This window comes from Rhopalosiphum padi, chromosome 3, assembly GCF_020882245.1.
Source record: "Rhopalosiphum padi isolate XX-2018 chromosome 3, ASM2088224v1, whole genome shotgun sequence".
Classification (NCBI taxonomy): domain Eukaryota; kingdom Metazoa; phylum Arthropoda; class Insecta; order Hemiptera; family Aphididae; genus Rhopalosiphum; species Rhopalosiphum padi.
The window spans coordinates 52638265-52782443 of record NC_083599.1 but is presented as its reverse complement, the minus strand read 5'-3'; the positions used below and the strand labels follow the sequence as shown (position 1 = coordinate 52782443).

Sequence of the window (144179 nt, the reverse complement as noted above, 5' to 3'; positions counted from 1 at the left end):
CCTATGTATTTTCTATCAGAGACATGTATGAATCGACACACATCATAGACTTAGAGTAGTACAGATAAAGCTACCGATAGATTTTTAAAGAATAAATAATATGATTTTGTATTTAAAAGTTTAGTATATAATGTAGGTTATACGAATATTAAAATATGCCTCGTAGCTCGTAGTTGAATATTTATAATTTATTCTCAGTACACTTTGACAATTAATATTATTTCGATAGCAGTTTAATATGTTGTCAACTTCGTGTTAAGAGGACGCCATACCCGCATGTGTTGTCTCTGTCTTATTAACGTACATCATAACAAATTTTCGTTCAGTAGAATACATTTTGTGACGTTAGCTTTAATATTAGAGTAAATTTACCTATTATAAAATTAAAGGTAAGACACTGACATATGCTTTTAATGATATTATCATTTTAAAGTGAGTTATGAACATTTTAAAGTTGTTATATTTTATATAGCTTTAACTCACATTAAATTATTAAAATAATAATATCATTAAAAGCATATGTCATTGTCTAGATAGTATTTTTACCTTTAAATTTTATAATAGGTAAATTTACTCTAATATTAAAGGTAACGTCACAAAATGCATTCTACTGAACGAAAATTTGTTATGATGTACGTTAGTAAGACAGACACATGCGGGTCCTCGGTCCTCTTAATACGTAAAAATAATGAAATGTTAAAATTGTAGAAATATGACATTATGACAACAGTCGTCCATATCACTCGCTAATCTCTGGACAGAAAATAAATATTACGTAGGTAAATATGGTCCTTAATGAATACTAATTGATACATACAATTCAAGGAAAAGTTTAGTTACGGGCTGCGGCGAGTTTTTGAGTGTTCGACCGCGTCCGTTGGCTAATTTTAAGCTATATTTTATATAAATATTTTGTTCTCGGGAAAATCTGCATCGTCCGCGCTTGTCTACATAAATCGGGGCTTGCAAATATGTAAGAATTTTTATTTTTTTTTATTTTTTAGATGTTCTGGGGGGGAGGTCCAGTACCCCTGGACCTCCTCTCCCCTGTAAATACGCCACTGGATTAAGCACTTCGCTACTTCCTTTATATAATTATAAGTGTGATGTGGTAATAACGATGTGAAAAAGGAGAATGAGTGGTATAATTTTTGTAATGACTTTATTTCAAAATTACGCGTGGTTGGTAATTTAAGACGATTTTAAAACTGATTCTAATTGTCACTTAAAATATTTTTCATAACAAATTAGATATTTTTGTTTGAAGTATAGAACCTAAAATTAAATTGCTTTTATTAAATATTAGATTTTAAATTAAAATTATTTAATTTTGTATTTTATATATTTTTAATATAATATAAAACAATAAATTTAAAAGGGTAATTTACATTTTCTAAGTATAATTTTTAAAAATATACAAAATGTGTGGCTTAATGTATTGGTATTATAAACTCTATTATATAGATTTATTATATTTTATGTTATAATATATAGCTGCTAAAATTTAGATGTTGGAAAAAATTCAAATAAAATAACCGAAACACATTATTCGAGTATTTTAAACAATCATAATAAAATTTGATAAAATAATATGTAAAAAATCTGATGTATAAGTTTATACTAAAAATAAGGTCAAATGATAAACTAGGTAGGTACAATAAAATATATACCTATTTAATGTTAATTATCTGTTCATTTCCTATCATTTGATTATAATATGATTAATAGCTAATGAACATGCATATTTTTGTAAGTATATTGAATGTTTTAATTCAATTTTAAATATTGAACACGGGCGCGCAGCCTATTTACACGAATATAAAAATAAATTGTATATGTTTACTGCTTAAAGTACAGTCTATAAAGAACTTGTAATCAAGGCAGGTGAAATTTATGGGGGGGTACAGCCTTAATTTTTGGCTGTATTTTTTATATATTTATGTATAATGTATTTGGTTTATTTTTAAAAAAATGTTTAAAGGTAATATAATAATGGATATTATATTTTACACTTGTAACTATTAACTGATTGAAAACAAATTGTAATTTTATTTTATTTTTTCCAAATTTCTCAATAACTTTTGCAGATGTACTAAGTTCATTTTTTTTTTTTTTTATGTAACCGTAACATACATAATCCAGGTACTTAACTAGGTTTTAACGCGGCATAATGTGCTGAATGTCCTTTCTATACTACAAGTTGTTGGTGGAATAGTCATATAAATAATAATACTTCTTTTCAAAGTTGGATAAAAATTCTGTTACGATTAATAAATACTAATTGCTATTAATGTTATTACGATTTTCGATTACTGAATCTGTTTATTTTGAATTTTTATCACACATTCAAACTATCCAATTTAATGATTAGATAACCGTAGTCGATAAAAATGATCGACTGTAATAGTTGGCACTAACTTCAAATCATAGGGCCTACATCGTCGTATATTGTGATAATAAATTAGCGGAATTCTATTATCACGAAGTATATCTACCGACTATATTATTATATCAAATATCAATACACTTTGGTACCAATAATGATTTTTGGGATTTAAGAATATTTAGTTTGGATATAATTATTTTGACTACCATGAAAGCTAGGGGAATTGACCCCTGCCCCCCTTGCTTGTAATAATATAAAACTATGAATTAAATTTAAGAACAAATTACAAATTTGGTACTAATACACGTAGGTCCCTATCTAAATACTTAATTTGGATATACCTAATATTTCAAGTCCTGAGCTCAACGAAGCATATTGTTCTTAAAATGTATGCACGTCAGTACATTTTTTTTAGAAAATGCAATAAAAATTGTTAATTACGTACCATCTAGAAATATAATATTTAATCAAAATTATCTTTAAAAACTTAACAAAATATTTTGTAGGTAATGTGTTAACATAATAAATATGAAACCATAATAATATAGTCATGTGTAGTAAAAGTTATAGCAGCCATTTATATACATAATAGTTATAATATAATTGAATATTTATTATTTTAAAGTCTGGTAAGTACCTTCTACTTACTAGTAGTTATACTAAAGTTATATTTTATATTATCTTAGAAATCGTAAAAATAAAAATATATACTAGTGTGTAAAACTTACTTAAAGTTTGAATTTAATTAATTCTGAGTGATGTAACAATATTCTTCCGCCGACGGTGGTTCAGATGCTATTTAATATTATTGCGTTAATCTGTATACCATGATTGTATAGATACTGATAATGGTTACGCGGGAAAGAATTATTAGGTTATATTATTACTTATAGGCGAAAAGTAACTAGCGCTATTGTATACAGTGATATTCTTGGATACTAATATGAACACTAATTATTTAATTTAGTGTAATTTGGTTACACTTAAATATTTTCCAAATTTTATTTTTAAATTTGTATTTCACCATTTTATAATATTAGTGATAAATTACTAATATTTTACCTATTAATATTGTTTTATAGTAATAGGTAAATAATACTTAACTAATAGTGTAATTTTTGACATTTTAGCGAGTATATTACCTGTGTACTAAACAGACCTGGTGTACACTACAATTAACAGGTTTTTTTATACGGTTGGGTAAAAATTGTTCATTTCTGTATTTGGACACTATACTATTATATACATAATGTATATATTGTAAATATATGACCTGATATTTTAAATTAATAATAATTTGGATAACCTTGATATTAAACAATTTTCTTTGCATTTGAAATAAAAACTCTTATTTTATACGTAATTGTAATTTTATTTATATTAGATAATTTTATCATTTAAAAAAAATCGATTCATCAAATTTTTTGTCTTCTAATGCAGATAATATTTAATTAAGATAATTGTAATTAGCATTACACATTTTAGTATTGTTCAAACATAAATACAAATAATACTGGATAGTTGATATGGTAATTGACCTTTTAAATAGTTATGATGATATAATTATCTATATACTTTACATACATAATAATTGTAGATAACTATTGAATAAGCTATTTATATTTAATTATTTTCCTAGCGCACATTTAAAAATATATTTTATTTTTCCTTATTTTCAGTTCTATCGTGTACCCAAGTAAAAATATTGGACTGTAGAATATTACCCTATTTTTTCAAGTAAAAATATCTGTATAGGAAATTACAGTAAATATCTTTTATTTTTAAGGTAAAAGGGTTAATCGTGTTTCATTTAGGAATTTATTTTTGTTGAGATATTCATCTCTCTACTGTTGGTAGGTAGCTTCTAAAAGTAGATTTTGGCAAGTGTAAACTGCGCCCAAGGTACAGGTAAACAAAAAATCACAAATGTAATTTGCGCCTGTGTTAATATCAAGTGTAAAAAGGTTATATATGACCTCCTGTACACAGGTAAAATTTAAAAAATAATAGTTAGATTTTTGCAAAATCAAACAAAATGTAAATTAATAGATTCTAACTATATTTTGATTTGTATAAATTAGTTCTAAGTTGCAAATACATTCAGACAATTTAAATTAAATTCATTAATTAGTATGGCCAATGATCGACGTTCTAAGTACATTTCTATTCAATAAGAATATTTTTAACATATATTTTGTATATACTTTTAGACATTTTTAATTTTATTTACTCTATTTTTATTACTTTATAAATATGAGAGAAATCATTCTTTTCTGAATACATAACTTGGAAGTAATGTTAATAACAAACTTCCAAACAAATTTTAAGTTTTGCTATGTCAATAAAAAAAAATAATTTAATTATATTTTATCATAGAACTACACTGCATTCATAACTAATGATTCAGCATGTAATCTAAGAACATTGAATTAACACTGCTGGTAAAATAATATCAATGTAGTCTATGTTTAACTACAGTGCACATAAAATCTATTATATTCGATATACAATTATTACAATTCATAATTTATTTAACATAAACCTTATAAATTTTCTTCACGTTCCAATACAGATTTTAAGTTTTATTTTGATAATTAAAAAAATAAATGTAATTATATTTTATCATATAATTAAACTACATCCATATCTAATGATTCAGCATGTAATCTAAGAACACTGAAATGTTTAATACTGCTGTTAAAATAATAACATCAATGCAGTCTACGTTTAATTCCAGTGTACATTTAGGTGCCTAAGAATCTATTATGTTCAATATGCAATTAATTTATTTATCATTAAGTTTTTGTCTCCATGTTTCAATACTTTTAAATCACAATGATAACTTATAATAAAATTCTCCACTTCAAAAACAAAATTTAAAATAATCATGTTTCCATATATTTTTTTATTTTTTTTTGTTTCTTATGGAAATGGATTCTGAACAAAAACTACAAAAATTCTTATTTATCGATTCAAATTTAAATATTCTTTATTTCTTTGTTTTAAGAAATTTAATATTTTTCTTTTAGATCTGACGACAAGATAATATACAGATGAATACAAATACTACTGTAATCTTGTTGACACAACTATATAGTGTTATAAATTCAAGTTATATCAGACAGATAAATAGTTTATGGTGTCAGAAATGTCTTAACTGATAATATTGTATACAAAGGTGTTTGTATGAACAATGAAATACACACAGAATTGATAACTTTTGATATAATTGTTTTTTTTTTTTTTTTTTAATTTTAATTATATTTTAATCTGTATAACTTAATTCTAAGTTGCAAACACATTCAATGACTATCTAAAATTCATAAATTGGTACAGCTAATGATTGACGTTTAAGTACATCTCTATCCAATAAGAATATTTTTAACTTTAATTTGTATGTACTTTTAAAATATTTTCAATTTAATTACTCATATTGATATGATATGAGTGAAATCATTCTTTTCTGAATGCATGTCTTGGAAGTAATGTTAATAACAAACATCCAAACAGATTTTGAATTTTGCTTTGACAATTAAAAAATGTAATTAATTATATTTTATCATAGAACTGCTCTGCATCCATATCGAAAGATTCTGCAGATAATCAAAGAATACTGAAATATTTAACGCTGCTGCAACAATAATAATTAAATTCTAGTCTATGTTTAATTCCTGTATACGTTAAAGTTCCTAATATCTATTATATTCAATATATAGTTCATAATTTATTTAACATAAACCTAATATCTTTCTTCATGTTCCAATACTTTAAAATCATTGGTATGACTTATTGATTTTTTTATTATTGAGATAGTTTCAGAACAAAAGCTACAATATCTCTTATTTATCGATTCAATTTCAAATATTTTTATTTTTTCTATTTTTAATTAATTATAATTTTTCCATTTCATATTTGTCGACAAGATAATATTCAGATGAATACAAATACTACTATAAGCTTATTGATATAGTTATATTGTGTTATCAATTCTAGTTATATTGGCGACTTAAAAAGTCGATGGTGTCAGAAACGCCTTAACTGAGAAAACTGTATACAAATGTGTGTGTATCAACATTGCAATACAGACGGATTCGACAACGTATGATATCATTGTATCATTTTTAAGATTTTAACTGTGTTAATTAATAATTCAAAAAGAATGTTTATTAGATATATATATATTTAAAATAATAATTATAAAAGTATTTGCTTTGTTCATATTATCAAGTGACTTTTTGTTTAGGAATATTTTTACTGATAGTCGATTGTCGAACTCCAGATTGAATTGACAAATTGGGTTGTAACAAACTATGATAGAAATTTTATTTTAGTATATTATAATATTGTGGATGCTTGGACCATATAATGTTGTTAAATTGTTAATATGTTGAATAAAGATTTCCAATTTGTCAAATATGTTTTAGTAAAAACTTTTCTTACTTTTTGAACATTTTTTATAAGACATTGTTTGTAATAAATAATAATAAATAATTAATATAAAACAATACAATCACTTATTTTAAAAATTAAATAAATTTACTAACTTTCTAACCTTTTTTTTAGGAATTGAATCAGGCTTTAATACTTTTTAATTTTTATTCTTAGTTATGTACCTTTTAGCATCAAGCCTATTGCAATGTATTGCTAGAGTTGATTTAGTGAAATTGTTTGATTTTTCTTTCTGGAGTTCATACACTTTTTACTAATATTTTACTTTAAATTGCAGAATAATGTGATTAAAAAGCATAAGCTCAAATAGATTTGTGTTGAAAAAAGATACAAATTGATGAATAGTATAATTTACATGTCTTAGATATTATATTATTTATCATATTGGGCATGAAATCTGAATATTTAAATATTTGTATCTAACTCTTATCCTGTTATTCAGAATTATCTGTAATTATAGATTTTTTTTTTTGATATGATCGACTAGTTATTATTTGTAAATGATTGTAATAAAAATTAAAACAATTAGTTCACGATTAAATTGTAGAAACTACAGTGTTTAACATATATGACTTCAACAGTTATTTTTACTAAGTTATTGAATTTATTTTGGACATGACCTAATATTGTATAATGACATAAAAAATAAATTATAAATTTGATTGTGAATATCATGTCTCAATAATTAAGGTAGGCTCTATCCATAGTATATGATCTAAGGTGAGTGGTGATAACATGCTATATTGCCACAGTAATAATAATAATAATAATATGTCATGACTTATTACTCAAGATAATATATGAAATAATAATAGTAATAATAATACGTATATATCATGACTGATAATAATAATAATAATAATAATAATATATGAAATAATAATATGTCATAACTGATAATAATTTATGATAAGATGGCCTCGAGTTCGGCGGCTGCGGGTGACGGCGAGATGAAGGGTTCAGATCTTTGTTTTTAATACTACTATGAATAAATTCGATATTTGATTTTCAACATATCAAAAATATTAATGGAATTAAAAACATAATATTTATTAAATATACTGTGGTTAAATAATTATTTAGAATTGAAAAAAAATGTTTATACATCTTATTTAAAATGAATAATGGTTAATAATGGTTTTGTATTGCTTGGAAAAATATTTTATTTTTTTAACTTTGAAGTACTAGGTATACAAAACTTAATATCATTACAAATTTAAATAAATTATTTAACATGCGAATTTAATATAGGCATTTTGAATGCAACGTTTAGTTCAGGGCGATAACCGTGGGAGGGAGTAATAACCCTCCACAGTACACAACCTTATATTATAAAGTAATATAGGTGGAGAAGGGTTATAGTTGTATCTTTGTCATCTGCCTGGCGTATTACGAAATTATTAATCTATAGAAAGTTAGTCGTCGTCCTAATATGTTGCCTGTATACATTTTTATCAGTGTCCATTCTGATTGTTATATTCTGTGATACTTTTTACAACGAAAGAACGCAACCTAATGATCGCCGCGGTCCGTCGTTACGAGGCCACATTTCTCCCACCTACTACGAATGAACGCAAACGAATGATCGCGGTCCGTCGTTTCGAGGCCACATTTCTCCCACGTACCACGAGAAAACGCAATTGAATGACCGCGCTCCTTCGTTTCGAAGCCACATTTCTCCCACGTACCACGAGAGCGCATCTAACCGACTAGTTCCGATATAGCGAATTTAGTGGCGGACCATCATGCCGCCGGGATAACGGGACTTTTCTCAGAGGGTTTTAGCTACTAGGGGGCTTTCATCTAAATAATAATTAGAGGCATTCCCGTCGGTTGTTGGACCATATTGATGTTGAAGATATTGTTAAGATTGTTAGAAATAAAATTAATAACTAATTTAATTGATAAAATGAATGTATAAGTAGGGTAATTATTAAGGCATATTTATTCCGATGACAGTAAAGATATTTTAGAACAAGAGATGCTGTAGCATTGCACGTTGATCCTTGCCTGTGCTTCAGTGTACCCTTAACTATTTTTTTGTATTGTATTATTGAATTTTTGTATTTGCATTTTCCTTATATGATTATTTTTCTCCTACGAATGGACAATTGACATATAATGTTAATTATAACTAGGTATGGAGATGAATTATTTGTTCAAACGATTCTTATTTAATGTGATTTTTTCTTATTAATATGACATTAATTTAGTTTTTAAAGTGCGTTGTATCATGAGCCAAATGTTTTTTACTGTCTATTATTTGATTTAAATATTGTATACAACTAATATAAAAATATAACATTTGAAATCATTTTAATACTTGACTTTTAAGACTACTGTTTTTTGCAAATTTTTTCAAGTAATTTCTTACTTTGTTACCTAGAAAAATACATTAATCCCCTGTTAAAAAAAACTAATTAAAGAACAAAAATTAAGTTAAAAATAAATTTACTTTACTATTTACCAGAATAACATTGAGTATTTTTACATATATTATAAACTATGTGTTATTTTTACATAACCTGAATACCTGAAAACCCATTTAGTAGGTAGGATATATTATATTATTACCTATATTTAATTGTAATATATAGTTATTTTACACGATTTTGTAAAAAATTAAATTTTATACGATCATAAAATTATGTCTACATTGACGATAGAATTTTTTCTATAGTTACTTGAAAGAAAACTTATGAAGAACCTTATTAAAGGGGTTTTAACCTTAGATATACACATATTCACAAAAATTTTATGAATTTTCAACTTTAAAATTCTTGCCAATTTTCGCGATTTTAACACATTTCGTAAATATTTGAACTTTAAATGCTTATCAACAAAAATTGTGACTAACGATTTTTGATTTTTTACTACGATAAATATAACTTATAATAAACCTTGTATTGTTTATACATAAATACAGATAATACTGGATAGTATTGATATGGAAAATTACCTTTTAAATAGTTATGATGATATAATTATCTATATACTCTACATACATAATAATTGTAGATAACTATTAAATAAGCTATTTATAGTTAATTATTTTTCTAGCGCACATTTAAAAAATATATTTTCTTTTTCCTTATTTTCAGTTCTATCGTGTACTCAACTAAAAATGTTGGACTGTAGAATATTACCCGATTTTTTCAGGTAAAAATATCCGTATAGGAAATTACATTAACTATTTTCTATTTGTAAGGTAAAAGGGTTAATTGTGTTTCATATAGGAATTTATTTTTGTCTAGATATTCATCTCTCTACTGTAGGTAGGTAGCTTCTAAATGTAGATTTTGGCGAGTGTAGACTGCGCCCAAGGTACAGGTAAACAAAAAATCACAAATGTAATTTGGGCCTGTGTTAATATCAAGTGTATAAAGGTTATATATCACCTGTACACAGGTAAAATTTAAAAAATAATAGTTAGATTTTTGCAAAATCAAACAAAATAAGTTAGCAGTGTGGTAAAATATACCTTAACCCGCTTAACCCACATTTTTTACACAATTAATTATATTTATAGTATTAAAGATACCAGATCAAAATTTTACGTTCATAATAAGTAACTTAATTTATATGTGTAAAAGTTAGTTAGGTACTTTATAATTTTGTTATTAAGCTAGTGATAATGTTTAATGAGTATTGAAAAAATAACAATTAGTTAGGTATATTATTTTTAAGTTAGGTACTTAAAAAGTTTACGAAATTTAGTTATTTAGTAAAATAATAAATTAAGAAATTGGTTAATTAATCTACCAACCAAGTCATAAAAATGTACTAATTATGTAGTTAGTTTTAGGCACATTAAAATAAATAAAAACCCCAAATCTTAGATATATTTTTTAGATCACTAAGTACCTACATTATACACTACTAGCTATATTACTGGGCGCCTAACCTCGGTTTAAATTAATATATCTTTCTGTCGTTTTCCGTTTTTCTTTAGTTGAAATATATATAATAAAAACATAATTACAATCATTAATTAATAATTAGTATCAACTATTTAAATAAAAAAAAAAAAATTTGGTTTTCGTTAATTAAAACCAAATTTATGTGTGATCTACCCTAGTCATCCTTAGGATTTACGAGACTCAGTGCCAAAATACCGTTTATACCTTTTCGCTATTATATTTACCATAAAAGGACTTAGGACATCAATAATTCTTGTCACACAAAGAGTTAGGTAGGTACTTAATTCATTCATATTTAAAATTAAGGTTTTTTATTTACTTATATATTCATCAACTATCATATATCAATATTTATGTACCTACGAATTTGCTTAAATTTAATAAAATAAGAATAAATAAATAGAACCATTGAATTCTGATTATTGGTTAAATAATTTAAAAAATAACTTTAAATTAGTGCTTTATAAATAAAATAATTTTAATATATTGAATTAAACATACTGTAAAATTGTATTTCATTCATCAACAATTAATTTTTTGGTGAATTATTTCTCAAAACTTTTAAATAATAGTTATAGTTTAAATGTTTACATAAACCACGGTTATTACTTACTAGATCAGAAAGTTGATCTTGTAACATCATTTTTTTTTTAAATGATTGCTTTTGATTTTTTTAACTTACTAACAATGATTATCCGCTTTTGTATTTACTTGATATGATAATATTTTTCGTTTATGGTTTTTAGAATCACTCTCTCATTATTGTGGTGTTCAGTTTCTTTTTTTTATATTATAGTATTAGTAGTATTACCATCGTCGGCATAGCATTTTGCGTTACAATTGTTTTCTGTACACAACCAATTACATATATTTTTACTATTACATAATTGTTATATAGAATTAGTTTTTTGCCACGTTCACTCAAAATGACTTTCATTATAATATCATACTAAATTTATACCTATTTTAAACTACTATTGTACAGCACTAGAAGATAATATGAATGACGAAACTATATAGGTATTGTTCAGTTGGAAACAAGTCGTGTAACTTTATATTTTTCATATTAATTTTAACTTATCTGATTTAAATGATGTAAACGGCAGCACGCCAGCCATATCAATATATCGTTTATTTTTTAACTTTTACAAGTAATTAAACTATAAAGTTTTCGCAGGTATTTCAATGTTGTCCGATGCAATACATGTATTGTATAAACTTTTTTTGTACCTGTAATGAGCTAAAAATTTGGTATAATGTTCTGATTTAATATTAGTATAAAAATTAATACATAATATTTAAATCGATATTCCTAGCTCATTACCTTATATATATATTTATTAATATGTAATCTCAATTCGGGATGAAAGTAAGAGTTTTCCTTTTATGTAAAAAATGTGTACCTATTTATAACAATGCGTTATGTATATGTTAAATATAGGTATATTACTTTTACTCTTACGAAACTTGTTTTTTGAAAACTAATAAGTAATAACATAATACATGAACAGTGACGGGATATTGATCGGGTGTGCGACTGAGCGCCTTACTGAGTATTTCTTGTGCTTTTATAGTATATGTTGTGAATATGACATTTGATAAGTTATTTATCTACTTAATTCTAAATGTTAAAATTAATTATATTATAATATTAGAAATTGTTAAATTATTTATAATATGTGTAACTAAACTTAAATTGTTAAATGTTAAAATTAATCAAATCTAATTAATAAATTAATAATGATATATTATATTGATATATATATCATTACATTCCTTAATATCGTCTGGCGTAATTAATATATAACTTTTGTGAATCTTATAATTTTTTTTCTGTTAACTACTATTTCTGAAATTTAAATATCAATTATACGATCATACATAGGTACTGTTTAGTTTGTCATTCGTTGAAATGGGGTACCTACTGTCCGCACCATAGCTCCGCATTCAAAAAATCTAAAAACCAAATGTCCGCATGCCATAAAATAAATTAAGATATTGCTATTTACGATTTTTTTACTTCAGCCCATCTAAATAATGCGGTTTTTATTAAAAATGTAATGGCTTCGCAGACGAATTCTTACATACGAATTAATTCAGCCAATAATAATGAAAGTAAGATTATTAGAACTCAACAAAAACTAATATGCAATTTATAAAAAAAAAAAAAAAAAAAACGACAATTAAATTGGTAGATATAATTTTGTAAAAAGTTTAGCTTCATTTAATAATATTTAATTTTAATTTACATTATAACTTTTTAAGTTACACTTAATTTTATACCGACAACGATGTTCGTTGTATGTATTGATTAATATTATTTTTATTATATATATTATATGTATTTTTATGATTCAAAATAATTGATGCATAAATGTTAGTGACACATCGTTTGGATTAATAGGTACGCTGTTTCCGGTATTAGGAATCCGTCTAATATTATTTTTATTCATTTCATTTTATATTTTAATTACCTACATATATTGTATTTAAACAATAAAAAAAATAAAAAACTTATGTGGGGTGTTAAAAAAAACCTTTTATGCAGAGTTTAGGTGATACATTATAAAATGGCCACGATGCACGCGCAGTTACGGCGCACCGACGACCGACGTCGAGTCAACAGTACGCGCGCGCTGTGATCATAAATTGAAATCATTGACAGACGAGTGGCGCCCTGGCTACAGTAACCGAAAGACGTCCGAACACGCCCCCGCAAATTAAATTCATATTAGCCGCGCGGGTCCGCAACAAACGTTCACCCGCGCGCGGCGCGCGCAACGTCCAACATGGTAGCAAACGTTTCAAAACGGTTTTTGCGCGTTTGGTGCGGAACCGGCTGTAGATATACACATATTATATACAAATAATTGAGTTATTCAATATCCCACGAGCCGCGATTTGAGATATAATGTCTATACATCAGCTATATAATATTATGATATATTATATTATATTAATATCACAGACTAATATATTTTGTATATTCACATTATAATAGCTTGAATCGTAGTTTACACCTCGCCACGACCGGCGAACGCCTCTATCGCGAATACGATTTGAATTCAACTAGTCGGTTTATAAAAATCGACCGCTGATAAGTATGGTATTATGTGATAACATTCGATTCGGCACTATTTTGATGTCTATACCACCGATCTTCGCGCCCAATATTATTCTCATATCTGTCGATACGTACGCACTCGACTTCATGTCTCTAATTCTATGACTACCGATGTCAAATTTTCGATGCGTTTTCGATTTGTATTCTTGTTTCTTGTTTTCAGTTGAGCAAATGTAATGACCGATCGTGTATAATTCGAATACCGTTTTGAGTATTTCATAGATTGCTCTTTCTTTGCAGTCGCACACAAAAAATGTGTGTCGTGGTAACCAGTTAGTAATTAATTATATAACACCGTCATTGATCGCCGGAAGCTCTGTAATGAAAGTAATGTAAACAAATCATAAATTCATAAATTAATTTGTTTCTAATTGTCTATAATATACACAATATGTTAGGTATACTTATAACAATGAATTATTATTATAAACGACTTGCCACACCCCAAACATATATGATATTTGTTGTCAATCTTTAATGCTTAATAAGTAGTCGTGCTATTAAATATTAATTTGAAGTGTTGTATAAGAACTCAACTTACTCAACCATGTTCCTAAGTAATGATGAACTTATATTAAAAGCTAGTTTTGACAAAAATAAAAACACATACTTAAAAAAAGTTAATAGCTTATACACTGAATTCAAATTCAAATTAACTTATTTAAGCCATTAAATGTTAAAATGATTTGAAAATGTAATATAATCAGTTTGATAACTATTTTAAAAAGAAAAAAGTGAATAATTATAGTAATTCCGAATAGGACAGCAATGTGAATTTTTTGTTTCGATAAACATGAATACCTAAACCAGGAGTTGAGGTATTGAGTTATATAAAATTTATATTTATATTATAAATGATACCTATACATTAACTAATGTTTAATGGGCCTCAAAATGACAAGGCAATATAAAAATATGTCTTCTACTTATTGTTGTCAGTTTTTAGTTTTAATTTTTATAGATTGAAACTGGAATATATTTATTTGGGACAGTCTTTTAAGTCTTACACAAAATAGTACTAAAATATAAAAGTATAATTTATAGCCATAAATTATTTTTCTTTACTTTTGTCAAAACAAAAAATTTCAAATTAAATTGAGCATATGAAAAGTTATATGTTATGTAACATAGCGTCATAGTAACTATGAAATTTGTATCCAATGATATATATCAACAACAGAAAGATTCGATAACATATAATATATAATAATAACATTATATTCACTTTAAAATTTTACTCAGTATGTGTAACTTAATTTTAACATGCTCAGATATTTTAAGATAATTCAAATTGAAGAGGTTTTACCAGAAACCAGAAATCAAGAAAGTTGTTAATCAAAAATGTTTCTAAAATTATATACCTCAAATTATGTTCTTTGTTATTAAACTAAATGTGAATTTTTATATTATTCATACCTAATTCTATTGTATCTGTGTTACGACACAATTATATAATATATATATATATATATATATATATATATATATATATATATATATATATATTGATTTATAAATGGAGCTAAAGATAATAATAATAATAATATAAAAATATTAATATAATAAATATAGGTACATCCGTGTTATCTCGACTACCGAAATATTTCCAAGACTACCGACTATGTATATCTGTGGTATCTTGAATACCAAAATTAAATAATAAAAAAAATTATATATTTGTATTATATTATTGACGTTTAATTAACATTTAGTTAATAACAGTAATAATTCTAGGTTTAAATCTATTCTGAAACATGATCAAATGTAATCAAATGAACATTTAGATAATATCTAAAAATTTGTATAAAAAAAGAGTATTTATTTATTTAACTCAACTCAACAAACTTAAAAGAATATACAGTATATATAAGAGCTGATTATAATATTATAATACATTTAATTAGTAATTTTTTTAAGTAGGAAATCAGGTTTATAGATCCATTAAAAACCTATTATATAGTGGATTGTTTGCAAGGTTTTGTAGCCAAACAAATTCAGTCATTTATAAGTATAGAAAATTGTAAAATACGATGATACAAATTACAATGGTGAATATACATTTATAACTAGATTTTTATACAAAGGAAGTCGAGATACCCCAGATGATTCTAACAAGTAGTCTTGGAAATATTTTGGTAGCCAAGATAACATGGAAGTATCTAAATAAAATATGTAACTACCAGTGGTATAGTCAGAATTTAACAATATTTAAATTTTTGTAACTTAATTCCAAGTTGCAGACACATTCAAAGACTATTTAAATTCATAAATTGGTACACCTAATGATTGACGATCTAAGTACATTTCTATCCTATACAAATATTTTTAACATATAATTTATATATACTTTTAGGAATTGTTCATTTGAATTACTCGTATTGATATGATATTAGTGAAATCATTCTTTTCTCAATGCATGTCTTGGAAGTTATATTAATAAGTTATAACCAGGGCTCGGAAGTTATAGCACTAAAAAAATTAATTTTTAGCGCTTAAATATGCACATAAAAACATTAATATCAGCGCTATAAATAGCACTAAAAATTGGAAAATATGCAAAATAAAATGTTCAACAAATTTTTTTAAACATGAAATTTAAGATATATTTAATTTTACAGATTTTTAATGTTTTTCATAGAATATGTTGGTAGGTATCGACAGGAATACGACTGCAGCACGATAATACAACTAATCTAATGATAGTGCGATGTGACTGACACTTAAAATATAACAATTTGTCTTCGTTCACATATTCGTAGGCAACTGTTTGGTAGGTTAAATAAATTTAGTTTTTAAAAATATGCCCATAAACAGCATTTATAACTCCAAATTAGCGAAATAGGTCCTATAATATGTATTTATATGAAAATATACCCAAAAATAGCACTAAAAACCTTAAATTAGCAAAATAGCAGTAAAAACCGTAAATATGCAAAAAATAGCAAAATAAAATTTTGTGTATGACACCAGAGAAGTGTGAAACATATTTGTATCTTACTTTGGATGTTCTAGGACGAACCAAGAAAAATATGCATTTGCTAGAACTTCCGAGCCCTGGTTATAACAAACATCCAAACAGATTTTGAATTTTATATTGAAAATTAAAAAATGTTATTATTTATGTTTAATCTTAGAACTGCTCTAAACATTATCTAAATTTTCTGCATGCAATCAAAGAATATTGGAAAGATTTTACGGTGCTGCAACAATTATAATATAATTGTAGTCCATGGTTAACTCCAGTGCATATTAAAGTTGCTAAGAATCTTCTATATTCAATATACAATTCATAATTTATTTTACATAGACCTATTATATTTTCTTCACATTCCAATACTTTACAATCATTGGTGTGACTTTTATTGATATTTTGATTCTTATTGAAAAAGTCTATTAACAAAACTTATAGTATCTCTTGGTTATCGATTTTATTTTAAATATATTTTATTATTTCTGTTTTAATTAATTTAATTTTTCCATTTCAGATCTGTCCACAAGATAATATGCAGATGAATGCAAATACTACTGCAATCTTGTTGACGCGGATATATGGTGTCATTAATTCAAGTTATATGTGGCATATAAAAAAATATTGGAGTCAAAAACACCTCAACTGAGAAAACTATATAAAGGTGTGTGTATCAACAATGAAATACACACAGAATCGATAACATAAGATATAATTATAATTTTTAAGATTTTAACAATATTCTAATTTGTGTAACTTGATTCCAAGTTGCAGACACATTCAAAGACTATTTAAATTCATAAATTGGTACACCTAATGATTGACTTTCTAAGTACATTTCTATTCTATACGAATATTTTTTATATATAATTTATATATACTTTTATAAATTGTTCATTTTAATTACTAATATTGATATGATATGAGTAAAATCATTATTTTCTCAATGAACTTCTTGAAAGATATATTAATAAGTAATAACAAACATCCAAACAGATTTTGAATTTTATATTGACAATTAAAAAAATGTAATTATTTTTGTTTAATCATAGAACTGCTCTAAACATTATCTACATTTTCTGCATGTAATCAATGAATACTCCTTGCTAAGTTTTGTGGCCCATGAGATTTATCAAATAATTAAAAGAAAATTTGGTTTTACGCCAATAGAATATTCTGGAATGCGGGATTATAATGTATTTCCAAAGTGGCTCGCAAGATCATTTAGGTTGGCCAACCCTGTATTAGACTATTAGATTATTGAATTCATCTGCTTTACAATTATTAGTAGATTATATTTATTCTGGTGAAATGATGTTCACCAATGATCACGTACATATATAAATAATTTTTTGAATTGTTATAGATTTCTTTAATAAAATTTTAAAATTCATTGTTGTTGACTTTTCACAGTTTAGTAGCCAGCTGCAAATTTATTATAGTTAGCCCGTGCAAGTTGTTTAAAAGCTAACTTTTTAAAAATACAATTAGTTCCTTCATACTGGTGTTGGTAAGTTTTCTGACATACATAACTGTACAAAATATTTTTCAAGTTCTGAAGCATTATTTGAAATTCAGTTTTTGCATGAAACCTATATATTTTATATTACATAATTATTATGCTTGTTGGTATATATATGTAAATTTTAATTAGTAGTTTTAGAGAAGTTAATGGTCATAGTTCCTTTCCTTATATGGTGAAAAACTATTATAGCTTATATCATTGAATGATCTTGCTATCCCTTATATAGAAAAGGTGAGCTAATCAAAATAGATAATTGTTGCATTTTAATATGTTCTATGAAAGATCAACTTACCTAACATGTAAATATAATAAATTATAATTGTATAATATGTACATTGGCAGCTTAAAGAGAGTATATTATTGGAGTTAAAGGTCCATCAATAAAACACATATCTATATAGTGTATAAGCCAAAATATATATTTTTTTAATATCAGCATAATAAAATAGTTATTAATACAATAATACATACTTGAATTTAGATATTACACAGTGTTCTAGAAAACTAGGTTGTACGACTAATTTTAAAGTATTAAATTTATTGTTAACTAAATAGCTACAATTAGTGTATGCGTGGTCGTTTGCTATTATTTACATCAACAAGACAACACCTAGTATAATAAAAATATATAACTAAAAAATCTCTTCTTAAAAATTGTCCTGAATGTAAATGTTATTTTGAATTATCTATATATCTTTTAATGGTTCTATTTAATATATTGTTATTGTATTGAAAGTATTACATTTTTATCTATTTATGTCACTTCAGAATTTCACTATTCCACAAACAATTTTTTATTTAATTTATATTCACTATTATTTACAAATTATATGAATACATTATAATTGTATAATATAGTCAGCATATTCATGGCATTCTGTAGTATATAATCATCTTTTTTTCTGCAATGATTCTTAAGAAAATGCCAGCGTAGTATTTGTTATCTCTCTCTAACTCAGGCGCAATATAACAAATTAGAGTGAAATATGACCTATTATAGAATTTAAAGTTAATAACATTATCTAGGGCATCTCATAAGTGTTTTATTATATTTTTATTTTAAAGCGAGTTATGAGTTATACAATTTACAATTTTAAAATACTCATAACACGCAATGTTATGCGTGGGTTAGAGAGAGATAACAAAGCTACGCTGGCATCCTCTTAAGTATATTTAGAAATAGTAGTGCTATACTGCTATATATAATCATATGAAAAAGTATTAGCTAGGAGTACCTGTATTACATATAATACTACAGTCTTGGTCATTATAAAGTATAAAAAACTGCTCTTATATATGATATAATTTACATATTCAATACCACACATATTAATTATTAATCATGAGATAAGTATAGTAACACTACGGAGTGTTGTATAAGTAATAATTATATATTATATGTACTTATTATTATTAAATAATTTTATAATTTTACGTATAATTATTAATTAAGCACACAAAAAAAATATATTTTAATCCGAGTTCAAATATACCATATTAATCTTAAGGAATGAGAATTGGTAAAAAACGAAAAAAAAATAGCAAAAAATTTTCCTCCCCGGCGGGGAATCGAACCCCGGTCTCCCGCGTGACAGGCGGGGATACTTACCACTATACTACCGAGGACTGTGATGTAATTCAAGAATTATACATCTTTTCAATATATTTGTTATACTTGCATATTTTGTAATACTATTAGTTTATGTACCTAATATATTTTGTACATTTATTGTTATATGTACAAACAAATGAACTATGTTTTTCAATATCGTACATTTGGCTTCTCTCAATAATAGATACGTAGGTATTTTTAGATAAGAAAAATAGGTAGGTAGTATATTAGTATGTATGACTAAGGCATGGAGTTATAGCTGCAAATTGCATTATTCAGAAAACATTGCTTTTAAAGCACAAAATTCAATTCAGATCTCAAAGGATGTAAAAATCTGTTATTTTTGAATTTTTTTTATTTCATAGCAATTTTTAAACAAAATTGGGTGCCTATAATCACATTTTGTATAAGAATATTTTAAAAGAACGAATAACTTTTTATAAAAAATTACCCATCATTAACAAATATAAATTAACTACATTGCTGAAAAAATAATATTTAAATACCTAAGAGTTACATTTATTTAGCTTCATCATAACATTTTTATTACGTATGATATTTTTACTTTTTTACTATAATATTATTATACATATATTGATTTATATGTATATGTACTAATACCACTCTACCAGCTAAGATTCGCGATGGCTGCATAATAGTCCCAATAAACAAAATTGCATGTTGTCGTCACGTATATATGCATTATAATGCAATATAATATTTTCCATAACTATTTTATATATAGAAACTAAAAACCTTAAAAAATAAAAGTATACAAACATTTTTTATAGGCCTCTAAAGTTCAAATTTGAACAAAATTTCATATTTTTTTATTTTTACGGTGATATTTTTAATTTATTTTAAAAACTATTTTTAATAGCCATTTTTCATTTAACATTAATTAATATTATACCTTTGTAAATATATATAGTATGTACTATGTATACATAATATTGTATATACATTTAATCTGTTTTACGAAGTACTAGGTAAAAAATAAGCATTACCAATTATAATGTAATTGTTTAACTAACGACAAAAAAAAATGAAGGACTTCATTAGGACTTGGACAATATGGTCTATTGGTCAACGACATGAGCTGCATCGAGCGAGTAGGTAAGTAAAAAAAAACAATTTGCCCCTTGCGAATACGTCGACAAGACGACCACCAGCTACAGATATACGCCGTATATATTCAGAAAGGCAACCAAAACTTCACTTTACGATGACAAAACGACTAAATAACGAATAATTTCAGACGACGACGAGCAGATTAGTTTACAATAATTCATACATGGACGAGGATAGAGGAAACTATGATTTAGTTATAAGCGAGAGGGGAGGGGATATTTCTAGTCAAGTTTGTCTGGTGTAATTATTAGCACAAAGCTTACAGAGAATCTGACACATAATACTTAAAATTAAAATAATATTATGGAAGTCGACGGTGACGGTGTAAAGTCGTACCCTGGAATAGAAATGTTTATATCTTAAAAGAAAATTTCTACGTTTTTACATATTTTTTTTACTGATAGTGTGCGGCTTCAATTAGATACGTTTTCTCAACGATTTATTTTCTTACGAACTTAATATACAACATTTTACCGCATAAAAAAGCATATTTCAAAATTAAAGAATATTTTGTGCAAAATAATATTTTTTAGGAAGTCAGCGTATTGGGGTTTAATTTGAAGGCTGCATACTATTTACGTCCCGGAGATAATATTATCTACGAAAAAAGGTATAATCCGAATTGCGGCCAGAGTTTATTTTGGGTACAGACGAGTTACGGCTCGGGTTTTTTTAATTCTAGATAATTTTTAATCTTGACTGATAAAATATAATATAATCACAGTATAATGTAGATACCAATAAGTACACCTTAGTACCTTACACTTTAGTCGTCGCTTTTCTGTTTTAATTTATTTACAATGTCTAATGACATTTTGAGTGAAAAAAATTGTACTTTATTTGTAATCGATAGGTATAAATTTCGTTTCCATAAAAATTTAAAAAATAATATCGATCGATATTGCTGCACTAAAAAGACTTGTTTAGCATATTATATTCATTTAAATATTAACATATTAGAAATGCTATGAAACGGCTAGAAGAAAACCAAATTGACGTACCTACTTGAATTTATACAAATACTCTAAAAGCTCGGTCCGCTATTCGGAAGAAATTTTTACCGCGGAACGCAACTATAGTAGCCACCCAATTTGAATATCTTATGAAAAATACGTTTGTTTAAAAAATGCAAAAATATTTTTGAGGTCAGTTTTTTATCCTTAACATAAAATTAGTTTTTATTTTTATTATTTACAACATGTTATTATTATTGTTTTTTAAGTTGATGAATCTTAATTTTACTAATTTTAGGTATATTATATAACTAAACTATGAGCTACAATCACACATGTGTAATATAATTAAAAATCATGTACTAGACCACCTGCAGTATAATATAACCACAGTAAAGATTTAATATCTTATTTTTAAGATTATAAGTGCTTATAAATCCGGTTTCTACTTAAAATAATTATGGCTCGTAGTCAGGAAGCTCTATTTTATCCCAGATATAAGTAATTTATTTTACTATTATAGTATTACGGTAGATTGATTTTATTTATCATGCCTATATATGTATAGCTCAAAATGAGTCAAAATATTTTTAAATTATACAATGCATAGAAAATATTAATATAAACTTTGGTAGAAAAACTTAGTATCTCGAATCACAACAAAATAAGAAAATAAATTTTGTCAAAAACTAGTTTTGTGTAAAAATTCTCGTTTTTCTCGTTTTTTTCCCGTTATTTTGAAAATGCTGGTAACTTCGACCTTTCAAAAGTATCTACTTATTAAATTGATTCTCCTACTAGGAAATGCATTTAAGTTGAAAATTAGAGAATATTTCTGCTATAAAATGAAAGGTTGGGTATTAACGAGCTATAATAATATTAAAATTGAGTTGAAAAGTTAAGTTACGAGTACTTTTAAGTTTTAATTAATATTCTTACATAACCAGTTACATTTATTTGTGAGTAACTTCTAACTGAACGATTATAATCGAATTTGTTTTAAATATTTTCCTAATATAATCCACAAAGTTTTGTTTATACTAGTGATCTGGACATTTTATATAAATACAAATTGTTTTGTTGGATTATGATTATTGATTTTAATAAAAAAAATAAAAAATAAAAATTCATTTTAACATTTATATATATTTATATTTTTTTGAAATTTTAAGATTTATTTTGAGTTAATGCTTTTTAGTCAAGTCGAGTTACTTTTTATTTTAACTAACTTGCATCTTTTTTAAGTTAAAAAAAAATATATAACTTAACCAACCGTATAGAATTATAAACAAAAACACATACACACACATATACAATATCGTAAAATATATTGATCACCAAATGAGTATATTATAAGTATTTTCTAGACACGAGGACTTTTTTAAATTCAATATATTATACTAAATAATTGCTATCCAATTTGATAAAAATAAATACACAAAAAAGTTTATACCTCTGTTAAAAATAACATTGAAGTAGGTAGTTATTAATAAAAGCGCAACAACAGGAAGGCATGGCAATTATTAATGATAGAATCCTGCTATACCAACGGAAAGTATTCATAATAAATTATTATTTTCTCATAAAACGTTAATATCTGTTATACACCGCAATGTTATTATTGAGGGATTTAAAATTTACATGATCGAGTAAAATTATAATTTTCTATAGAAATTATATCAGGTTTTATTTATTAGTGCAATCACCACTTTAACAGCTTATATAATACGTCAATATATACATCAAAATGAATAAACAAAATTTTTGATTATCGAACTTCTGCCATTATAAATTTTATATGCATTGAAAACATTTACAAATTATATATTTTTCATAGATACTTATTACATTACATAGTTGCACCTTAGTATAGTAACAGCAACAAATCGTATAATGCGTCTTATATTGTAGTACATTCTAATGGTGATGTATAACGAATAAAAAGCAATAATATATACATATGAACAATTTTAGATAATTTACGTACGACAGCACAAAGACTTGATGATTGTATAACAAAAATACTTAATTGTAAATAAAATAATACATATGTGTGCATTATATAACGACTAGATGAGTTTAATAATCAATTTTGGTTCGCGCGAATCGTGATTTAAGCAGCTCAAGTCTCCGCCTACCTAAGACCTGATAATTATACGTTATTTTTATTTTTTCCCGAGGACAGCCATTATTATAGCTCATCGTGTTCGCACATTATTAGACTTAGGCAGTCCAGGTTGCCGCCACACGTGTGGCCTCAGAAGACGTTAATTTTTTCCACGGACAACCGTTTTCACGTGCTTACTGTATAGACAATCCGTCCCGCCGATGTTCGTCGTCTCGTCGATACGGTGAACCTTCAGCGACAACTGTCCCAGGGACATGCATTTCTGTGCACGTACACGCGCCATACAGTCCATATTATGGTACATTCCGCAGTCTCGGGGCACGTCGTTTCGACCCACGTGCATCCTTTGTCGTGCATGCGTGTATAAAAGGGATTGCAGTCTTTGGATGTTTATTTCCACAAGCCGAGTACATGCGCGGTCGTCATTTCATTGGAAAGGCCGATTTGGTGTTATTATAAATATACACCGCACGTGAAAATGATTATTCTACGGATGGCATAATTCAACTCCTGGGAAATATCAAAAACATAAATTTACATTTTTGAAATTATTAGTAAAAGCGCATATAATGTATTTTCCAAAAGTCTGGTAATCACCAATCCATTTAAAATCGTCGTGTTTAAATGCGGGTTTTCGACAATAAATACTAAATAGTATGATAAATCTATCAAATGGAATTTTACAATTTTTTTTTATCAAAAACTTCAAACGCAAATATTGACAAGTATAAAGTACCTTGTACGTTGTACCTATATAATATCTAATTAATGTTAAATACATTTTTTTAGTATGATGAATTTCTTTCAAGTTATAATTTAAATTAACTTGCATTATATTTATCATGTATACTAAGTCAGTCTTCTGTAAAATGACGAAAAACATTTTTTTACCGCCCCTCCCCCCTTTTGCCAAGAATTTTTGTCATATTTATTTCGCCAAAATTAAAAATAAAAATTATACGCGAAAAGCGTATTTAGTTTAAAATAATCGTATATTATCCTAGAAAAAATTACACATTTACCATGTTATATAGTCACAGGCTGTAGAATCCATAAATTTAAAAATATTCACATGGTAATGTTACAGACTATATAAATCCGATATCTGAATTTTGCGTGAAATTTATTAGTATATTAATACGGTAGTAATATAAATACCACTAATACAAGCATTTTTCAAGGAGTTCAATATAGGCATTATATTCTACGTTTATATATTTAATTTATAGATATTATATTATATATCTTATTATTTTATAGACTTCGGTTTGATATCGTATAATTCTTTTTCACAACGTTGTTATTTACGTAGTGAAATAAAATATTTTCCGTACACAATATAATTATTATTGAGCACATATATTAGTTTATGTTGGTTTCAGGACTTTTTTGTAATGTTTGTAAATTATCCTAAGTTAAATAAAACATTAGTTTTGTGAAAATTAAATTAAATTACAGAGTTTGATTTCGAATAATTCCACATATTTTGTCATGTTTTAGGAAAAGAGCTTATATTATTTGAACATTTATACTGGGATATTTTTTTAAACATTGTATTATTCTTATAAAATATGTAATATAGTCGGTTAATACTGTGATTGGACTACGTTTAAAGAAAAAAAATACCTAAAATAAATTATCTTTACACAAGATTACGTCAAGAAGTATCTCTTCACTAATTAATAATAAATCATAAACATTCTATGAAAAATTAAATATCAGTACGTTCCGTGTTTTGTGGCGATTGTTTTTCATATCCTAGTTTAATGCACGGCGTTATGTAATTAGGAACTACTTATAGCTATTTATAATTTAACATTTTTTTAATATATACATATATCTATTTATTTAATTTAATTCGAATATTTTTTTTTTAATTATAAATAGTTTGAAGGATCAAGGTAGTTTATAATTATCATTAAATGTGAATATTCAATTAAATAATTTAAATAATTAGAGATATTATAATAATTGAAGAATAATACATAATATTTGAATTATACATCACTATTTTTTAAAATTAACAAAACATTGAATTTAAAACTGTCACGACTCGATAGAAAAAAATCTAATGAGGAGGGAATTTTATTATCTATGTTTAGTGCACGAGCGTAAAATGAATCAGCTCCAGATTTTTTTTTTTCAATTATGGTATAACAAAAAATTGTTTACTTTTAGAAAAATATGAAGGAACGCAAATATTGTGCCAATAAATATGGACAATTAATATTTTCATCTAATAAATTTAATCATATACACATTACATTCGCCAATTATCTTCTAAGGAACAAGAAATCTTCTAGAAAAATTAAACACTGAACAATATGATAAGCTTCTCTAAAAATAAGAATATTAGTGATATATACTACTCACTTTAAACAATTTAATTGTATATCGTTGATATAAATTGATAATTTTCGTGACCTAATTCTAAGGAAAACGTACAAGAGAACCATATAAAGTTTCTAAGCAATATATTAAGTTATTAAAATTTCGAGTATTTCTGTTAATGAAACTAAGCATCTTATATGATTAGATGATTTAAGTAATAGGTATTAGCTTATGATTAATTTTAAACGACAAATTATGTTCAAAACTAATAACCAAATATTTCATAACATAAACTCTATTTTATTATTGTTGATTTTATATTTAAAAATAATTGGATTTTAAGAGCGAGTAAAGGAAGTAACCTTACATTCTATACTATTTAGAGGTAGATAATTATAGTTTTACATAATGTAAAAAACGAAGTAAGTGAGAAAATTCATCTAAAGTATGAAAAGATAATATAACATTCTAAGAACGGTTCAAAAGATCTGATGATAATTAGAATATTACTGTGTATAACTTGACGTATATTTACATAAATACAATTTAAATAAATATAGTATTATTATTTAAAAATGTTTATGGTATTAAAATAATATAACTTAAATAAATAATAAGATTAATTTTTGATGATCAATGCTTCAAGTTAGTCGGTTTTAAACGTATGGTCACTTTTAAAATTCACTTTTAAGGCTGTTGAAAGCTGGTCGATTTTTGGTAATTTTTTAGTGCGTTTAGACCAATAAGCGAAAGAAAAATACACCCAGTATCAAAAGTCCGATTTTAATTTTAAAAACATATTTGAATTCCTTATTCTCTTTTCTAGGTTATTTAGGAAATGGATTTTCGAATTTTATTTTTAGTAACATTAAAGTAAGATGAATTTTGAAAAAAAATTATATATAAATATAATTCATTTGTTACCATATACTAATTAAACAATACAATAAATCGAAAATCCATTTCCTACATAACCTAGAAAAGAGAATAAGGAATTTAAATATGTTTTTAAAATTAAAATCGGACTTTTGTTACTGGGTGAATTTTTCTTTCTCTTTAATTAGGCTTATTAAAACCTTGCATGTCCGCGACAAATAAAAAAATTATATTCGCTTTTTATAAAAAGCCCTATTTATATTAAGAAAAACGTTCTAATTACCTACGGTAAAATAGAAAATTAAACAACCTAAAAGTAGTAAATTATGTAATCTATAGAATATTTTACAAATAAATCAATTATAACGTCATAGACAAGCAAAATATTTTTACTCACGTTATAATATTTTGAAAAATTGAAAACTTTAAACTACCCATCTCTTGTAAAATTGAAGTTATGTGACTTACAATAGTTGACCTCTTAGTAATTATTTTCATGAAAAGATAGACTTCTCTAAATGGCTATGACATATAATATACTTACATAATTGTGATAAATATAAGTAGATGTAGAATAGATTATTTGTAAATTTGTTATGAATTAAAAATGTTGCATTTTCTTACTCAATATTAACCATATTAAGGTTAGTATTTATCAATTAAATTTACGAGTATATTAACTAATAAAACGACGTTCCGATAATTAATTAATGGAAATAAACTGGTATAATAGGTATTATAATGTATATACTATTATTTTTCAAATTAATTTTTATAAAAAAAAATTGAACTATTGTCAGTATGATAAAAAATAAAATAAAACCATTTATTATTGTCGATTAATTTTTTAGTTCCTGAACAGAGTCAATGATGTGTGTTTATTTTTTTTTTTTTGTGTTTGTCATCACGTTTTGGAGTAGTAGGTAATAGTGCTTTGGTTTTGCCCCTCTTTGAAAAGGAAAATTCATCTAGTTGGTACTTTGGGGTAAAAAATTTCCAGTAGTTTTCAAATGCGTCAGGAAAAACCCTAAAAAAGTAACAGATAAACGGAAATTTTTACGCACAACCATTTTTTGACAAAATCGATTTTTTTAATTTGCTGTAACTCAAAAACAAATCAATGTAAATACTTGAAATTTTTACCAAATGTTTATATTAGCGGTATATATTTATGAATAAATTTTCAAAATATTTTGACTTTTTTAAAGCTATTTATAGACAATTGAAATTTTCTAAATTTTTTTTTGAAATGCCAATAAAAAATAAAAAATTGGCATTCCAATAAATCTTTAAAATTTAATAGAAGGTTTATTATAAGTTGTACTTATCATAGTAAAAAAAAAATCAAAAATCGTTAGTCACAATTTTTGTTTATAAGCATTTAAAGTTCAAATGTTTACGAAATATATCAAAATTGTGAAAATTTGCAAGGATTTTTGAAGTTGAAAATTCATAATATTTTTGTGATTTATACCTAAGGTTAAAAAACTCAACACAAGATTTTCAATAACTTTTTCTGCAAATAACTGTAAAAAAAAACTCCAACGCCAATATAGAAAAAAATTTATGAGCGTATAAAATTTAATTTTTTACGAAATCGCGTAAAATAACGATATATCCTAAAACGGTTTAAAATATTTGTTGTTATTCAAAAAGTACAAGTCGTAGAAACTTACAATTTTCACCAGTAGTTGAGAAAAATAAATTACAATTAAAATATAGTTATAATAATATAATATACCTATCCTAGACTGAAAAATCATCTCTGTTCAGAATCGTTTTTCATATACAATGATACCTGTCATTGCATTCAAATTTAACACATCTATTACCTATATTGTGACCTAATTTCCGCTTCTATTATACAGAATAGCTATACCCACTTTCTCACCCTTTCATTTTTTTAATTAAAAATTGAAGTAATAAATAATGGTAATAAATTGAAATGTTTATTCATTTATTGCAGTTATATTTATTATACAAAATGTGAGCCTGTAAGTGTATTTATAAGAAATAGGTGTTACTTATTAATATATATAATATATATTTTATTTATAAATATAAATACATGGTTGAGGACTAACCTAAGTTGGCGCTGAATTTTGTATATTACCATGAAGTTAACTTTTTTTAATAAGTAAAAAAATAGTCTAGATGTACATCATGCTCTTAGACATCCTACTATGTGCAAAAATAAAATACAATTTGCTTACCGGAATGTGTCATGCCTCTCGCCTCGCTTGTATATAATTCTAATTCTCTTCATAGATTCATTGGCTTTAGTTGTAATATAATACAATGCAATTTTTTTTTTTTTTTTATTATATGATTCATATTATCGATATTCATGATTTATACAATTTACATTCGTTTTAAGTGTTTTAACGGGAAAGTATATGTTTTTATGTTGTGCACTTGTTTGATGAAGTATATTTCCTATTTTTACATTAATTTTCCAAGGATTCCGCAATTGTCCAAAACGGGCGAGCGTCGGTGTTCTGATAAAAATGTTCATGATATAATCTATTATTTTAACAAAATAATTTTCGTACACAACGTGGGCGAACTAATACTTTTGGCCTCCGTTAAACTGATTCACGAATCACGAAGGCGGTTGTCTCCGCTGCCCCCCCCCCCCACCACCAAAGAGTCGGCCACTATACGATATTATACCACCATACGATGGTACACAGCAACGTTTATTGTCGTGTGCCCTGAATAGTCATCATTCTATAGGTACATTATTGTTTTTCATTTTTTTTCGCACTAACGAATCATTCATATAATTTAACTTTGCATTTTTTATTTGCACTTGTTAACGACTCGACATCATATTATATTAATTTATGACCTCAACACATCTCACTAACTATATAGAGATTTATGTTAGGTATTATAATGTGTTATGTTCTTGTTTAATGTTTTATATATGTTTAAATGATTAAAAACGTAAGGCATGTTTAACACGATACGTACTAACGTACTTATAGTATTGTATATATATAATATTATATTATTATTATTTATCATTATTGCATTATCGTGGTTCATGACACGCACCTATTACACACGGCTTTATTTTATATGCTACCCACATAATATTATTATACAACACGCGGGTTTCACGAAGTCATCATATTTTTTTGTGGAAATGTTATGTTTTTCTGTAACAGATTTGGACATTGCATTGTGAAATTTCTTCGATAAGAGTCGTACCGGCTAATAACTAACAAGTATAATATCAATTTATTATGACCTAATTTGTAATATACTGGTCATCGACCTGAACAAATAACCTACTAATTAAAACTATAAATCTTAATAATAGCGAATTATAGAAGATAATTTGCATAATAGTACACAACTAATAATATTATATAATAATAATAATATTATATTATTATATAGACGATTTAAATTTTGTTCCTAATCATTTCTTTATATTTGTATACAATTACGCGTATTTTTGATTGGTCATATTATGTTAAAGTGCGGAAAACATATAAAAAAAGTTATAAAAAAAATCCTTACACATAACTATATCTAAATAATTTTAAAAATTACTGTTTAATATGCAAAAAAACAATATTTAATGAATGAATTGGTCGTTAATAGTAAATAACGTGTAAAAAGCAATTAATATTTTTAATATAAGTACATGTCATATGCTTAAGATCATCCAAATATTATTCTTTAAATTACCTCATGTATAATAATAATCACTATTTAATTTTTTATTTACTTAAAATATTGTGATACAAAAAACTTAAACCAAACAAAAAGCTAATAGGAATAATCGGAATTAAAATAGTTTAAATAATATAAAGTTGAATAAAAAAAAAAATATCTATAACTTTACATGATTTTTATATTTTGAGTGTACAGTGTTGATATAATACATTATTTATATTTATATAATTTTAATTTGTTAAAAAATAACTATAATATTTATTATTACCATTTACCATTCTTTATGTTTCCACTTTTTTAATTACACATTGCATTTACAATTTAATATACCAAAGCAAAATATTTTTCTTGAATAAATAAAAAAAAAAATAGAATTTCAAACTAGTATAGTAGTCGATAGTCAATATTATTAATTATCATTTATTAACGATTAATAATATCTAATGAGTATTTCATAGCGGCTTATTGGAGTGGCACGGATCCAACTAATCCAAATGCTAAACTTTGATTTATTTTACATACAATTAAATAAAACATAATTATTTTTTTATAAAAAACAAAAATACGATTTTTAATTAAATTTAACCAAAAACTGTAGAAGTTTAAAAAAAAACTTGTCTTGTAAATATTATAATATCCATATACAAATATTATAAGAAAAAAAATTATGGAGATCAAGACTTATATGACAACTATATAATATGGTAGGCTAACCTTGTATTAAAATGTCAAGTTTTCGAAAGTACATTTTTAAATTTTATCAAAATCTGAAAATTATAATATTTAGCATCAATCACCTTCGTGATATGAATACTTTTAAACGACAGTTTATATTTCTTGAATATAATTAGAGTACAGAAAACCGACGAGTCTTAAATTTATTTATACATATTATGAATTATGGATTACCTAGTATTTGAAATTAAAATATGTCAAATCTAAAATCTTATAACTAATAAATACCGAAAAGTATATAAGTACCTAAATATAAAATCTAATCTAAATAGTTTTTAAACAAATAAAAATAATTACCTCGTGATAAAAAAACAACCTTTGAATTCTATTTATAAAATTAAAAGTACTGTTAGTAATTTATTTTTTTATTAGTTATATACAGTAGGTTAAAATATATATACTTTTTTTTAAATCACTTATTAATATTATTTTATAAATTATAAATTGTAGAACGGTGTGAATCATACTCAAGGCCGTACCTTGTGGGAGGGTCCAGGTGTTCCCCGAAATTTTTAAAAGTAGAAACATTTTAGTGGTGAACTGGTGAATATAGTTTATTGACAATACATTTTCAATATTTATACTAAAAAAAATGTTGGACCCCAACATTACTTTTTTTCAGTTATGGCCTTGAGTATACTTACTAAATTAATAAGTTAAAACAAATCGAAGTGTTTTGAAAAAATGTTTATTTGTATTGTGTGTGTATATAGTACCAGTTTAAATAATAACATATAGGTAGTTGTAAAAAAATTCAAGTATTTTTTTTTTAATTATAAAAAAATTACTGAAATCGTTGTTTTTCATTTAAATATATTTGTTTCTCAAATCATTAAATAGATTTACTTTACTACTAGAAAAAATATTTAAGCTGAAAATTGTATTGTATTATTTTTACTGCTTTAAAAGGTTATAACAAATACAATAATAAATTATGATAAAAAATAAAAAAAAGGATATTTTCTGATAAACATAATATAATTAAATTGTACTATCTATGTATACTTAAATAAAAATGTAAATCGGAAAATGTAATGTAGGTAATGCGTAAATACTAAACTACTTTATGTGTAATCGCCAGTTAATAACCATGTACAATCAAACAATAAAAAAAAAATTAATAAATAATACTTAAATATTCATTTAAAAACCAGAAAACATTAGAATTTCACAATAATACATACATTTAATAATAGTAAACAATAATCCATTCAGTGGATACTGTACTATGTTTATTTATATTAGGCTCATTAGTAAATAGGTTTAAAATCCAGTTACATCGTCATGTTTTTATTATTTAAGTATATACTTGAAAATTAATTAAAATATCAATTAATTAGACATTTAACATTTAACCATCGAACTTATGCAATAAATGATTTTACGATGTTTGTGTTTTTCTGAAATATAGAAATTAATCATATAATTATTAAGTATTCTGTTTACAGGCCGCACAATGCAGCTGCAATAAATATTATGCAAGTCAAACTAGGAGAAATAATATATTATAAAGGACTATAAGGTTTCAAGAACGTCAAAAAAAAAAAAATATAAAATATTATGATAAAAACGATAATAACCAATAATTTAATGACAGGAATTAAAAAAAAATCTGGAAATGTAAAAAAAAAATTATTATTTTTAAAATGCATTTAATTTCAATAACAAAATAAATTATCGCAATAATTATATTGTACAATAAACAGTCTTGTTTAAATTGTTGAGTAATATTGTATGTAACTCGATGACGTCATCTCAATAGTGATAATAACTTTACTGTTCAACATTGTTTATGTCCCAGTAAATTGATATTTTGCCATTTTGGTTGAGTGTATTAAGTCATTATTCCGAGTTTGTTCAACAAATATTATATATTAACCTTTTTCACGTAATGTATCTCTTTTGGCCGAGATCAAATAAATTTGCAATAACACATGATTTTATGTCCAGACGTCAAAAGAAACAATTCTGTCGAGCATTATATAGTTACGAAATTAAATAGTTTTATTTCTAACAATTAGACATCTATATTAATTTTGAAAAATTACTGGTTTCAAGGTTAAAATTATGGATTACTCATAAACTATAATACAACGTGATATAGTACAAAAGAATAGCGATAAATGGGACATAAAAAAATGTTAAGATTTTTTTTGTAACCTTTTGGAGTAATTGCTTCAATGTTCAACTTTAAAAGTGTTTTCTAATATAAAATTTGATTTATTTAAATCAATAAATTAATTTTAAGTCGTTACTTTTGGATAAATTAAAAACAAAAATATTTATTATTTATCGTATACTTTTCCTAATATTTGAGAAACACTAAAACAAAATTACTGAAAAATGGTAACGTTTACGAAATATCATCTTTGACAATATCACTATAACAGAAAATTAAATAACTAATAAAGTAATAACAATATAAAAAAAAATATATATATCATTAATCATTATATTTGTATAATAAAATATTATTAGAAGTATAATAGGTGGTCTCCGCTTAAGAGTTGTTTTTAGTGAGGAATTATTGATCACTAGCTATATTAAAATTGAACTATTTCACATATCCATTAAACATTATACAGTAATGATATATTGGCAGTTGGACATCCTCTATCATGGCCCAGTGTTTCTCAACCAGTGTGTCACCGGGTAAGTCCAAACGTGTCGCGGGAAGTACTAATATTAAACGCACGAACCTTGTTGACACTAAATTATTTACAAAAACTAATAAGTATTATTCTTATTTTTTTTTTTGTGTGTGTCATAAAGTATGAACATTTTTAATAGTTTGTTGCCATAATACAAAAGTTGAGAAACACCACTGCTCTATGCAGCAGAGCGAATTTCCCATTCTTTTTTCAGACATTTTATTTGTCGTGATAAAAGCCACTATATATTTGTCTTGACCATATAAGCATCCGAATAAATAATAAGTTAATGTATGATATTATTGTATTGGTTAATGGTTTAAGGTTTTATTTTTATATAATCGATTTTGGCAGTTGACTATTTGTTCAGAACAACCATTAACCCAAAGCTAAGTTAGTAAGTGCATTATCTATTTATATAATATGAAGTTTTGTATTGACTTCCGAAAACTGTGATATTATTAATATTTGTTTTTCGTAATATATGTCTAATAAACCATACTAACGGTAGTTATAACATAATGTGACACAATTTTAATTAAAAATTAACAAAGATTAATTCATTTTGAGGAAACTATGAAATGAGTATTAATTATATTATATTATACTATATTTACAATAATTAATATAATCGATAAACAACTGATTGGAATACTAAAAAAAAATACACAATCTATTAGTAAACTGTTCTTATTTTCAGGGAGAATAAAAAATATAATTTACCTAGCATAAATTGTGTTTAGAAATCGTCGAAATAGTTAACCTTGGTTTTAAACTATAAACTTAAATACATATAAAAATATAAAAATTTGTATTTTATTTTATTAACTTACTTACTTACTTTAATACTAGAAATTACTACCTATAAATAATAAAACAGACTAGGTGCGAATAAATCGGTGTTTGTGGAGGAACGCATTTTCCTATGGACTATTACTATACAGACGTAATGTGTATCATTTTGTAGTTATGTGTAATTGTTCTAAATAATATCGGAAACTATTATTCTTCGATCATAGCCCATAGGTATACGAAAATAAAATAATATAGTTATAAATATTATATATAAATCCTACAGTTAGTACTAACTAGTAAGTATGAAAAATTACGGGAATGAGGGCATATAATGTGGGATGGAACCCATGGATTTATTTTTTATTTTATAATATTTCTATATATAATATATTTTTATCTTTTAGTAAATATTTATATAATTTACTACAAATAGATGGATGTTTTATAAAGAAAATATAATATAATTTTTGTCATCAGTTTATTATAATAAGGGCGTATTTAAATACGCCTTTAATAAATATTATTTTCAATTTGTTAAATTGTAATGATTATAATTTATTAATCAATTTAATTTATGTTTAATACTACGCTTACGGTAAGTATACCCGTGAGCTGTGGTTTATGATTACTATTATTGTGGAAGTTATTCGTAGACTGTGGTACCAACAACCATAATGTTGTTTTATGGTTTATTTTATGTACATTAACATAGGTTATTGATATATTATTATATAGGTAACTATTTTTAGGATTGTAAGTATAGATAAATACAGAATTTTGTATTACATTTTCAAAACGTAAATATAAACAGGAAAGTTTTTGTGAATTTTTTAACTACAAATAGTTTGCAATTATTTGCGGTTTTAACGAATTTCATCAAAATTTTAACTTCAAATACGTATATAAAAAAATTATATGTATATGTATTTTTAATATTTTTATCTAGATACAAGAAAAATTTTAGTGGGATCTTGTATTAAATTTTAAAGAATTTTGACTCTGTGAATAATATTTTTATTAAAATGTATTAAAAGAAAATTGAAAATTTCTCATGCCTATAAATAATTCAAAAAGTATTAAAAAAATTTGAATTTATCGTATATTAAAAATGATAGTTTATACATTTTTTTAAAAAATTTCAAATATCCATAGAATTTATTTTTCATAAATTAATCACTTAAGTAGGCAGATACTTTAAATATATGAGATTTGATATTCTCATAAGTTCTAAGAAAAATTATGTATTAGATTTAATAAAACTATATTCAATGTTTCATCATTATTCACAATCACAAAGATTTAGTACAAAAATGATTTTGATATAATAATAAATAATGTATGATTTTGCAAGCATTTATGAACGTTGTAATAAATTTTTCTGTTTCTTAATGCTAATTATGTTTGAAATAAAAATGGTTGCAAGATTTATGATTATAGTGTAATATGTATTGTCACATTTATATCATCTAAACACCTTTTAAATACAAAACCGCAAAGCCGGATAATAAACTATATAAAATATAAATGCGTATACACAAGAGATGCAATAATTTAACGAATCTTACCATAATGATTATTCAGTAAGAAACTTTCAAACAATTAAAGGGACTAATAATAAATTTAATAAATAAATCGTTTTATAAGAATATAATATAAAAACACATAACCTATAAATAAGCGACAACATTATATTTTTCATATTATGATATAGCGATTAGCGGGTAACATACGTTTGAAATACCGACATTTCTGGCGTTGTTGTATAGATATACATAAATACCGGCCTTTAATAGATCGAATGATGAAGCTTATAATTTGTGCGTTTAGTCCAAGTATTTAATTGATACGACAAAAAGCAAATACGTATATATAGGTAATTATTGTGTTTACAGGTTTTTGTGTAGGCAAATTAATTAACACGATACTACAAGATGATAATATTACCTCTGAGGTAAAATAAATCGAATAATAAATTATAGAATTATTCATCTATATATTATTACTGCTGTTCCGTTCCATTTATCTCAGGGATATCTATTAATAATATATATTAACGCATCAAACTTTAAAAAACAATCGTGTGGTGTTTTTTTTTTTTTTTTTTTTATAAAGTGTTATTACAATACCGATGTACACACCGAGGAAATGTATTTACTCTAAAATAACCGGTTTACAAATTGAATTACCCGCGCAGACGATGAGGACGAAAGAGATTAACTCATTAGCGGTACAAAACATGTTGTATTTACCCGCTTTTAGCTTTGATTGATTACAAAATAATCGCTTGGAGGTTATGAAGAAGAGATGGCATGTAGAACAACAAAAGTATAAACTGGATACGCGATATCTGTTCACTTGTCACGGCACAGAATTACATTAGGTACTCGTGTTTTAATTGTTTTATACTGTACCTACATCACGAATCAGTTCAGAGCGGTGTGCCGGAACGTGCCGAGTGCGGCTAGATAACGCGTAGAAAAACGTGCACGAGTTGAGATGCCTTCAACATAATATTATTATTATATTGTTAGGGCTGCGTGCAGTTTTCGTTCGATGAGATGGTCACAACAGAGACACGATATAATTTACTGCGAAAAAACCCAAAATACTATTAAATCATATTTGTTTATATGATTTAAAAAACATAACTAGTGGAAACTAATATAAATACCAGTGGACAAATGCTAAATAATTGTTCGATATTCATTGAATTTAACCCGTAGGAAATACATAATATATGAAATTACTATTAACCATAAATACGCACTGCACGTTCTACTCTGTATATAATAATATTATACTATTTTTATGTTTAGCTCGGCTCAGTAATAATCAACTAAACATTTTGCGAAAAAGGAATAACTACAGTAATATAGATTGATGTGCAACAGTAACACGCATAGTCGATCTGAACGACAGAGTAAAATTCGAAACGCATAATTTTTTCGATCAGTACAGATGTATAATACGAGTATAACACGATAATCTACATAATACATATATATTATTATAAATCAACAGTTGTAGTATTGTTTGTTCATAAGTATATATAGTGCGTTCATCAAAACTATTATACTATTCTCTGTATTTTACATACATTTTTGATTGATAGAATTTTATTACATTTGATTTTACGAACATTTGAGACAAGTATAGTAATATTATTCGTTTTATTTAGAACATATTATTATGTTTATAATTATTGATGAAACACGTCATAAAATAAAATACATGCTTAAACATACGTCTTATAATAGTAAGAATACTCTAATTTGTTATGATTTTAAAAGTAAAATGTAAAATAATTCAAAGAAAAATTATTTTTTTAATTTTAAAAATCTTGATTTTAAGCGAAGCAACGAATGTATCTATTAGTTTTACAATTATGTGTATTTTTATTAGTTGTTTTTGTGTTTATCATCAGTCATAGTCTTTTAGAGCAGTAAACATTTTCATTATTTTTCAACATAATTAGGAAAAACAATAATATAAGGACACAGGAATTTTTAATCAATTTTTTGACGTAATGAATTGTTTTAATTTTATTGTAATTTAAAAAAGGAATAACTGCAGTAAAGACTTATATTTTTCATATTTTTGCTCTTTTTTGTGTTTTTATATAACATATAATATTTTTGAGTTCATATAGTTAGTTTTAAATTTTATTAATACTTGATAAAATTAATATTTGTAAGTAAAAAAGGCAGTGAATTTAATTTATTTAATAATAATTAAGTTATTATTTAAATTATTAATAATAAAATAATTATTGTTATCATTCAATGCCTATGACCCTTTCGATAAATATTCATAATAGAATATTTGGATGTGTGGTTTAATGACTAAAATAATTAATTTAAAGTTAGTACCTACTGTACCTTAAATGTTTATTGATAATATGTAAGTTAAACAGTTTACATGGCCATTTATTTCAGATGTCTGATAAAAAAATAAATATAGCAATATAATAGCAATGAAAATAGTGACATTAATAATACGACTGTAGCTGTCTGTGGCAATGAATTTGTTTAAATAATATAATAATAACATAGCTAATAACATAACACTGTGAATAATAAAACAGTAATATAAATAATAAGATTAGCCAGCTGGCACAGTTCAAAAATGATAAAAATCTTTGGCTATTTAGCTATGTAATAACAACTAATAACAATTTGCTAACTGGCTGCTTCATTGAAAGGAGCGCGCTGATGCTTTTCAATGCTTTGAAAATGAAACTGATTATGATAATTAAATGGTTAGTGACACCAAAGTGTTTGATTGACTGACTGAATTGGAATAAATTTCTATGCAAATCAAAAAAAAAAAAGCATAAACTGAATATCTAATGCACATACAAAAGATAACCTAAATAACTTGAATCTAAATGTACGATTAAATTCTAAAATAAATGGTAATTAACAATATAAACTGTAATCAGAAGGCTTTACAATTCAGGAACTTTGAAATATTCTTCATCTTGAGATGTTGGTAAATTGGCTAGTTTGACTACTGAACATTTGATTTCATACCGGAAAAATTGTGGATAGCTATAAATACAACTCAATTTCAAGTTTATGTGGGTTTTGATTATGAGCGCTAAACGCCAGTGAATGGGCGGTAATGAATCATAATCCTTCAAATCTCTAAATTTCCAACCTGTACGTTGAAATGAACATCATTCTATCTTAACTCGAAGGCCTACAACAGGACACAGCTGCCGTAGAAATATCTTGGCTTTGTTTAATACTGGAACGATTAAACTAAAATACTATTTATATCTGATAATAAACTGTGTTTAATCATGCATATTAGATATAGGACATTGGTATTGGTCGAAACAAGTCTTTAACAGATTATCACACTGAAATAGGTAATTAACAGTTTTATTATTAAGAGATTAAATTTGCATTCGAGGTTACCCATTTTTCCATATTATATTCATAAAATAATAATAAAAGAGTAAATCACTAATAAGTCATTAATTATTTTAATAAACACCTTGCAATTATGCTTAAGATAACTTTACCATAGATTTCAAAGATAACACTTTTATAATAGATAAAAACATAACTTTGTTGAAGTGAACCGGTAAATCGTTTTGTTTGGTGTAATCTAAGTATATTAGGAACCAAATGGTTTTATGCACAAAACATGAAATGACAATTTTAATTATTATTAAATATACATTTTACTATTTCCATAAAGAAAAGAAATATCGATACGATTGTAAAGCTATCGGAGTGTCAGACGTATCATATAGTTAGCTTTAAGTTTTAGTTCTTACGTGAATATTTTTTGGATTCCAGTAGGAACCACTTGGTATAAACTGTTTACAGATTAAGTATTAAAATCGAGTGCTGATTATTTTAGTAACTTTTCAGTTAGAGTATTTCACGTTTCTATGCACACAAAGTAATCCACCAGACATGTTCACAATCGTGTTTCTTTTAATAATGTATACTTTTAAATTATACTTTCAATTACGTATTTTAAATGTTCATCTCATATAAATTGTAGTGTCTTGAGGTGATGTAAACTTCTTTTTACAAAACCGAAAAACACCTGACATTTGTAAAAAAAAGTTCATATCATAGCTCGATTTATTCTTCTATTAGCATGGAGATATAGTATTTATATAAACTAAGAGCTTAAAAAAATCAGAATTTTCATAAATTAATTATTAATGGATACAGGGGGAATAAAAATGTCAGGGGGGCGGAGATCACTATATAGATTTTGAAAATCACCGACGAAAACTCAAAGATTTAGGTACCCTCAGATTATGGAGAAACTTTTTTATTTGTATATTTTTATAATATCGATATTTGTGTACCGCTAGATGTGAACATATAGCTGTTGACGTCCATTGTCTACAGAAAGATGAAAAAAAAAACATATTACCAAACGAATAATTAATAATCTACTCGAGAGTAGAAAAATACATAGATAAATCAATTATTATAAATTATAATATATACGTAAATCTGCGTTCATACATCATAGGTATATTCATTATGATAGAATTAATATGGTTATTAGCTCTACATTTAGATAGTATATATCATATTTACATCGAAGAAACGCGATGCGGTCCAATGATGACTGAAGTTTCCAGTTTCTTCTGTTTAAATTTGAAACGTTACATTTTAAAACGTAAAGAAGGATTTGCTTATGATATCGTATTTATTTTCGGGCCCCTGCTGCTGTAATGCACATAAATACACACGCATACACTTACAATACTTACATATACATGCTCAGGGAATAGGGACATCGAGTTTCTGTGCGTTTACTCGTATATGTATAATGTATATACCACTGTACGTCTCCGATATCTTGAACACCTTGACTACAAATTTTGTTTTTATGATCGTTAAAGATTTTAACTGCAGCAAAATCGATCGACTTTAAATACGTCAGTTAGGTTTTTGTCTAATGTTCATGATTAAGTATACTTTTAGTCTTATAGATTTTAGGCTATTTTAAATTGTAAATTTGTAATTTGCGTATTGACCATATACAATTAATGTAAGACGCGAGACTTAATATTATATAAATACAGAAAACTCATCACATTAAACAATAAAATGTATTCTGATTAAAAAATACTTGACGCGTTGAAAAAATCTATTTAGGTACTCGTAAATGATTTTAATAGGCATTTGATAAAAAAATTAAAAATTCTCTATATTTAAGCCTACAAACACTTCGCAATAACCGCGCCATTATACAGTTAATTTAGCACAGTTCGAGATCTTTTATTTATTTAAATACAGAGAACGTATAAAGTAGACCGATCATCGATTCATAATTTTACGACATTTTAGTATATTATGATCACGGTCAAAACATCCGAGTGCCAACTTATCTAACTTCCTTGTTCAACGATTTTTTACTTATTTTGATTCCACGATAACTTTATCTTTATACCTAGAACTTTTCTGTAACTATAACTCAAATTTATACGTTTTTTATAGACAATTTAAATATAAATAGTAGATGTAATAACAATTATTGACGAGGCGACGGCTGATGGTCGATAACCACTTCTCACTTTCAAATCACATTAGTCGTTGGTATGTATACGCTATGTATACGGTTAATAAATGTTTAAGTAAATAAATTCAAAAGTTAGTCTTCTTTCTTTATTCTTTAACTCCGTGAAACAGTTTTAATCACGTATAGAATGTAGTCGGTGTAGATTGTAGATAGTTCCATTTGAATGTTTTATTTTTTAAATAAATATTGCCACAAATGTTTGATACCACATTATTTCTAATCATTTTTGAAATTTAAAACTTAAGTGCTAGCTACTAATTAATTATTAATTATTATAATAAGATACAAACGTAAATATATCACCGTCCATCGATTACTTCAAAACAACGATTTATGTTGTACTGAAAATCGAAATAATACTCGTAATAACAACGATTTTGTCGGAAACCGAAACCACGTTTCGAGTCACGGACAAACGGCAAATCATACGAAAAACGTGTTCGTGATTTCGTTGACCCTATAATATTATGCCTACAGGTACGTTGTGTTTGGATTGGCTCCCGAGCAACGGTTCAAGTATAAATAATATGACAAAGTAGCATATATTATTATTCTTTGCCCATATTTTACGTTTATAGGTACTACTGTTGACAGTCAGCTGAATAAAGTAAATCATTACATTATTTGACATCATAATATAATAATGGCGTACAAGTTGAATATTTTTTAGACTTCGTAACGCGCTGTAAAAAATAAAAATAAAATAAAGCTGGTGATTAAAATTACAATAATAACAAATAATAATTACGATTATTTTCATGAAAAATAAAATTACACTCATATAAATTATATATTTATTTATAACGCAGTGAACAAATTACGTTTGTGTGGATATCTACTGTACACAATTTTAGATTTCATATAATATATTATTATGACGCTGTACCAGCTAATGTCTGAGAGCGTTCACTGCAGGGGATGGCATGCAGGAGTCGCCACCCCCACACAACTTTTCCTGTGCTGCGCACTACACCATCATGACGAATATCATCTACACTGCAGAGCTTGGCGAATATCTGGATTGTGTCCAAAATGTTTTCGTGGAGCCCAATCAGTGGCGCGCTCAGGCGTTCTCGAATCAACGCGAATCCGGAATGCGACTACACAGACGAATAAAAACAAACAATTCGTTTTAGTTAATTGATAACCAATTCGTATTGGTAATTGGTATCACATATTATGATAAAACTAGTAAGCATTGCATTACGATTAATAACAAGTTATCATTTATTAATTAATTATTAATAACGAACTTCAAAATACATAACAAACGTCAACCATCATTATAAATGGATAATGATTATTTATGTTCTCCGATGAGGTCTTTATTTGCGTGGGGCTCTGTGCGACGGCGGCACGGTTTGTGTTGACTTCAATTATACCGGCTTTGCACTACACTGCACAGTGATCATTGAGTGATAGGTTATTATAATATATTAAATATTTAAACGCATGTTAGATTGATGGTGTGTAGAAGTAGATAGATTGATTCGATAACAGACAGTAAATATAAATATCAAAATTATAAATATCATCTTGCTAGAAATATTTGCTTTGTCATAATTATCCACTCAGTATAGGTGGGTAGGCGCTTTAGGTATCAATACTGAAATTATGTGTATAAAATAATAATAATATTATATTTATCTTGTATATATTTTATTCAAATGAATCATAAATAAATTATAATTTTATGGTAAATGAATCAGTTAAAATCTGTGATGTTGTGCATATGATACAATAATAGGTAAATTTTATTTGTCTATCCATTATTTTAATATTCATAGTCAACTTTTTTAAATCTTGATAATAAATAATATTGATTATATATAGTGTTTCAAATAAAGTAGTATTAATCTAATATTATTATAACGACTACCTATGACTTTAAAAATAAGTTATCGGGTTTTTTTTTATTTCGATGAAAACTAAGCTATAATTATTTTTTGATAGTAATATACAATATTATATACATTTTTGTATAATAAGCATTATTGTTGGTTGTTATATTATTTCAAAAAAGATACACGTTAACAAAGCTTTTATCTATGCAACTATTTATTTTTAATTAGTTAATTAATTTTAATTTATTAAATACTTATAACTATTTTTACACAACTGTATTGTGGATACTGGATATAATATAAAAGCCGTATAAGATAATACATTTTTGAATTTAAATTTAAAGCTACAAAAATAATATTCGTGTGAAATAATTCGGCATAAATAATAAGCGAAAACGATTTAGATGGTATAAATGGAAATATTCAATTTTTTGGGATTTATGAAACTTTTTTGTGAAATTTGCTAAGAATTTTTAATTATGTTGTTAAATTTAAAAATTTTACATACATTTAATAAGTTATTATCAGGGCTTAGGACTTAAAGCATTTGCTTATTTTTATGGATTGACTTAAAATGTAGCAGAGTGCTATGGAAGTGTATATGTCATGTTAAAACACGTTCAATTATGAAATTTGAAAGTGCTTTTTTTTAGATTTTTTTAACGATTTTTTAAAAAATATTATATATATTATAAGTGCTATAAGTCCCGAGCCCTGGTTATTATTAATTTTTGTTAATATATTTTTTTAAATTGATTAAATGTATAATTTTTTTATTTTCAATAAAAGTTGAAAGATTCTTATAATTTTTTTAATTTTGATTTTAGGGTACATTATTGGGGTGTGTAGTGAATTTTATATTGTATTTCTTTTTAGGTTTTAAATAGATTTTTTTTTAAAGATTTTATAACATTTATAAATCTTACGAGTTATGACGAGTAATTTTAGCAGAGAACACATATTTTCAAAAAATTAAAATTAATTAAAAAAACTCTCATTTGTAGAGGACTTTAACTATCTATAAATTATTACTTATCGATTATTAACGTTGATCATTGAATTCGATTTATTTTAAACGGTGTATTTATTTTGACCATGTAATAAATAATCACTCCCTTCCAATGTCCAGCGATATTGAATTTACTGAAAGATAGTTCAGAAAAAATAATGACCTAAGTACTTAAACGATAGTTTTAATCATTTTTTATTTTAATACCATGTGCCCTTTAAACGCAAAAGCCAAGTACAATATATTTAATATATTTTGATATATTTATGATGACTATCGTTATTTTAACGAGTATTACTTTATTATATACAATATATAAATATCTATACTATTTATGGTAATATTGCCTATTTTATGTAGACTATACTTACTATTTTTATTACAACCTATCAACAGTGTACAATAATAAAATAAAATACTTACCTAACTAATTACATTTTAAATATTTTTAACAGAAAGAAAAACAATCAATATAATAAAATGTTAAAATTTCAAATTTTAAGCCATTCTCTTATAATAGATTTGAACGATCAAAGGCAGGTGATTTAAACGTATTTATTTGATTCATCTGTTTGTTATAATTTATAAAATTAGAGGCATACAATATATATTAAGTACTATATTGTAGTGATTGTATAAAATATTTTATCATATTTTATAAATTATACATTTAGAAACTGTATTATACACATATACATATACCATATACAATATTAGACTGTTCTTATAATATCAACGTGTGTGTAAGCCTCTAAATATCGTTTGCCCCGGGCTCCCAAAGTCTTAATCCTTCCTTGGGTGCGGATGTACCTAGGTACCTACTTATTATTTTCTATATATTATACGAGTATATGACTATATTACCACATCTATGTAATTATATTGCGTAGTTAACCGCATTTATTTAGTGTAGGTACATATTTATAATTGATATTGTGTTTTCGTATATTAATATTATAGACATACCTATGCTTATCTGTCATACAATATAATATATCATTAAAGTCGGCCGCACAATACGTATAATAAATTATGTTAAATCGTCTAAAGATTTTATACTGAGATATAAACTGCGAATTTTACGGATAAGACCGTACCTACGCTATTTCCACCGCATAAAACTTTTTTTCATTCGAACATTCGATAGACGACGAGTTGGTTATTTTGTTTTTAGCTGTGGTACGTGTTTTTCATTGCAGTTTTAATAATCTATACGTTAGGTGTTTATTTTTCTACATCCGGACTTCGCAAATCAATATACATATATATATATTGCATTATAATATAATAATATATATTCAAATATTATGTCATGAATGATGATGGTACCACCTATATTATACCCACTCCTCCATACGTGACCGTTAATATAATAGAATGTCGATTCGTCAAAATGTATAAGTATATTATACTATACTATACTATACGATAGAGATGTTCATACCTACCGCGCGTTCATATCGTTATGTTTATTACATAAAACAATAATTACAAAGTCTGACACTACTGTCAAAATAATAAATAAAAGAATTCCTGGTGATAATTAGCAACACAGTTGTGTACACCCGTCATTAAAATATAGTACAAGCGTCGATTATAAATAGTGTTAATTAGCATCGACAAGTAGCCGTGCGTATATTATTAATTATTAGGTGCACCGCGACGTCCACGCCGTATAAAAAGCGACGCATAATAATAACGATATACTCGCCTATATAGTACGACGCGTACAGTGGAAGTCATTGAGAAGGATAACAGTAGCATTTTGTAGTTTTACGGGCTGCTTGGTGCTTTACATTTTAGAATATCATTATATTATTATTATTATTATTATCTGTTACAGTATTAAACATAATAATATTGTTATTGCAGCGATGTGTACATATAGAGATTGTACTCGACTATATACGCTTATAACCGTGTACAACGATTATAATTACGTGCTACAGGTATACAGCAACAGTAAACGTACCAGCTAATCAGCTGAGATATTTGAATATTTCCTTGGTCGATTGAAAGCGCGTGTACGTGCGGACAATAATTATTATTATATTACAAGGAATCGTATAATATGCATGTATATAGTGCCCATATAATAATTGCGAGCTTATACCAATTGCAGCGGGAGGGTACCTCTACCTGCAGCCATTTTATAATCAGACTGCTGTTTATAAAATATATATATTTTTAATAATATTATACCAGCGCCTACAATATATATTATATATAATATACTTGAAACGAAACGTACCATTTATAATAACCTTGCGATCGTCGGCTGGATATATATATATATATATAGTTGCGACGCGTCGACGAAGATTTTTCGATTCAAAAGTGAGACTTATGTAATATAATTATTAACCACGTAGGTGGGCCTACGTAGATATGAGCAATACATTATATTTGGGCGGTTGGCGGTTCAATATCGTTCATCTAAATTGTCAAAATATGCCGTAGTATCGCGTAAACGAATAACGAATATTATACGCTTTTTCCTACCTATATATACGTATTATTACTGTGTAATTATTAACGAATCTGACGCGAGCTCGACACACCGCGCCGGATGAAACCTGTCGGCGGCGGCACGACGTAGGTCGGTAGGATGTATATCATTATATTCCGCAAAAAGAGACCTTCGATACACGATTCGAACGAACACAATATCGAATAATGTTAAATCGAATTAAAACACGCGTCGTAGGAATATTATTCCGTTACTGTGTAAAACCAGATTTAACGCGATTCAATGCAATCAACAATAACACACACATATAATACGTGTAATAACGCACACCGATGTAAAAGCGTTCGATTTCAGCGCGCAGCTTTGAACGCTTTTTCAACTCGACCGGCGACCGGCCGCGGGACACACATTTTATACTGTTTTCCGTCGGCCGAAATATGATGTATAATATAATATATTATTATGTGTTAAGCGCGAGTCCGGAGGATTGGGCCGGCGATGGACCGCAGCTCGATACTCGTGACCGTATATTATAATATATTATAATTTATTATCGCACGAGGCCTAAAAACGGTTTATTATAATAATAATATAATATCAATTAACCTCTGCAGTCCCTCCGTCACTCGATCAGTGAAAACGTATATTATTATCACACCGCGGATAACGACGAGACTGCTTGTTGTAATACGCGAGTATTAAAAAAAAAAAAAAAACGGCATAAGAACACGTTTAACCTACTACCTACACCAACAACATACCTAATAATATACTATACACAAAACATCAGACATATGACGTGATGTGCGTTCGCAACAACCATATAATATTATGATTATCTATAGGATAATATAACAATAATAATACGCGCCGTGTTAATTTTTTTCGTTATTCTCGTCCGATTTCGGTCGGCGCATTAAATATATCTCACGTACCTTATCAGCACGCGCGAATTGGATCGATTTTTCGTCTGTTGCACAAGTTTTGAAATCATAATCGTACGTGCAGGTGTACGAATTGTATACGCGTATAGCGGTGCGATTTTCAAGAGGAATAAGTCCCGAGCCAAACAGCGGTGACCGTCAAGGACGTTTAGAAAAATATCCGTCGGTTCTCATCGAACTCACGTCCGAGTAACCTCCCCTAGGTCGTATCCGGTTGCACGCGGTTTGATTGTGAAACGCGCGAGCTGTTGTCGACGGCGGCGGCGGCGGCGGTCTGGTTTTCTGCCACGATCGTCGTGGTCGCGACCTCCGATGTCCAAGACCTTCGTGAAATTGAACAGAAAAAAAAACGAGCGCGCGCGCACACGACAGCGCACGCTTGTTACATCTCTCCTGTGCGTGGTTTTTAAATTTTTTTCCGTCGTATATTTTCGAGAAGGGGTTCCAGAAGACCGGATAGTGGGAGTTTGCTCGGTCCGGCGAGTCGTCAATTCCCGCTGTCCTACTGCCGTTAACATTGTTATTAATCATACTCGCGTAAATGATATGATATGTTCTCTACGCGCCATCCGACCGTCGGTTATTGATGAAATATAATATATACTGTTGCCCACAATAGAACGGATCGTGCAATATTATTATTTACATTATTTTCGATCGAAGTGATTTCGGCGGATCGTATATATATATATAATATTTGCCACGGTGCGCGTATCAGCGTCGGGCCATATCACATTCGTCACTATATAACTATACCCGTTTATGTCAAATCGTCGTAAAGATCCATCGTACGCCGATGATCTATCTTCCCGAGTCGTATAACATCGATCGGTATCGATCGCCACCGTCGCCGCCGTAACGCATCGTCGTAGTATCCTGCGAATCCGCGAGCCGTCTCTCGATCGGCGCGCAGCAGGTCCACAGCGGGGGTGCACTTTAGAACATCGATCGATCGGATAAATACACACTACCCAGAGTAACGGAGACTTGAACGCACGGACCGTAATCATGAGGAACTTATTCAGCATGCTCGGTTTGTCGTACACGCCTTCCAAAGGCGACGGCCGGCGCGCCAGCTACAGCGCCGTGCCCGCCGATCACAGGAGACGTTCGTCGGCGGCCCGGCGTCAGAGCTATGGGGCTAACAGGCGAAAGAGCTTGGACCCGGCTGCGGTTCTTGGCCGACACCTGTTCGACGGCCGCCTCGCCGATCCACGGACAAGACATACGTGTAAGTACAAATCACTCGACTTGCTAACATATATATATAGTTTCTGCTGTTGTAGTAAATACGGCTCGTAAATTATATAGATATATATTATGATATACCGACGGGCGTATCGCAGGGAGCATGTATAATATATTATCGTTTAAATGTCGTAGCGAGTGATAATATTATATAGATCGCCGAATCACTATAACTCGGTATTAAATGTCGGTGCGGAAATATATTATAAGTATACTGCAAAAGTCAGTAGGTATATAGACAGAGACTTGATCTAGTATTAAGGAAGGAGGAGACTTAATAGTTTCTTTGGCTTAAATTTAAATGGCTGACAACAAATCTATCTGATATTAAATGCTTAGATAACAGTATAATCGTCAAATTCGTAGTTTTTTTTTTGGGGGGGGGGATTATAACCTGTTAAAATGCCAAACTTCCGATCGACGATCGCTTTCTACGAGAAATGGAATCTTGAACACGTGTATCATAACTATATCCATGTGGTCTTTGGAATGTTTTCACTGTCGTTCGATTCCGTCTTCTATATATAGGATCCCAAACAAAACCAACGCCGTCGTATTATTGTTAAAAAAATACATATTTAAAATGTTTAGATGTGATTAGTTTCGACGCGAATATGTGACTGCGTCTTTGCGATACGCCCTGCTGTATACTTACACCCTATAGCTAGTGCCTGGTTTGCTTAATTTTTTTTTGGTGCTCAGTAACTTATAAGATATAATTATTTTTATATATGTTTTCGAATCCAAATTTAAATGCGATTTCGTTTTATGTCATCGTAAAAACAAATCGCTTTTCATCGGTTGTTCGCGATCGCTGTGATTAATGATTATGATCGTCTATAATAATTTCGCAAACACGATCATACGAAAGTGTTATCACGCAGATTGGATTTGTGATAAAACCGTAATAGAATAAGACAAGCAGTAAAATAATAACCATATTATGCACGCATATTATTACCATCATTTATAAATATGTGTCATCGCGTAGTGTAGTATTCATGATAAAACGGTTCGCAAACCGCACAGCTGGTTTACCGGAAGTTTAATATGTGACAGAGCAGGTTTTTTTTTTACAAAAAACGTCTAATATGGCATTAAGCTCGACTATGTTATTATGTATATAAATATGGTATACACATAGGTACAATATGAATTAACATAAACACCAAACACGTATAACATTTTTTTTTTAGTCCTCGTTGGCGGTTTATGTTTTCACTGTGCGTGCATATGCGTGTTGTGGCCTTATAATATTATAACGATATTGGACTGTTTTCGTCAACTTAAAAAAAATCAAATGTAAACGAGTAGGTTACCTATAATGTCTATGTTATAATTAATTTTTACGACGGTAAACGACGTTTCGGATAATGCTGTAACTATAAGTATACTATAATATTGTGTAATGTATAAACCATACAAACCACGTATCATACACAGCACTTTTTCGTATACGCGCGCGAGATCAGCAATGATTTAATGATTCAAATGAGAAAACAGTTTTTAAAAAAAAAATTAATAAATATATCACCTGAAAGTTTACTCGATAATGGCCTTGGCATCGAAATTTAGGGGTGACAATTAATCTATATAGTCTACCTAGTATAAACCTATCGATCGTCTATATATTGATAGTTGAGTAGAACAATATTTTCATCGTATAATAACGGTCAACAACACATCTTTATAATAAATAAATAGATATATTCATGTAAAGTTAAAAATATTATGCATAATGAAAATATGAAAGCAGTTAGGTTTAATGGCATAGTGAAACATATTTTTTATAGTGACCAATCACTGGTATGCCACTGTGTTTATTGAAAAGCATAATATTGACAATTGAAATAGTATGCATTTATGAATTATTCAGTGGATTTTATATTATTTTGGAATAAAATGTAAACATAATACTATTACGCAATGATCGATAAAAAAATTGTTATGAAATTAATTGTGAAGACCGTACTTATAACAATGGCCGAAGATTTTAAATTGAATTCGTAGTTACATACGTATAATATAGTGATGTAGTATTAATAAACTAGTGTAGGTACAAGCAATGTTAAAACTATGAATTATTGTAGAAAACATAAACTAATAACATTATATTTTAAAACATATTATAAATAAAATAAAAACCATACAAGTTTGCATAATATTATATTATTACAGCATAGCAATGTCTGTATAATAGGTAACTCAAAATACTAACGGACTTCCAAAGCTGTGGATTAGGTATGTAGACTATACCACAAAAGTTTGTTGGCCAAGTTTTTGATTTTGAACTTTTGATAATCTACAGTATAGGTAATCTGAATATTCTAAACGATTCTATAATCTTACATAATATATACCCGACCAAGTAAACAATATTATTATTAAAATATCACAATTAAACGCATTCATTATAAAAATGTCGTCGTTTGAAATGTTTAAATTAAAAATTCCGTACGCAGTGTTATATAACAAATGAATCGGTAAAAGTGAAAACTATAAGTAGGTCAATGCCCTTTTGATATACAGTTGAGAAAAATAATTAAAATGTCTAATACGATTTTGCGTCTGCCTCACGTGCGTATTTTTCATGTTGTTATATTGTTATCGGAGTGAAAAAAAACAACCAGCGATAATACTACACACGCACACACACACACACATACACACACACTATATATTATAATAAAAATTATTTCTCTCGTGGAAAATCTGATCGAATCGTTTAGAACGCACTTATCATACATCAGTTTCGTGACGATATTATTACATATTATTTTACTAGACGATGTTGTCGTACCAACAATATTGTCATCGGCTCAATCACACTTCGATCTATAAGTACATAGATACGTTTAGGTCACCGGCATTCCGGACAGCATTTCGCGTCTGTATTACATTGGGTCGCGGCGGCGTAGATGTCCTGCGCGCACAATAATAATAACCACATTAAGCCGGAAACCGCAAGACCATAAAATAGATGATATTATTATTGTGCCGATGATGCCGCGTGCGTATGTCATGCGAACGGGTAAATTATAACGCACAGAAAAATTGTAAACTATCGATAGGTATGGTATAATTACGCGAGAGGTATATAAACAATTTGTGTCGGGAAGTAGTTATCAAACGATGTATAGCCAAGACCGGAACATCGGGCAAGGATAGCTTGTCCCGTAGACACGTGATTCAAGGCAGGCGACCGTGGTATTTATATATTGTGTACGGGGGACACAGTGATTAGTATCACTCCGACTATATAATAATATGCAACATATTATATCTTATAGAACGACAGAGGTACCTGTAATATAGTGTCGTTAATTTTTTAATTTTATTTTCTTAGAAAAAAAAATGTATAACCTCTTTCGTTCAATACAAATTATGATTTAAAATATTCCGGACCAGTCAATAACGTAGTATATTATAATATTATTATAAAATATATACAAGGGGATTTTTTTTTTCTTGCAGTAAAAACTAATTACGAGTGTATCGAAGTATCGGATAGTATATTGACGTTTTTAAAATGTTTATTTTAACAACAATTTTTACTATATTTTTATTGTTTTAATTTTTAATACTTCGATTTTCTATGAGTAAAATATATAGCAGACCGACGTTTTGGGGAGGAACCTGTGTGACACTCCACTCTGTTCATCTATATTTTGAATACTTATTATGGCGGGCTGTACATGTTCGTAAATTCCATATTTTGTATATTATATCAAAATAATAATTTTCATAAAAATATAAATCGTTTAAACATTTTGTTCTGTATAATGATTTTAATCATGGTAAAAAATATTTAAAAATGTCGAGATAATGAATATTTTCTGTCAAAATAGACAGCCAGTTTACCTATATGCATAGTTCGATGCATAGCACTTGTGCGTATTATTTCTAGACATATTATATAATATAATATTATATTATAATATATCAACACTGCTGCGCAGTCCTTGCCGTCCAAAATGTTATTGCTCATTATAAATACAGTAGCTGGTTAATATATTATACGTCACAGGACATTAGCTCTTAAAATATTCAACTCAACCTTTAGGTATAGGTACTTTATATTATAATAATTGGTCTGTAACAATATTTCCTCGGTAGATATAATTAATTCGTACATACGTGTATAATAATTATTACACAGATACATTAAAGTCGCATAATCAGCGTGACCTAATTTTACTCGCGATAATTATAATATTATATATATATATTATATAGCTTCCAATCGACCGATGTTTGTATACGTGCATTTATAGAAACGACGTAAGACGAGCTATAATTATGCACATACATAATAGTATATACGTATACCCACCACCCGACGCGATCTGAATGTTAAATAATATAGTGTAATGTTCACTCTCGATTAATTTTACTTTTTAATAACGCATTCTGGTTCTCCGTTGTTTACGAGAAACCGAAAGGTCTTTTAAGGACGAAATTACACGAAGTAGCGGTTGTGTAGGCTACACGTTATTTTATGATATTATACGTGATGCATACACGACACATTTTATAATTTGTTTATAATTTGTTTGTTACTCATAAACGCAAAACGTTTTTTTTTTCGTCGAAAACAACTTAATAACCAATATAATATTATCTACGATAATGACAATAAAGAGCAGATACGATTGTAGACTTTTAATATAATATACCGAAATGAAACACCAACGTACCTACACACTCATCGATGTAGAAAAAACAATGGGATAAACTAATTTGTTTTAAATGGATACCATATTATTTGTCATATTAGTAATATATACTAATATATATATTATAGGTATTCGTATTGTATTTATGTATTTATAAGTACCATTTGCATTTCAAGATAACTACGGTTGAGTTCAAGTATTCGTACATTTGCATAGAAAAAAAAATTGTTGGTCTTAAAACGAGCGGTTAAATACTTTAATATTTGTTACCGTCTTTACTATTGTTTCTACAAATTTCTTTGTATAAAATATCAATATTGTCGTGTAAAGCTTATATCTACAGTAGGGTATGTTACTATTTTTTATGGGGAAATATTATATTATTAGACATTTGAGGCTTAATAATAGAATTATTAGCTAAAATAAATACTATTTCATGTGGATCCAATAAATAAATAATAAATAACTACTTTATCTTTAGTGATCGAAAACGTACTTTGTATATTGGTTGGATAATTTAAAATTTAAAATTACATATTATAATATTTATTATAACGTACTATAGTATAGGGCAGTACTATATGTGTAACGTATATGTGATTTGCCACGATGTGCACATTTATTATACGAGTTTAGAAGTAACGCTATATATAAACGAAGATACTAACTAGGCGGCATAAGAGTTTGTGTCTGGGTTGTCTACAGGTAACACGAGAATTGGTTCCAGTGAAAATTCATTTTTTTTGTTAATCATACATTTAACCGACATCGAAATTCTCCCCGTTTTACACATACTTTAACTGTCTAGAATACCTAGCTATCTATGTATTTCATATCTGTATATTATATGTATAGTATGTGTACATATATGTTTTTAAATTATTTCCTATTTTCCTACAAAGTTAAGTATGAATGTTTAAGCCCCCCCCCCCCGTAAATAAATTCTGAATACAGCAGGCACTGTCAGTCTTATCATATAGCAATCATATAGCCATATAGGTATGTCCAAACTTTGGTGGGTGAGGCGGCACATCAGATTTATAAACCAGGTGACCTATTTAAAATATATATTCAGTAATACACATTTTATATACCTGTGATATATATATATATATATTATATATATAACGTAGTTATAGTGAATTGATAACAATTGAATAAAAAAAATCAAAAAAATCTGTACTGATTAAGTCATCTTTTTTTTCTAAGAGCATAACTTTTTTGCAGGTACAGTCCTCCGAGGGGATCAGTGCCCTAAGTGCCCTCTTGTAAACACGGGCCAATGAATCTTATATGTATAAATTATACATTATACAATTACAAGAAATAATCTAAATCATACTATATAATATTTGAAAATTATAATAATAATAAAATAAGTGTATAATAATATTTTTATCTAATAACATATATAACATATAAAATTCGCCGGTAGTTATTTTTTTTTAATCCGTATTTTTAAACCTATTTTTCACGTAGTTTTTTTTATGTTTCATTTTATGTTTTTTCCATTTTAACACACGCACTTAAATTACAATAAATATATAGGTTTGTGTGACTAGCTGTTAGTTATAGGTTAACGTTGTCATAATACTGATGAGACATAAACTGCATATAACCACAATCTATTATATATATAATGGTCTATTTATATTTCCATAATAATAATATTAGATATACAATTTCTATGATAATACGAGAACTTTCCCAGTCATCGTAAAACCTATTACAATTTCTCAAGCTTCCGATTTGTTTGTACATAAAATGGGAATCAATTTATTTGAACTGCAGTCGTATGTCGATAAGCAATTTTTATCGGGAACCAATTTGTACACTTCATTTGACCCGAGAACAAATTCCGTATTACCCATTAAGCGAATGAAATATTACGCGTGATATTAAAATTATTATCTTAGGTATATATAGGTGATTTATATTAATATATGGGAAATAAATATTTCACGAGATAGCTATTTAATATTTGTGTTTTATTATTGTGTTGCGCAATTTATTATGCAGGTATAAAAAAATCAGACACCGTTTTATTATTAACGTGTACTATCTGTTACCTATAATATTATTACCTATAAATTTGTTTGCGGTTAATGCGTTAAATATAGATGGTCGGTGTACAATACGTTTAAAATATAGTGTTGTAAACATTCGAGAACGTAAAACGAAGTTAGGTGCCTAAATTATTATAATGTATTGATACTATCGTCATGACTCATGATATAGGAAACCAAATTGTACATTTTCGTACATTTATATAGATTCAAAGTTACAAGGCATTTAAACTTAAGTAGGTAATTTAATTTAATGCGTAAAATAATCTAATCTGATTTCTGACGCATTCAAAACAAAAATTTGTGGTTTTTTTTTATTTTACTGTAAAATGCCAACTGGATAGTAATTAATAATTAATTAATACAGTTACATTTCTTATCAATCCCTTACTCTTTTTGTGATGTACGGGTGTAGACATAAATAGTTGGTACCTAATAATTGATTACACTTTACATTTGAAAAAATTGGTTTTTAAATTTTTGAGTTAAATTATAAAAAAAATTAGCATCTAAATGCTAATTTAAGTTATTATTTTCGCCAAATAATTTATAGCTAAATGATTTAAAAATTTCGGAAACCAACTTATATTTCAGCTTAATTTCTTATAAAAGTAACTTCGCTTTAACTAGTTGAAAAAAAAATTACCAACTTTCCAAGCTTTATATTGATTGTAGAAAAGTACTGATGTTTGTGAATGCGCGATGATGGTGGTGTCTAACAGGGAGCTTGAAAATGCAGGAGTTCACGGTTGTTATCTTGTAGATTGGAAATTATTGGATTTAAACATTTAAAGAATAAAGTATAGATACTCGCTCCCATGCTAATATAATAGTATTCTGTTAAAAATGTATGGAAAAAAATAACATTTTTAATCTTAGTAATAATAGTCATTAAAATACAACTTTCATTTTAATTTTGTCCAGTCTATTCATTAACATTAAAACAAAAATATACAGTAAAAAAGGGTAATTAAAAGTTTGTATCACTAAAGGATATCCCTTAAGTAGTATTAAATATCTCAAGAATTTGAAAATATGGTTATTAAGAGGACGCCATATACACGAATGTGTTGTCTCTGTCTTACTAACGTACATATCATAATACATCTGCTTTCAGCAGAACACATCGTTTTCTGATGTTAGCTATAGTATTAGAGTAAATTTACCTATTATCAAATTTAAAGGTAAGAAGATTATCTAGAAAATTTCATATGCTTTTATTGATATTATCATTAAAAAATTGTAATATTTTTATATAGGTATAACTCACATTAAAGTGATAATATAATTAAAAGCATATGTCATTTTCTAGATAATGTTCTTACCTTTAAATTTGATAACAGGTAAATTTACTCTAATATTAAAGATAACATCACAAAATGTGTTCTGCTGAACGAAAATATGTTATGATGTATACGTTAGTAAGACAGAGATAACACATGCGGGTATGGCGTCCTCTTAAGTATATTTACAAATTAGAAAAAAAAACGGGGTCGTGATTGTTTGGAGAATCACACTGTACATTCTGTATGTTGTAAATCATCCTTATTTAAGTGCGTCAAGAGAACAAAACCGCCAACTTAAATAATAATTTTGCACATACGGGTTGAGAACTATAAGTGTGAGGATAATACGCGTTATGTTATGATGTTTTTAAACTGTGTATTAAGTAGGCAGACCTAATACTGTTTATTTACAGCCAACGATGATCGCGCACTGGTGGGTAATATAATACTACGTACCTACTACCTACCCATTATAATAATATACGCGTTTTATTATGATAAACTATACATACAGACCGGGATTACCCATGATGAGCATGCGGTTGGATCAAAATTAAAATTATAGAATACAATCCGGCATTCCGACATCCGAACGACCGCGGTACAGAGATGATAATTATTATAATAATAACAAATTGCATTATATGTGTACGAACTGCAGTCGCCGAGGCGGTAATAAACAAATCAACTCAATGAAATAATTTATTTCGCTAATATTCACTATGTTATTTTCGTCAGCGTTCGGACCTATCTTTAAGTATCGATTCGGTAAAATATTCGCACGAACAGTTGAGCGGACAGCAAAAAAAGAAAAAGAAAAGTGTAAACTTTTGAACAAAAAAAGATCTCACACGATCACGAACTCGCGACAAAGCCGTATCGCGTAGGTCTCCGCGAGTGGTAAAAACAAAAAATGACATATACTTTGCATAATAGGCGCAGGCATTTCCAAGAATGGGTCTGTCTCCGACTGAGAAACGATTATGCGCTAAATTCCAAAAATGATAATTTTTAAAATAAAATTTAACATGAATGCGTATAGACACATATAGGATTGTTGGTTGTGATTTACATATTTTCTTATACTGTAAATAAATCGGCGAAAAAAAATGGATTTTTTATCATTTATACTCTGCTTCGTGTACAATAGTAGTAAAAGTAATAATTTACTCGTAAAGATTCCTCTCAAAATGGTTTTTTTTCGGTGCGACCACAATACCATATTATTATCTTAACGCGCATCGCAAATAATGCCGTATAAATAGTTGGCGCAGCAGACGCATATCTATCTATCTATATATATATATATTACATTACCATATGTAAAACGCGACCTCGCGGGCCGCGTTGTTCAGAATCGATTTAGCAGTCGAGCTGTGCACTTGTAAATCGCACGACAATATATAATATAATAATAAATAATAATTATACGCTCGTTGAATACAAAACGCTATCGTCTCTCGCAATGTGATAACGCGCAGTAGCTGTATAATAATACCTATATGGGTACAGTCGTTATGGATCGTTCTCGTAATAACATTTAATATTTATATATTATCTATACGATGTAAAGGCGTCACATACTATCGATGTACGCTCGAGGTAATTTCAAAAATTACTAGGTCGATTTTTATAAAGTTTGCGTCAATCAGTTCAGCGAGATCTGTAGAGCGCTATTGGGATCACTTTAAATTATATCGCAAAATATGTTTGTTTTTCCATTAGGAATGAGTGTCTATCAGTGGCGTGGCGAAGTGAAATATTTTATCGGGCAATTCATTTTTTGAATAACCTACCACCCCTTGATTCTTACGCAGTACCCAGTACCCAATACCCATGTAGAATACTATATATACACAACAAAAAAGTGTTACTTTATTTTGAATGCTATAATTAAAGTATTAATTACTATATGTATGTGTTTTCTTTGTATAACTATTGAAGTTATTATTCTTATTAAATATCAAATTAATTCAGATGATGTAGTTAGATAGTCTTGTATAACAATTTCTTACTAAATCCAGCACCCATCAACCCAGCCACCTGGTACACACCCTTTACAAATGATGACTGCCCTTCAAAATCACGGTCAACACGCCACTGGTGTCTATCAATGAATATATTCACTATAAGCGTGCAACTGACTGCACTATTTTCAATAAAATTTAAATCGAATAGATTCGTTGACACTCATCGGGGACGAGTATATTGACGTATACTTTCTATCTCGAAATTCGACCTTTTTAAACCAATCGTTTGACCGCGTTAAAAATCTTAATTGTTCATTTTCGCGAACGTAAAGCACCTACGCGTAAGCTGGGTAAACTGATTTTAACGTACAGTCAATATATTTAGAAATAATAATACATCGGACGGTGAGCGCTGTATTTTTGAATAGATCGTTTTTTTCCCCGAGCAAAGTTACGAAGGTATTGCATTTTACATATTATAATATAATCTGTATTATAATTATGTATGTATACTGAAAGATTCATTAATTTATTACTAACATACAAGACACTCGAGTTTATTATTATTACACTCGGGTTATGTGTCGACAGCACTTGCTCCAATTTCTTCATTTCCCGCTTGATTGCGTGCAAGCTCCCCCAAAAACTTCTTCAAAACGCCGGGCCAATGTAAAATTTTCAATTTTCAATTTTTAAATATTATGTTCATATACCTACGTATGTGATAATATAATGTATCGGCTTATGGAATCTGAAAATGAACAGCCAAACGACTGGGGGCTGTGACGTACTGCTCTCGGAAAAGCGATCTATGGAGATATTGTCTGTCCCCCGACCGCATTGAATTAAATCTCATTGAAACGACAGATATAATCACAAACACGTATACATTATATATTATCATTTGTCGGTATCTCATTGTTAAATCATCAATTGATCTAACGAGTAACGATAGTTATTGCGGGTGACGCCAATTATTTTCTAAATTTCAACTTTAACTATTACTGTATTGACTATTACGATTTGTCAACTATTATTTATCATTTCAACACATACATACATAACTATAGTTTAAAATGTCTATCAGTTAACAAGACGCATGAAGTCGGTAGGTACCTATGAAAGTCGATATATTTTATAGTTATATAAGTACTCTTTATTTAAAAAAAAATCACGACTTTAACGATTTTATAGCAACGATTATTGATATTTGAAATTTTATTTTATATATTATATAATAAACATTTATCACATATTAATGTATTTTTTGTATATACCTACTCGTAGACTTCGAGTTATCAAATTTCTGTCCTCGAAAAATCTCTTGTGAATTTGTGTGTACAATAATTCGGGATGTCGTACTCCTTATAATAGTATATTCCCGCAATAACGCCATCATATATAATATAATATTATACCGTTTTATTCACACATATATTTACGTAAATTTATTCAAGAAATATATTATCGCACTGTTGGATGTGGCGCATGCATACGAATAAAAAGAAATAGCATAACACTCCGAAAATTCTTAATTATATTATTAAATAATTGAGCCTACAGATACGAACCGTATTAATTATTATATAACATCGATGCCATCAAACGTAGCGCGTTCTGATGAACCAACCAATGACGACAACATCAGTTGAAAAAGAAAACCGATTACGATCTTGATAATAATTAAGTATGATATGTATTATATATTATAAGCTATTGTCTAACAATGGTTTTTTGGTCGGTTAAACACACGCCCGTTCATTTCCCTAGAACAACAATGAGAACATAAATTAAGGTTATTATTAAAATCAAATGTCATTATATGAAAAAAAATCCTAATCTAAGCGCCGCCGTAATTTTTTTTTTATTTAACAGTGTTTTTACATATTATATTTGCCATGAGATATAATTTTCGCCATATTATTGGAAAAACTACACGGGTTACGTAACGCCGAGTTATACGAGTTATATTATATATATACCTACTTGATAATTATCAATTACCAATTGTGATAAATCAAATTCGTGCGCGCATTGTATCATTATGAAATTTTAATGTGATTCAGATGTTTACTGAAAACGAGGTGTTTATCAAGGTTTGTTTTGTACCGAAAGTAGGCGTACAGGTTTTGTATTACTTTCGTGTAGCCACTATATATATATATACACACTGCGGTTTTACGAGATTCATTCGTACGTCTGACCGAGAACAAAAATCTTCAAAGGTCACGGTGGACGTTATACCATAGGATTGAATATTTACATATTATAGTGTTCGACTGGCGACGATGTGCTTGATATATATATGCAGTGACGGTGACACTACGTATTTTGGCAGGGACGCAAATCGCGTGAGATATTATAGGAAAATAAAAAAACCGTTTTCCCGGGGAAATAAAAATACCTTTGATAAACAAACGATGATAAATATACAACAGTGGGGTACGTCGTATTTTTCGGGGGTCGGTTGATGGCAGAATTTTGTTTCTCGTCACATGCAATTTTCAAACAGCTATCGTATCGTAACGTTCTTCATGCCGAGCTCGCTTTATATTTATATGCGATATGAAATCAATCGAACTTAGCGATAATAAGCTGAACGCGAAAACATAAACACCTTGACATACGCTGTGTAGGTATGATAAAAAATTGCAATTTTGTTGCGCGTTTTGAATATATTTCCATAATAATATTATTATGTTTTAATGTGCATACACAACATCAACACTTCGTGATGCATTTGTTCAATTGAATCGCAAAACGCGTATAATATTCGATTTTCCAAAAAATGCTTCGATTCGGAATCCGGTTTCTTTGGTATTATGTCAATGACATTGTCGAATCGATCTTAAACTATATATTATATCACCGATGTCCGATGTCTGCGGTATTTACCGAGCAAGGTCGTAGTTCTGTCAAAGGTATTTACCAGAGAATGACGACATGTCGTATATTGTCTCGTTTTTTGCCGAATTCTAAACGTCACTATTTGTTATTAAATTACACATACCGTAACTTAATGGGATGATACATATTTTAACGCTTGCAAGACGAATACAACTATAAAATATTGTTTTGATATAACGAGCTATTTCCTAAACTATTAGATATGTTTTTAAGTACATATATTAACACAGGTGTAGCGTTACAACTTCATGCAAAACCATTAAACAGCGCCGCGATGGTCAACAGGAAATTATTTCCTAGTGTCTACTTATTTTGTATTTATAATGCATGTAGATAACTAATTTTTCATTAATTATATTATTTTCAAATATTTGAATAGATTAATTAATTTTGAAATAGAATGATATAATATATACAATATACTTAATGATTTTATAATATTTATTATATGTTTTGGATTCAAAACATTTATTAAATTAAAAAATAAGTGTTTAATAAAAATCGGTGTAAAATTTTGATATAATGCACAACGATTTATTTATGATTTTTAAACACGTTTAATGATAAATATATTATATTAATTAATTTTTAATTTCAACAAAATATTATACACTGTGGTGTCTTGCCGTGGCGGTGGTCTATAATAGTAAAAAGTGTATATTACGCACTAATAGTTACTAGAAAAGTAAAAATGTTCTCCCTATTAAATATTTCACCAAATAAGGGAAATTTAAAAGACTCCTATTAAAAGTTATTTTAAAATATACTTATTGGATAGGCATTTAGATTAAAAAAAAAAACTAAATCTTTTAATATTCCAAATGAATTGTTTTGAAAATCCTAACTTAAACAATATATATATATATATATTATAATATCTATTATTTTAGTTTGATTTATTTTATTAGAGAAAAAATATTTGGTTTTTAAATTCAGTTAATTTTTTCAGAATGAAAATAAAGCGAAAGCATATTTTAATTTAACCCAACATGATGTTTTGGTAAAATTATGATATTCAGCTTTTAACGGAACTAAAGTGTTGATTTAATAATCTGAACCTAGAAAAATTTGTTCCATGCGTACCTATAATGTCAACGTATAATTCATTAAACTCATAGGTATATACATGCGTATAGTATACACATCACCAATAGCATATTATTAATGAATATCGTACAATTTAATTTAACACAATTTTCTAAATCATTATTTATTTATTTTTTATTAACACTTGTACAGCTCTTTTTATTCACACGAGTTTAGATTAAATAATTTATTATACTCGATAATACTATTCACAGCAAATTTTTTTTAATAGACGATTTAGCCTATGCACTCGCCGCAATAAAATATATATTTTAACAGATTTCCGATAACTGGTTTTTGTTGTGTTCCTACTAAATGTTACTTGTAAGACTGACACGTGAATCCGGGCCTGTGAATTCATGGAATTATGCATGGTGTTTTGGTCACTTCGTTAAAAATATTATAAGCTCAGTTGAAATTTGTATTACATTTATTACAAATACATAATATATATGCAAATGTGCTAATGAATTTTGCCTATACCTGACTTCTGCTTGCCAATTAAGGTTTTGAACATATTCGTACGAGTCGTACGTTTATATTATAGGTGCTTTATATTTTTAAATATTCTTGGAAAAATATTTTTCACATATTACACTATAATAATTTGTAGTTTTTATTTTTATGGTTAACTTGGCAATGGCTATAATGAGTATAATATTAAATAATAATTTTGACATCCATGAACTCGCCTCCCCTTCCCTTACGTGGTCGGTCGATTTTTAAACTTGTATGAATGTGTTTTATACATCAAATAACAGCTCTATTAGGTTTGTAAATTTATATTTAGCTAAAATATTAAATAAATTGCATGTACGTAAATATATAATAGGTAGAACAAAATTATGAAATACATTTATATAGGTGCTTAACTATTATGAGTCACTCGCGGTTGAAATATACAAAGTTATTACATATAAGTATATACAACTTTTTCATCAATTATTTGATGTTAAAAACCAAAATATCAACGTAAAGAGAATCGAGTAAATATTATACGGTACGCAAAATTGATATCTGCAGTGATATTCCGCTATACGCAGCCATTTTGTATTTATAATAATAAGTTATTATTAATAACATTAAGATTTTTTGCCTATATGCAATGACCTCATTATATTTCAACCATGCGATGAAGTACTATTATTGTAACCTTACTTCTGCTAATGATCATATAAGTATTTTTTAAATTGCTGTATTTTACATACTCATATAATTCGATTAAATTTCATAAAAAAAAACCTAAAATACACACATAGATAACAATGTTATACCGTTAAGTCAATTTAATAGAAGATTCATACGTTACGTATTACACTTCGTTCAACCTAACCGACAGTTTTTCTTGGACGTTGTTGAAAAGTTCTTACATCATTTGTTGGGACTTGGTTTATCGTATTAAAATGTTTGAAAAAGCGCCGCGCTCGATTCGCATTATGTCTGAAGTACTTATTAAAGACATTGCATAGATATCAATGAATTATATTCGGAACTCAAAATAAGAAAAAACAAAATTCAAAGTTTTTACAATACAATTATTAGTAATGCAGGAAATGTATTATGCATATTTCGAATATTCTAAGTGCAGTAAATTCATTGTTCTGATTAATTTGTATTGATTATATTAGCTGTTCATCTTATAACATAAAAAACGGTAATCACTCATTATACCAAAAACTGCTAACAATTTTCAAAATATTTGTTAGATATTTTATTAATTTAAAGATATACTATCGATTCTAAGAATGTTCCATTTCACAATATTTTTAAACGAATTGTTATTATTTATTACTGTTTAGTTTTCAAATTGAAGCATTTAATATTCAATATGTAGCTAAATCAATGTGTCATATATTAATGCGTTGCTGTTTGTAATGTTTCAAAACATTTATATTTAAAATAGTTAATCGTTCCGCGTTCGTCACTTGATGATTAAATCCTCGCATATGATAAATACTTTATTATATATATAATATATATAATAATGAGTTTTGTGCGTGTTACATTTGCCTATATAATTATATTGACCTGCAAGGTCACACTAGTGATACAGGTTAGATAGTATTTGTTTTTGACTAATGACAAATACTTATTCATTTCAGAAGTAACAAATATATTTTTTTTTCGTTGTTCAAAAGAGATAACAAGTTCCGCACAACTGATCAATATGATTGACGACATTTGAAGTGACCAATTATGATAATTCCCCAAAATTTCATTCTACGCTTTATATAGTACGAATTAGATTACGTTTGATATTAGAGTTATGTCAAGTAAATAGTACATAAAGTATGAGTTTTGACTTCCACGTTTCTACGATCCAAAATGTTTTAAATAAGATTTGTATATTATTTTCTTCCAATAATATAATTTTTATCGTCAAATTGTATGGACGATGATTTTGATAAAACATTTAAAAAAATTATGTTTTGAGCAATCCTATCTTTATAATAAAAATTAGAAAATTAAAACTATGAATATTTAGATATTTTCTAAAATTGAATTTTTAATAATATCATTTGTAACTTATAAGCAAACATTGGTACTAGAAATTAAACAAAAATTAAAAATTGTATTTATAGGTACATCATCATTAAACTCTGCACATAAATTATGAGCATTAATATGTCTAACATTATTAGAAATATTAATTGATTGTTTAGAAACATTTACAAAAAGTAGAAGTAAAAAATAATAAAACTTTTAGCTTAGAATTTGTCTAATGGAACTCTATTATAAATACATTCAACATGACCATGATTTAAAGTTAAATTTATATATATTTAATTACTTTTTGATATCTAATGTAGTTAATTAAATCACCATTTCAATTTGACAAATATGGTTAATATTTAATAGATATATCATCATATACAACTTGTAAAATTTTAATTTTATAAATTTCAATAACAATTTTTCCAGCTGGTGGTGTAGTTGTATTATTATACTTTATTCCTAGATTTATTACTAATAATCATCTGATTTTTTTTTTAAAAAGTTATTCCAAACTCTTTTTTGTAAACAAGTTATTTTATTTCATTAAAAAACTTATATCGGACAATTTTCAATTATTATAAAAATTACCACCATCAGAAAGTCAAGATTTCTATCCAAAATATATAGCATTTCATTGGGCCATTACCATATTAACTATTTATATATTTTCAATCATATCTTATTAAATTTCAGTACGTTTTTTTAACTTAAAATTAAAAAAAAAAAAAAAACAAATATGCTGCAAAATTAAAAAATATAATTGTTTGTATATTTAACCTGTTTCTTTTGATTACCTTAAATATCATTCGCGACATTTTTAATACTATAAGACAACGATAAAAACCTTCTATTTTAAAAATTAGTTATATTGTTCGAATAAAGATTTAAGATTAAAATTTAAAGCATTTAAGTTAAAGCACTCATTTATTTTAGTCACTCGGTATAGTTTTAAATTAATAATTAATAATAATGTTACTAACATTTTGTTTTTGGCGGTCACTCGATGTTCAAAATTAAATAATACTTGAACGAACCTATTGCCAACAAATATTTTAAGAAAAATTAATAAAAAAATAAAACCCCAGATCTGACAGAAGTATCATAATAATTTGCATAGCCATGTCCAACCTATGAAAACTTGTGGACAGTTAACTAATGTCTAATACCATATTCTAAGCAATAGTAATATTGTCTTTCATTTATTCATATAATATTATTTAAAATAAAATTACCAACGATTTTTAGTCTCATACTAGCTAAAATTTAAACAACAATTTTTGATGAAAAAGAATAAATAAAACTGTAGTAATGTATAAAAAATCAAACAAACAAGTAGTGAGAAATAACACGATAGTGATACAGCATAAGATTCAACGCATTGATAACTAATTTACTGAAATAAAATTGTACTTTATACCTTCATGTCACGTTGTTTATTGTAAGATCGGGTTTTTATCAATCTGTACCGATACACATATAAATACAGATAAAATGTGTGTATTAACTATGAACATACAATGAAGATGTTGAATATGTAATCATATCATAATGGATATAAAATTGAAATATTTTAAAACACTGACGTATTATAGAACTTGTATTCGTGTTGCAATATAAATCCGCTTTTTACGGGGTTTTATATAGGCAATTTTAATACAATGTTCAGAATAGTTTTTATTTTAAATACTTATTAAAAAGTAAATAACAAGTCGTATCTACGTAATTATCCTTGTTTGTTAATGTTTATTTTATTACGAAGTTTTAATAGAAAAAAAGTTTTTTTTATCGGCATTTTAAGAAAAAAAAATCAAAAATTTTAATTACCTATAAGTAGCTTAAAAAAATTCTAAATATTTTGAAAATTTAATCGTAAATAGATAACGCTAATATAAACATTTTATGAAAATTTCAAGTATTTACAATGATTGGTTTTTGAGTTACAGCAAAATCAAAAAATCGATTTTGCCAAAAAGTGGTTATGCGTAAAAATTCCCGTTTTTCCGTAATTTTTTCAGGGTTTTTCTCGACGCTTTTGAAAACTATTGGAAATTTTTTACTCTTGACCCCCCAAAGTACCAACAAGATGAATTTTCCTTTTCAAAAAGGTGCTGAAGTCAAAAATCGAAGCATTATTACTACTCCAAAAAGTGATGACAGACACAAAAAAAAAAATAATAATAAAAAAAAAAACACATCATTGTAAAATCAATACATTCATCACTCCGTTCAGAATCTAAAAGGTATTCTTGGAAAATAGTGATTCTCACGGAAAAAACCGAAAAGGTATCAAAATCTGATCACAAATACAAGAGCATTTTTAGATTATTTTTATTTTTTCAATACCATTTTGAATAAGTAATAACCTTTTTCCTATAATATATTGTGTCCAAAAATTAAAAACTATATTTTTCTGACACTTTTTATAGTGAAAGTTTAGTTTCTTCACTAAGATTTTTATTTTTAGTTCAAATAATTGCTACTTGATTTTTACAAACAATTTATAGAGTTTTTAGATAGGTCAAATGTGGTTTAATGTTAGTTAAATGATCAAAGTAAATGACTGATAAAGCACTCAATAAATTAAGAACTTTATTAGAAACATTTTTAAACATCAGTCACTACTCACTACTGCTTATTGAATCTCAAAGTCAAAAATATACAAGGAAAAAAACAGAAAAAAATTAAAACAAGTGTTTACAAAAAAAACCCTATTAGAATAAATAAAGTACATTTTCAAATGGTAATAAAATAACATACATTTTCATATTACTGTTTTAAACTATAAAATTTGAATAGTCAAGCGCACAAAAAAATCTAATGGACTCTGCTTATTATATATATTTATTACTTATCCTTACCTATTTTATGATATATGAAGTGATTAATGATCCATTTAATTGGTCGTGGTGCAAAAGAACTATATTTTTTTCGTATTTTTCTTTTTATTATTTAACTGTCATGAACTCATTAAGTGCGCCAAATACAATTTATATGCACGTGAACAATTCGCCGTACATAATATACGCAATATATTAAAAATACGAAATTAATTGCAGCAAAAATGTCAACAAGAACTCTTGACTGAAGGTCGCCGTACATATTATTATCTTCGAAGTTTATGTACACAAATCAAAGGTTATACACCGTTATCGGTTACTATAAGCTGAATGTTGATTAGTGTATACTCTACTTTATAATCCGGACATTTTATCTAAACCTGTCACATATTCGAGTTGGTGAATCATATAATAAGCGTAACAAGTATCGGATAATAACTATGACATATTAAACAATTTGACATAGTTGTTGTGGAAATTGGACATTCAGAAATGGATTAACACGTAAATCTAATGCTGAACAATTGAGGCTGAAAAAAAATCGCCATAATACATAGAAACTTCGAGATAAGTACTGCAGTTGTGAGGTTCCGCCGCATCATTAAATCATCGTAAAAGTCGTTTCGTTTACGATGGACACGGACCGAGATTAACCGTTTTTCTACTCACGGCTGCGCTCATAAGTGATGATATAATCGATCCTTTGGAAAATCCGAAACACGCCACAGGTCACGCAGTCCGATGCGTATTTCGCTGAAAAGAAAAATGTGTTTTTGCAAACTCTCGACACAGTCGTCGTCGACAATGCGCTGTAGCAGCGTATAGCAGCCAACTATAAACAAACGATTTGTATGACTATACCTATGCTTGTCTATCGATCGACGTTCGGCAGAAAAATAAAACATAAATAGATACATCGTACAGAACAATATTAATAGAATATGCCTAGCGGATAATATGTATAATGATAGTATGCTTAGAGGCGGACGAGTCGTACACACGTCTCATAAATTAGTATTATATAGCATACATATATTGGGCATGATGTCTGTTGTACGGCCCATCCCATTTGCAAGTCCACGCCTTCACCGTTATAGTAAAAAAGTCATGAGTACACACTTCGAGTCGGAAAATAAAAATAAATAATAATATTACTCGGCGGTATAGGTCGTAGGAACGCTAAACGTTGTATTAGGCGCGTCGACCATTTGTTATTGTCACACACACACACACACACACACAACGCCGCGCGATTACCTATACGGGGCCATCGTTTTTACACGAGTACGTTTTGCCGAATACACAACGCGCGGCTGTGTGTGTGTGTGTATGTGTGTATAAAATAATAATAATAATAATAATAATAATAATAATGCATAATAATATTCATATGACCGACAGAAACACGTTTACTTATTTTCGTGCACGCGGCACAAATAAACTCGAGGAGACTATATGTTTTATAATATATACCTACCTATAATACGCTATGCCAAATTATTTCGCCGGTATTAAAATTTTTAGTTTTTCTAGAATTCTATAAAAAAAAAAAACCCGTTGTAGCGGCATAATATTATATTGTACACAGTGATGGCATTATATTCGTTATCTCGTAATTTAGGCAATATAGAATAGGCAGTGGCGTATATAGAAAATAATTCCAGGGGTGTTAAAAAAAATTTCCATTCTTAAATTTCAATTAATTATACTATCAAAATCAATATGCCCGTACCAACCATACATTTCGGGAGGGGTTTGAACCCCTAACCCCCCCCCCCTTCCTTATATACGCCACTGAGAATATCGGTATATATTAAATGGGTTTTTCGAACATTTAATCTTTTGAAGGGATTTGAGTTGCGCGCGATCGTAGGACCATCGTTATTGCTTGCCTTTATACTATACACATACTATGGCTATTATTGTGGTTTTTTTAAAAAAAAATTTAAGTGCTGATGATTCACGAGTTTAAACAATCATCACTCCTCTTAGCTGATTATTTACATATAATTTAATATAGATACTAATTTAGTTTATGTAATTAAAAATACAAATTGCCGTTCTAAATCAAAAGTGAAATATAATAATACCTCATTATTAGTCATTATTAATCACCAAATAACACGATAGGAGGTCGGTGAAAGAAATAAGAACTAGGTAGGTATGTGGAAAATGTGAAAATTGCATAATTAATACAGGTATCATACATTTTCTAAAGAGAAAATTTTGAAAAAAGTCAACAGTATTCAAAGTAATGTGTTAAAACACTTATAAAACTATTTAAACCATATAATCTGCAGTATGCATCACAATATCTTACTATAATTATCTAAATAACCTATAAGACTATAATAATATATATTACATCACGCGCGTGGCGAAGGTCAATGACATAAAAATTAAACTTGCCGGACGAGTAAGGTATTAAAATCCAGCGATGTTCTGAAGAGGTTGCAAACTATTATTCTACATTTTTAGAGATGACAGCAGGAAAAATTATGCTCTGATCACGTCATCCGATTAATTATCGACTAGAAATGTCAGATAATAAAAACAAAATATAATCAGAAGGGCGGCGAGAAGTTGCAGCAGTTCACAAAAAACACGATTTGTATTCACGTATACCTACCTATATAATAAAACGCGTGATATACGTGAAATTAAACAGTTAAAATTATGCTGGAATTCATCGACACGAAAACCAGTTGTTTCCGCGGTGTACAATATAACACTATCAGATATTATCAAATATATTGACTGGATAAGTCGATGGGATATTATAGTCGATATAATAATATAATATATTATAACGTATCTATATTAGAGCTTATAATATGCGAAATATCTGCTATATGGACCTATGGTGACGACTGATAAAACTGAACGATAACTTATAAAAAGTACACGGAGAATAAAGATTTTCGGCACAAAACAACGGAACATAATTATTATCAAAATTAAGATGTACAGATAAATAAAATTGAGCATTATAATAATATTTAATTATTATATTTAGTATACAATTTTGATACAGTGTAATAAATATTATGACGTGTGAGGTACCTATATACGTTTAATTACAATCTGCTATTATAATAAACGGTATAAACCATAAGTAATAATTTATATAATACTGCATAGACGTAGGTTTTTGAATTTCCAGGGTTTGGGTTCCATACAAAATTATTATTTCATTCATTAGGGACGGTTATTTGTTTTATTTTTGGGGCATTAAAAATATCTTGAAACGGCTATAGTTTTTGTACATATAGGTAAAGTAACAAAAAAGTGACTGATCCTCTTTTATTGCAAAAGTTATGAATATATGCCTAGCCACCAAGAGCGGCTGGTGGTGCTCTGGCTAGAATTAGTTCAATTATTATACTGTAATGTTTTTAATTATCGACTTATAAGATTTTTCGGTCATTTTTAGTTAGTTAAAATATGTGTTCGCATATGTTTTTATCGGGTATTCGCTAGACATATAATGAGTCGTTCATCGTTACATTCCTGTAACCAGTTGTGGCCTGGAACTAGCCCTTTATAAAAATTAACTATTAAGTATAGGTAACTATTTTAAAAATTAAATTTAAAATCTAGATTGACACGAAAACGATTGTATAATAGTTATTTCAATGTCCAATTTGTATATGTCGAACAAGATTAATGTAAAACATTATTATAGTTCAAAATAATATGATATGTATATCTACTAAATATAGCTGGTAGGCAATGTCTGTAATATATTAATCCGGATTACGTAATACCACTTAAATTATAGGAAATCCAAATTTAGACGTTGTTTCACCAAACGAAACCGTTGCTAATCAGTAATCGATGTCTACATTAGCGTTGTACGTGTTTTCCATATTAAATAGTACGCAGAGAAACGGGAAAACAAAACTCACGGCAGTCCACGCTGTAATATTAATAGTGTATAATAATATTGATATACGATAAAAGGTAAAATATGTTAAAAACATCGAAGATAAATTTAAAAACATGAATTATATGAATTTAAAAAAAAAAACAATAAGCGCTATGTAATTTTATGAACTTAACTAAAAATAAGAAAAAAACCGATTTTTCCACTCAAGCTCATCAAGCTATAAACAAAAAGTTTTCTTGTCGAATGGTTTCTCCTCTTACAGCTATTGGCCATTTGTATCATATCATAGGTTAGTATGCTTTGTGTATAGGCTATAAATTAATAAGAATTATTTATTAAAAAAATTCAAAAAATAAAATAAAATATAAAATTGAACTTAAGGCGGAAGGTATAACAACTACTATATTAATAATGCTCAGAATTATGGTAAGTAATCGAATATTTTAAGCTTAGTAGATTATTATTTATTATTATTATTTTTTTAGGTTTAGAGAAAAACGAATAATGTATCATATAATTGTTTAAAATGATTTCTTAAAGTAGTAGTTTAATGTATATTATATTGACCAACGCCGTACCAGGGAGGGTGGTTCAGCCCCCCCTCCCCCCGAAAGGTTAGGTTAAATGTTATATTATGTGGCTGTAATAACCTTAACAATATTATAATAAAATTGGAACACAATTTTTAAGCTTAAAACCCCTCCCGAAATTAATATCCAGTAACGGCCTTGATATTGACCATTATTTGAGGTAAAATAAATTTTTCAAAAAATGTAAATACGTAAGCGCGTACGCCTTAGGTATAAATATTGTATCGTATCTTATTGGTTAACTCGTTAATATATGGGAATGTCGCTCAATTAATTTGTCATTATAATAATAAGTATAGGCCTAGAGCTTAGCTAAGCTTAAGAAAAACCCTTGGTGAAATTTACAGCATAACCGTACAATAATATATTATGATATATATGGTCGATGTAATTATAATAAATTATTTACACCATCTTCGATGAGTTTTAATATATTTACTTGTTGGTCATCTCGTCTTACCTTAGTGAATAGTGATTGATGTCTGATGGAGGATTTTGGGGGGTGATGATTATTGATTAAGTACTTAAGTTACATTTTAAAAGTGTGAATCTTTCAACTTTTACACTAAAAGATCTAAAAATGTGTCATTCTTATTTATTATAATACATAATTTATAAATTAATGTCTATAGAATAACTATCGGTTAACTCTTTGTATAACCATAGAAAAAAAAATCGTATAAGTAAGTCAAACATTTTGTTATTTAGAGGGTTAATCATTTAACGATCAATGCATAATATTGCGTTTTAAGTACCTAATACTATATGTCTATATGGAAATTTTTACATTCATGATTTTATTATGCGTAAATTTACATTTTTTTACATTTCTCATATATTTCTGGTTTTTTTTTTTTTAATAGATCTACTCTTACCTTAAAAATAATTTCTCGTTTCAATATAACTATTAATGAGTATATAAAATACAGTGGATTTTTTTTTTGTCGATGGAGGTGGCCGCACTAGTATCCATTCATGTTTTGGGCAAATTTATATACAGCGTAACTACTACTATATACTACCTACTACTACTACTACTACTACTACTACTACTACTACTTACGATCAATAAACGTTGAATTAGTTTATTATCGTTTATCGAATACTCGCAGATTATTGTATAATAACGAGATTATACGACCGGCGGCATTGGCGCCTAATACGTTATATGTTATATGGTATATTATTACAATATGAAAACAACGTAGAGCAGTGAAATGGTTATCGTTTAAATTTATCAGTTACATTTACCCCTCGGCCCTCATATCATGGAAAATATGTTTTTATGATTTTATTACATCTAATCTAAAAACGTATTACTATTGCATTTCAATATTTATTTACTTAACGATATTATATCGACTAAAAGTCAAGTTTGATGCTGCCCATTTACAGAAAACCTATATTTCACACGATAATAACATTTATTTTAGATATCATAGATAACTATAGACAAGAGATTTCATCTAAAAAAATGGCGCTTTAAATATTTATTATTTTTGTTATTCTGACACAGTTAACCATAAAATAAAATAATAAAGCTGAATTCCAAAAGTCTAAAAAATGATAAACATTTTAGATAATTAATTTTGAAATCGTTTTTTAAATACAATTTAATTTATTATGATGAACTAAAATATAAAATACGTAGGTAATTGTGTATGCAGAGATGAAGTCCGTCTTTAAAGAAGATTATTTTTTTGTTTAACAAATACCCAGTGTCCCGTGAGTATTTACTCATTATGGTATCTCCTGATATATTGGAGATATCATAATTATAATGTTTTTTTTAAATTCTTTTAAGGACTACAAGTATTTTATATTTTAATAAAAAAGTTAAAAAAAAATAATTTCTTATTCAATTATTTAAAAAAAATTGAAGATAGCTATTTTGTAAAGTATATTTTTTTGAAAATTTTAATATTTCAACATTTTATTTTCATATGCATCGTGATTTTTAATATTATTTTAGTTTTGAGAATATTTTTGCATTATTACATAGACACGAGCCTGCGGGCCATATTTTTGACAATACTGATACTTATATGGTATTAAATAATTCAAAATTTTTCTCGAGACTAGAAAAAAAAGGTTATGAAAATAAAATGTTGAAACGTCAACATTTTCTGATAAAAAAAACTTGACAAAATGGCTATCCTCGTTTTTTTTTTTAAATAATCAAATAAAAAATTATACTTTAACAAAACATTAAATTAAATTAAAATATGAAATACTTGTAACACTATTGTTCCCATTGAGTCTCATAAAATAAACAAAATTATAATATACCCGTTATTTCAGGAGATATCGCATGGGTTTATCCTCACGGGACACTGTATGTCTGTATATTCAAGGATTATATCAAGAAAGGAGAGAATAAATCATCCTGTATACTTTAGCTATTGCCTATTATATATCATACAATCATACATGTACCTAAATTACTTATGCTAAATTGTCCAGTATAGCGTCCAGAATGAGACAACCATTAAAACATTTTAATACCTAATACAAGTCATTTCGTTCCCACGAATCGCGATGAAGGTTTCTGACGAAAAGATGTTTTTTTTTTTGTCATTATCAATTAAAGTCAAAATGAATTATATCCCGGGTACCTACTTCCACGCAACTGATACAATGCAATGACCGGTCTCGACGTGGATTTTTTCTGCACTATACCATTATTGTACCTAGTGCATTTCCATACGTACCTATTATGATTTTTATTTTTTTTTTCGCTATTATTCGTGTATGTAGATAATCTGCAATGACATCCCGTTTCTCCATTTAAAAATTGTTCAATTCGCAGTTTTTGCTCACCAATTGATAATTATACAGGTTCCTTACGTTTCTACTAATTTTTCATACATTATTATTATTACTCATCACAATTGTACATAAGTACCTACAATTATCTATAAATTATATTTTTATTTTCACGAGTACTTTAATACAACCATATAATACACAATAGTTCCAAAACGTGTTTTCCGCGTTAATTATGACCACCAACAAAAATACTGTTTTGGTAATTTTATTGTGATTTACGAATATGAGTTGAAAATTATAATTACATAGGAAAGTAGTACCTATCTGTACAGCTGTGCCTAATTTTGGTAAATAATTTTGTTATTTTATTTCTTTACCAGTGATGACGTATCCGTGGTAAACATCGCATATAAATTATTTTATAAGTTCGTACATGTATTATAAATGCGGGTGTCGTCGGTTTCTGCAAAAAATAACAGTTCCATTTTCCGCCAGATTAAAAAAAAAGTCATTCCTTCTTCCTCTAATTTTAAATTATTTGTTTTTAATGTTTTAGAGCTATCTGCCCAAATTGTATTACTAAACGCTAATAAAGTGCATTAGGTGTATTGTATTTAGATACTGAATTTTAGAATAATGTTGTTTTGTTTATTTTACCTACTTATATGTTATTTTTAAAAACTAATACAATTAATTATTTGGTACTTACATACCATAAATATATGGTTATAATATTATAATTACTATATATTTATATTATATGATAAAAAATATAAATTTAAAAATTACCGTATTTACTTATTATTATGAATTGCATTTCAATTGTTCTGATAACAATTTGTCATTGCAGTTGAAATTGAAATCACATTGAAAAAAACTGAAAAATAGATGAAAGTAAAAAAATATAAAAAAATGTTACCTACCTAAAGTATAAAAGAATAAATTAACGTAGAATACCGAGAAAAAAATATGATTGACTGCAAACGTAAACAAAATGAAAAATTAATTGCAAAATACCAACAAGATAAATCAGCAAATACGAATTCATAAAACTGCTATTAAACCATTATGTTAAAAAATAAGGTATGAATAACAAAATAACTTTATACTAACTGCATAGATAATAGGTACACACATATCGATTAATAATATACAATTAATAAAAATAATAGAATAACAAACTAATTAATGGTGACTATAATATTATAGTTTTTTACCAAAAAAAAAAAAAATCACGGTAATTACTTGCATGCCTAACAACATTTTTTCTTCTATTAATTGTAAAACTTTGTACAATATTTTTTTAAGAATTCAAGATTTCGTTTAAGTGGATGGTACTAAAACTGAAAGTAAAATAGTTTATTTTATTTTGGTATTTAATAATATTGTCGACTTGTAGTTTTCCTATAACGTAAATCGCGTATAAAATATTAAATATAAGTACACGCGTGATTGGAGTGACGTTGTCAATATTAATTTTATACTATAGATTATAATTTATAGTTACTATTTACAACGACAAAAAAAAAATAGTATAAATACACTAATTCCTAACTTGTAAGTTATAAGTTTTGGTTATTAATTATTAGGCACCGAGTTGAGTGAGTTATAATAGTATGGTACAAGATAAACAATTAAAAACCCGAAAACAGAATATAAATTATAATGCGAAACCATTATAATCTGAAATAAAGGTAAATCATTTCATCGACATTAAAATACTAAAATCTATAAAATTCATTATTAATTATTATATTGTTATTTATGGAGGCCTAAAAAAAAATTCAAGGTTGATCTCTTTATTATTATTAGAGTACTGTTTTTTGTTTTTAATTTATTTCAAGGCGATTAGAGTTTCTTAAATGTTCTATTTATTTATAGGGAAACCGATTGTATGACACATGTCTTATAAAGTAATAATTTCAGTACCTCTTATATCAAATAAAATGGATATAGGTATAAGCAAACACTGTTCCTTTAGGCATAATTGAATATCAACGTATATTGCATGCTATGATATAAAATTGTTGTAGTATGTTTCAAACTTACAACTTAAAATCTACACGAAAGAAAATTTTCGTCGGTCATCGCCTCGAAAAATTCGATACGATCTCGTCACAACGAACTTGACGGTCTTGTTTACGTGGGCGTGTGAACTCGAACGTCCGGCGCCAGAGAGGCAACACATCACCTGTTGCACCTCTTATCAATATTATATCTAAACGCTACCAACCTTATCGACGACTCGTTTTGACTTCCGTGTGTACAATATAGGTAATCCACTGCGTCGTTTACAAGTATTAAGAAATCGTTACTTTATAAATAGCAATAACAACAACAACAATAATAAATAATAATAATCGTTCCCGTATAAATACACACGCACACGTACACATTATCGTAATAGTTATTCTGGTTATTCTTATAGTACAGTTGTAGGTTGAACACGAAATCATACTTTGACAGCAAGGCGTGTACAGATGCCAAAAACGCAGTGTATACCTTATATTGTGGCTATAATACAGGTCCTCGCGTACAAGAGATGTACGGGAAATAAATCCAAACGTCCTTACCGAATGCTTAACGAGCAAAACTGTAAAACAAATTCTCTGGGCTACGACGACAAAAATACGTGTCAACCTGCAGCTGTCAATATAATCATATTATGTGCACATGTGTGTGTACTGTGTGTGTCACACATCGTGTCTACGATACCTACGAACTGTGCATAAAAAAGATTTACCATATATTTATATATGTCTGTCTACAGAGACTAGTTTAATCGTACGAAAATGTTAGTCGTCTGGTTGGTGCAGTATCGACGGGGGGGCATCTATTATGATTATACGAATATCATACTAATGCATTACAGCCTACGAATATTTTTTGTTGTCATTTGGAATGCACTATAATATGTACATATAAAAAATGTTAAGTGTCCATTTATATTATGGTTTAGTTACAGTGCTAGCACTAAAGTTATAAACAAAGTGTTTAGGATCCATTGGCCGGGTTGACAGTAATTCAATCGCTGGATGACTACAGGGGGGGCCACATTATGCCAATTTTCGGTTCAACATTATTTCCACTCCGTCCTTCGGGATAAATATAATAAGCTATGAATTACGACTGTTTTAGACATTTTTCTCTTGAAAAATAAATAAAATTATACTTAAAGTGGTCGAACTGTCAAGGCCCTTTTTTATTTAATATTATAATACGATATGTATTTGCTAACTAATGTTTAAACGTTCAACTCCTAGGGGCAAACGATCATCTTGACTATTTATCGGTATAGCAATTAATTCACCAATGCATATTTTATTAAATATTTATTACGTATATATATATTTGAATATTTTTGACATTGATACTATCTGTTATTTAAATAACTATAGTTTTTTTGGTTTTAATTTTAAATTGTTTAGTGGAATTCAAAAAAACCATTTAAAATACCACAACTAAGACAAGATAATAATATTATGTCTAAGCTTATTATTTTTTATTGTGTCTATCGCGATTCGCAAAGGTTTAATTACATTCTTTATTTACAACAATATATAATATGTTAATTTTCCAATTAAAGCATAGTTTATTGCTTAAAAATTGATTATTACTTGACTTTAAGTGATAAATTATAAAATATTAAGGTAGGTACTTGGCAAATAGCCTGCGCCGCACATACCCTCGCATAACTGCAGAGTTATATACTCTCTATAATCTATATGTATATGCGCTGTTGTTGTTTTGTGGGACGTTTTAAGAAAACTCATTCATTATTTAGAAAAACATAATTTTTATTAATACTCTATAGTATATAATCTAAAGTGATTAATTCGGTAGGTACTTAAATGTCAGTGTCAAAATGAATTATTTGCTATCTACGATAGGTATTTTAGAGGGTAGGTACCTATAATGAAAATAGTGAAGAATCATTTTATTATTTCATTATCATATTTTATGCATTATCTTACAAAGAAAAAAGAAACAATTTTATTAGCCGATCCTCTGATTTTCCCACAACAACTCAGCTGGTATATTATTTATAACTAGGCCCTAGCGGCGTTCAAGATTCAGACATAAATAATTAGTTTATAGCCGACTGGTCCAAAAAGCTCGACGCACTGGAACCGATCCGTGATCGTAGGTTTTCCCGGTTGAACACATATATTATACCATAGGAGTGTACTAGATATACATCACTATATCAGTACGTCGTACTAAAATAATGCTATATTAAAATATTATACATGATATATCATATAGTATGCATGTTTACCTACCGCCGTAAAAGTCTATTTGTCGGCCGGCGATAAATACGTGGGCGGTGTATAGATCTCGCGTAGACGAAATTACTTGTACGAAATAGGCACATGTATTATGGTGTATTTCACAGCGGAAACGACGACACGTTGCATAAATTTACTTTGTTTTTCTCGGATAAACCTATTAATAATAATAATATGATGCATAATAGGCACACGCGGACATGCTACACTCGCATATATAATGTATACACTGCCATGCCGTTTGGGTCGTCTTGTATATATCGATATTATATATATATATATACTATAAAGGTATGTACATTATATTATATTATGTATAACATATACGTTCGTTCGATCGCGATTCGCAAAAGAGGTGGTACCGAACAAGAGATTGGCCGAATGCGCGTATACCGAGGTTGCGGTGACCGTGTGGTGGTGGTATACTAGACTCGCTTATTACCGTATTGTCCGAGCGATTGCGGTGTCGACGACGACGACGACGGCAATGGCAATGGTGGTGGTGGTGGTGGTGACTATTGCCGCAGTGCCTAAATACACTCGACTGCAATCCGATCCGGTGGAATCGCGACCGGACGACCGTTGATTGGCGGCGGCGGCGGCGGCGGCGGAATATACGTAAATCGTGGTCGTCATCGAATTCGCGGAGAATGATCGGCACGACTCGGTCTAAGCCTTTACGGTGCCATTACGATAATTATAGTAATAATAACAGGTAAACCTCGCCGTAATACGCCCGTAGTGCCGGGCATTCGGTCCGATTCGCATCGGCCGCGCACCGTTTCGGCCGAAGGCCATTTTACGCGAGACGCACCGACGGACTGGCCGACGTCTCGTCGTCATCGGGCCGCGCAACACCACGTTGTACACGCACGCGATTCGTACGGCATCCGGCAGCTACTGCAGTGTTTACACGCGCACGCGTCAGTCGACGTTTAGATGATCCCGGGACCAGTTAACTTGCCGATAGACGCACGCGGGTCTATTGACAATTTTTTTCGTCTCCGAAATTTTTACTCATAGCGTTTCCGCCGCACCCCCGCCGAAAAGAGTTTTCTCGATTTTTCATTTGATTTTTTTTTCATTCGCTGCGAGTTCGACATATTATTATTATAAACAAAAATATTCAACACTTATACATTCTACCGCTATTTATAGGAGGTATAGAGGTATAATACCGCTGTATATAATATTTTTATAATATATCGGAGCGCGGCGCGGGCGCTCGTGTAACGCACGCCGCCGAGACGACGGAGAAGATTTTTTTCGCGATCAGCGTAGACATTTTTTCCCGTCGACAGCGCACCGCGGGAACCGCGATATACCCGCGAAAATCATTATCGTACGCGTAATAATTGTTATTATATCAAACTAGCCGACACTGCCGCCCGCCGACGACGACGACAAATTACCGTCGACCGTTCACGGATATACACCTGGACGACGTCGTACGCATATTATAGACGATTGTCATAGCACCGATCGTATTGTACAACGCACGATGGTCATCATGAAAAACCTAACGATTTTTTTGAAACGTTTCCGACACGGTAAGTGCACGGCCAGACGATATTCGATAGCTTTACAACAATAACAATCAAAATATGTACCATAATACGATGCGCTATATTATAATACTTGACGTATTATGTATGTGTGTATACTGTTGACCACGTTTAAATCACTACATAATACTGGTGTATTGTTATTAATGCGTCGTTATTCTGTGTCTGCAAAATTAAAAAAAATTGAATAAATTTTATCGAAGACAAACGGGTTGTTTTCGTTTAGGAAATACATAAAGTCGTCTAAGATGCTACAGGTCAATCATTATTTAATTTAATTAAAACCATGCAAATACCTACCTATTCTTCGATGTTCGAAAAAAATTAATTAACATTGATAGTTTATGCTAATTTTTTTTTTTTCATTCATTGCATTTTTTAAACGTATTTAATAACATGATAATCATTAAATGAGTACATTCCTATAATAGATATGTTCAGTAAACATTACATCACATATATTTCCAATTATTTAAAAGTGTTGAACACACACAATTCATAAAATAAAAGTTAAAATATATGTACCTAAATTATTTATCAATCATACAAATTATTATACATATTTTGATGAGTAAAATGATTGATAATACGCTTTATATTTTAAGAAAAAATAAATAATTGTATTAATTTTTGTACGAACAATGAAAATATTTATGTTTAAACCATATTGTGTTTTATCTTAGCCATTGTTCTTTTGTATTTACATACCTTAGTTGTATAATGACATTTAATGTATAATCTATACTCAATAGTAATAAATATATGTACAAATATTTTGAATATAAAATTTCTGATAGGTATATTTCCTTTATTAAATATAGCTATAGCCTATAGTATTAAACAATTTTCTTAAAAAACAAAAAAAACCGCTAAGATGTTTTCTCTGTGATTATAGGATTTTTTTTTTATCAACAATTTAATTTATGCTTGTAAGTAAAGTCTTAAAATACTGTTAAATTGGTAATGAAAAATGTAACAATCGATCACTGAGTTCGCAATAAAACTAGATTTCATTCAATAGACATTGATCGGAAGCTTTTTCTATTGTTTTAAAAATTGAATGTCAGGGCTAAATGTAATAATAAAAATGAATAGATATTATAGCTAGACCATTTGTAGTATGATCCACAAATAAATTGTTATTCGACATATTATATTTACATTATCTATACCAAAACAAATTATTAGATAACCCAAAATGTACCAATTCATATGATATTCTCTTGTATAATATAATAAGAAACAGCAACTGCTACACATAAAATCCTTTTTAGTAGAATTATACAAGTTTTATTTTATGTATTTAGCTATAAGGAAATAATATTTAATTATATAACTTAGTCTATATAAGATGGATGTATATGAAATTATAAAATAAACACGAGTTTGACACTCGCAGTGATATAACTTCGTAATAACATATTAAAATATTATTATATTATATAGATAGGTAGGTTACTTCAACCTTGCAGTTAGAGTGGTTACAAATACGTCTTAATGTCTTATTATTGACCATCATGTAAAAATACTATTGAACTTGAATGTATTTTCAAGTTAGACGAGTACTTTCTATCAACTAATAAAACAATTTAAAACATGGTATTAGTGTATTGTTTATTTTCATAATTTATTAAAAAAATAACCAATAAAAAATTTAAAATTATCATTATAAAAAAATGAATTAGCTGAAATTTGAAACAGCCAATTTTTTGTTTTTTATTCAATATACAGTGGTTAATGTAACATAATCACGACTGCATGAATGAAAGAAAGTATAAATGTAATAAATTTGACTTAAATGTACTACTTATTATTTTCAACTAAATTAATGGTATTCATTTTAAATTAATGAAATTATATATTAATCATATTTAATTATATAGCTTATCCATTTAAACGTGTATATATATGTATATAATATCATGTTATACCTACTTAATTATTTTTATATTAAATATAATAAGTGGCAAGTCTGATTCAATTTAATCTAAATTTTTTTCTGTTGATTAATCAAAATATTATTAATTATAATGTATTATATTATATATTATTCAACTATAGAAGTTAAAAGTCACAGTTAGTTTTTCAATGTATTTTTTCAAAAATAATTTTTCTGACGCACACACTTGTGGACATGATCGCGTTTGATTACAAAAAAAAAATCAAGAAAAATATCAGGATGTTTTTTGTTACACAAATAAATATAGGTACTATTGAATTATTCTTACATATTATAATACGTATCGTAACATTTTTAATATTATATATATATTATATCTCTGAAAACCAGAAAATATAGATGCTTGGAACTTCCGGGGGTCTACTATTTGATCTTGACCCATCATATGATTTATTATTTGACTTGTTGTCAAATTGTAATAGAAAAAAACTGCATCATTATAAGTTATTAATTTTTTTAATATTATTTAAATTATACGATGTCATGTACATGTAATACATGTTATTATTATTTTTATTATAAACAATAAATACAAAATTGACGTTATAATTTTTGAAATAAATACCTAACACTAAAATCTCAAAAATACGTCAAAATGATTTGTGTTATTGTACAGTTCCTATTCTGCTTAATAATATTATTAAATTATAATTTATATCATAGCTAATTTAATTTTTAATATATTATCTAAAAATTTCCATTATTGTAGTTGTTATCAGAATATATGTCTGTGTGGTTACAAATTTACAATGTTCTTATAATAAACGTAGGCTAACGATTTTAAGATTTTAAATACAATAATCATAGAATCTAGTTTTGATTAAATAAAATAGAAAAATGATCAAAATCAACTTTGAATAACGTTGAAAAAAAGTTCAACTAGTATCTTTATGTATAAACATCACAGGCGTAATGAAAAAATTGATTATTATTTATTATAATTTACAAAGTTATAACCAATTTTGCAAACAATGTAATGTTAAAGTTATTTAAAATTCAAAAATATTTTTTAAATATTAAATAATAAAATAATATGCATTTGAATAGGTATCAACAATAATAACATTATAATACATTTGTTTATTTTAAACTATCGTGTACCTTTCTACTGGGAATTTAATAATTACCTAAAATACGTAAGTACTATTTAATAGCTGCAGCTGTTGTCTAGTCATAATAATTAAATATTATTGAATTTAAATATTTAAAACTATCTATATAATTTTAAGTAACTATGTCGTAAAAATATGTCTCGAAAACTTTTTGATGTATGATTTACAGCAGTAAATAGAAAAGGTAGCAGTAGGTAGAAAATTAAAGACAGTGTTCGAACGTACACTATTATAATAATAACAAAATATAATATTATTATACATAATATTGTGTTTATATCAGCTTATTCGTTAAATGTAACAATTCTATATCGGTTATTGAACTGTGTATTAGTCGTTTACAGTGATGTATTTTTTTTTATCTGAAAAATTCGTTTTGTTATTGAGAATAAAAAATCTTAAAGATTGCATCCTTCTGAATCGTAAAAATCGAATGCAAACTAAATTTTGGTCAAACTATTATATTGTGATAAGATCCGTTCGGATAATCAAACACTATATTATACTACATAGGTATGAACATTCTGTAGTATGCACGGTTGATTGTATTGAAATATTTAAAAAAAAAAACAAAAATATGCTGCAAATCATCACCGAAGTCGAATGAACTAAGATTAGTTTAAAAATATGTAAAATAATAATAATAAACGGTGTTCACTTTATGCTATCTATTTATTTTATGACCTATAATACTACATTTGCCGCTATAAAACCACGATAGTGATCATCGATAGAGATTTAGTATAATTAATAGTATAAATATGTATATATCAATACCAATAATATAATCCTTCATATTTTATTTGTATCTAAGCTAATTAATTGGTTTTTCTTTTCAAAGGCACGTTTTTTTTTTCATTTATATATTTAAATATTTGAATTATGCCCTATGGTGTTGTAATAATAACAAACTATTTGTATGTGTAGAGCCTTCATTTTGGTTAACATAATATTCTTGGTATGTCACTGTTCCAAGTGTCCCTCTAATATTATGATATATCTATAATATATGTATCAAACAAGTTTACACTCCTCAAGATGAATGTCATAGTAAATTCAATAACAAATTGCGGTTTGCTAATAATTTACATTTTTAATACACACTGACAAAGAAAATGAAAAATAGAATTTTATGTAAACGTTTTTAATTTATCACTCGAGAAATATACTTACATAGAAATAATGTTCTATTCATGTAATATTTATCAACTTTTCATGTCTTCTTTACTAGCCATGATATTGTCCTTCAAAGAGTAAAGATAATTATTATTCTTTTAAAAAAAAAATCACTTCCCATATTATTTTTGAAGCATTTAAATAAAATAGAGATTTCTTATATACGTGCAAAATGAATAATATACACAGTCATAATAATTATAGGCAAATTTAATATTATTTAGATAAATAATAATGTACAATTATATATGCATTTAATATCTGTGTGATACAAAACTTCAATTCTGAGTATATAATATATACTCGTATATATTAAATTATATATTATAGTAAACGATAACGAATAAAGATGTTCCAAAAACCGCAGACCTATTATTATTTGGTTTTAAGGATGCGTGTTTTCGAAGGTGAAAATATGCGTGAAACACATTTAATCGACATTTAATATCATTATTGATATTCTCAAAGTGACTTTAGTGCATGGCTCTATTAAACATAATAATATTATTGTTATATTGTACCTATGGAAAAACCGAAGAAATCCTTGTGCGTTTAAAGAGTATACGCTTTGTAGTTAATGAGTTTATATTAAATATATTATATTTATTTGTCAGCATTTATTGGTACTGGCTGAGTTCATAAAACATGCAACACTATATTAGTTTATTACACCCGTAAGAGTGTGTATAGATATTGTTCACGTGTGCTTTTATTCTTAATCTTTTGCCGAGCCATCATAACAAACTTTCAAAAATATATGGGCGTCACCAACAAATAATAACATATTATAATATAGGTTTTTAACAAAATTGTATAATTTGTTATTTTTAATTTTCTGTTATTATTAAAACAAAATATCAATATACTTAGTTTGGTTTCTCAAAAGTCGCGATTAGAAAACAAAACAATTTTCATAAATCATTATTCTTGATTTAGTATTTTGGTTAATCTTTGGAAAACATGTTGTCTGACTCACCCAACTGTAACGTTATTTACCAAGGTAAATGCAGGAGGTAGTCCATCGGGCTTATGCATAATATTATTTTGCACCAACCGTGTGTCCGCATTCATGTTCGTTTCGATTACACCACTTTAGTCTATAACTTGTATAGTTTTAACGAAATCCTTTGATTTAATGCTAATTTGTGTATAATATTATTGAAATGTTAAAATAATGTATAATGTGCGATGTACGTTTCAATTTTGTTTTTTTTTTCATAATGTATATACTCGTAATATAGGTACACGCTAGGCCGAAGGTCAAATGGGTCAACAGAAAGCCCCGCGCACACACTCATTCTCTGATATCAGTCTGCGATCTTATCGGAACGCTAAAACTATAAGCACGCTTCTGTTTATCGGTTTTCTGCGCGATTTCTAGATCGAAACACACCATATTAATAAAATTAATAGGTTACATGATTAAAACAAATAAATTGAAATCGTAGGTACCTATTCAAAAATTCAAAAATACCCACTTATCGTTGAGGGGAGGATAGAACGAGAATGATGATATAATTTTCGATAATATAGCGCATTCACTATTTCAGTATAATACCTATAAAATATAATTTTATCATAAAACAAACTTTTAAAAAACTTCAATGTATAATATCATTATATAAACGACAAGCACACGCATTACGCAATGATACCTTTTAAATTGTTATCACAAAACTAAAAATAAAGTCATTTTGTAAATGATAGGTATTATACAATTACGGGCGGCTGAAAACTCGAGTAGATAGGGGGAACCTATTATAATACCTCTATGAGCCATTGACATGTAAGCAGGTACGTATATTGTCTCGCTCGTACGATCGATGACCGGCGCTATATAAAAACCATTGAGACCGCTGTTGTAGTAGCGATTACGATGCGCCCGGGATAATGCTCGATCTCTATACACGCGTGTATTGATATTGCAGCATAACAATCGTATACCGACCTACACGCGCGTAGCATGTTTCCCCGTACATTCCTAATCACATTATCGTTTTATTGGTGTCTTACTATGTTATATTAAATAGGTTTGTACATACGTACCAGTACGCCCCGACACGCGCGATGTCGTTGAACTGACCGACAAAAGTTATTGTTTATCAATTATCATCATTACACAATTTATATACAATTACGAAAAATGGTGTATTATATCATCTATGCACTTTGTACGCGGACTATTTACCTTATCGTTTTCGGTACCGGCGAGACAATACATTTTAAATTTCGGCTGGTCACTATAAATGTCTATAATTTATAAATATTTTACGAGTACACATATATCTATATATATAAATATTCATGCGTTTGTATAATATTGTATATAATTATACACGAATAGTTTCGTACATTAAACAGGTGTATACGCCGTAGTCGACCGGCTTTTCACGAAAATTTCAACTATTGCAGGTGCTTACCTGAATGTTAAATTATACGATTTTCTAGACCTGTCTTAACATTATAGCTGTCAATAATGCTCTTTTATGTCATAATATGATGAGCGACGTGTGCGGAACTCGGTGGCAAATCTGTCTGGGGGAAATTATGAGAGTGTATTCTCTCATCCGAACGTCATAGACCTTTGCTTAATTTTATTTCATTTTGTCGGTGAGTTAAGTTTATTATCCTTAAGATGAACATGTTCGACAAAAGCTGAATACCGCAAAACCACTCAAAGTGATAATACCTAACCCTAGCGTCATTATGTTAAAAAAAATAATATTTTTTAATAATTTTCCAGTGTTATAATAATAAGTAATAACTAATAAGTAATAACGTATTCAAATTTCAAATAAAATATGGGAAAATCGAAAATAAACATTTTCATACATGGACACATGGTTTACTTTTAGCATTGTTTTACATACATAATAACATAAATACGGTCTCAAACGTGTCAGACTTCATCATTACAATATATTACCCGTTATATATAAAACCCACGCGAGTCTTCCAAAGTTTTCGAAACGCATATATTATATTATGTTCGTGATCTGTGTGTACATACGTTTGCAGAAACAATATGGTATGCATTCGAAACCGAATATTGCCTACGGGCGCGTATGGTATCGCGTATCGCATGCCGTCCAGCGGTTGTTGCGCAGTTTATAAATACAAAAATTAAAAATTGTTTATTGCTATTATTTAATATGTTTTTGTTTATAATTTATACACCGCGATTTCGCACATGGATTCATGTATATACACATTCTCCCACTATCCCCTCCTTCACTCCACCACATCAAAAACGCACCGCTGCCGCCACTGAAGTGATTTATATTCTTATTTACCATGCTGTCCACCACTGGACAAAACGATACAGTACATATATTGTGTAGGTTAATCACGTCCTCCGCTGAACCATTTTTGGAAGTGAATATTTTATAGTATGATATTCTGAAAAATCCCGAATGCGTGAGCGCTATCATTTATACCCATTTTATAATACGCACGTTGTACGAACATCAAAACCTTTGAACAACAACAAGACTGCTCGAATTCGACTAAAAAATACTTACCAAAGCAAGAGTTTTATCATCGGTTTTCGAATTCAGCAGAGTAACGATCAAACTTATTTTTTTTTTTAAGTTGAACTCATAGATTATGTACGATATTTATGGCCAACGGGCTGACAAATGACGACTTCCCTTCTCATAAGACATAAATTATTAAAACAATTAATTCTGAAATACTTTATCTGGTTGTTAGTTTTTAAAATTTTATAAAAATATTTTTTTTTTATATATTACAGTTCTAAAAATACTTGAATACTACCTATATCGTTCAAAAAAAGGTTAATATTTTAATTTAAAAATTTTATTTACAGACGTATTTTTTGTTTATTTTAAGTTTACACTCCTTGTACAGGAATTCATTTGGATAACAATAATATAATATTTATTATTATGTATAAAATTTCGACATGCCTATGTCATAATATTAATATCTGAAATAACTCAAATGCAGTTGAATTTTCTCAACCTTGGTTGTTTGTTTTGAACTGGTGTTTTTACAACACTTTGATGTTTCGAAAACACTTTTGGCACTTGTGGAAATAATCACACAATGTATATATATATATATATATATATATACATACCTATTATACTTCGAAATATTCAATATGAAAAATTAAACAAAAAATAGATAAATCCCACTATAGAGGGTGAATATATTTTATAAACAAAACAAGTTACCGAATATATGGTTTGGCTAAACGGGAATTTTTAAAATTTTTTTTTTTCAAAAATCGTGATTTATACTTATAACTCATAAGTGTAGTAAACGCACCCTTAATCCATATGATAATAATTATACCTAATTACTATTATATGACCACTATGATTCAGATTAGTTGCGTTGTCCAAAACGTATAGAGTTATAACTTTATAAGAGATATTTACTCACGGTCCGAAGGGCAAACGGTATTGCGCCGCTCGGTAGCTGTAACCGCGACCGCAGAATTCGACGTATATTATATTACATGTGTAATAGGTATATGATGGAATTCTGACACGTGGTGACATTGAACGCGGTTTGATCTTGATCGGCTTGTAAGAATTGTATTATGTCATGGTTTATATTATAAACTTTATAATAATAATATATGCATATGACGGCGTAACGCTAACTCCATCGATAACAATAATCGATGGAGGTACGTCTCGACTAGGTAAACAGTGTATATTATATAATATTGTAGTGGGTATTATTAAATTATTTATATTCGAATAAAAGTATACAAGTATATCATTTTTGAAAACAAAAAGATTTCCGTGATTTAATTGTTTACACTGTCTATGGAAAGTAATCAACGGATAATAAGTAGCACAATATACACAATATACCTAAATCTTTTTATATTATAGGTATTAGGTAGTCTAAATAAACATGTTTATTATAAAACCTTTTTATTTTAATAATAAATAAAGTAATAATACAAATATCTGATGTTATTTTTAAAACACGAATGACGTTTAAAATTTATTTTTTAGACCAAAAATGTTCTTGTTTATGCCCATACAAGCACTTACCCATACAACACATAATAATATACGCTTAAGTGCAAACTATGCATCATAATAATATGAAGTAAGAAGGAATTTATTTTATTAAAAAAAACATTGATTTTTTGTATCCTGGAGGAAGATGCTCCGTTTTAAATGTTTTTGAACTAATGCCAGACTATTCCTGCGATTATAGTAACAGGGTTTTCTAAATATTTTTTTGTAAAACATTGAAAATTTGATTGAATATTACTACAAATTAATTTTTTTTTCGAGTTTTTATAAAATAATTATTGTGTGATCTGAAAATATGTAAGCCATTTCGGTAATTTGATAACTTCTTTGACTGACAAAAGCTGACCAAATTAAAAAAAAAATTTTTTTTTTTTGTATAAACGAAAATAAATTGTGTCGTGTATAGGTATTTATAATACATCTGTAGATAAATAAAGTACAAAAATATGGGTACCACATGTAAGTGAGAAATAATGGAATATTAAGTATATACACCTATTTACGAACTGGATAGTTTTATCAAAATGACGAAAAACTTAACATAATAAATATACAATTTATAAAAGGCTCAAAATAATAGCTCGTTATATTTAAAAAGCAAACAAACGTTGAGCAAAATTTAAATTATTTTATTTAATAATATTTCTATTATATGCTAGTTTTATGCAATACATTATTTAAATATATGCATAGTATATGCATTTTTATTCGAATGTGCAAAATATGCAATAACAATAACTTATCCATAGAATCTGCATCTTATAAAATGTGTAGTGTCAGTATTATTTTAAGTCTATTATAGAGGATTATACATTTGCATAAAAATCCCGATCCTATATAAACAGTAATAATTAAGTATTAACTAGTAAATAATAACTTAAAAATGGGTTCTAGTGTGTTAAAACCATTTATTATTTATTCAGAAATCTGTAGAAAAAGTTAAACGTTTTCATATTAACAAAATTTTATTTTACATATAATTGTACGTTTCAGTTTTTCATTAAAATTCATTTTTATAAATTTTATTTCATAAAATTTCATGTTTTCATATTATTATCGTATTATTATACGTATATTATAAATATTATTAGCCGTAGTTTGTGTTATTTTATCATTATCGTTAAACTTAAGACTTGATATAGTATGACGACACAACGTAATAAAGATATGGAATACCATTAGATACCAATACGACTGATCAAAAAAGGATGACATTTATACTTTATAGTATAGATCACCACTACCGATAGTAAAGAATTAAAAAAATATTTTGGTCATAATAGTAAATTTTAATAAAATAAATATTACATTGTACCTTAATGCGTTTTATAGTTACCTACATATTATAACCTATACACAAAACAATTATGATATTAAATAAATAGTATATTTTGATGAAAATATAAAATAATATTATCTATTTATTTGATAGATTTTTTTTTCTTTTTTATTTATATTTAATTATCAATTAAATATTAAAATTTGCACGTTTTTGTATTTTAATTGAACGTTTTACGGGTAATTTTGCACATAATTCTTTAGTAATAACATTGATTATATATAGTAGTACTATAACAACTGAAAATAATCATAACAACGATACTATAACGTATATACTACATACGGCATAAATCACATATACATCATATCTATTCATCTATGATTTTATCGTGTACCACCTTAGTGCTGCACTAGCTGTTACGGCGTGTACTTCGCAATTTTCGCATGGCTATAATCTATATATGGCGTAGGTTCATAGATGGTTACTCGAGGATCACGGAGTAGATTTGAATTGTTTTAGTTACCTTTTTTTTTGTGGTGGAGATTATTGACTTGTATCTACTTATAATAACGTAAAAGTAGCCCATAACACAGAAGAGGTTAAGAACCCCCGAACTAGACACACACTGTATAAAAAAAAAAACGTGCAGCGCTCTAAAGGTAACATGTTATGGATAAAGCATATAAAGTATGTTATAATTATTATGGCCAGTATGGGTAGCATAATACGCCACGGCACGCATAATATTATACACGGCAAAACCAGTTTGACTGTATCTTGTACGCCGCAGCTGTCGCCAAATGCCAACTATATCGTATATAGGGTGAACTCGTTTCGTTTTCGTTGATTTCAAAAAGACAATTATATTTACAACAATTGCAACTATACTCTATTACCTATGTCTGATTCAAAACGCGTCGTGCATTTTTTTCGATATTTTCTCGTTCTCGAATTCCCGAGTAAGATACTTTTTTTAAACACGCGTCGAATACCGGATGAATGAGTTTTTCTGATCAAAAGAACGTGTATATAATATGATATATATGTCGAACGGATAAGTACATCTTTTAACTCGTTCTACTGAAGAAAGCTGAAGTAGACTTTAAATTCTAGTAGAAACGTATAGGTGACCAAAAGTAAAAATATTCTAAAATAAAATTTAATAGATCCCTACCATATTTTATATAATTTGATAATAAACATATAACATTTTTTTTTTTAATCACAAAATTCTCGTTAGGGTTCTTGGCTAGTCACTAAGATCCTTTCGGCGAGCGGGGGGGGGGGGGGAGGGGTGTTTATTTTATGCCCTACACATTATAAATAAGTACCTGTTTTATTTAAATCGTTTTTATTTATAAGGAATATTTTTGATTATATTTCGATGATTATGTAATAAAGTCTATAACGATGGCAATATTTTTAGAGTCATTACGTATTTAAACATTTACACAAGCCAAGAGGTCCCTGTACCGTAAAACCGCCTCTGATTGCATTAATCTATAATAGATTCTGTTATAATAAAGATAGTATAGATCTGTAGTGTACCTATTGCGCGGGTCATTCTGTACCATAATTAAACATTTGCACTACAATGTACAGTAATATAATGCAATAACGAGATTTAAATTAGATTCTCCGACACATTAAATAATCGTTGAGCACTCGATCGAGTTACAATGTATACGCCTCATGTTCGGCTGACCTGTGGAATACAGCGAGTTTTTCCTTACCCCGCGACATCCGGGTTTTTACGTACGTCTATATTATTATAACGGGCCAACGGCATAGTGACGTAGTGAAATGCATATAAAATAACGATAAACGATGTATATATAGTATATACGCGAAAGCGGTTTTTCGAGTCGTCTATATTCTTCTCTCAGCCGTCGCCACCGGTTTCGAGTTCAAGTTCACGCACGCGTTGTATTCGCGTAGACGAATCCGTAATGAAAACTATTACGTAACTGCAGACAGACACGAAATGCGCGCGCTCGGACCATTAACTTATATACGAAATGCGGTAAATATGTGTGCCTAGTAGTCGGCTTAATGCCGAATAGGTGTCTGCTCGTAGATATATAAAATCGTAATATTGAGTCGGTGCGATTGGCGTAAAAAGATTTTTTGAAACGACGCTCCACATAGGAATACATTATAATATGTAAATTGTGATTCGTGTGCATTATGTATAGGTAATAATGGCCGGATAGATCAGTAGAGAGCTATAACACGCCCTCTCTAAAATGTATTTGGTTACTCGCGTATATATTATAATAAATACAAAATCGTAAATATTACGCGATTTTTGACGATTCTGCAATACGTTTTCGAGATTCCCGCCATTCCCGGGGTGCTTACTACTTCTCTAGAGTCAAGACTAAACACGCCACAGAGATCTGTCATGTTTGATCATGCTTACCTCACCATCCCGCCAACGAGAGAAAAATATTATGTACACTTGCTCCTATTCAAAAGTTTGAACGTAAATCTATATGTTGAAGTGGACAAGAAATAAAAGATACAGTTAAATTTCCATACAACGAACTTTCATTAAACAAAATTTTCTGCTTAACAAAATATTTTTTAGAACTAATCCAAATCAGAATCATATTTATTTAATTCTATTTGACGATATTTTGTTTTTTGTTTTATTGTCCATGAGATTTTGTAATATTAATAGTATAATATGTATGCACATCTTTTAAAATCCATATATTATATAATATATTATGTATATTCGTATATGGTTAGGTATAGCACTATAGAACAACCATTGATCACGTGATATCCCCAAAAACCGTTACCGGTCTGCCGATAGTCGCTACTTCGCTAGTCTAAACGATAACTTATAGGTATATAATCAACAAAACATCAACAATGTTAATAATTTTGTCAAACGTGTTTTAACCATAATATAACTGACCACTCGTCTCCTTCGTCTCCGCCAGCCCACCATTGATGTGGATACAAAGTCGCTGCAATTCAACTGTATAATATTATAATAATATTATATTACACCGGTCAAGCGTTGTAACATAACGAGTCGACTATGCGGAAACAGTTAATGTTTGTGTACGTCATATTGAACATGGATATAATAATATTATAATGTTATAATAAATAAAACAAGCCCAGCAATTATTTTTTTCCTCGTATTTAGAAACACCCATATAGTTGTCCACTCGTCGGAGGTTTAATTTAATTTATATTATTATTGTTTATTAGTCACCGTATTGTAACAGAGCTGACAGCGATGGCCTTCCCGGGCGCGAACTGTTTAACCAACAACACACGATATTTACTATTCACCTAGCTATAGGTATCTATTATAATATAAAATATTATTACATATCATATATGTATACGAATGTATTACGTCGTATGATTATCGACGCGCCGGTACCAAAACCGCAAACATTCTGAGTACTTATGTTTAATGCACCATAATGGCTATTATAGAATATACGAACGCTGCTATGATTTTTTTATAACCGCGGTCGCCGTGCTTTAATGGCCGTGATCTAAGTCTGGGCGTGGTCGAAACGAACAAAGCTCGCTAGTCATTTTTTAGGAGTGTATTTTAGGCGTATTTTATCCATTTCGATGTTAACAGTACTCCTCCGTCAATGCCCTTGAAAATCGAGTCCGTTGGCTCTGCAGTATAGCACCCCGCGCTGAATGTAAAACCTTCGATTTGGGAACGACGTGAGACCAATTCTCAATAATTCCAAGTTTCGTACCATACCTATAGCCTTTTTTGAGCAATAATGATAGTTATTATATGAACAATTTTCAAAATATTATCGTCATTAGAAACCCTGAAATGTGTATCGATTCCAAATACTATTTATGGAGTTGCAAATTAATAACAATCATCGAGTGCTTCTCTAATTTTCTAAAACAGTCGAAAATGTTAAATCCGGGCTTTTCGAGTGGGATATCCTAGCGATTTTTAATACGTCCGTGGTGCTGTATGCAATGCTTGGAACCATTTTTCACCTGCTGCGGTAAATTAGTACGACGAAATTTATAATACACAACTAGATTAGATAGACAGTTGATTCTATACATTATATAACGTAGAGTATATCCGCATGTAAGGACTTTCATAAATAATGTTGTATCCTTAATTCGTAATACGTTATTTTATTTCGGACTAAAAATCAAAAGGTATTTTTGAAAAAAAAATTTACATTTGAATTTAAGACAGTTCAAATAGTTAAAAATAGTAAGTCGTGTTTATAAAATTTACTTTGATTGGGAAAATTGGAAAATAATTATAAATCTCGCCGTTTACTACAACCGGGTGTCGTGTATCTTTATCTATTAAATAATTTTTATTATATTATATACGAGTAATGCAAAGTACTACTTTGACTATATAGACATCAGGAACCATCATCTAATAATTATTACAACTAGAAATAATTATTTAATTTGCGTAATATATAATAGTTACTAATTATAGTTTATTAAAAAAATATATTTACAATTTATTAACGCCCCAACAGTAAAATAGGTATATTTTAAATATTTAGATTTTTATTCGTTATATATCGTGTTTATCTCTAATTATGATAGGAAACATTTTTCATTTATAAGACTGTATATGTAAAGCACTTTGAAGATATTATTACTTTATTAATACATAATATATTTATATCATTTGTCGGTTCAATTAGATACGTTTATAATTATTTTATTTTTTAGATCCTAAGTGGAATGATAAATGTACTGTTATTAATTGTTCAGTACTTTTCTTAATAATTGAGAAAAAAATTTAATAAAAGTGAGAATTTATATGCTAAACCAGTTTTTAACAAAATTAATATCTTTATTTTGAAATTTTTACCAAACAATATTTATAAACATTTGAAATTCATTTTTAGACGAAATTACTTATCAAAACGATCATAATTACGATGCCAATTATTTTTTTTTATTATTATTTTATAAAAACATTATTTATGGGGACATAAAACTTTTACGTATATTATTACTTTTATAATATTTTCAAAATATGTAGACCAATATTTTAAGATATTATCTATTTTTACTTTAAAATTATTTACACTGTTTTACTTAAAAATTAATAACAAATAATAATTTAATGTTAATAATATAATACCTAAATGCAATTTTATCTTTTGAGTCTCCGTTCAAAATCGTATATCGTATAAAATTTAACGTATCCATTACAGTAATCTATCCGACAACTTTTCTAGACATTTTTTTTTTTTTTACTTGTTTTATTTAAAAATTAATTGAATTCCCCATCCAATGGTATTGGTCTATATTTTATTTTATTTTTACATTTTTACACTGACTTGAACCGATTTAAAAGTCAGCGCTGATGTTTTATAAAAACTCAAAATAATGTAAATATATTTTGTGTTAGTAGTTGTTGCCTACTGTTGTTATATTATTGCATACTGTTGTGTGCTTTGACCAATTAATAACTAATTTATACAAAATAAAACAATGAAGTAAAAAAAAAAAAAAAAAGACGCATAATAAATAACAAATACGAAATTGTTGTTTCATCAGTTCACCAGAATAGGTTGGTCATAATATAAGTGCAAGTGCGATATTAGCTTCGGATTCTATAGCTTAGAGGACTCAGATGAGTGATTGTTATTGTGTAGTGTGTAGCGGGTGGGTACGATGCCTTGATAGGTAACAATTATAGATTCACAATTTACATATTATAAATGTATAAATCACTGCAACACGGCACAATCTAATAACTAAACTGTAAATAAGTTCCGTAAGATTGCAATAGAAAACAAATTAAAAAATCAGTACATAATAATATTTGCTCAAAATATAATATACCTACGTAAAATATTCTAACTCAGTTTATGTAGTACAGATATTTAGAATAACCGTTGGAATAATTTCTGTAATCAAATTACAAGCATAACATGTAATATTAACATATTATAATATTAGAACCGTTTAATACTATGGGTATAAGGTACACTATTATGACTTGTGAGCAATTTTAATCCAGAATTGTATAGCAATTACCGCTTTGATGTAATAACACGTTTAGTGTACCCACGTGATACCTATACTATATATAATTTTTTGTTAATCAAGTACGAGTACACCTCATACTTAATACAATTTTCACACGTCATGTATATTACGTATAATGATTATTAATATAGTCATGGTTCATGATTCTTCTACGTATCACAGACGTCACAGCTTATGTATCTATCTAATTAATTATTTTTCTTTTGTATGACAGCTAATTTTAACTTATACTTTATAAATAGCTGCTGGATTTAAAATCCCTAAAACGATAAAAAAAAATGCTCTAAATAATGCAGTTTCGATGCAATGATGCACTTTAAAAAAAAAAAATGATAGGGTCGTAGTTACGCAAGCGAGAAATAATATTTTAACTTTCAGCATTTTCAACACATTTTTATCTTCCAAACTAATAATAATACAAAAACAACACTAATAAATTATTAGTTTTTATAAACTCCCGTATTGCGATCCGCATTGATATCGCTTCTCATTGCTTGTCCTATGCATGCAACCTTGTTGTGTGCACATGAAACGACCTGTGATAATAATACTATTATAGTATTATAGTAATGAAGAATTTTAAATATTAAAAAAAAGTAAATATATATGTATCCTTTTGTAATAGTAGTTTACTTACGTTTTTTATTTCAATGGCTTTTTAAGTCCTATTATATACGATTAGGTACATATATCTACTTTGCTAAGTAGGTAGGTACCTAATAGTAAAGCGATTAACGCTACAGGTGACTAAACGAAATAATAAAAATCATGTTAATAGATCTGCTATACCCACAGTAACATAAATTAAAAAAATTTAAAAGGCTCTTAAAAAACAATACCTGCAAATTTACATATTATCATGTTACTTAATCTTCATCGAGACGAGTCACGGTGTTCTATCAATTTATAAAACACAAGTGCATCATATTGCGTAATGACGTATTTTCCATTTCAGTTATTTTCGTTTCAAATATTATCATAATTTAATCGCTAAAGGCTTATACGCTTTTGTGTGTGCGTTTATACTATTATTGTTCAACATCTGCAGAAAGCAGGTAAATGCATCTAAAAATCGATGTATGTAGACATTGTAGACTATAAAATATAGTAGGTATAATTTATATAAACAGGTGTATTACTATATTATAAGCTGGGAAATATAAAAACTTAAAAGTACTTGCTTAGCTAATGCCCGCAAGGTCGGCTCTAAGAATGAAATAAAAGGATAAAGTTATTATGTTAGAAAAATATATTGCTTTGCTGCTTAGTACCTTTCATATTTTCATATGCTGGTGCCTGGTTCGTCCTATATTTAGGTATGGGACGATGATTTGATCTCCTAAAGGAAATAGCTAACTACACCGTGACTAATACACTAAATTCAGAATAGATTTTTTGCCTTAATGGGATTTATCCTAAATATCACGTACTTTCTAAGTGAGTAAAGAACTTACAGTTACAATGTAAGTTCTTGACCTGGTTTATTTAGAGGAAAGACGTTAGATTTTCCGATTTTCGGTACTCATTTTACATAATATGGGTATTGTTAAGTGGCCCGATAATGCCCTATACATATTTTAGAACAACACTATAATCATCCGAATGCCAAATAGAATCAGATCACACGAATTATTTTTTATTAAGCTTCTGAGACAAACCAACGTTTCAAAATATGCACCTTTAACTAGCATGATGTGACTATATATCCGTTTATCATTTGCATAGATCAACCGCATTTTACCACTTTAAATTTCTCTATTAATTATATTTTGTCATATGTATGTAAATAATTGTTATTATAGCCGAAAGTCGTTCAACATTTAAAAAAAATTAATATATTGCGTGGAACATATTTTCTCAAATTCGATCGGCTGCAAATCCGAGCGCGTTTGTGCCTGTCTGTATTGACATGCAAGATTGATATGATTTCTCCACCGTTTTGTAATACGACTTACAATGACGACTCTATTATTATATTATACGCTCGACTTGCGCCACTACGTATTTTATGATGCTCGCTGATGTAGGCAGGTAATACCTACCTACCTATCCGGCAATCATTTGAACGCGATTATGTTGAAAGTTGGATTTTTTTCCTACGCCCGTAAAATTCTACCATATCCACGCAGTCCATAAATCGTATGAGGAAAAAAATATTGCACTCAATTTTACTGCCGAGTATTATTGTAGGTAGGATAGGCAAGCATTAAATTATATAATATTATTACACGTCTTATAAGGATGACTACTATATCAGCGTTGTTATAGCATAAAACGATTAGGATATGAAGTATAAATACTAGCTGAAGGTACCATATAATATTCTACGGTTTCAAACGTCTTAAAAGTTATTATATTTTATAGACTTGATTTATCTAATCGATTTTTGTTATTTATCTAATCGATTTTTGTTCGGCTACATTTACTAAAGAGTAAAGGTACCTAAAAGTGTTAGCGTCATACAATCATTCGTTGTTATTAAAAAATAATACGGTTGAAAAAACTAGATTTTTCTTGTTGTACAGATCATAAACCGATAATTGTATTATTATAACTACTATAACGGTCAATAGTTATGTTTTTATTAAATTTTACCATTTTTTTTATAAATATAGTAATTATTATTTACCTTTACTTAATGTTAATCTCATTTACTAGATCAGTGGATTTTGTTTATATACGCATGTCGCATGTGCCTATATATATCTGTATAGTGTACATAGACTTAAGAGTTAAGATACCTATACTTAGATAAAATATAATAATAATAATATAATAGTAGGTATATAGTGTGCGTATATATAATACAATTCAAAAATTAATTAAATCAATGTCAAGAAAGAGTTATAAATTATAATAATTAATAATAACCCATAACAATTATGATATAATATAATTATTATATTATTATGAACCTTATAAATAATTATAATATTTGGTTCGAAAAATAAAATTGTCATATCCGCTTGTATAAATATTTTCTTGATTTGGGTAAATTAGGCTACAACTCGTTTGCACACTTTTTAAAATGTCCCGTTTAAAACATGAAATTTGTTTATGCAAAAAATATTACATAACTACATAAGTAATCACTCGTATGACCTTATGTGCATATAACGTATTATTTTATTTTAAATCCGAAATCGTTTACTTAACTGTATAATAGGTACTACTCATGTTTAAAAAAAATATTTCTGCGCGTCAGTAATATTTTGTTTTTTAGAAAACACCTAATATAAACATACTTTAATACGCACGTGAAAAAATCTCCAAAATTGATGTACACATTCTCACATTTTAAATTTTCAATTGCAACTTATTATTAAAGAAATTAATATCGAATTTTGAAAATATGCTCATAATTCAATCTTTTATGTTTTCTTCGATGTAAAATTGCATGTTTTTATTGTACAAATTTCATTTAGTCAAATTTTAGTTTCATGAAATATAAAATAATAATTCATTCGAGGGAGTTTAAAAATAATATGCCGAGGTAGTTAAATGGATTTAATATTACACTTTGTCATATTCATCACCATAAGATTACCTGCATATTTTGAAAATGTAATAGCTATTGGTCCACCTGGCGGATTATATTTCTCGGATTATATTTTTTTATCATAATATTATGTAGGTATTTTTACCAAATTCAAATTTTAACCAAAGTCTGTAAGCTGTAAAACCAAATGATGAACATCTAAGAAAAACGAATGAAGCTAAACAATTTTCATATCTAACCATTTTAATAATGAAAATGTATTTTTCAAAACGATGCGCAAACGAGTTGTAAAAATGTGGCGATATAAGTTGTAATTTTAATAAATTTATAAAAACTAGTGCCGCCCGTAATAACAAATTTCATGCCAGTCAAACAGTATTTAAATCATTTTTAGTGAAAAATAACACCTGTCACCTATTACCTGAACCGTACTTCCAATACTAACGTTTATTATTTTGAGCCATAATAGATATAATATAAGGTAATCTAGCATTGAATGATGATTTCAGTATTGTTTTCGTCATTGTTTTATAACTTTTAGTCATTTACGATTTGCATGTATTACGCGCGTAGTATACAACATAATATTATACAGTACCACTATAATATGATGACATTGCAGAATTACATGATGGATAATTATTTTTTTTTAATTTGTTTCCAGGTTTGATATCGTTGATGCTGATTGGCATTTCCGCGCTTGTTCTGGGTACGCTAATTGCCGTGTTCGATCCATTTCAATTAATACTCAAATGGGTAAGTGACGGTAGTCCGTAGCTATAGGCGACGGTCAGAGGATATTTTATTTTAAGGACTTTACGATTGTATATAGTTTTAAGTAAAACAATACAGTATAATATATAGTCACACGTTCTATTTAAAAAAAAATTTACCGTTTATCAAACGTACTAAATCGCCGGTCCCTGTATTATGAAATAAAATTAAAAATTATTATTCTTATATAGTGTTATTCAATTCGTAATGTGTTCGCTGCACAGAGCTGTCGCTCTCTCAGTACATGTACGGGTCTTCAGTAGGCCGGTAGTATTCTTAACTTTGGTAGTAGAATTATATTTACGTCGATTATAGGTACACGGTAAAAATAAAAAAGTCTGCCTATTTTTCTATATCAATATTTCTCCGAAAGCATAAATGAAACGATTAAACAGCAGCGCACGTTATGATGTGCTCAACAGGTATTTAATAGATGTATACAATAGGGTATAAGGGTATATGTGTAACACATATATTGATACTTGTCAGCTTGCACTCTTGGTGTATCGTGAATGATACATGTAGATTTGGACGTAGAATTTAATTTATGACTGAATTCTGACCATTTTTTATCAGTAGCGTACTTATCGGGACTTAAAGCAATTTAATAGGTATTCCATATATTTGAGCATATTTTAAAGACTTTTCAACAACTAAGGTTGTATTTATATTATTTGTGATATATTTTTTATGTTTAGTATTCAGTGGTCGGCAACCGGCGGCTCGCGCCGCCGTATTATACGCTCCGCTTTAAATTTTAGGACGACAGCATTTTTTTAAATTAATTTCATTATTTAAAAGTTTTAGACAGTATTTTTTTTTCATAGTAAATAATTTAAGAATGTAAAATTTTTATTTTTATCCGGCCCGCGAGCTCTTTTTAATTCATGAATGTGGCCCGAGAGTCCAAAAAGGACTGGTTTAGATATGTACATATATGCCTATTTTAAATTTGTATTTCTCATGAAACACTAACAAATAAAAACCACTCTTTTTCATGATGATTGTTAATCAGATAACTTTTTTGAAAAAGTATACCTAAAAATGAGCATATTTTTTGAGTTATTTAACTTTCTGTACTAACGTTAATGTCAACGATGGCTTAAAACCTATGGGGTGCTATTATGATTTAAGAATTTTAGCAATTAATATATTAATTTAACTATTAATAACTTATAATTTATAAAAATAAACAATAGGTGATTTAATATTATTTTATTTTACATATTATATTAGTTGACAATTTTTTCAACTCATTTTTAAAGACTATTAACTCCTTGGCAATATATTTAATTCAGAAACTAATCATTAAAAATTATTTACTTAACAATTTACAGTAAAAAAAAAGGTTGGTTCTCATTTAAAAAATATAAGTTTGGATCTCCACTGTATACTTTTTAAATGACATACAAAATCTAAATAATTGAAAAAATGATGCTTAAGCATACAACTTAATAATTCCAAAATATGAATTTTGAATCCAAAATTCGAATAAATTAATTGTTAAAAAAAATGGGGGTATAGCATATACTTAGTTAATCACTACACAGTAGATTTATATATTATACGATACGCATCTGTGTACTCGTATTATACTCTTACGTATACTTTAGGATCTACGACATGTCGATGTTGTATTTATAGTAGAACATTTTAATGATTTTATCGAATATTCTGATGATCAGAAATTGTATGAAAGGTACCCAAACGCGTTCTCAATTTCACATACAATCGACTGCAGATAAAACGCGTCTTGTCATATTTTTTTTTAAGGTCAAACTAATCTCCAAATCGACTATATTATTATTTCATAAATGATATTATAATGATCCCCATAGCTTAGTATACAATATATATAGAAGCGAACCGAGAATCATATTATAATATTTAGGCACAAATAATGCATTTTGTTCAGCCAATTTGAAAATTAATCTATGCTGTGAGTCACGTAAATAGTTAAATAGAAAAACCCCCTACTTCCACTTCCGTCGAAATAGTTAAATAGATATGAACCTATATGCCTCCGTCGTCGTTGAGTCAAACATGTTTTTATTATTTTTTAACAATATTTCTTGCGGCACATCCGGGGATAACAGCGATGACCACGACCGCGACCGTGAACACGTAGGCAATACCTGTTCTCCAGCCACTTACTTATTCACCGGGGTTATCCCAATGCGTTGTTCGACGGTCCGCGTCATAATATGGGTATAGGTGTCTATGCGATAGCAGTTATTATAAGTGGTACGAAGTAAAACAAAATTAAATAATAATAGTATTAATAGCCTTTTTTAACGTAGTTTTTGTTGTTGTGATATAGATGTTATTCGCATTGTATGGGTAGGTACTTATTATTTTGCGATTTGTTTTGAAGTCGATCGCAAATGATTCGGGTCATAATAAAATCATAAATGCAGAGGAATAATAAAATATGTATAATTTATAGCAACCTATAATAATACTCTTCAACCACTGATGTTTTCAGTACCTACAAACAAGAAGTAACTCGTTTTCAGGTCAAAAAATTAATTGCTACGAGGCTATGACGTAGGCAGTTCTACTCTCTACTATTATACGGACCGTAAACCTGAAAATCTAACATATATACATATACGTCAAGAAAAAAAAAATAGATTCTTCATTTCAGAATCGCACCTAGATGTGCATAATTGTTTATATTCTATTTTGTATTTACTTATACATAATACAAAATAACATTAATAACAATAATCGAGTTTCCGCGTGCTTAATATATTCATAATCATCGTTTATTATGAATGTGTTGTTACTTATTTATAATATTCTTATAACTAATCACGAATGCCAGTGAATTTTCATGTTGATAATGTTTTGTTTAAATAACTAAAATAATATAGTGCTATATGACATTACTCTTTCTCGTGTGGAGTAGGCATACCTTCTACTATGACGGCAAAAAAAAAGTTAATGCGTTTATAAATAACCGAATGTTATTACTTTTTAATTTTTACTACAGAATGGTTTTTTCAATAAAATGAACATATCTTTTTATTATTCTATTAGCATTCGTGTTTTTATACATTTATACCACTGATGCATATAAGATGGTGTGATTAAAATATATAAATACAAATTATAGAATATTAAATGGAATAATAACTTATATGTATATTTATTTAAAATTAAATAGTATATATTATATTAAGTTCGAAATTTGTTATAGTGAAAATAAGTTATAATTTGCGATAATTCAGTGTATTTTGTAGTTGGGGGTAAGTATTGTGCAAACGGTTCACCCCTATGAGGCGATAACACAAGGAAAAAAAAAGTGTATTTTGTAGCATAATGTTCGTTCTTGTATAATATTCAATTTTAGTCGATAGCAAAATGACAACTGCTTAAAATAACAATTTCATTCACGATTTCAAAAAATAGAAAAATTATATATTTTTAGTTTTTACCGATTCTCTGAATAATATCAACTTCTTTGTTTATTCGTTAAGCTAGACATCGTTTCAATACGAATATAATATTGTTCGACCTTCGATAATATTAATCCTGAATCATAGTATTGTTTTCATTGTGGCAACGAGAATATTCCGATACCTCCTAATATCTACATATTTACTTTTTTTATTTTTTACGGTAGGAATCGATAATAAATTTGATATTTAACAAATTTGTCAATAATCTGATACAATCCGATAATTTGTCCATATTGTCTAAATATATTGATTGATGAATAACGAACTCGAGAAAATATTAATGTATTATCATTGGAATTGTTTTTTTTTTTAGAAACTCGTAATGAGCAAAGGTGATGAAACGTTCGAGATGTGGAAAACACCAGAAGCAGAAGTTTATCTAAAAGTATACATATTCAACATAACAAACCGTGAAGATTTCTTGTCCGGGAGAGACGAAAAATTGCGGTTTCAAGAAGTCGGTCCATATGTCTACAGGTATGTTTTGAATGTTAAATTTATGTGAGAAACGTTTATTACAAATTGTAATTATTTAATTTTATATTAACTAATTAATGAATTTATATTTAAAATTGTGAACTCGTGGGCCCCCACACGAACACGTTCAGTGGGGTCCATTATCTTCTTGATGAATAAATGAAAATAAATAACATATATCGACTTTAGGAGTAGGTATAGTGAGCGTATAGCATAAGAAATACTATAATATATTATGTTTGTAATGAAACTTGCAGAAATTCAGAAAATAAATTAAAATAATAATATATTAGATTTATTATGATGCTTATGCGATGTTAAAATTAGTCTAACTTACTCATATAAAAACAAATCAATAATAGTATTATAATTTATAATAATTTTGTTAATTAGTTAAATTAATAAATTAACCTATTATTCATTTCAATAAAAATTCAAATACCAATCGGTTGCACCGTTGCACGCCATATTTTAGTTTTCAATAATACAATAATTTTTTAATATAGTTTCTCATTTTTTTTTTTTTTTTTTGTGTACATTAATAATTAATTACAATAATAAAATTAACAAATAATAGCGAATTTATATGTTTTTGAATAATAAATTTTGAATAATCGTTTGCATACTTATTACATTTTTTTGCATATTCCATATTTTTTTATGCATATTTTTATAATTTATAAATTATAATATATAAGTACGTACATATTTTGATATTTTAGCAACTTTCAAACCCTAATATTATAAATAATTCATAAAATATCTTTGGTAACAGAAGCTGCAGAGTACTGACACGTCTTTCAGCTCAGAATTATTTTTTATATGCAATGATTTATCACTGAATTAAATGTTAAGTTAACACATAAATTACATGTCACCAGTCTCTATGACTATTGACGAAGTATACACTCGAAATCTACTATACAGCGGAGTGAATTCTACTTTTAATTAACATAAAGTAAATTTTGTGTTTCATTTATTGTTATTCACATTTCGTATGGAGTTTTAGACTACTAATAAATTATGTTAACGTAGTAAATTTCTATACATTTTGTTAGTGATGAATTTTACTTAAAAAAAAAAGGAACTGAAAACGATGTTAAATTTAAAAACCAAATGAAAACTAATAGGTACTCGGATGTTTGTCGTATAAAATACGGAGAACTAATTTTAAGATAACCATTGACAATGACATAGTAGGTTCAGCTGATGATTTAAAATTTAAACAGTTACTAAATAATACAATTATACATATTATATAGTAATAAACCGTACTTCTTGCATTTTGTTTAATGGATATTTATACACATTGATAACTTATCCAAAAAATCTTTACCTGTAGGTAGAATATACGAGTTTAGTGTGTTTGATTTATTATATTTTATTTGCGAATAGAAATTTTTTTAATTTTAAAAATGAATCATTAATTTAAACTTTAAAATTACCATAAACCTATATGTATAAACTTTTAATACAATTCGTTTTATTAATTGTTTTGGATAGAAATTGACAAGTTCTTACTAAATACTTATTTTAGACATAAATAAATACATTTTGATTTTCAAAAGGTTTTTATTCGACATTTTGGGTCTAATCAAATAACAGTACCTTATAATAATAATATATTATTATAATAATTTATTAAAATGTTTATATTATGTTTTCTGATATCTTTTATTTATGAATCTTATAGATTTTGAAAAAATGTACATTTTATTTACTTTATTTGTATATTTATTTTAACTTCAGCCGTTTCTTAACTTGGTGGCAATGAATGTCAAAACGACAATGTTATTCAACACACATTTTTATGTGTATCGCTAACGGGCAACGATTTATACTTGAAACCTGAACAATTGATTAAGATCAAAACTATTGATATACATACTACACACAATCAATGTAAATATAGCGAGAGTACGATCGGCATTATATGCGGTATTTACCTACTACGAATAGATATATTACATAATATTGATATTTTTTTTTTACTTTTATAAACACTTTGTTATTAATCCAAACAATTAAAATGTATTAAATACATATATTATGTTATTAAAATATAATTACATTTACCTATTTATTTTAGCTTACAATATTTCATTGTTTCGTGCTTGAGGAAATAAGTAATTCTACCTTACAAATTGATACGTCACTCATGCAGTTATATAACTTTAAAATCAGTAGGTACGCCTACCTCAGAAGAAAAAAAAATTATTATAATAAAAAAAAACAAAGATGAAAAATAAAAACAGGAAAATAATATACAGCGTATAATTTTTACTCATTTTGCATTAAACGTTAATTATTATAATATATCAAAACTCGTCGTTATTATTAACTATTTTCAGAAAATATATTATTTTAATCGCAAAACCGTTTACAATTGGTATAAAATGTGTACTATTTTATTGATGATCAGCGTATGGTAAATAAGCTATATAATGTCTATTGCTAAAAACTATTCATGATAATATGGCATTAACCATATCGAAACATGCGGATAATACATGTGTTCATATAATATTCAAGGGCGTCATTTCAGTTGTTTGATAAGTTCACCAAATTAATAGCAGGCCTTAATAAAACATTAACCAGGGCAATTCACTCAAGTCGCATTTTACTAGTATTTATTTAAAACAAACAAGTATAGTATCGTATGAGGTGTATTTTAAATTTTAAATTACCAACTACTATATCAAAAACTACAAAAATCTACTATCAAATATTCTATGATATTTATAATGTTTTTTATTATTATTATTATTTATTCAATATTATTCGTGAGTTCATGATATTATAACATTGGAGTCAATATAGACTGAATAGTTTTTATTTTACTTTCAATTAAAATAGATAAAATATTAAAAATAAATTTTAACTATTATGGTTATAATTTCTATAGAAATCAATATTATGAAGATAATAGTAAAAATAAAAAAATAGGTACCAGATGTCCAGATGGTACCCATTTAAATGACGAATTAATAATGGACAGAATATACGTATTTAGTATCTATACACATTATTTCGCACGATATAAAAAATATTGTTTTGATTGTACCCAGATACGTGTCATAATTTTAAAATTTTAATTCATCTATATAAGTCTATTTTAAAAATGTAATATTAACTGCTGGTTTTAAATAATAGACCAATAAACTAATTGCTAATGAACAACACAAACAATAATAATTACGATTTAAGTTTATGAAAATAATAGATAAAAATGTTATAATATTTCCTATTTTAAAACGTAATGATTATTTGTAATTTAATAGAATAGTTCAGCGTATTGGATTTTAACATATATCATAATTTTGGTCAGTAAAAATTTAGGTCCGCGATCGTATACCTTGCAAACAAACACCGTAAACGATGCCTCTGGTAATACTGGTAAATAATATGTACAACTACGTAGGTGTGCGATAAAGTAGGGCCATCGACTCATATTTTTCAACTTTAGAACATTTTATCTCCTTTACTTAAAAAAAAAATAAAAAATGTTATTACGGTGCGTAACTAAGTGTTTTATATTATCACACGCAAATGCTATAAAAGGATTAATTCATCGATGCAGCAGTGATGAAATAAATATATATATATAAACATTATAATACATACACATATAAAAACTTAAATATCTATACATTCGTGTGTTGTGTATCAGTGAATTTAAAATACATACAATAATACGCAAATGATGTACGGATAACATCTTTGTTGAGAACGATTAGCATTGAGTCCTGATAGAGTCGATATAGGTTATATTTAAAAACAAATTTAATGAGATACCTACGTCCTACATATTATTATATTATAATATATTATATTATAAACTATACCTATTTGAACCATTTATTTGCGAAACGATGATTAAAAAAATAATTATTGTAAAATTATTTGAAACAGATATCATCATAAATGATTGAATGCGTTCAAAATCCATTCACGTTTATTAATTATAACATGTAAACGAACAAATAATCTAACAGAAATAATTTGTGTTTAGTGCACTCCGGGAAATAATTTTAAGCTTTATCAAATCGGGCGAATAAAAATTAATTCAATATTCGTTTAGAGGTCTAATTTAAATTTTGCTTGTCGTCTAATCGTGTTGCATCATTATTTATACATTTATTATTATATTATACTACATAAACTAAAATATGTTAATTGATTTTACATTTTTAGCTTAATATTTAGATAGTATTTTATTATTTTCAGCAATATCATAAATATGTAACAGTTTTTTTTTCCTCAGTATGATATACAATGACGATGTCGTCTAATATTTTTAAATTTAAAATTAAATCATCAAACAATATATTAAATGAGTATTAAATTAAAATATACTCCAAGTATTGTACAAAGCCAAATGTAACTCTAATACGAAAATAAAATGATTTTTCCAATATAAGCTTTATTTTAGTATTTAGTCACAGAATTTCCTATTTTTTTTTTCGGTTCGTTAAAAAAATAAAATATTGAACACTGCAAGTCCTAAAATACTAAAAGTTGATAATAATTTAATTTGAATAAATATTTTATTTAAGTTAGGTGTATATTGCAAGTCATAATATTAAGAAATAAGTATGTTATCTATGTATACTTACGTCTTACATATAGATAAAAAAATTCTTAGTTGTTGAAAAATGTAAACTTGTTTAAAAAATTGTTGTTTGGACTTTGGAATAACTTTTTACAATGGTAAAATAATGAGTTGATGCATAAACATAGCTAGGCAATATACCGACTTACCTTAAATTTTAATAGTAGGTAATATAAAAATAATTTTTAGATAATTCAAATTGAATTCATATTTCTTAGATTCTTTCAAAAAATGTTCTATTTTGTCTTTTTGTCTTCTTCAGATTGATACATCGAACGTTCTTTTTAAATTTACACTACCTATTAATTCTATGGATGAGATCTTTTATAAAAAAAAATATTATTTTCAATCTATTCTCCTTAACATAAATGCATAATAAGCTAATAAGATAAAATATATACAGTACTCTACACCCCCACCCCAAAAAAAAATTATCATATCATATTACTTTCGGCTCCATCCACTGATAGAATCCAATCGGCTTAAAATAGAATTGCAATTTATTGCTAGTAACACAGTGCTTGTATAATATTATATACTCGATACAATTAATATTTGGATACCATAAATGCCGTATTTAGTATTTTTATTTCACTATATTTCGACGCAAAACGGGGAAAAAAAATAAGTACATAAATGCAATGCAATCAATACCAATACAGACTATAACCTATTATCGACTGCTTCTCTTACGAAATGTATAAGTGTAATTTATTGTTTATAGAATTACATATTTACGTTTACGTACAGATAATATATTATTAGAATTATGTGAGTATAGTTGACTGTTGAGTTCAGAATTTAAGATTTTTATTATTTAATCGAAACCTGTACGTGAAATCGTGAATTTGAAAAGGTTTAAAAACATTGTTTTCACGAATCTGCAAGTCGTTTCGGGATGTTCAGTCACGAAGACTTTATTTGTAATCTATAATATCTGCATTTACCGCAAGGGACGTGGGATTTTATTTCCTTCGAAATCTCGGAGCATAATAAATAATAATATATGAAAAAGTGTAAAACGCACATTAATGTCTGTGGGTAATAAAATTTGCTTAACTGTATAAGAGAGCATTTACATAGCGTTGAATTTCAATTGCAAATTTAATTAATACACTACGCGGGGCCCGCAATCGTACGTATGTGGTGTGTATAAGCGCGTCTTCGTAATAATAATATACTGGTCTTGAAAAAATACACACTTAAGAATAAACCGAGCAAATGTAATAGTCTAAGATTATATTTTAATGATACACGGTGTAAGTAATATAATAATTATAGAGCGTATTTATCGTATTTATGTATAAATAATATTTAATATTTCACAATTTTACAATCTAATATAATTATACCTAGCACCGTGCGGTGCTCCTTCGCAAACAATATATACTAATAATTATTATCGAGTACCTATGTACTATCTGTTATGCGCGTATTGTTTATTACTATTATAATTTAAAAACCGTATAGATTCGTCTCGTGTGAATACGGATGCGTAAAATCACATCGCGGTGTAGGTATAAGCCGTATAATAAACTTAATGAGAATGTTCACCGCCCGGCCGGGAAAGATTAAAAACGAATAAAGTTAAAAAAAATAAAACCATTACCTACAGTAACTTGACATGATTACATAACATTATTTTTTTAAATTACAATACTTATTTCGTTTTATGCGCAGATTACGAATATTCGTACTTATATAGGAAAAGCTACTTAGAAGTTATATAACCCGATAGGTATATGAACTTGTGCATGTTTACAGGGGTTTTGCATCGCGAAGGCAAACCAGAATGATTAAAACGCCAAAGCGGACGGTAGTACATTTTTTTCAAACGTAACACATATTCGAACTCTTAGTCCATTAACTTGTATAATAATAACTTATCCGCAGTAGTTGTGTAACATTCGGACGCGGCGTTGGTTAGTGGGGCCGATGATCGTGAAACGTCAAAAATATACCTCAGGCGGTAATCGAATTCAGGGACGCATCACGGAGTTTTAATTTGACGTAACAAAGCGTCTGAATATTAATAGCTACTGTGGTGTATACTCGAGCAAATGTTCGAAATAAATTGACAAATTGAAAAAAAATCGGTCTCTTGAGATGATCGTTTAAGATTTGTACACAAAAAATCAATTAGGAGAACTCTGTACACTGTGAGATATACCTGTGCATTACTCATTCTCTTTGTGTATTAAGATATATTGTGCAATTTAATAAATTCCAGAAATTACAAACTGCGTTTTTCGGTTAGGATATTACTAGCTTTAGGTTGACTAATTACCTGAATAATCAAGTGTGTTTAAGTCATGAATTTCAATAAGTAATAACATTATATTATATTAAATATTAAATACAGGAGTTTATAATGTTTTTTCTTATACAATTATCCTATTAGTTCTTAATACTTTATTACATTATTATTATAGTTTTTAATTTATGATTTATTATTATAAACTTAATATATTAATTTCAATTTAGTAAATATTTTTTCCTGTAACATAAATTTGATGCAAATATTAAAATTAATAATTTTAAATAAATTGATGTATAAATATGTTTATAATAAAATAAAATAGTATTCACGATAAATATTTCAGGACTGGAAGTACCTATGTACCCCGAGTTTAAAAATAAAAGGTGATTTTTACCATTTTTCGGTTGAAATAGTTTATTTCATTATTTTGAGGTGATTGTTAGTCGTTCACAAGAAGAAACAATTAACATTAGTAGAGATAATGATGTTTGGCTATAGTAGCTATAGTTGCATAAATAAGAGAGGGAACGTGCCTAATTGTGCTGTTCCCTTGCGAGACCTGGAGTAATACAAAGTTATTCTTTTAATAATTTACACTAAACTATTAATTTTTTTTTTAAATTATTCAAACATTATTTTTTAAAAATGTATTAAATAATTTTAGTAAGATGAATGAACCCCCTAGGTATATCTCACTATATAATGCCTAGATAAGGAGGGCCCGTTGAAAATGTCGCTTCCGATCCAACATTTAAGTTAACCACTGAGCAGCTACCATAATATTATTTAAATATATATTTTGGCGATTTAAATACATATAATCTAAGTTAAGTAATAAGTATTTTTATCCGTCATATTTTGGATATCGATATTGATTATTAAATACATCTAAGCAAATTTCATGATATTGTTGGCTAACACTACAGAGTTGATAAAAAAGAATTTCTGCAGAGCAAGAGTCCTTTTTTAATTTAATATCATACACTTGGCATAGTATAATGTAGTTTATAAGATATTTCTGGTATAAAAATGTTTTTATTATTATACAGTATGCTTTAATATGAAGTTATTAGAAAAGAGATGCTTGAGGTATAATAAAAAAAACTCAACAAATGCAACTAATTTTACCTTTAAATTTTGAACTTGTTCTTGGAAAGATTTTATCACGCAGCAATATTCGGTTTGAAATACTATTATTAACCTATATGGCTATATAGGTTTAGGCGTTATACTTTACTTACCTGCAGTTTTTCTAACCATTCTTAATAATTATTTATGCCGTTAATACTTAGTAAATTACTTGTTTTCGTCGGCACGAGTGTTTTAGTATACAATTGCCTTGTAAGTTGTAGCAACTGAAATCGTATGTTATAAATTGTGTTGGCATGATTTTCAATGTATAAAATATTAAATAATATGTAATTTAAAAGTTTTTTTGCAGTAAATCAGTAATTTAATGATAGTAAAAAAAAACCAATAAAAACCAGTGGAAAATATTATATTTTTATTTCAACAGATTGTAATTGTGAATAATTTTGTTTCGCATTAATTTTCGTATAATTCTTTATTTTAGCATTGCACAAAATTGTCGAATATTAGACATTTTATACATAGTCATATATGTATTATCTGGTTACAATGCTACATGACGTGTGTAATAGACCTTCTATTTTGTCTAAATAATATTGGAAAAAATTTAAGTTGGTTAACATTTTTTACTCAAAATAATTTTTTTGTGATTCTAACAAATTTTGTAATACATACCTAGGTATATTTAGTATCAGTATTAACATTTTGTCTTGAGCGTCAAAACAATAAATAATAATTGTAGTGTTTTTTGTTTATTGAAAATCCTAGACAGATAATTTATGTAAATACTTTTTGAGCGTTTCATATATTCATACTTCCATCAATCATTCAACTCGGTATGTATAGTTTTTGTTCAAGGGAGAGGCTAGTCAAAGAATATTATAATATATTATAGTCAGGCGTATGAGGATAAACGCTATGATACACATTATTATACGCGATTTTATCATAGTTCATGAATATTATTTTAGTTATAATAGTTAAAGCATTTGAGGTGCTGATATGTATGGGTATACCGCAGGCGTGTTTAATCTCTGACAAATGAAATATGGTCGTGTTTTTTTTTTTTAATCGTAACTATTCATAATGTAACATATCAATCAACCAAATTGAGTGTAAGGCCGTGTAAGTTATTTATACTCCGGAGAACATCATAAAGACGTAGGTACCTACACTAAATTGATTTTCTATACGTTACCGTAAAAAATAATTATCATATATATTCATTATGAATAACGTAGATAAAAACATATCCACCTCTATATCCTCAAAAAAATAAATAAATAAATAAACATTACGAAAAATGTAATAGATTTTATTTTTATATACGTACGAGTAAACTGCAAAAATGATCGTTCTTTATGTGTCGATATTCTTATAAACACTGTTGGTGTCAATAGATACAATAGTTAATAGAACATAATTTTTGATTTGTTTTGCGATGATACGTATTTCCCTACAAAATGTACACATCAAGTTTTAAAAAATTCCTAAACATTTTATCGTACACTTAATTTCTGTTTAATATAATTTTTCAAACGTCATACCTATCATATACCTTTACACATTTAAGGTACCCATTTTAGGTTAATAATCTTGTGATATAACAATTTTTTTTTTAAATTAAGTCCTCTATACAGTTGCATCTTTTATATTTAGAGTTTCAGATTTTTCACTGATATCGTGGTATATACTGTGAAGATAATATATTTAAGACGCTAAAAATGAATTTCAGACATTTTAATGTCTCATAACACCACTTTACTAAACAATAGTAAATCATAGTATTTCACCATTACAATAGGCGAATATTACATTTTGATTTTTAATAATAGTTATACTTAATGTATATAGTGATCATGTAACTCAATATACATGCAGTATATTAATTATTTGAAACAATACAATGCATAACTTTAAAACGGAATTTATTTATCGAGATTCCCTAGTCTAGTATTTAGGTACCTGTTGCTAATCAAATAGCTATACTATGTGTGCCTTATTTGATGGCATTTGTAACGGTTCATTTTGTAATATATGTACCAATTTGATATTTTAATAAAAATATTTGAATATTTTCAGGGAAAATTCGGAACACAAAAACGTAACGTTTAACAATAACGATACGCTGACGATGACGCCTGTATTTCCGTTGACATGGGTGCCGGAACTGAATACTGGCAGAGAAGACGACGTGTTGATATTACCAAACATAGCCCTCCTGGTAAGTTATCGCGTATAAGAAAACATTTTTAACGACGCTGATCCATCACCTATATAATACCGCTGTAGTCATAATAAATCATACTCGAATACGGACACAGATACCGGTCAAAATATATGTTTAGTGATCGATTGCCACCATATGTCATTACGCGGTAAAGTGTCCATATATCATATCAAACGTAGGTCTTAATGATATACAAATAATATTATACTAATAATATATGCATATATTGAGGTACATACTCCATCCTCGCTCGTTCTCGATGACTATCACTGTCATATTATCATAATAATATTGTGAAACAGTTGGAGAAGAATAACATTCAAACACAATATTATAAAAATACCGATAGAGCAATAAATTAAACCCATTTACATATAATATACTCAAACCTCAAACACTTTATATGTATTCCAAATAATATTTTCCGTAATAAACTTAATAAAAATAAAACGTATAAATAATATATTAACTTTATGTTGACCGTTGACACGAAGTTGTTAATAACTAGAAGTAGAACCTTAAATTAATATCGCCTGCTGTAGTGAATTCAAAATTATGCGTACCTAACTATATGTATTTATATTAGTTAAATGCAAAGCTTTAACGAAAACGGTAGTTAGTCTACGCCACCTATGGGGATACATTTAATTATATATAATACGATTGCCATTATTTAACCTCGTTAATATTTTTATAATAATTATTGTTTTGCGTATAATCACACTTCTAATTCTAGAATAATATTTCTAAATTTATTTTATCGCTGTTTGTTTATAGAGTTTTGCCAGTGTTATGGCAGAGGCATCTTTGATTACCAGGATGGGTGTCAATCTACTTATTCGCCAAACGAAATCCAAACCATTTATCAGACAAACGGCTAAGGAGTTCATGTTCGGTTATGAGAGTGCATTAGTGACTATAGGCAACAAGTTTTTGCCGTCATGGATCGCGTTTGACAAGCTGGGCCTTATAGACAGAGTGAGTTTTAATATAATGTTCTGTATGAAAAAAAAAATGAAGATTAAAAATAAAAACTGACTGAATAGACTAAAAGCAGGTATATATACTCGTATATTGACGCAGTTGAGATCAATTGTTGAAAAAATAGCAATCCCTAAAGTAATTGTTTTAATGATTAACAGGTAAAAATATTATTTTTTAAGCTTATGAACTTAATAGCCAATAGCTATATATTGTGCATATATAAATAGATAGTGCATATACATATTAGTACATTACACATTGCATATATATATAATATATATACTACTATAGAGCCATATACGCATATATTGTACTAAAATATATTATGACTTACATTAACAAAATTAATAATTTATTATAATCGTTAATAACGCTTACATAAGCATGCGGAGGATTTTTCGAGGGATGTGTAAAATTATCTACAACTACACGGAATAATTATTAGTTTAATGTGTTGCATTTTTGTTTAGGTTATAATTACATAATATAATAAAATAATATTTGTAACTAAATCAAACATTTTAAGTGAGCAGATACATAACCTGTGCTTAAGTCTTATACTCTTATATTAATGCTTTGCAAACGTATTCTTATCAAAACTTGTATAGAAAAATGATAAGTAAGTCAATACTTATCTTATTACTTATTAGGTTTATTTTAAAATATTTCTAGTAACGGTATAATTTATAATTTATATACATTAAGCTGTTATGATTTTTCCATTGTTTTGACATAAAAGTACTTACTAAATTATAAAATGTATCAATCAAAAGATTTAACTATTTATATAAAATATTATATTTTGTCGTTTAGACTGTTATCGCACAGTGTAGGTAGTTAAACAAAGTGTTTTTTTTTTAACGGAAAAGGTTTATTATTTTGAAGTCTTAATAACTTTTAAAAATTTATTTTCACAAAATTTAAATTAATTTAAAAACAGTACTTTTCGGAAAAATAAACGTTTGCTATTTTTTTACTTTTTTTTTTAAAAGACTTATTTTATATTTTAAAGCAGAATATTTTTCTGAGAATTTCTATGAATAGAATTTGAATTTCGAACTATTAGTTTTTAGTTTTAACTGTTATAAGTCATAAATTATAAATATAAAAGTGAATAGTTATATGAGTGAAGTAATGAACCAACATTAAAATTTTAAATACTTATATCTAATTATTAATTTGCAGTAATAATAGTATAATCATATTATACTCATATTATACTATACCACGTATAATATAAAATTGTTTTCGAAATAATGATTGAGTATGCTTAAGCGGATCACTTCGCATAATTGATTATCAAGTTCAAGGAGTGTTCAAAACTAAATCCGTTATGCATTAGCTGAAAATTGCATAATTATTTGTTTTCATGTCTATTCGACTGAGTGGTCGGATGTTTCTTCACCTCTTTCGAATTATAATCATGCCTACGTGTATATTATAACGCACGTGCATTATAAGCTATATTTTGACATGACCGCATAATTACCGGACAGGCAATTTTATCCGAAGTTTGGATTACCCGAACTGTGTGGATTATATAACAAAATAATATAATACTCGAGTTTATACATCCAGAAATTAATGACCGATGATTAGTTCACATAAAGGATCCTGGTTATTGTTCGGTGCCGGCCTCGATTTGTTAAAATATAATTATTAATTATGATTCACATAATAAATCTCCGGGTTGTACTCAAACACGATTTTTAATTTATATATTTGCTTGTAAAATAAAATAGCACACGTGGCATGCGCTTATGTACATGAAGCGTTCATGTAATAATAAGTACTTACACAGTTAAACGTCGAAATTTTCTTATAGGAAATTATTAACACACAATTATTAACTATGTATATAATATAATAATATTATATAATACTTGAAGTTCGTCATTCAAATAATAGTTATTTTTGCGAATAAAAATACTGTAATATACTTTAATTATACGTATACTGTAAAGAATAATAGTACAGAACAAATTAAAGCACATTCCGCAGTATCATAAATTTGTTCAGTTGCAAATTTTACACGTAGTTTGACTAGTTCATTAAGATAATATAATATTATGTGTTTATTAATGTGTCAGTAAGTGACCATCCCAACGCGCTAAATTATAACTATCATAAAATACATGCAATAAACTTGTAAAGTATTTGGCAAATTCTCAAGTAGAAGAATCTCTGATTACAATTTTTAAGTAGTTCGACATATTATGCTGTAAACTTTAAACGATATTATCATAATATATAATTTTTTCGGATTACTTTAGTTATGGGTTGTGCTATATATAATAGAATAGGTTTATAAATTGTCGTCGGGTTAATATGGATAACTAAATAATAAATATTGAATTGTTTTGTATACGCAGTAAAAAAATCATACCTAACTGTTTAATGCATATTTGGCAATATCTTGTTTGAACATAAATCACTGTTGTTTATTTTTACAGCTGTATTAATAAGAAATTCACACAACCGTTTCTTAACTTATGGTATTTAAGTATTTTATGAAATATTTTATATTAACGCATAGTACCGATTTGCATACTCGATTCGGCTTTATAGGTTTAATCTTATTTGCTACATTTATTTATATGGTTTTTAAATGGTTGTACGATATTATACTTACGAAATTTTTTTTTCGCATTATTATATTATTGCTATAAGCCTATAATGTCGCCACAATGTTTTTACAGCAGTTATTATTATATTATTTAATATTATTATTTTATCCGCATATAATGTTTGTCTGTTTGAATGTACTTATATGATTCATATTCATGGTTAGTATGCAATATACACAGGTCAAAGGATTTTTTTGGCTTTTTACATTCTTAACATGCCACTGTGCTTTATTATTCAATGATAATAATATTATAATTGGAGCTTTTTTTATATAAATACTGCAATATTACTTGATAGTAACGGAAAATAACATAAGTTAATACATAAATAAGTTGTATTGAAATATTGCATCTTGTATTATTTATTTATTTTTTTCCAGTTGTTAATTATTATTACCTGTTATAATTATCGTAATATTAAAGGTATTTTGATTTCTAATTACTATTTTAACATATACCAAATCATACTATATTTTCTTTCATAACGTAAGGACTGGGGTAAGTACCGGTACTCCATAAGCTGCTAAGAATTTGAAGTGTGTGTTTTTCCGAACTTTTTCTATTAGCCTGCAATCGGTTTCAAATTCCTTCGGTATTCGATCAAAATACTGCAATCAACGCTGTTATTTAATGCGCATGGCATATATAATTATTTTATACATAGACATTTATTTTTTACGATTCTTTTTTTCTTTAATCGGAGATTTAAAATGATCGTTATTCATATTTTGTGTCGCAGATGTATGACTTTACCGGTGACAGCGCAACGATATACACTGGTTCAAGTGACGTGTCCAAGTCCGGAACCATAGACAACTACAACAGAAGACCGTATCTGCCTCAATGGCCATCGTCGCCTTGCAACAAAGTGACAGGTGCTTCAGACGGTACCAAGTTTCCATCAGAGTCAGACAATGGCACAGAAATGATGTTCTTCAGGAAGTCTCTCTGCAGGGCAATTCCGATGGTACGTACCACCCGTTGCGTTCGAATTGCGGGAATCCAAAAGTTTTTGGGAACATTTTTTTTTTTTAAGAAAACGCCCACGTGAGCATTAATGTGGTTTTTACAACTCGTTTAGCGTGGGTAACAATCACTCAGGTTATAATTCTAGTCAAAATATTTTTACCATAAAAAAGAGGAGACTGACAATATACAATATTTTAATTTTTTTTTTTATCGAAAATAATGTAAAAAAGTTATCATTGTTTTGGATGTTTTATTTTAATTTTTCTACACTTTGATTATTTTTATTATTTTTACAACGTACTTCTTATAGTGGAGACAATTTTGTCCCTTATCTATAGCTGTACATTAAAAATGGTTTCACTCTATAATTACTCGCAATAACTAACAAATATGGTACTGATCTGAAACCGTTTTGTTTTGAATGAATATATAAATTTCAATACCATTTACAATATCTAATCGTTTGAGAAGTGGCCGTTTGTTTTTCTCTTAGGAAACCATTTAATTTGCACTGATACTTTGTGAATTCAACTTTATGACGATTTCGTTTAGTTTCAACGAGCTGTTAAAATTCGATACCAGCATAAAACGCGATCAATATGAATAACACTCGTAATATATTATATTTTGTATCAACGATTTTAGGTGAAAACGAGTGAGCTAATGATACACAGTGGTCTGCCAGTGCACAAATATATTTTCGAAAACGGATCATTGGACAACGGGGCCGACAACCCAAAAAATAAATGTTTTTGCCGTAAAAACAAATGTTTGAAACCGGGACTGATCGATGTCACCGACTGTTATTATGGTAACTAATATAATAAAATACTATGTCCGTCGAAAAAGCATTGACTATATAATATTATCATGGTTATGTGTTGTATACGCATACACGTGCATACTCAGTTGTTAACAGCTTTTTTTTAAAGTTAAAAATATCTATTTTTGTTTGGTCTTAAGGTTTTCCTATTGCATTATCTTACCCTCATTTTTACAAGTCCGATGAATCGTTATCAGACGCCATCGATGGAATGACTCCCGATCAAACGAAACACGAAACCTATTTTCTTATCAACCCGGTAAGACGATAATAATTATTATCAAAATATAGTGATAATAATATTAATATTATGATAATTACGTTCTACATAAATACATAATTGTTGTGCGTTGTTTTCCATAGGTCGGAAACCAAACGCGTGCTATTTTAATATTGTATTATTTACTATCTATTCTTTGTGTTTATATAGGAAACGGGTATGCCCACACAACTGTACGTCAGAATGCAAATTAACATTGCTCTAGGTGACATATCGGACATGGCAAACACGGAACATTGCAGCAACTTAGTTATACCATTAGTGTGGACAGAGATTGTAAGTACATGCCCATTTATTTATTTTATGATATTATACTGTCACTATTTATTATGACTACGCATAATGAGACAATATAAAATATAATAATAATAATACACTGTTGTAAACAAAACGGAATAAATAATTTTCGTTACTAAACATTAATGGAAGTAAATCATTTACGAACGTTTCACATCAAATATAAAAAAAAATAATTGCTAGATAAGGCAAACGATATAAAATATTACGTTTTAATTTAATCTGATACAAATTGAAATGAATGATAATTTTAATAGGTTCACAAACATAATGCTAAATTTAAATTGAACTAAAAATTATAAACACAGATAATTGGTTAAAACTATATTGATGACGCTAATGAGATTAACTCTCATGATTTTCCCGTAATTCTAATAAATGAAGAATTCTTAATAATAATATACCACTGAAAATAGGTCGATATAATACAAAACTAGTTATCTGATTTAAATTTATTCACACAGTTTGGAATCTAATTGGAAAGTCAGTTGTTATATTTCAGTTTAAGTTCTTATCAAACAAAATATTAAAAATTATTTATCAAATACGTAGACAAATAACTAGTAAGTGAGATTTACTGCAAGTGTAGTATTCATACAAAATAACTTTTCAATTCATAATATCTACATTTATTATTTTGATTTTTGACATTTTTAAGCTTATTAAAATACTATGTTCTTTATACTATACAGGGTGATTCTTTTATCATAAAACACTCATTATTTCAAAAAGTATTCATGTTTTTGAAAATATTTTTTCCATAGTTTCAAGTTGTTAAAAAAACAACGTTTTTATTAAAAAATTATATTTTTAAATATTTTTGATTCTTATATTTTTTTAAGTTTTTAATTTATTGACAACATATTAAGCAAAATAGTACAAATTTCAATTGCAAAATCTGTTCAAAAGATTTGTTCTTTGATCGTAAAAAATACGTAATGCAATGCATAGCGCTTTAATTTCATATTCCAAAGCAAAATAATTTTCTGAGTATTTTGATACATAAAATTCGAATTAAGGACGAGTAGTTTACGAATATAACTATATATTTAAAGTTTAGACAATATTAAGCGGAGTAGTGGTTTAACATTTTGCGGGGTAACCCCATACCACTCCACTCCTCGTATTTATACTTTAAATAAGTAGGTATAACTCATAAACTACTCGCCCTGAATTCGAATTTTATGTATCGAAATACTCAGAAAATTATTCTACTTTGGAATATGAAATTAAAACTCTATGTTGTCATTCAAAAAAGTAAAAAACTTAAAAAAAATATAAGGATCAAAAATATTTAAAAATATAATTTTTTAATAAAAACGTTGGTTTTTTAACAACTTGAAACTATGTAAAAAAAATAAAAATATTATCAAAAACATGAATACTTTTTAAATAATGAGTGTTTTATAATAAAAAAATCACCCTGATTTTCAATTATTCAGACTTTGTATGCTATTTATAATGTCTTGTTGTGAAATAAATTATTTGTTTTCAATTAAGAATCAACTTTTTATACTATAAATTATTAAACAGATGATTTTTTTTTGACATTTTTGAATTTAGATTTAATTACAATTAATCGGTTTTTAAATTAATAGTATTACACATACTGCCATACTATATACCATATACGTAATATATCGATTAAAATGTAAAACACGAGGTTAAGTTTGTTATACAAAGTATATAAGAATAGTTTTTAAACAAATTATATAACTCTATCTCAAAAATTTAAATTAATTTACCATAATAATTAGTATAATACTTACAGACATTAATTAGTATTATTTGTTGTGTATGAAAAATTTAAATTAATTTACCATAATAATTAGTATACTTACAGACATTAATTAGTATTATTTTTTGTGATATTGAAATTAAGCGAAACAGTACACATTTCAATCGACAAAATCTGTTCAAAAGATTTGTTCTTTGGTCGTAAAAAAATACGCAATGCAACCTTCAAATATTTAATCATAACATTTGACTTTTAAATTAAATTCCACACTGTACCCATTTACTTTATTGTTATATAACATATATTATACATAAATATATATCACGAAATATATAAAAATCATAATTTAATTGGCCTTCAAAAACACTAAATGAAAAGATAATTAATAAACAAAAAGAATTCGTAAACTTAACATTTATATGGGATAACCATCACGTTTAATTGCGTATTTTTTTTTATAAAAAAAAGGGATATATTATGAACATTTTTGTTCGATTGCTGAAAATCCTATTAACTGTTAAATCATACTTAACTCTTAGAAACTTTTATACTGAACTAAATCAAAACCAACAAATAAGTATTGTGCGCAGTATCCAATTTTTGATTCGCTGCAGTTTGCTATAAATCTATAAATATAAAATTGAAAATTTGGATTTTCAACCAAATAGCTGAGATATAAAATCTATGTCGTTATATTAAAAACGTTCAGTTTGCACGCGCGCTACAACGAAATAATACTGTAAGAGATTTCGATTAAAAACCATATGTCTCCAGGCTCGAAAAAATAAAAACTGACACGCATTAAAAATCTCAATTTATTATCTTAAAGATACGTGCAGTACCATAAAAATTTAAAAGAGCAGCAATCGTCCGAAATTTGTTTCTAAAAACTGCGGCTACACGCGTGAGTGTTAGGAAACCAAATTGTTGTCATAAAGAGAAAAAAAACATTGCAGACTATGTGATATTAGTGATAAGTATTATATAATACGTCTTTTCGTAAAAGTGATAAAAAACGGTAAAATATAATAAAGTCAACATCAGCTGCAGTTAAAGTGCTGTTCTCGTTACACTCGAGTTTTCCCGGTGTAGCATGTTCGATGAGCAATTATTAATGTATTATCAAATAAACGACATAAATATTATACAGACATAACGTCATATCGACATATCCATCTGCGAACTATTAGACAAAACAGACGACGTGTTTTATAAAACTATAATTTTGTGCGGCGGTCGTTTTGTGTTTCAGGGATTCGAAAAGCTGCCCGATCACATGCTGACCAAGTTCTTCGTGTACCTCCGGGTCGGCCCGGCCCTGTTCGTCGGGCTCAAGTACGCGCTGCTGGTCGGCGGCGTGGCGTTCGTCGCCCTCACCGTGATCGCGTCGCTGTTCATACCAATCGACGACGAACTCAGGTACCACAGCTCGTCGGCGTGGCGCCGCGAGAGCCAGACGCTGACCGGCGGCCTGCAGCGGGACGCGACGCCCACGATACGCGTGCCGATACCCGTGGCCGCGGCCGCAGCGGCCGGCAAAGAGATGAACACGTACTACAACTCGCTGTTGGACGGCGACGGCGCGGCCGCGGCCCGGCTCAACGACGACCTGTGCGGCCGGCTGGACGTGGTGCACGAGGTGAGGTCGCCCAGAGGCAGTTGCACCGAGTCCGAGTACGACGAAGACGACGAAAACGACCGAATCGTAGTGTGACCGCGACCGGACCGGTAACGTCGAACGCGAACGAATGTTTATAACAATATTACGATCTGCAGCATTTTGTAATAATATCATTATATTATATTATATGCATTATATTCACAGTTATTATACATAATATAATATAATATAATATAAATATATTTATATCATCATCATCATCATCGAACTGTGCGATATGATAATAACATGTACATAATACTCGTGCAGTCGTGCGAATAATATATTATTTATATTATAATAATAATATTTAATATAAACGCCATTCGAAAGGGCAAAATAAAAAAAATAAAAATTCACAGTTTTTGTTCCATTACGTTTCGAAGTTTGCCATTCCTCGTTTTTAAACCGTAATAATATTATGTAATGTTTATTCTGCATAAACGTATAATGAATATAATATAATATGGTAATATATTATTATATAATATTATATCGATGCGAAAATGTGATAACCTAGGTCTAAGTTATTAAAATGTGATTTTTTATATTATATTTTACCATATAAACTGTGCGGTGTGTATGCACTTTTCGGTGTCGGCCTCCGTGCGATCGGTCCGTATATTTATACATATTATTATAATTTATAATGAGTAGGTACGCGCGTTTGTGGTCGATCTGCCCATTAACCGCTCACAATCACCGGATAAAAAATTATACGGCCGTTTTTTGTTGTTTTTTTTTTTCGTTTTTAATGTTCCGTTGCGCCTACAAGTCGTTGTTTGGCGTTTCTCGGAAAGTTATACCTACTGCGTGTAAACCGGTAACGCCCACCTTAATTAATTTTTTACTATTATGCCCGAACAACAGTCGTATTAACCTAATACGTGCAAATACCATAAAATACTATGCCCATCGATCGGCTATTATCTTACTGTCGTCGGTGCCATTCGACCTCAAAATATATATAGCACTAGTGATTTTATTTTCCGGTATAATACAAAATATTTATATTATATTGACCGCAAACGTGAAAAATATACGTATCGATCGCATTTGTCCAAAAGACCATAATTTTTTTTTATTTATATATAGTTATATATTTGACATTTGTTTTGTTTACATAAATGTGGAACATTCGATACATTAATATATTATATTATATTTTACTATTATATATTTTTTTTTTTTTTTTTTTACTTTGGCTGAGAAGTCAAAAGTACTAATTTTACTGTAACGTTTAATTTAATATTATCTAGTATACCTATATACTGGCACAGCCATATTGAAATGTATCTCTAAGGCTGTCATTAGTACATAAGTGTTGTAAATTGGATTTACTTGTATTTATCTAAAATAAATATAAATGGAGAAAAGTATTCTTCCGATTAAAACCTTAGCTATTGTATTGCCTATAGTCTATAATAGTGCCGTACGTGCACGGTTGACACTAAACCATTGATTTATTTGGATTAATGACGACTTGGAAACTCGAATGTTAAAGTGCAATAAATTTTAACGTGTCTCGTGAGCAAAACATGTTTTTTATGATCACTATCTATATCCATACATAGCTGGCCGATTAAACAAAGTCGGGAAATCTGATGATGTTGTACGTATAGAAGACTGCACGCAGCGTTAAAACACAAAAGTAAAAAACCAGAATCTATAGATGGAGTAATGGAGGTGAGAGGCCCGACTGTTTTTTATCCAATTTTATTATAATAAACGTTATATTATAGGCTTCTTCCCATCGTTGTTAGCAGAATACTCGTTGTCGTCGCGCGTCATAATAATTATTACAAAGTCGTATTACCTATTCGGGCGAATCATATTATATGCAATAAAATATTGTAATGGGTATACGTTTTTTTTTTTTTCTATGAAACTCGTTCAATATTGAGATATACCTAGCTACGTATTCTGTCATTATTGTTGTCACTATATATATATATATAATGTCCACTAATTATAATAGTTTGTAAAACGGATTAATTTAATAGAAATATTATCTGCTATGAAAGATTGTCATATTATAGACAGTTATATATAATTTAGTATTAGATAAACGTATAATTTAAAATTTAACATTATACTTAATAGTTTATACCTATTGAATGTAAGCTAATATTGAATACTTCTTAAAATATTATATGTATATAAGTGGGAATAACTACGATGTGTAATTTTAAACACCTGTTTTTTTTTACCACGTTATCTATTGTACATACGTTACGACAAAGACATCGGGTTGAATGTACTTATTTTTGTCGAATTGCACTTGGGACAGAAAAAGACTAACATCGTCGTGGTTGTGATCTCTGGCCGGGGGGGGGTGATTGTTTTTTTTTCCAACGAATATCAGCTGACATTCGGGAGAATAATATGTATTTTTAATATTTTTAACGTGGACTGTTTATTGTTTTTATTACGATAATCAGCTATTTAGGTAGTATATATAATATATTATGTTGTAAATAGCTACAATTTAAAAATAATAATATAAAAGTACTAGTTGGCTCTATTACTCTCTGCTCGCTATCCGCTCACAAACCCTTGGGGTCTTTGCTCTCGCAACCCAATAACCTTTTGAATTTTTAAAACATTTAAAATTTATTTATTTTTTTGGTTACGAAATATTTTTATGTAATATGAGAAATGTACTTATATTTACTTTTGTTTTCAAATCGATTATAACGTGTAAAAACGTTGTTATAATTTTAAATTGATTGAAAAAATAATTGCAATAACTGTTAACTAAAATAAATATTTAGACGTTTTGTGGATCGATCGGATTGAGTGCAATAATTCCAACATTACCTACTTTTATTTAACCAGAGTGCAATTCGAAGGTTTTAATACCTAACCTATTTTAAGTAGTGCAGTTCGAAAATCCTCATATATATAGATATATAGTTTTACAATACCATTACATTTATAAAATGCCTATATATTATCTTAGCCCTTTGAATCATTAATTATTAATTATATAATTATAACTTGTTATAAATAGTCGGTATTTAGTAAATTATGTCAAACTTTTCAAAACAATCGAGATAAATACACCCAGAAAAAAATTTTTTATTATTAATAAAATACGACTAGATATTTAATGGAAAACGGGTATGATCTGGAGCCTATGAAATTCACTCATTAAGTTATTAATATACAATCTTTTAAATTAATTAAATTAATTACACGTCAATTATATGATGTTTATCATAATTTTTAAATAGTTTTATTTTGATAGAATGATAATATGGCGTCTTTAAAATTATGTCAACCAAGTACTATAATCTATTATATTCGTCTTAAACTTAATAACATTGTGGTGTTAACTGTAAGGTATACATTTGTATTTACTGTTTAAAATAATTAACCAATATAGTTAATACTACAACCACAGTGCCATTTTATGGAATATTTTTCTTATAATTAATGGAATCTTATGATCAATAAAAAAAAAAAGAAACTTAAAAAGTGTGATGGACTAGCATAATTTTAATGGAATTGCTATCTTTGTTATCATTGTCATAATTTAATAATTTCAAAATAAACAATTAAGAAGTTTTGTGGATCGATTGGATTGAGTGCAATATAATTCCAACCACCACCACGCCACGGCGACGATTGATGTTTTCTCACGAAGTTTGGATTCGCAGCAGTGATTGTCGACGGTCGAAGACATTAAAAGCCGTACCCTCAGCCGAAGATCGACGACAGGCGTCTTCGTGTGGCGCTTAGGCTACACCAATACCACCGGGTGTCTCCGTAAAATTTTGAGTTATTTTTCCAATCTTTGGTGGACTCCAACACGTTTTTGACGGAATAAGCGACAGTGAACCTATATAAATATAGGTAAGAAACGCAAATCCAGGCAGTACACCCACGGTTTTACAAGGACCAATACTAGTACCCACTATCAACGGAAAATTTAATAAATTAAACGGAAAAAAAATTATAATCCACACGGAATCAAGAGCTCGACGGGACAAGTAGGTTATTAGATCTATGGGCAATCGATTCAAAATTGTAAGTGATAAGTGTTAAGATGACTTTTTTTAATCTCATAGTATAATCACGATATTCAAAATAAATCAAATAAAACAAATAATAAGGGTGTTGTACGTATATATTGTGTGAGTGTGCGTATCGGTGGCTCGCTGACTTATATCTCGTAATGTGGTCGTGATGGTGTACAATTAAATAAATCATTATTATTTTTCTTCGCGATTTTCTTTAAATTAAAATTAAAACAATTTCTATATATCTGCAGGTATGATGTGTTCGTGGTATAATATATTATGATATTTAACGGCGGATTATGAGAGACTTTTGATGATAGTATATATTAATAATGTTAGATAAGACATTAGGTTATATATAGTACAATAATTAACGTACACATAAAAAAAAAAAACGTTAATAAAATATATTTATTTATTTTATTTGACCAATATGTGGTGTAATTTCGAAAAACGACTTAAAACGCTAAATTCGATACACGTGCAATATCGGTGAGCTGCAGTTTGTGGGCAAGTCGATCATCCTGGCGTCGTTTATAATAAATTCGCAATATCATACGTGAATAGGACAAGTATTATTTTTATTTTTAATCCAATTCCTCCCAAAAAGTGTTTTTGAACGGAGTGTTGTGTCAGCTGGTCAAATTATGCTACAGATATTAATCTCATAATATTTTTTATAGTCCTATATAGATATTGTTATTTAAGAGGATGACTTAAAACGCAAAATTTGGTACCAAAAGCTGAAAAGCCACATTTGTAAGATGCACCTTTTGGCAGGACGCAAGAGCGTCACTCCATCGTCGCGTATAGTTCTCAAATATGTAACGCAGTGTTCTATTTGGATAGGAAGAGTGCGATTTATAGTCTGTATAAACATTTATTCACTAAAAAAAATAGTTATAAAATCAGTCGTGTCTTTTTGAACACGCTAGGTAGGCATACGATTCGGGTATTTAAATTTAATACATTAATAGGAATTATATGCATATTATACGTTATGCTATTGTCTATAATATCATTAGTCATTTTAAGTATTTTAATATTATGTGATTTTATGATCATAGATTTCTCGTTTCTAACAATGATGAATGAGTTAATGAAAAAATTTAAAATTATAATAAAAAGAAATACTTTTGAAATTTTTTTTTTTTAAATAGTATTATTAAAAATAAATTATTGAAAACCTTGTGTTAAAGTAAAGCTTATGAATATTAATAATTTATCGACAATAATTGAAAAAAAGAACAAATTGTTCTCATTTCTATAATTACTTCAAATATTATAGACATTTTATCATGTATAACAAATGTTTAAATAAACATATGGAGGAAATTTCTATTATTATTGGTTATTCATTTCTGATTGATTGAGAAAATATTACGGATCCAATATTGAAGAAATTTAAACTACAAACGCCCATAAAAAATTAACGTAAAGTTCCGATAATTTTTTTTTTATTAAAGGTTGAAAATAGAAGAGGAAACTTTTATAAAATTTTCATATTTTAAATATAAAAAGAAAGTATTCTATGATTTTTTATCTAAAAAATTATTTATAATCAAATTTCATTCTAATTTTAACTTTTAAGTTTTCAAGCTTATAAAAAATATTATGATAATGCATTTTTGATGTTTTCTAATTCTTATATAAATACTATTAAATTTTCCTAACCCTCCATTTTGTATCTTCTCGTCTATTAATTATATATTTTTTACAATATTATCTTTAGAATATCATAGTAAAAGATATAATATATATATATATAGGACCAAACCACAAGTAAATAGTAATATACTAATTGAATCCTTTATTTTTACAGTTGAGTTATTGGTAATTAGATCTAATTTTAAATCATTAATTAATCATTAGTAGATTATTATAATACTCAATAATAATAATATATAAAAATATTAATTCAATTAATTTTAATCATATTATCTATACTTAATATTATAAAGAGGAAAGATTTGATTGTTTGTATTGAATAGGCTCCAAAACTACTGAACCGATTTAAAAGAAATTTGGTACATGGATAGTTTAGACACTGAGAAAGGACATAGGCTACTTTTTAATATTAAAAAAAGGGTTGAAATAGGGGATGGTCGGTGCATCCGTATTGCGTGCTAAAAAAATAAACGTAAATTGTAATGTCCAAATTGCATGCTGCCTCTTAGAGAGGTTTGTCCGATTGCATGCCGTTTACCTAAAAATAATTATTTTTTTTCTAAAAAATTAGATTTTTGATTTTTCTACTATTTTTTAAAAAAACGCATGAATAGAAACTGAAGTTTCTGGATTGAAATCCTTTTTTACAACATTTTACCAAATCACAGGAGAAGATGGCACTGTGAATATTAAATAAAACGATTTTAGTTTAAGGTAATCGAGTGAATGTATTTTACAGTTTTACATGGATTTTGAAATAAATAATAAAAATTAAATAATAAAAAAAAAAAGTAATTAGACATATTTTTAGTATCCTAGCAATCACTTAGAAGAAATAACAAACATTATAAAACAATTAAAAAATACATATATATAGCTCAGAGACGTACACAGGGGGGTGTTTTGGGTGTATTATTAGGAGTATTGCATAGTTATTTACTTAATGAATTTTAATGTTGATTTTGTTATATTAATGTTTGTATTTTAAGTACACCTAATATTTATAAATTCTTTTTGTATATTTATTTAAAAAAGTTTTACTTTTCAATCACTGATTTTCAAAAATACCCCTAAAACTTTATTTTGCGTACGTCCCTGATATAGCTATATATAAAATATAAACATATACATTTTTTTTTTTTTTACGTGAAATTTGGATGCATCCGGGGATGGTATATATTATAACAAAATAATTCATAAAAATTAAATAATAATAAAAAAAAGTAATTAGACATATTTTTAGTATCCTAGTAACCGCTTAGAAGAAATTACAAACGTTATTAAACAATTAAAAAATACATAATATATATAAATAGCTTTACAGTTTTTTTTTTTTTATAATGCAACAAAGCATATAAACAGTTATTATTTAACTACTAAATTAATAGTATTATTTTTACATTTTTTTTTCGGATTCAAGTATAAACATTTATCATTTAATTTATGTTAAAAGTGGTCGGTGTCGTAGTTATGAGAATCGAGAGAGAATTCCTATCTGAAGGATTTCTGTCCGTCTACCGGCAGGTCGCCTGTTCGGTCGTTTTGCCGGTGCCCAAATCGATGCTCTTAGGAGACCGAAATGTGTCAGCACGTCCTCTCCCGTACAAACAACGCCCAAACAGACATCGCATATGCGACCTGAGCCCCGAATTGTATGACTTACGTTATTATTATCATTGTAATTGACGGCAGAAACTGTTGGTAGCCGCAGACTCGTTATACCAATTGCCAAATTTAGATAAAACCTACAGTGCTTGCACTGCCCAGTAACGTTCGTTATCGAAAACACTCATTCGAATCGGAATATGAAACGTTGTTGGCGAACAGTATATATATATACATTGGTCGAACCCGAACAAAACCGTATAATTTTCGAACACTCAATACTAACAACACTGCAACGCGGTGTTTGCCTGTAATATGCATTTGATCACAGTGTATTCCTCACTGGCGTTCATATGTAAATTGAACTGGCAAATACCGCATTTCAGTGTTGTTAATATTCAGCACCCGAAAGATTTTACGATATACAGTTTCAACTATGATTACAATTGTTCGCTGTCACTATTTTATGTCTCCAACAGACCGAACTGTTTTACGGAATGTTATTGAGCAGAACAAGACGTACTGCGGGTACTTGCATTTGGCCTAAGGTGACAAATCAACTGCAATCGTCAAGACTAAAGTAACCACCGCCAGTTACATTCAATAATAACGTAACGTAGGCATACAAGTCTGGAAACAAATCACAAAACGAATGTCTATTTGAACGTTGTTTGTGCGTTAGACGAAGCGCTGACACCCTCCTTGTCTCCGCGCGAAACCGATGACTGCAACAAAGTCAGATTGGGCTGATGTCGATGATGTCAATTGCCAGGATTCAACCAGCACAATTCAGTTAGCAGATAACCGACAGCATACAGAGCGTTCATAATCTCATATATTACGTGGAGGTAGATAAGTAGTTGTCGACGTTTACGAATCATATTTTTTATCACATATCGTAACTTATGCAGTAGTTCTTATTGTCACTTGTATGATTTAATTGTTTGATATATCGTAGTATTCTATTAGACTTAAATCTATAAATAGAAAAACAAAAACAAATGTTATTATCGATAATTATACAATTTGATAATATATAAACGATATCATACTTTTATTTATCTATTTTATAAAAAATTTTATAATCATGTTAATACTGTTAAGTGCTAAAACATATAGGTACCTATTATTAAACTGTATTATGTTATTATACTAAATACTAGAGCACAAATTTCCCATAAATTTGTTTATTCTTCATTGAAGAAAAACTGAAAATACATATTTCATTTACATAATAAATAAAAATTTAAAAAGTTATAAAAAAAATTATAGATATGAGTAGACCAATTATTAATTATTGTAAGTTGTTAAATTAGCAAATCAAATAAAAACAGAACCTTTTTTTTAAAAATAAATCATTCTGAAAAATATTTATTGAATATTTTTATATGCTTTATATTCACGATATTTACTACATATTATATTAAATGGCATAGTTTAGTGCATAACAATAATTTAAAATGCTCTAGACTTTCTTAGTTATTACAAGACATATAATTATCGTACCAAGAACTGCGTAGATGAGGTAATATTATTTCATATGCTAAAAAAAATAATTCATTTACGTTCATATATATATATATATATATATATATATATTATATCTGTTCATATTAGATGCAATTTAATATGATCCAATTTCTAGAATATACATGTATATTACTGCAAGTACTTTTTACTACTTATAATTTGATCTAACTACCTATGCCACCATTATTATTTAAGTGACTTACTATTACAGTGACTTTAATACTTTATTAATAATCAACGCATTGTCATTACAAAAATTATATTGTCTACAAATTTATCGTGTATAAAAGTAAATTTATTTGTGTAGGATTATCAAAAGGGTCCTTATTTATATTTTTATTAATAATTTGGATAAACAAATAGTAAATTAATGTAAAACATTTTGTTGTATATCTAAAAAAACAAACCGTAGAATATTAAATTATAGACATTAAAATATTTTCATGTGTCAAGTCGAGTTTTTTTTAACCACTCCAAGTATAAATTGTAATTATGTTTGTGAAAATACCGAAAATTTAAAAATTGTATTATAAAAAAAAAATAAAAAATCTAAATAATGATCATTTTTTATAGTTAAGACTTGAAAATTTAAAACAATGTTCCTAATAAGAAGTTTTCATTAGAACCAAAATAATTTAACACTTTTTTATAAAATTTTTAAGTTTAAATATGGATGAGATCAAACATTTAATAATAGTCTGATTTTGGGTACTCAGTGTTTAGATGTAATTTAAAAATGTTTTTGTGTGGATTGGAAACCACAAACCTTAGCTATATGTATACAATTCTATAGTAAGTCAGCAATGAGTAAAAAGTTATTTTAAAATTTAAAGTCTTAAAATTTCATGAAATATTATAATTTAAGTAAAAATAAAAAGAAAATGTATTGTTTCTAAAAGTTTAGTCTCGTCAACTTGCAAGTGAACATTTTTTAAAGTTGGTTTATTGTACAAAACAAAGATACTACGTATAACAATAATAAATAATAATAAACAACAAGTATCTAATCATTAAGTGATAAAGGCTAAGTCTCGTAAGTTGTATCATTTTAAATGTTTTTCGACTACCATAGATTATTGAGTTAGAAATCTATTCCAAGACACATCGAACCTTATATAAAAAATATATAGTGCATATTTAGCAATTTTTAGGATTTTAGAGCATATTTCTTAATATCACAACCTTATAGTGCAAACCTTTTTTATAATTTATGACAAAAAAGTTTGAAAATTCATAAAAAAAAAAGAATTAATACGTTCAAATTGAGATTTCTTACTAGATATTCTTTTATTATATTTTTCAAAAATGTCGATTTAACATTAAGATGACCTAAATCTGCATGTGTTGTTTCCTTCTTACAAATGTAAAACATAGCATAAACTACAGTTATAACTAGGAAACGATATTGTCATCACATAAGTAGAACTTTGACTGTGAAACGCCGTTTTTATTTTTTAGATATTATCGTAAATAAAAAAAGTTATTCAAGTTCAAAAATGACGGATTTTAAACCCATAAGTAAATTTTTCGTATAAGTGATATTAAAAAAATAAAAACGATATTTCACAGACAATTTTTCTAACTACATTTTATACCAATTTGGAGTCTAATAACTATGACTACATCCTGAGTAGTTACATATTCCCTCAGAGTAATAATAATATTCCTCGCAAAACAGCTTTTACTATGTTTTAACACTTTTAACATCTGTAAGACGGAGACAACACATGCAGGTGTATTGTTATGTTAAAAATGTTATTTGGCCCATAATGATTAATATATATTATTATTTATAGGTATACCTTAAGTATGTATAATATACAATAGAGGTCATTACAATTATAATTTTATTAGTTAATATTTTTTTGAGATAATAATTTAATGATTATTGTAAATGACGTTAATAGACCTGCCCGTAGGTTGTAAATATTATTGTCAGTCTCAAATTATACATCCAAAGAAATATTCTACAAAAATATTTATTTTATTCCATGAAAATTCTGAAAGCTTATTATTAATTTAATTTAATTTTTTTTGTTTTGATTAAAATTTAAAAATCAGAATTAATTACCGAATTAATACCTTATCATTATCCTACACTATTATTTATAGTTTAATAAAATATTTGTACAAATATAATTAATACAAATGTTGTGTCCATATTTTAAAAGTATATTTGTACTAATTTTAGATCATGCATATTTAGTACTTTTAAGAGCATAAGTTTTTAACCCTATAGCTCAGCTGTTTTAGTTAAATAGTAATTAAACATAGTGCATTACTAAAAATAAATTAAATTACAAAAGTGGCAATATAAATACTTATTTATATTACTATTATAATAGTATATCATAAAATTTAACAAATTACAATATTTTTTAAATTTTAAGATATAAATTCTATATAATTCAAAAATTATATATAACATAAATAGTAGGAAATAAAATCCAATAAATAAATACTGTTTGGTTATAATAGGTACCCTATGGAAAAAGAATTTAAAGTAATTTTTTTAAAAATATTGAAATAATATTGCATGTAAAAGAATAAATTTTCCAATAATATTTTATTTATCATTTATAAGCTCACTTATTAATAATACCAAAAATAAATAATTCAAATTAATAACGTATCATATGTTTCTCATAACAAGGTTATATCTCTATTTTATTTTTAAATTTACCTTGAAAGTTGTGTAAGGTGTCGAAGCGTGAGCGATGAGCGTTTATTCGACAATAGCGAACATCAGCAGATCCCGGAAAACTCTGAGATCACTCCTCGGATCTAATAACAAAAAATAAAATCATATTATATTACATAACACAATATAATTATATTTTATTTTCTGCATATTTATATAATTTAAAATCAAGCAGTTATTATTACGTAAACGAAAAAAATTTATGACGATTACATTTTTACAAAATTAAAAGCAAAGCGCATTCATAGTCAACAATGAAATATTTTATTTATCAAAAGTTTTAAACCAAAACTACAATAAACATGGAATTTAAATAAGAACTGGTAGTAAACAACAATATTACCTGTACAAAAATATGACTACGGTGCATAATCATCATCATGTGAAAGCAATCGATGTCTGCGTTATGAGAATCGAGAGAGAATTCCTATCTGAAGGATTTCTGTCCGTCTACCGGCAGGTCGCCTGTTCGGTCATTTTGCCAGTGCCCAAATCGATGCTCTTAGAAGACCGAAATGTGTCAGCACGTCCTCTCCCGTACAAACAACGCCCAAACAGACATCGCATATGCGACCTGAGCCCCGAATTGTATGACAACGTTATTATTATCATTGTAATTGACGGCCGAAACTGTTGGTAGCCGCAGACTCGTTATACCAATTGCCAAATTTACATAAAACCTACAGCGCTTGGACTGCCTAGTAACGTTCATTGTAGGAAAACCGCTCATCCGAATCGGAATAGGAAACGGTGTAGGCGAACAATATTTACATTGGTCGAACCCGAACAAAACCGTAAAATTTTCGAACACTCAATACTAACAACACTGCAACGCGGTGTTTGCCTGTAATATGCATTTGATCACAGTGTATTCCTCACTGGCGTTCATATGTAAATTGAACTGGCAAATACCGCATTTCAGTGTTGTTAATATTCAGCACCCGAAAGATTTTACGATATACAGTTTCAACTATGATTACAATTGTTCGCTGTCACTATTTTATGTCTCCAACGGACCGAACTGTTTTACGGAATGTTATTGAGCAGAACAAGACGTACTGCGGGTACTTGCATTTGGCCTAGTGTGAAAAATCAACTGCAACGTAACCACCGTCGGTTACACTCAGTAATAACGTAACGTAGGCATACAATTCATGAAACAGACCACAAAACGAATGTCTATTTGAACGTTGTTTGTGCGTTAGACGAAGCGCTGACACCCTCCATGTCTCCGCGCGAAACCGATTGTTTGAAACAAAGTCAGATTGGGCTGATGTCGATGATGTCAATTGTCAGGATTCAACCAGCACAATTCAGTTAGCTGATAACCGAAGCATAAAGATCGTTCATAATCTCACAGTTACATGGAGGTATATAAGTAGATGTCGACGTTTACGAATCATATTTTTTATCACATATCGCCACTTATGCAGTAGTTCTTATTGCCACTTGTATGATTTGATTGTTTATATATCGTAGAATTCTATTAGACTTAAATCTGTAAATAGGAAAACAAAAACAAGTGTTATAAACGATCACTATACAATTCAAATTGATAATATATACGCGATATCATACTTTTATTTATCATTTTTAAATATAATTTTGTAATCGAGTTAATACTGTTAAGTGCTAATACATATAGGTACCGATTATTAAACTGTATTATGTTATTATACTAAATACTAGAGCACAAATTTCCTATAAATTTGTTTATTCTTCATTGAAGAAAAACTGAAAATACATATTCCATTTACATAATAAATAAAAATTTAAAAATTTATAAAGAAAATTACTAATAGATATGAGTAGACCAATTATTAATTATTGTAAGTAGTCAAATTAGGAAATCAAATAAAAACAGAACATTTTTTTTACCATAATTCATTCTGAAAAATATTTATTGCATATTTTTATATGTTTTATATTCACGATTTTTACTGCATATTATATCAAAAGGCATAATTTAGTGTATAACAATAATTTAAACTGCTCTAGACTTTTCTAGTTATTACAAGACATATTAATTATCGTACCAAGAACTGCGTAAATAAGGTCATATTATTTCATATGTTCAAATTAAGTCATCTGTATGTAATTCATACATCATATAATACCTAATGCTAAAAAATAATAATTCATTAACATTCATATATATATATATTATATATATATTATATCTGTTCATATTAGATGCAATTTAATATGATCCAATTTCTAGAATATACATGTATATTACTGCAAGTACTTTTTACTACTTATAATTTGATCTAACTACCTATGCCACCATTATTATTTAAGTGACTTACTATTACAGTGACTTTAATACTTTATTAATAATCAACGCATTGTCATTACAAAAATTATATTGTCTACAAATTTATCGTGTATAAAAGTAAATTTTTTTGTGTGGGATTATCAAAAGGGTCCTTATTTATATCTTTATTAACAATTGGGATAAACAAAATGTAAATTAAAGTAAAACATTTTGTTGTAAATCTAAAAAAACAAACCGTAGAACATTAAATTATAGGCGTTAAAATATTTTCATTTGTCAAGTCGAGTTTTTTTTAACCACTCAAAGTATCAATTGTAATTATTTTTGTGAAAATACTGAAAATTCGAAAATTGTATTATAAAAAAATAGTTAAAAATCTATATAATGATCAATTTTTATAGCTAAAACTTGAAAATTTAAAACAATGCTCCTAATAAAAATTTTCATTAGAACCAAAAAAACTTAACATTTTTTTATAAAAATTTTGTTTAAATTTTGATGAAATTTTACATTAAACAAGACAGATTTTGGTTAGTTATATTTAGAATTCAGATGTAATTTTAAAATTTTTTTTTGTTTGGATAGGAAACCACAAACCTTAGCTATATGTATACAATTCTATAGTAAGTCAGCAATGAGTCAAAAGTTATTAAAATATTTATAGTCTTAAAATTTCATGAAATATTACAATTCAAGTAAAAATAAATATAAAATTTATTGTTTCTAATAGTTTAGTCTCTTCAACTTGCCAGTGAACATTTTTAAAATTTGGTTTATTGTACAAAACAAAGATACTATGTATAACAATAATAATAACCAATAAGAATCCAATCATTAAGTGTTAAGGGCTAAGTCCCGTTAGATGTATCATTTTAAATGTTTTTCGACTATTATAGCTTATTGAGTTAGAAATCTATTCCACCACACATCGAACCTTATATCAAAAATTTATACTGCATATTTAGATATTTTTAGGATTTTAGATCATATTTCTTAATTTCACAATCTTTTAGAGCAATCCTATTTTCTAATTTATTAGAAAAATGTTTGATAATTCATAAAAAAAAAATTAATACACGAATGTTGAGATTTCTTACTAAATATTCATTTATTATAGTTTAATAAAATATTTATACACATATTGTGTAGAAAAAAAATAAGTCCATATTTTTAAAGCATATTTGTACTTATTTATGTGCATGCATTTTTAGTACTTTTTAAGAGTATTAAGTTTCGAACCTTATAGTTCAGTGGTTTTGGGTAAATAGTAATAGTAATTAACCATAATGCATTACTAAAAATAAAATAAATTATAAAAGTATCAATATAAATACTTATTAGTATATCATAAAATATAACATAAAATATTGTGAAATTTATAATATATAAATTCCATAGAGTTCAAAAATCATACATGATATATATAGTAAGAAAATAAAATTCTATAAATAAATAATTTTCGATTATAATAGGTACCATTTAGAAAAAGAATTTAAAGTAATTTTTTTAAAAATATTGAAATAATATTGCATGTAATAGAATAATTTTTCCAATAATATGTTATCTATATACATTTTATCAATTAGTTAACAGTAATACTATTTATAGGTATTCAGCTGTATGATTAAATATGGAAAATGATTCTTGATTTTATGTATATCGTAACTGTTTTTGAATGTTTAAAAAAAAGAATTATAAATTATCATTGAATTAATACAATTGTTATAATTTTAAAGATATTGGCAGTGATTTTATATTATTATAAACGTGTTAGATACATAATTTAATGTTATACAATTGTTTAACCTTAAAATTCACCTATATATATAGTTAGGCTATATTAGTAATTGCTAATACAATAAGCTAACTTATTAATAATACCAAAAATAAATAATTCAAATTAATAACTCTCATTAAATACTCTCATCTACTATGTACTATCTAACTTATCATATGTTTGTAATAACAAGGTTATATGTCTATTTTAATTTTAAATTTACCTTGTGGGTTGTGTAAGATGTCGAAGCGTGAGCAATGAGAGTTTCTTCGACAAAAGCGAACAACAGCAGATCCCGGAAAACTCTGCGATCACTCCTAGGATCTAATAACAACAATTATAATTATATTATATTACACTACACAATATAATTAAATATTATTTTATGCATATTTTTATAATTTTTAAATCCAGACGTTATTAACGTATTTCGTAAACGAAAAAAATTGATGATGATTGAATTTTTACAAAATTAAAAGCAAAGCATTTATATTCAATAACACAATATTACATTTATCAAATGTTAAAACTACAATAAACAGAATTTAAATAAGAACTGGTAACGAACAACAATATTACCTGTACAAAAATATGGATACAGTGCATCTTGTGTAGCCATATGTGAAAGCGGTCGGCGTCTGCGTTATGAGGTTTGAGAAAGAATTCCTTGAAAGAGTTCTGTCCGTCTACCGGCAGGTCGCCTGTTCGGTCATTTTGCCGGTGCCCCAATAGCTGATGTTCTTAGGAGACCGAAATGTGTCAGCACGTCCTCTCCCGTACAAACAACGCCCAAACAGACATCGCATATGCGACCTGAGCCCCGAATTGTATGACAACGTTATTATTATCATTGTAATTGACGGCCGAAACTGTTGGTAGCCGCAGACTCGTTATACCAATTGCCAAATTTACATAAAACCTACAGCGCTTGGACTGCCTAGTAACGTTCATTGTAGGAAAACCGCTCATCCGAATCGGAATAGGAAACGGTGTAGGCGAACAATATTTACATTGGTCGAACCCGAACAAAACCGTATAATTTTCGAACACTCAATACTAACAACACTGCAACGCGGTGTTTGCCTGTAATATGCATTTGATCACAGTGTATTCCTCACTGGCGTTCATATGTAAATTGAACTGGCAAATACCGCATTTCAGTGTTGTTAATATTCAGCACCCGAAAGATTTTACGATATACAGTTTCAACTATGATTACAATTGTTCGCTTTCACTGTTTTATGTCTCCAACGGACCGAACTGTTTTACGGAATGTCATTGAGCAGAACAAGACGTACTGCGGGTACTTGCATTTGGCATAGTGTGAAAAATCAACTGCAACGTAACCACCGTCGGTTACATTCAGTAATAACGTAACGTAGGCATACAATTCATGAAACAGACCACAAAACGAATGTCTATTTGAACGTTGTTTGTGCGTTAGACGAAGCGCTGACACCCTCCATGTCTCCGCGCGAAACCGATGACTGCAACAATGTCTGATGTCGACGATGTCAATGATTGTCAGGTGAAATACGTTGGCGGTTACGAAACATCTGTGATCTGCCCTTACGACGATGATGGTTACAGTCTCATTTATTCATATTATGACGGTATGTTTTATCGCATATCGCCACTCATGCAGTACTTCTTATTACCACTTGTATGATTCGATTGTTAGATATATCGTAGATTGCTATCAGACTTAAATCTGTAAATTTGACAAAACAAACGAGTGTTGTAATCGTTCAGTAAATATAATACAAATTGATAATATATAAGCGATATAATACTTTTATGTATCTATTTTATAAATAAATCTGTAATAGTCAATACATATTATAACATGTATAATTGGTGTCAACTAGTAACTACATTATATTGTACCTATGTCATAATATTTGTGGTACCAATAACTGCGTGAATGTTGTTATAT

General features: G+C 27.8%; 1 protein-coding gene, 1 long non-coding RNA gene and 1 other non-coding gene across 5 annotated transcripts in view; 1 reads left to right on the top strand and 2 right to left on the bottom strand.

Annotated features, from left to right (window-relative positions):
* Window positions 1–19926: 19926 nt before the first annotated feature.
* Trnad-guc (transfer RNA aspartic acid (anticodon GUC)) lies at window positions 19927–19998 on the bottom strand. The gene has a single exon. It is a non-coding gene; the product is annotated as a tRNA-Asp (tRNA).
* A 29085-nt stretch (window positions 19999–49083) lies between these two features.
* LOC132924142 (scavenger receptor class B member 1-like) lies at window positions 49084–128058 on the top strand. 2 transcript variants are annotated; one of them, XM_060988266.1, is made up of 10 exons: window positions 49084–49834; window positions 103040–103131; window positions 106927–107090; window positions 117134–117275; window positions 118059–118259; window positions 121632–121859; window positions 122507–122672; window positions 122825–122943; window positions 123115–123240; window positions 126252–128058. In XM_060988266.1, exons 1-10 carry the CDS (start codon window positions 49612–49614, stop codon window positions 126711–126713), a joined length of 1923 nt encoding a protein of 640 aa, XP_060844249.1. In that variant the 5' UTR covers window positions 49084–49611; the 3' UTR covers window positions 126714–128058. The 2 variants fall into 2 exon arrangements, with proteins under 2 accessions (XP_060844249.1, XP_060844250.1); XM_060988267.1 differs by lacking the exon at window positions 49084–49834 and adding an exon at window positions 81571–82262.
* Window positions 128059–133054: 4996 nt separating this feature from the next.
* LOC132927778 (uncharacterized) overlaps window positions 133055–144179 on the bottom strand; it is a 15302-nt gene continuing 4177 nt past the window's right edge. Inside the window, exons 3-5 of one of the 2 annotated variants that reach the window (XR_009661834.1) lie at window positions 142823–143954; window positions 138171–138271; window positions 133055–134934 (exon numbers count right to left, since the gene is read on the bottom strand). This is a non-coding gene — a long non-coding RNA (uncharacterized LOC132927778). Of the gene's footprint in view, window positions 134935–138170; window positions 138272–138560; window positions 139687–142466; window positions 142568–142822; window positions 143955–144179 lie in introns of those variants that run through there. The other variant, XR_009661835.1, reaches the window with a different exon arrangement.

Bases quoted from the DNA above. Each gene is read 5' to 3' on its own strand.
- LOC132924142 (XM_060988266.1), top strand. From the start codon at position 49,612: ATGAGGAACTTATTCAGCATGCTCGGTTTGTCGTACACGCCTTCCAAA. The intron at 49,835-103,039 runs GTAAGTACAAAT...ATTTGTTTCCAG, and splicing joins TCCACGGACAAGACATACGT to GTTTGATATCGTTGATGCTG. The intron at 123,241-126,251 runs GTAAGTACATGC...TTTGTGTTTCAG, and splicing joins CATTAGTGTGGACAGAGATT to GGATTCGAAAAGCTGCCCGA.